General features: G+C 37.0%; 3 protein-coding genes across 28 annotated transcripts; 2 read left to right on the top strand and 1 right to left on the bottom strand.

The window, feature by feature from the left end:
- The first annotated feature begins 32,671 nt into the window (after positions 1 to 32,671).
- On the top strand, positions 32,672 to 58,058 carry LOC104613009 (putative DEAD-box ATP-dependent RNA helicase 29). Its single transcript, XM_010280687.3, has 11 exons — positions 32,672 to 34,133; positions 34,785 to 35,946; positions 36,167 to 36,224; positions 47,079 to 47,183; positions 50,845 to 50,890; positions 52,291 to 52,367; positions 52,485 to 52,537; positions 55,079 to 55,160; positions 55,249 to 55,305; positions 56,505 to 56,631; positions 57,283 to 58,058. The coding sequence occupies exons 1-11, from the start codon at positions 33,758 to 33,760 to the stop codon at positions 57,492 to 57,494; spliced, it is 2,355 nt and encodes a 784-aa protein (XP_010278989.1). The 5' UTR covers positions 32,672 to 33,757; the 3' UTR covers positions 57,495 to 58,058.
- Positions 58,059 to 76,423: 18,365 nt separating this feature from the next.
- Positions 76,424 to 98,786, bottom strand: LOC104613011 (protein DETOXIFICATION 42-like). Of its 6 annotated transcripts, none has more exons than XM_088898119.1 (14): positions 98,538 to 98,786; positions 97,131 to 97,349; positions 96,867 to 96,988; positions 92,646 to 92,855; positions 92,273 to 92,466; positions 83,475 to 83,610; positions 83,099 to 83,195; positions 82,843 to 82,943; positions 78,657 to 78,820; positions 77,827 to 77,898; positions 77,622 to 77,738; positions 77,427 to 77,522; positions 77,175 to 77,296; positions 76,424 to 76,744 (listed from the first exon to the last, which is right to left on the bottom strand). In XM_088898119.1, exons 2-14 carry the CDS (start codon positions 97,160 to 97,162, stop codon positions 76,702 to 76,704), a joined length of 1,506 nt encoding a protein of 501 aa, XP_088754245.1. In that variant the 5' UTR covers positions 97,163 to 97,349; positions 98,538 to 98,786; the 3' UTR covers positions 76,424 to 76,701. The 6 variants fall into 6 exon arrangements, with proteins under 6 accessions (XP_088754245.1, XP_010278990.1, XP_010278996.1 ...); XM_010280688.3 differs by having other exon boundaries at positions 98,471 to 98,785; XM_010280694.3 differs by having other exon boundaries at positions 97,131 to 97,233; positions 98,471 to 98,610.
- Positions 98,787 to 127,020: 28,234 nt separating this feature from the next.
- On the top strand, positions 127,021 to 140,796 carry LOC104613037 (putative disease resistance protein RGA4). Of its 21 annotated transcripts, none has more exons than XM_088898594.1 (6): positions 127,021 to 130,958; positions 131,161 to 131,204; positions 131,361 to 131,495; positions 134,472 to 134,560; positions 134,992 to 135,081; positions 135,719 to 135,973. In XM_088898594.1, the coding sequence occupies exon 1, from the start codon at positions 127,186 to 127,188 to the stop codon at positions 130,789 to 130,791; it is 3,606 nt and encodes a 1,201-aa protein (XP_088754720.1). In that variant the 5' UTR covers positions 127,021 to 127,185; the 3' UTR covers positions 130,792 to 130,958; positions 131,161 to 131,204; positions 131,361 to 131,495; positions 134,472 to 134,560; positions 134,992 to 135,081; positions 135,719 to 135,973. The 21 variants fall into 21 exon arrangements, with proteins under 21 accessions (XP_088754720.1, XP_088754719.1, XP_088754717.1 ...); XM_088898593.1 differs by having other exon boundaries at positions 131,358 to 131,495; XM_088898591.1 differs by having other exon boundaries at positions 131,143 to 131,204.
- Positions 140,797 to 143,589: the final 2,793 nt, after the last annotated feature.

Genomic DNA, 143,589 nt, shown 5'->3' with positions numbered 1-143,589 from the left:
TTGTGTGTATAGATTTCATTGGTTGTTATTTCATTGTTTGTTGCACACCTTGAATGTGGACAATGCCCATAACATAACAAGTGCAAGAGGGCACAGGGTGATATCTCGGGCTAGTGAGTGGTGACTCTGACAGCTTAGTCACTGCAATGAGAGAGGAGATAAGGTCGAGTTGTGTGAGGTGTCTGAGTAGTGTGGTAAATGTGATAAATGAATTGTGTAAATGCTACCTTTATATAGGTGGAGCACTCACTTCTCGAGGTTAAATGGATCGTAAACATGGTCAAGATCTCGAGACACCTGTGTGGCGTGTTAACATGTCTAATGTACATGGTGTACTCTGGTGCCTCACTTCTTACTCCAATTAATCACGTGAGGTTGTGATGCTATTAGGTGATTTTCAAACTACTACCACTTGTCCTTCCTTAGCTTGACATGTTCTTGGTTAGGTTGTATTCTTAGATGCCAAGGTGATCGTATCTCTAAAAGGGGATGAGGTGATCGAGTGAAGTCAACAAAGGGCTACCCGAGTTGAGGTACCAAATTTGTGTAGGTTGGTACTAGATGTCCAAATCTGATAGGTCCTTTATTCTGGTCATATAAGTTGCCCCCACTTCTGATGCCAATGTGCTTTGTCACAAAACACAAGTGCTCAGTTCAAGGAAGTAGAGTTGTTCATTAAGTGCCTTGTCAGACGCTTTGGTACAAAGTTCCTCCTAAGTGTTGGATTCATATAATTTAGGGGTACACCATCTAGGATCGTTAGAATTCGTGTCATCCCATGTATGCATGAACATTATGCAGCCTATTAACTATGGACGACCGTGAAAAGCACATTAAACGATTTTGGTTCTCAAGAAGAGGAACTATTGTGACTCTACACCATCAAATATAAATTGATCTAGATCGTTGAAGCTTTTGATAAATATTGGTAGCAAGAGGGCTATTTGCCACTTGCCTATCTTGTTATTGTCTTGAGTTTATGTCAGAGAGCTTGGTTAGATGCAAGGTGGAAGTGTCCTTTACTAGTCTTCAAGTTGGTCTGGTCCTAGCTTTTCCTTGAGTGAGTCTTCTATCTCGTTCCTTTGTTTTACTTTTCATATTTAGAGTATGTTGGACTCCCTAGGGTCTAGTTACTTAGAGCTAGAGGAAGAGGAAGAGGCATCTGTTCTGATTAGGGAAAAGGGCTCATCAACCTCCGAGCATAGGGAGTTAGCCAAAAGGTGTCTAGTTCCAAATCTAAGAAATCCTATTTTAGTCCCACCCAACTCATCTTAGTTGATCTCAGGCAGATTAGGAAGAAATACCAGATCTCTGATGCCTTTAGGTTTATGCTCTTGAGTCCTAATGCACTTCCATGGGAACACAAAGAGAGCGAGGTCTATGTGTATGAGAACGACTTCATTGTAGGTCTTAGGCTCCTTCTCCACCCCCTTATCATTAAGATTCTAAACCACTTCAAAATCACTCTAGGTCAACTCTCCCCAAACACCTTCATGGTGGCCATTGGCTCGATGTCTATAGACCACCATTTTAATTTTGGCGTTAATATTTAGGGTCTTTGGTGCCCTTTGTCACATAAAGCTCCAAACAAGTCAAAGAGGGTCCTACGATTTTTCTTTTCATCCCTGATGCAAGATTCTAAGTTAACTTCCCTCTAAAGTCTCAAACTGGAAGACAAAATTTTTCTTTGTGTCCATTGAAGAGGATGAGAAGCAATTGGTCGGGGCAATAATTTCAAGAAACTTAAAGGTTGAGGACTACTTGACTTAGGTCGCCCTAGTGAGGGCAAGTCTAATTCCAACTTGATTAGGTAGCTAGTCAATCCCTATTTCCTCACAGAGTTATTCCGTTGCTTTTTTTTTTATTTCTACCATTTTACTGACCTAGTTTCACATGTTCTCTTGACAAATGAGATGGGAGGCGTAGACATTGTTGATGTGCTTGTTAGAAGTAGGGCCAACAAGAGGAAGTTAACTAAGGACTCATGAGAAGCTCGAATCGTGACCGCCCCTAATGAGGACATGGAGGGTTCTCACAAGTACATCCTAGCTAGGAGAACCACTCCCTTACACCCCAAGTGATCCATGAAGATGGGATCTTCCCCTCTTCGTTTAGGTGCCAGGATAACAAGGCACATAATGTAGGTAAGCCACCTTCTCACTTTCACTACAAGGTTCCTCCATCTACACAGGACTTCCTAACTAGTTGTTCTTGTTGTAGACCAATACTTTGTCCTAGGGGTTGCTTAGTCGAACTAATGCACAAGCCCTTTGTCTTGAGCAATTGGTAAAGGCGAAAGAGAAATTGTTAGCCAACTTGGAGGCTTCCAAGCGAGAGAAGGCTAAATTGAAGGCTGAGATGGAGGCCCTTTGTGTTGAGTTAGAGGCAAGGTTGGTCGAGATGGACAACAAAGTCAAGTTTGTTGAGGAGAATACGACTTCTTTGAAGAAGAAGCTATCTGAGGCAAAACACTAGGTCAACTATATTTTAACTGATCGAGCAGGAGAAGAGAGAGGCTGAGCATGTGAAGATGTTAGAGGCTATTAAGGTTATAAAACCATCGAGGATTACACTGCTTCCAAAGAGTTCTTGGACAATTAAAATGACTACGCTTTCTCTTCTCTCAGCAAAAGCTTCAAGTTGTGCCACATGTGGTCATTGCTCAATTCCAAGATTTGGACCTCAAAGGGGTCAAGATGTTGACTCTCACCTAGGAGATGGTCAAAAAGGTGGACCAAGAAGGCAACAAGGATGAGGAGGAAGAAGACGAGGAGACTAGGGTGGTTGAGAATGCATGTGAGGACATGCCCCCTAGTGATGCTTGAAATTCATTGGCCTCTTTTCTTAGCTCTCACCTTGTCAATGTTCAAACCTCTCACTAAAAGGATCCCATCTCAAAGAGCATAAGCCTTCACCATTAAGTTGGTAGTGATGTCGTAGGAAGCATGGAAGGCTTTGATTAAACCATTTTGGCCATCTTTAATAATTCCCTCGCCACTAGAAGGACCCAAGTTTTCCCCTAGATGCACCACCAACATTCAATTTAACATACCCATTCAAAACCGGATTCATATGCAGCACTTTGGCTGGAATAATTTTAGGAGGACAAACTGTTAGTCCCAATCCAGTCAAAGAGAGTTGTTGGTCCAATTTGAGAACACTTGTACTTATCTTCCATTCTCTAGCAATTCTGTTCTTTCCATATCTCCCAAACTAAGATGCAAACGGTCACACCAACTAACACCACCCACTGATTATTAGCATGAGCGGATGGTTGAAAGAAATTCACTAGGAAGGTTCTCATTGGTTCTATACCATGGAATTCCATACCCAAAAGTATGCTGATGTAATTCCACACGTTCTTCTCTAAGCAGCTTTCAATAAAAAGATGATTTGTATCCTTAGTTGTAGGATACTTATAGCCACACAACACCTTGATCCCAAAGGTATTCCCACACTTTGAATGTCTTTACATGTACCCATCTTCCCTCCTAATTGTTTCCACACAAAGAAACTAATTTTAGTAGGGGAGAATTTTGTTCCAAGCAGCCTTATGCCAACACACCACCAGCTTTGGGGTTCAAATGTGATCCCACGCTGATTTTGTGGAGAACTTTCCATTTGATTGAATCCAAACAATCAAGTCTTGGCGAGGAGATAAGCAAATACCTGAATTTTTTATTATGTCCATGGTCAGCTGATCCAACCTACTAAACATTTCAGTAAAGGGCCATTCACCATTTTTATCCAAAACATCCTTGATTTAGTATTTGCATCCACATTATCAATTATGGAAAGGAGACCAATCAGAGGGCCAATATCAAGATACCTGTCAAGTCAAAAGTTCAAATCACCTTCACCAATTAACTACCTAGAATTTGCAACCATATCCTCTATCAAACCCAGGTTTTTCCTCCAAGTTATTGTGGTATTAGATGGGCAAGTAGAGATATGAAAGTACTGGTCATGAAGATATTTAAGCTTTGAAAAAGGATGGTGAAAGAGAGTCTTGAAAAAGTGTCCTCCATAGGGATTTGAGTCTTAGAGCATGGCTAACATCCTTCAACCCCCTTATGTTTTGGTTAAAACAAAAACCTCCCCTTCCTTCCGTCATCTAGTCAATAATGGAGAAGACAAGGAAGTTATGAAATTGCCCCCATTACACATTAGAGTATTATTCTAAATAATTTAAATCCCATATTTACCCTTCTAAATTTTAGTTAGCTGGAACAACTCAGAAACCACTATCCACATTGTTTTCCATTTATTCCCCGATTCCCTCGTAGCCACAATAGAGTATCAATTTATTGTTTTCGTTTCAGTGTGCTTCACCACCAAACGTAGAACAATGTTCAATTTATACAAGAGAGGATCCATGCTTGCACATTGCAACTAGTGTTGCCACAACCCATAATAACCCAACCATTTCTCATCCATGCCAGATTTGTACACCATTTTAATCTCCATTATTTAGTCCCTACAAGACATTAGCAACGATTGTCATTTTTCTTTGCTTTGGTCAACTCTCTATGTTCTTCCCATCAACATAAGGGGATCCAAACACATCCAGTCTCTGCTTTCTACCAACCATGATCCAATATTTGAAGATTTAATAGATCTTCTGTAATTCCTTTGTTTCCATATACACCATCTACAAATCCAATCCACATTGCCACTTCCATCTCGGACTGCAAAGACACCACACTTGCAATAGAGTACTACAACTACTACGATCAAAAGACAGTAGTGTAGTCGCGGTGGCTATGGGCAATAGCTACGGAGGATAGCTAAAACTAACCTATAACTATGGTTTGTGTCCGTAGCTAAATTCTGAATTACCAATTGTATGTGCATTTTTAGCTACACTTTTTTAGTTATCCGTAGCTATAAAATTGACTTTATGTCTGTAGCTAAATGTCATTTTATAGCTACGGTTCTGATATGTCTGTAGTTAAAAATATAAATCTATAACTACAGTTTTAAGATGTCCGTAGCTAAAAATATAAATCTGTAACTACGGTTTAAGTTGATTGTAGCTAAAAAATATAAATCTATAACTACGGTTAACTTGATTGTAGCTAAAAAATATAAATCTATAACAACGGTTTAAGTCGACTGTAGCTAAAAATATAAATCTATAACTACGGCTTAAGTTGATTATAGCTAAAAATATAATTCCTTATAGCTACAATTTAGAGCATTTAGGCGATCTGTAACGAAAAAAACATAAATCTATAGCTATGGTTTTTAATTATCCATAAGCTAAAATTGTTAGTTTATGGTTGATGGCTAGATCCTGAAATTTTTTTCATTGCTTTTCTAAAGCTTTTTCCTGTATCAAATATAAACACTACTTATCTCATTCGTAATATAAGATGGAACTTGAATGCAAAATTCCAATACAAGACAATACAATGAAAAAATGAATTACATTTCAAAGGTGTTTTAATACATCCATGTGTTTAAAATCTATTACAATTCATAAAACTCAATAAAAAAACTTGACGTAAAAAATTTGATCAAATTTGTCTCCGTCCGCATGTGTGAAGTATCTCCTCTTTTAGCATGTTCAACCTATAAGGAAATAGAAAATAACTTAGAAATCACATTTTTAGAGATGTAAAATCCAGAATGATAATATTATGTGAAAGCAAATATCCATATGTGGGTTTCAGCCCTGATTATCTTTCAAGCAAATATCTAAAAGTATTACAATCACAATATGTACACAAAGAACTATACGGTGGGGACATACACCATACAACCTTACATCTATTAATTTACAAAAGAGTTCCTTTAACAAAAAAGAAAAAAAAAAAGAGTCAAAATTTCCTTTAGAACAAGATATGCACACCAACCGAAGATAAAATTCTAGCCTTCAACTTAGCCGGTAGTGTATCTTTAGCTTCATAATTATTTCCAAATATCATTAAGTTCCTCTCATTCCAAATAGTCCAAATTACCACAAGAACAATCTTCCACACAATAGCTCATTCTTTTCTCTGCAAATCAAGTTCAACATAACAAATGCTCTATCCCTTAATCTTTTTGTAGGGGTGATCATTGCTAGCAAGTCATAGAAGGCCCCACCCATCGAACCTACAAATTTCTAGTCTTGGGCAAAGGTTTTATATGCAGCCTAGCTCAGGCCCATATACATATAAGATGAACCAGGTCCGGGCCTACCTTTCAGAACTGATGTGCAATAACTAGACTAGGTTAGGTTTAAATGAAGCCATACCAAGCTAAATTACCCAAAATTTTTGTATAAAAATATCACCTAAGCAACACCAAAGTAGGCCAGACTCCTTATCCGGTAGTGTATCTTCAGCTTCATAATTATTTTCAAATATCCTTAAGTTCCTCTTATTCCAAATAGTCCAAATTACCACAAGAACAATCTTCCACACAATAGCTCATTCTTTTCTCTAGAAATCAAATTCAACATATCAAATGCTCTTTCCCTTAACCTTTTTGTAGGGATGAACATTGATAGAAAGTTCCAAAAGGCCCTGCCCATCCAACCTACAAATTTTTAGTCTTGGGAAAAGGTTTTATATGCAGCCTATCTTAGCCCATACACATATAAGATGAACTAGACCTGGGCCTACCTTTCAGGCCTGATGTGCAGTAATTGGACTAGGTCAGGTTTACATGCCACACCAAGCTAAATTATCCAAAATTATTTTATAAAAATATCACCTAAGCAACACCAAAGTAGGTCAGGCACCTGGATAATTTCGTCTTTCCTTGTAATTCTGTTATGGAATTTGAGATAATTTCGTCTTTCCTTGTAAAGTAATGCATAATCTATTCCCCTCAGGAAAATTCTGTTCATATGATGCCATTTATTGGTCATACAGTTTACGCTCAGTTTCTGCAAATTTATGGGCCAACCATGCAACTTTGAATGCTAGATCCTCTTACCCATATACCATAAAATTTGATAACCTTCTTATTAGGTAGATATGATTTTGGTAATCAATCACATTTCTAGTTTCTTCCAATCACTTAATTGGTAAACATGAAAGCTCCAAGGTGCAACCAAGAAAACCTATACCTTCTTAGCCTCCATTTGGAACTGGAAGAGAGAGTTCAACTTCTCCTCTCTATTGAGACTTCTATCCACTGAAATAGCAAATTTTGGAGAAGTCTACAGAATAGAATGCATTGAAAGTCATATCAAAAATCATGCAATACAATTCATCCTTAAACCAAGAAAATAAAGTTTAGAAACTTAAACATCAAAGCCACCCCCAATAGTCTGAGACCTAGTAAATGCATGCTGTTTTCATTTTGCAAACAAAAAGCATAAAGACAAGAAGAGCTCTGTCACAGAAGAACTAACTCCACATTTCTCATAGCAAAAGTCAAAAGGTAGGTTTAATGTAAGGGGATTAAAATAACAATTAATAGATGAAGCCAAATATCTACAGATATGTCCCATATATGAATTTAGAAGTCTATTAATTAGTTTTGAGTTTCTTTCATGAGAGTAGTAGTGCAGGCAATAGCAGTCAATTTTTCCGCATTTTCATTTGGAATCTTGCCCTAAGCCATCCAGTAATTGGAGTTCCAATTTTCCACATAAAGTGAGAAAAGGGTTTTCTACTTCCAAATAGCTAAATTTTCTTAACTAACATGGACTATGGACTGAATGTTGATAATACATATATATGTCAGGTACAACATAACACTACTAAGCTCATGCATTTGACTCATGCTACTGATCCAAATTATTCCATATTAGAAATATTTGGAGTTAAAGCTAGATGTTACCAACATGATCACAAAACCTTTAAATGTTGATTTTGCAAACATTTATCCAAAAGAATAAGGACCACATTGATTCTAGAAGTAGCCTATTTTCAACTAGTAAATAGAATTGTAAAATGTGCATTCTAGCTTAAGCATTTTGAAAATCATATTGAATCAATTATCCCTTTTCCCTTTACCTTTTCTCCCAATAGGGTGCAGAAACTCAAACTTATTTCTCATGAATCTTTCTCTAATCACATATTCAAATCTAAATAAAATCACAGGAAAACAACCAGATTCTAGTGCACAAGATCCTATAAACTATCCAAACATTTTGAAGCACTTCAGTACAATCAAATGTAGTCTAATCTAGTACCATTCTCCTAATGTCTTGTTCTGTAAGCACTCATAAATTGACCACCAACTAGACCTGTCAATGGGTTGGTTCAGTGGACCCAGTCCTAACCAAACCCTATCTAGAGTCAGTCAGAAAGAGGCCAAGAACCAATGCTACCATTGATCATGCTTATAGGGTCTGACCCAATAAGACCCGGTTATAATTCACAATTGTGAAAATTTGTAGTTTGTTTTATAAGAAACTAATAATAAACTTGGTTGGGCTAACAAACCAGGTTATTTCACAATAAATTTTGTAAATGACATGTTTAGACATACTATTTGAATGTAAAACTTACACATAATAAAGAAATAAATGAAAAAAGGTAGGATTTCTGTCATCTACTTAATATATAATCAATGTATGCACATGTCAGGTCCCAATGTTGCCAATTCAGTGAGTGAAGACTAGTTATTTTGATCTCCCTTGGCAATGGAGTGAATAGTCAATGTCAAGGCACTGATTAGTCAATCATAAAAAAGATATCTTGTAAATTTAAAAAATTGATGCATCCATTAAAAAAATAAGATATTGATTCAATCTCATATTAAGCTAATATAGAATGGAAATATGTAATAAAAGAATGATAATAGAGTGTTTGCTTAGAATCTTCATGTTGAAAACGTAAAAAGGGTGGATGTGCAAACATAAGGAGTAATGGTATATGTTTCACAGAGAAAAAGTGCAACATTGACTACTTGGTGAGGTCCTCTTGTTTGTGATAACAACATATCAGCACACTACTGGTTGGAAGAAGACCTCAAAGGACTCATCTTTCTTATATATCATCCAACCAAAGGGGAATACTTTTAGGTCAAGAGGGACAAACCTGCTATGGACCCAGACACTAACCACCTTTCCCTTAGGGGTAGTACTTACTTCACAATCAATCCCAATAGTCAAAAAAAAAGTAAGGAAAATTAAGCCTTGCCCCCATCATGTTTTCAACAAAATGCTATTTACTGATCCCTCTAGGATCCTACCTTTGGGACTTATAAAGAAAACTAATAACTTGCTATCTCCAGTGTCCACACACTCCTCAAAGAGTTCTCTCTATTGGCTATTGGGCAAGAAGCCAAGAAGACAAATGGGGGATCATACCATTCTAAATACCTTCAACAATCAATTCAAGGACTTTATAAATTTTATTAATTCAGCCTGGTTCCCAAATTCATGCTAAGGACACTCTTATCCAAATGCTAGCCCAAACTTGAGACTAAAAGATGCAGGGACTTCTGCCCTCCCCACTACACCAAGACCAAAAACATGACTTAGAGAAAGGAGCCCAGCTAGAGTTACTGTTATTCTCTTGAGTATTCCTTTTTTCCTCATCTTACTTCTTTTCTCTTCTTTACAACACTTCTTTTTTTATTATTATTTTTTTGTGGGGCGGGGAGGCGGGGAGAGGGGAGGGTGTCAAAACTTACCCATTTATTTTAGTTTGGTATCATTGAATAATTACTTGTTATCTATCCAAAAAGTCCTAGATTGTACGATTTGGACATGGATTTTGTTGATTTATTTTAGGTGTTGGTCTAAGAAGTTTTCTTCTCAAATTATGTGTAATGAATCAAATGGCTATTTTTATAATGTCCTTTAGGAGTTTTACTCAATCTCAAAGTCACTCCACCTCTAGGTAAAAATTGTAGGGTGTAGGAGTGTTTAGATTGGGGAAGTAAGTCTGTTGAAGTCCATAACAATGTTGTAGAAGATAGCATGATTTGGAAAAAAAAAATGCTTTCAAGCTTCTTTTGTTCTTTGGCTGAAATGCCCAAAATGATTTTCTTCTCTATTGTGGCTCATTTGAATGTAATGCACTAAAAGAAATCAAAGCTATGATGCCTCCACTTCTACTACTAAAAACATTTTTTTATAAAACTACAATAAAAAAATTTGAAGGGTTCTCATTCTTTATATTATATTAATAATTTAGGGTCCATTTGGTTCATAGTCGGAATCAGAATCGGAATCAAAATCCTCCGGAATTGGAATCAGAATGGTCCATTCCCATAGTCTGTTTGGTTCAGACAGGAATGGGAATGGGAATAAAAAATCAGCAGGAATGGGATTTCATTCCCAAGGGAGGGGCAAGGAATGGCCATTCCCTCAAATGGGGAAATGCCATTCCAGCAGGAATGGGAATGGGATTCCGATCCCGCCCAACCAAACAGTTGGAATTGGAATAGCCCATTTCGATTCCGATTCCAGACCCCTATTCTTGCAAACCAAACGGACCCTTAATATATAATGGGAACATGATATAATGGTACTTCCACTTTTATTTATAACATTCTTATTATGAAAAACTAGTTTAAAAGGTACAAGCATATCAAATATACGCTACACCTCCTCTAAGCATTTTCTTAGTACCCTCACCGGGAGGCATGAGTACATTTCAAAAATTGCTCATTATAAATATGGGCTATTTCATAGACTAGTAATACAGGGCTAATCAAATTCTCCTTCATACAGATTAGGGATGCAAATCAGGTACCTGATTAGGCCTAGGTCCTTGCGCTAGGCTCCTTTAAAATTTAGCCTACTGTGTATACATCGAAACCTACTATGTATAAAGACTAGGGAATAGAATAACAGAATGAATGAAGCTCATCATGTGGATTGCTACAAATGAACATGCTGAGTGAGTGTTAACCTATACAACATCCAAAGTGCCTCCTAGGACTCCTAGTATTTTCTCCCTCTACCTACTCGGTTTGACTTTGGATGGGTCCAGTGATGAGATATATGGTTTTCCTCCAGCTCTGATCACAATGTGAAAAGCAAATGATAAAGGTTCAATAAAGTAGTTAAGATGGTTCCAACCTGTATTAAAATTGACCTTATATTATGGGAGCCAACCTATTACATCGCACTTTATAATCTTTTGTAAAGCAAAGGTGATGCCAAATTAAATTAGGGTGGCATACATTTCCTGTTTATCCCAATAATACCCTTGCAATCAAAATCAACTGCACCATGACGTAAATCCTCTTTTATTTTAGCAAAGATAAAAAGGGTTTTTCACTGGTAGCATGGATGCAACCGATGAAGCAAAAAAAACTAGACTAGCATAGAGCAAGATAAAGTAATCATCGAAATGAACTTAAAGGAATTAGCCAAGACCAAAGAAAAATGAACTACGACATTGCAAGGGACAGGATCAACAAAACAATTTAACATAAGAAATAGGACTACACTGACTTTTGACAAGTGAACATGGAGCCAAAGTTAACTAGGTATTTCATCGAGCACTTAGAAGACATTTACCTGAGAATGTCTTTAATGATCATCCTTTCCTTAAGTAAATAAATCAGTGACTATCTGAAGAAATATTCCAAAGTTTCCTCTAGCAACTCATCTTAATCCGTCCGGCATTTGGAAACTGGAACGAGAAACGACAATAGTGAATGATAGACAATGAAGTCTCTCTTCACGAACTTTCCTTTTCTGGGGCTGGAAGTATTTGCTCCCCCATGGTTCAACTTCAATCTTCAATGAAAGCACAATTTTAATCAATGCGCAACCTAATAGGTGGTTAATAATAATCGACTTGCCTGCATGTAGAATTGGAGGAACAATTGCCTTGGAGTAGACATGATTCTGAATATAGATGAAAGTTTCGTATCCCTATTTCAATCTAAAATTTTACGTTTGAGTTGTTGCTACGGTCACATAAAAATTGACTAGCAATATCATTTCACGTCATAAAAGGTGGGTGCTTTCCCTTATTTGTAGCTACAGATGCTTGAAACCCGTTGCTATAAAGAACATTTATCTACGAACATAATGACCGTAGTCGGAGAGGTTCATCAATACAATTATTTTAGCTACGGGCAATGGATTTCTGTAGCAATAGATTATGATTTAGCTACGGTTTTCTATGTCCATAGCTAAATTACAGTAGCTATAGGTCCATTTTCTTGTAGTGTTTTATAGTATGTTTTAATAACTATTAGTAATTTTTAATACTATTTTTTACTTTTTAGTACTATGTTTTAATAATGTTTGCTATTTTAACAATTTATTAATACTATTTTAATAATTTTAAGTATTTATTTATTATTTAAATGTATATTTAAACTGTTTTTATATTATCTTTATTTTTTATACTATTTGTTTGATACTTTAGAGTATTATTTGTTATTTTGATAATTTATTATTAATATTTTAATATTTTTAAGTATTTATTTATTATTTTATATTCTGATGTAATAATATTTTATTCGATTGTAATTTGTGTTTATAACAAATGTATAAGACAACATATTTTGATTCAAATCATAACAAACCATATAGCCCTAGGAGTAAGATGGTAAATATACACTAGTTAAGACGTTAGATAACTGAAGTCAGTCCAAACAACTCCGCCTTTCAAATCCTCTTAAAAGTTGAAAAGCCAATATACCAACTTTCAGATTTAAGATGGGAATTAATAGCTTTTTTATTTTCAAACTTCAAACTTTAGTGTTATCAAAGACCACCTAATTCTATTGTGCCACTTTATGTCTTAATGTACCATATGTGAGAATAACATCTAAATTTATATCTTCATACATGAAATCTAGCATTAGATCCATCAATCTACAAACAAAAAAGTATAGTAATGTTTTTTCTTAAAATTAGAAGAAAGAAGTAAATATATAATTTATTAATTATCCATGAAAGAAATAAATCACTTCAGTACTTAGCCATTGTTTGAGCATGAATGAATTAACACCATTAAAATCCTATTTTTCATTAATTTGATGTGGCAGTTTAGAGGGGTGTGGACCAATGAAGTTGAGCACACCCCACATGCACATCCTACCATATATTGGAAGCATCTCTCATACTTGTCACGGGGAGAAGGTTCCCAACGCATGGTTGGGATGTGCTGTGAGCATGCTCTGTGGGGAGCTCATCTGATTTCAGGGGAAGGACACTTATGTCCATTAGATGAGTGAAACTGAAAAGTGCCTTTTATACTCCAACGTCTAAATCTACAAACTCCAAGGCTCCATTTAGTTCCTAGGATGGATGAGAAAATATGGATTATTGTTCACTTCCTACATTTGATTTGTGAGATGTCATGAGGTGGGAATATAGGTCTCAATTTTTGGAATTTGGAATCCCACCATTTTGGTGGAAACCAAGTGGGTAAAAGGAGGGGAGAATTGTTTAACAAAAAAAAAACAAACATAGTAGTAATTAATAAAACAAAACATTAATAATAACATATTAAATAATAAATATATTATTAATTAATTCATAATTATTTAATAATTAACTAATTGTTTTATTATTTATTTATTTATTTATTTATTTAATAAATAAATAATAAAAGTGTTAATTGATTAAAAATAACTAGTAATGCAAAAAATAAAATATATATTAATTAATGATAATAATATTAACTAATTAATAATTAAAAAAATAGCTAATTATTTATAAAATTAATGAATAAACATAGTAGTAATTAATAATTAGTTAACAATAAAATATAAAACAATAAAGGTACTACTAGTTACCTAACTATATAGTTAATAAAAATTTTAATTAATGCTAAATTGACTAATTTTCAATATATTATACATATTAATATTTAATATTTAGTCAATAAAAATATTACTAAGTACCTAATTAATTATTTAATTATTGTTATTATGGTCGACTATCCCATTATTTTCCCTTTTGCAACCAAACAAGTGAATAAGAAAAATACCCACCCATTTTTCATTGCTCATTACATCCTGTCCCATCCTTTTCCTTCCTACCAAAATCTTCCCTCAAACCAAATAAAGCCTAAAGACTAAAACCTTGAAACCAATATTTCACTTATTATACTTTGGCTTGGCTTCTCCCCTCCAATGTCAAGCCAACATAAATAGGGTTATCAATGGGTCAAGTTTAACCCTATGGAACTAAATTGATTGGACCCTTTCTGGTTCTAGGATCTATACCATTGGGTCAATTCTTATTCATTATCCATTATCTCAGTTATTATTGGTTTGGGACCTATTCCATCATGTTCCAACCAATTATCTATTTTATGGTCTTTTAGAATTTTTATTTTTTAATTGAATAAAATAACTAAAGTAGCCAATCAACTTTAAGTATTTAAGACTTACATCTTTCCCTATTCACTCACCATTAACTAACTCTCTCATCTTTCTCTTTAACTCAAACTCCTACAAATACCCTTATCCTCCACCATTCCCATCACACTAACTCTCATACTCTCTCTACTTTCTAATTCTCAACTTTATTCAAGTTTTAATAAGAAGAAGGCTTACTCAAGTATCTCAAGCTAGCAATTTGGAAGGCTTCAATAGTTGAAATTCTAAACTAACAGACCAAGTAAGTTGTAATTAAATCAATTTTTATTTTTTTAGAGTTTTAATACTATTTTTTTTTAAATGGTCGGCCCCTCTTTGAACCAATTTCCCAATACATTCAACTTCAACGTTGTTCAATCGTAGTATGTTAGTGTTGGCACCAATATGGATGCTACATATGTTGTTGGAGTTCCCACTCCTAGTACTGCTACTAGGGAAAATAAAAAGAAGGGGAATAAGTTTGAATAACCATTTTGGCATGGTTTTTTGGTAATTTTAAGTATTCTCAAGAAAAATGGGACAATAATTATTAAAATATATTGTATATGCTGAATAACCATTTTTATTAGCTGAAGACATTAAGCTTGAAAGATTTTTACAACATTTTGTAAATCCCTAATTTAAAAAATAATCTAGAAATACTATTAGATCATATGCTTTAAAAATTTTTATTCATATAAACAAATTTAATTTTTTGCATTACCAACACTTAATTTTAAAGTTGCAATTATTTTAACATTTGGACTTCTAAATATAATATAAGTTATATTTGTGTAACTGGATATTTTATTGATGAAAATTGGCTTTTACAAAAAAAGAATTTAAGTTTTACTAGATTTGAATGGCCACATACTAGTTCAACAATTACTGCAAGTATTTTAAATACTTTACATAATTATAGACTTGAAAATAAATTTTTCTATTAGTTTTGATAATGCTAGTAATAATGATTCAATAATAAATATTTTAAAATCTTAATTAAAACCATGTTTAAATGGTATATTATTTCATATTAATTAGATGTGCATGTCACATCTTAAATTTATGTGTTTAAATTTTTTTAAATATTATTTCTCTTCGTATTTCTAAAATTAGAAATTGTATTATATATATTAGAAGTTCGGGAACAAGAAAATAAGAATTTAAATATTTATGTCAAAAATATAGTTTAAAATATAAAAATTTTGTACTAGATGTTCAACATAGGTGGAATTCTACCTATTCTATGTTAGAAAGTTGTATTTCATACAAAGATATTTTACTAATTTATATAATAAAAAAATGCCACATGATTTTATAACTAAAGATAGTTGGGAAATGGCAATTTGTATAAAATATTTTTTAGAAATTTTTTATAAAACAACTAATGAATTTCTAGGTGTTTATTAACCAACTAGTTGTATTTTAGTTAGTCATTTATTTATTATTAGTGAATGTTTTACAAAATATAGAAATAATTTAAAAATTATTATTGAAATAATGGAACTTAAATTTAAAAAATATTGGGAAAAATTTTCTCCTCTTTATTGCTTAACTACAATATTAGATCCTAAGATTAGGAAAGATGGTTTAGATGTTTTACTTGAATCATATTATAAAAATATGAATACTAAAACTGGAAATAAAAAAGAAGAAATTAATAATTTATTATTTGAAATGTACAATTTATATGAATCTCAATTGTTATGGCCTAGGAAAACTTCTACTTTTGAAACATCTAGTTCTAGTAGTGGAAGGGAAAAATTTTGGTCTCTAATAAATAAAAGGCAGAAATCTACTACCACTTCATCAACAAGTTCATTTACTAAACTTAATCTTTATTTACAATTAAATTTTTCTAATTTAAACAGATCCTTCGACTTTGAAGAAATGAATAATTTTGATATTTTAGCCTAATGGAGTGAACATGGAAAAATTATTCAGTTCTTGCGGCTACGACACGTGATCTACTAACCCCTTTGGTGTGTATAGTTCCATTGGAGTCTTGTTTCAGTTCAGGTACTAGGGTTCTAGATGATAAAAAAAGATGTGTGAATGATAAAAGCTTGGATATGTGCATATGCTTGAAAGATGGGTTGGATGTTGAGGATAGACCCAAGATAAACGAGGGCATGACACTTCACATGATGTGTCACCATATGCAGATGATGTAGATTAGGGTCAAGGAAATGGAGATATAGGTAGAACTTAAAGAAAATGAAGTCAAATATTTTTCTATATACTCAATAATTGTATAGAATTTTTATTTTTTTTAAATTATTGTAAATTTTGTTTTTAATTTTACTTAAATTGTTTGTTATTTTTTAAATAATAGCATTGTAATTTTTATTTTCTATTTATAATCTTATTATATTGTTTGTATATTTTATTCCATTTCCAATACTCCATTCATCCATTGTATTGTTTGGGGTTATATCAGATAAGGGTAACTTTTGGGCCCTAATATCAATAAAAGTAATATTTTTAATAAAATATCAAAAATAGGTTTACTTTTTAAAAGTATTATCAAATAAGGGCAAAGCTATTGTTCATCATCTTCTTCTTGTAGAAGTGTCGCCGCCTCTGCCCAACACCGCCACTTCCGCCCACCTCTGCCTATTAAGCTATTACTGTAAGCGGTTGTAATTGGACCGCCATTACAGTCACCACCCACCTCCGCCTCCGCCTTGGCCCAACGCCGCCACCTCCGCCCAAATAGAAAACTTCTTTGAGTTTTCGATTCAAAGTTGTCTTGATGGCCAACTCCAAGTGATAGTCGAAATTATCGTCATCATTATGGTGGTCGAGATAGTCGAATCTCTGGAGATAGCATTTAACTTGGTTGAGACCTTTTACTCTGTCTCCCTTGTGGCATCCTTCTAACTGACGCAAGAACTGAAGCACTTCTGGTTTGTCAACTTCGCCATGACCATGAGGCTGAGAGAGAAGAGGGAAGACAAGGAGGAGGGGGAGGACGAAAAGAGCATGCCTTTAAACCCACTGATGGAAGAGGCGAAGGAGAGAGAGCCTGAGAAGTTGCCCATGACTAAGAGTTGTGAAAACTTCTCTGAGCATGCCTCCACCCAAACTCAAAGAAATTGCTCATGCCTTTGCACCCACTAATGGAAGAGTGCATTTTGATTCGGAGGAGTGATGGACAAATGGTATCAAAGAAGTTGCTCATTGATTACTACTACCACTTCAACTTGTTGTTCCATCCCGGTCGATCCCATCCTGCTCTTGCACATCATATGAAGAAATACTTGCCTTTTAATGGCAATCCAATTACCGCCTCTGGATTCTTTCAAAAGATTGAAAGCCGAAAGGAATCGTTTTCAGTATTTAGCACTAATATATATAAATCCGAAAATGTTTTTTTCGTAGGACTAGGAGTGGTAAAAGATATTTCATCCTCTAATATTAAAAAAATCCAGGGCCTACATACAAAACAACACAGATAGATAATAAAAGAGGAAAAAATGAGAAAAAGCAGACAATGAGAATAAAGCCTGGAACAGGAAAATGAAATATGCAGGTAGAATCTTGTGCAATCGGGAAAAGGTAGAAGGCACACGACATTTATTTATTATCAAGGCTTTTATAGAGGAAAGACAAGATAATATAAGAGGGTCTAGGTTTGACCTAATGACTGAGCTATGCTCAGAAAATGCAAACGAGAAATATAACACTGCAGTTCTTGTGTTTGCTTGACTCTATGATTTTTCTTTTATTTTTGGGGTTATATCAGATAAGGGTGCTCCTGCAAGAAGAAGAAGATGAACAATAGCTTTGCCCTTGTTTGATATTACCTTTATTAACCTATTTTTTATATTTTATTAGAAATATTATTTTTATTGATATTAAGGGTCCAAAAGTTGCCCTTATCTAATATAACCCCTTGTTCAAATTCAAATGAAATAAAATTTCTATTATTGTCTATTTTGTATTTTATTAAGTATTTTTTGTTAAATTTTTATTTTCCTAAAGTTTGTATCACTTTATTAGCAACAAATGAAAACATAATGTAAAAAACAAAAAAAAGTGGCCCAATTCGGCCCAAGCCCAAGGCTCGGGCCGTAGCATAGCCCGACTTAGGCCAGGCTTACGACATTGCCTATAGCCCGCCCATCCCAAGACCATGACATGGCATAGCCTAGGCCTGTGTCGTAGGCCATGCCAAGCTTGACCTTTGAAGTGTCCCAAAGAAGGCAAGCACAGGCCACTCACAAGCCCAACATAGCCCAATTTACACCTCTAAATAAAAATATCATAAACAGTTAAATCACCTAAAAATAAATTGTAAGACATATTTCCTGCCTCTTCCATCATTTAACCTATTTTAGCATATATTAAATTTAAGAATTTAATAGCTCACAAATTAAAATTAAAATTAAAATACATTTGAATTATATTTAAAAATAATTACCATCTTTCTCATCGTTGTTAGTGTTTGAATCTAAACCAATCATCCCACCACCTTCCACGTTGTCAAGGTTTTAGTCTAGTACATAACTTGTTTATTATATTTAATAAATTAATTGGTAAGATATAATCATTACAGATTTTAGACTTTCACAGTTTGTTACTCTCTATGCTAGATTTTTGTGTTGGTGTTAATAGAGAAGTGACAAGCTACTTTTATATTTAGTGAATTTGTTTCCTTTAACCAATGGTTAGAGGAGGAAAACTGATTGTCAATGTCAATTGTTGAAATTATTTTCATTTGTTTCTACTTAAAAACTCTAAAAATGTGAATACTTATTCCAACTTTTATCAATTCAATCTTGAAATGCTTAACTAATTTCGTAGAATAATTGTTTGATAATATGTCTACAAGAAGAAAATGCTTCATTGCACCATTTGACCATAGATACATCAGAATAAATAATTTTTTCAAAATAATGAATATAAAGGAAAACAATTTATGCAGATTAGTCTTAGTTAATCTTGAAAAAATTATGGTAACCATAAGAAAGAAACAGCTTATAACCATGTGATCAAAAGTTAATTAAATAATGGGATTTATGGCCCAAATAGTGGATTTTCTTTGTTTAAGAGATTAAATTGGTCTTTTTTGCAATCATGTAAATTGTTTTAAAGGCCTAGCAAACTATTCTTTCATTTAGATATTTCTCAATTACTATATATGTTGAGTATTTCTTATTGGTTTTAAAATGTCATAATTTTGTGTAGTATTTTGAGGTTAGATATTGTTTTGATTTAATTAGTAAGGTTATTTTTACATTCTTATCTTTATGGTGATGGTTGTTATATTTATGACTATGTTTTCATAGATTTGCATGGCTAATAAACAAATAAATAAAAAGAAAAATAGATATATTTTGAGTGACTTGTTCATGTATTTCATAGGTCTTTTATTAAAGATCATAAGTCATATAATACGCATGAGCAAACTATACGACCTTATGTTATATGTAGTATCCATATTTAGGGATTTGATCTCTAATATTTAGGAGATTATGCTTTAAATCCCCTATCTCTTTTCTTGTTCCACTTTATTATAGTCTTCATTATTTCTTTCTACTACATTTAGTTAGTTTTTTTTTTATTTATTGAATTGCATTGACTACACTATAGAAAATATTATGGAGGATATTTGGATGAGACAACTCCATTAATAAAGCCTCCGCCCTATTGATTATATATACACAAAAAGAGTTGGATGCAACAACTCCCCTAATAGAATTTTATCAGTCTTTTTTAAATTTCAATTTGACATGCTATAATGCTAGACAATAATGATCTTGCCACTAAAATGGATTATCTCTTTTGGAAAATACTTGTTTGTAGATATAGGAGCAAATGAAGCAAAATGTGTAGCCATAGTGTCTTGTAGTCCAATTCGCTATCGAAGTCAAGGGAAAGGGTGTTATAATCGTAGTCCAGTGCGTAGCAAATCTCTTGTTGAAAAATTTAGGTCCTGTGGGTCATCAAGAGTTGAGAAATGAACATCACCTTCTAGGAGCAAGAGTAAAGAGTAAGAATATGAGCTAGACTTTTCAATGATAGGTCTACATTATCTTCTAATAGCCTTGATGAAAAGAAGGGCATGGTCTCTTACAGAGATGGTTTTCCAATTAGTATGTGCAGAGTTAGAAATTAAAGGCATGTTTGTTGGTAGAGTGGATGTTTTCTTCCTCTTGTGTTGTTGCAAAGAAACCCTACAAGGCTATTTCGTTGCTTGTGGACTTAGCATTATTAGTGTTATGCTTGATATAGTATGGGGTTAAGGATCATAACATTGGCATTGATATTAAATTATTGTAATCGAGAGTTTTGGATAATGGATTATGGCCTTCATGTTTGATTTTCTAGACATGCTTAGACTTTATTCAGATTATTGTCTTCATTAAGGATGGATTAAGACCTTCCACTTTATAATGGCCTTTCGACCAAACTATTAATATGTCAATAACCTGGATGCATTTAATAGTCCTTTCATTAAGCCCTAACTTGTTTGTTTTGTTGTTTTAAGGCCCAATATTCATAAGTAGTTGGCATGCTAGGCAAATTAACTCTTACAAACACATGTCCTACCCAAAACAAGGACTTCATTACCAGATAAAGTTGTAACATGGAAATTAAATAAAACTATAAATAGTGATTATAATGAACCTAAATAGATTAAGTAAAAGAAAAGGACATTGCAAAATGCTTGGCAATAATACCATCAATTAATACCAAGGGGTTGCTAGTAATTAATGGACCCTTTTAGATAAATAAAATGGCTCATTTGTTCAAAGGCAAAATGGGTTATACAATTCTTTAATGCCCACATTAGAGATATATGTGGGTCTTTGTAAAACACCATCCGATCTGTTTAATATTGGATAGTACACGTATGATAATCATAAGAAACTATGTGGTCTATTGGATTCTAAATGCATTTAATAGTGAAAATACTACTAGACCACGTAGTGATAAATGTTTGTAACTATATTGATAATTTAAAATTACAAGAAAGCACCCATTATGTTTAATGATGGATGGTGTCTAAGTATATAAAACACCACTCAGTTTATTGAATATCAGATGGATTGTAATTTTACGAGAATCATATAAAACCATGTGCAATATTAGGTTTTAAATACATTTAATGGTGTAAATACTATTAGACCACTTAGTGACAAATGTTTGCAATTATAATTGATAGTTCAAAATTGTAAAAAACAATCCAGTATGCTTAATGTCAAATGGTGTCTAAGTCATAAAAAACCATCCAGTCCATTCAATATTAGATGTGTTGTACACTTATAAGAATCATATAGAACCATATAGTCCATTGGGTTTTAAATGCATTTGATAGTATAAATACCTCTGCGTCACATGGATGATAGATATTTGCAAACATTATTGATAATTCAAAATTACAATAAACTATCTAGTTTGTTTAATGTCAGATGGTGTCTATGTTTGTAAAACACCATCTAGTTTATATATTCAATACCGAATGGATTGTACACTTATGAGAAATCATATAGAATCATGCGGCTTATTGGGTTTTATATGCATTTGATGGTGTAAATACTACTAGATCACCTGAGTGATATCTATTTTTCATTTTAACTAGCAATTTGAAAATTAAAGAAACCATCTAGTTTACTTAATGTTGAATGTTGTGAAAGTTTATTAAATACCATATGGTCTGTACATATTTGAGAATCATATAGAACCATATGGTCTATTATTTTGTATATGCATTTAAGGTTGTAAATACTACTAGATCACTTGAGTGATAGGGGTTTACTACTTTAATTGATAATTTGAAAGTAAAAAAAAACATCCGATATATATAGTACTAGATGATGCAAAAGTTTATTAAAAACAATTCAGTCTATTAAATATATGGTACTAGAATCATATAGAACCATGTGATTTATTGATTTTTAGATTCATTTGAAAAATATAAATACCACTAAATAACCTAAGTGATATTTGTTTGTCACTTTAATTGGTAATTTGAAAGTCGAAAGAACTATATGGTCTATTTAATGCTAGATGGTATAAAAGTTTGTTAAAACCCATCTAGTCTATTAAATATTGGATGGTCTTTATATATTTGAAAATCATATGGTCTATTGGTTTTTAAATGCACATGAGGCTATAAATACCTTTAGATCACTTGAATGATACAAGTTCACCCCTTTAACTAATAATTTGAAAGTTGAAGAAGCTATCCAATCTATTTTGTACCAATGGTTGAAAATCTGTTAAAGACATCTTCTTTAATAAATATCATATGGTATATTTTATTAGTTTGTAGATGCATTGGATAATGTAAATACCCACTAGATTATGTGAGTGATAGATGTTTACCACTTTAATGGTAATTTGAAAATTGAAGAAATTATTCAGTTTGTTTATTGATAGATTGTATGAAAGACTATTAAAAACCATCTAGTCTATTAAATGTCAGATGGTATGTACATATTTGAGAATCATATAGAACCAAATGATTTTTTCATTTCCAAATTACTGGTTAAACTGACTAACATCTAGTATTTAAATGCTTTGTTGGTCTTCAGAGACCTAAATGTATTTAACAACCAATAAATCAAATATAACATTCGATAACATTACTATAAAGCAAAGGTGACAAGCAATAGATAATATTCTTCTTTTCTTACTACTAAAATTGGGAATGTCATTATTATAAAATGAGGCTAAACCCTAAATACAAAGTTCAATAGCAATGCAAATAGCCAAAGGGTTGGGCATCGAAACAAAAATTCTTATTGGGTATTTACTAGGTTGCTCACAACAATTTGCACTTCAAAAATTCTTTTAGTGGTCATTGATTCTTCTTCTTGGATTTGCTCCAAAGTCTAGGCTAGTTTATATGTGCATTGCTAACAAGGTGGGGTGGACACTCTCTCACTAGATCCAATATGGTCGTGATTGCTTCCTCGATTGGATGTGAAGTATTGGGACCAGCAATACAGTTGCAATTTTTTTTTTTTTGCTTTTATATCTTACACATGTTGGATCTTTCATTGGAAATTCTACTTTATTAGTTTCTTCATTGTTATTTACTATGAATACACTTGCTAATGAAGCAATGATATTTAATGTCTTGCTTAAATCTAAAAAGTAAGTAGGGAAGTAAGGATGACAACCAAAAAAAGCATCTATGTAAAAATAAAATAAACATTTAAAGGATAACTTCACTACCTATTCCTTGTCTGCAATTGTTTTTGTCCCCTTAAATGATAAATGAATACAAGTTTTCTTCATCACAAGTTAGGTAAAAGATATGGGCATTAAAAAATAATAAAAAGACTAGAAATTACCCGACACCTCTTTGTATTACCATTCATGATGCAAGCTTCCATTTCTATTATGACTTGGGTAGTCAATACAAACCCCTTACCTATATTTAAGCAAAGGATATTTTCAAGCTCTCAAACTTGTGGCAAAAGATCCACATTAAAAATTTAAAACCCTTTCCTTTTTACATTATAAGTAGTTTAAATTCTTATGCAAATGATTTGATCTTTTTTACATCTAGAAATCAATCCATCTTGTTGTAAATAGAAGCATCTATGATCAACAATATTATAAGGCAAGAGCCTTGGAAGAGAATGGTACAAGGCGCAAAGGAAATTGTCAAGGGATGCTGAAGAAGTGAGAGATGTAACCCCCCCCCCCCCCTTGAAATGTTGAAGGTATGATATACACTTCCCCTCTTTGGAATAATGTTGTATACCATAGAGTGATAGGGAACACAAGGAAAAGTTGAAAAGACATTATTTGATGAATGCTAAGAAATACAACAAAAAATTTAAAAGGAACTGTAGGTGAAATTCAAAGTGAGGTTGCAGCCAGTGCGGCATCTCTCCTAGTGAGGCCAAGCGCGAACTGGGATGAAGAGCCCTAGATCCTTCATGTAGATGGCTCCTTGAACCAGTAAGGCAGCGGAGCCGGAATAGTCCTGCACGGCCCAAGTGGCACAAAGTTGGAGTACGCACTGCACTTTGAGTTCGCGGCATCCAACAATGAAGCAAAGTACGAAGTGTTGATAGCCAGGCTAGCTCTAGCCAAAGAAATGAAAGCCAAGCACATTATCATCTGCAGCGACTCCCAACTCGTGGTCAATCAGGTCACAGGAGAATACAAAGCTCGCGAACTGACTATAATTGCTTACTTAGCCAAAGTACAGGAGGCCCTGCTCAACTTCCAGTCATACTTCATCAGGCAAGTCCCAAGGTCGAAGAACGATGAGGCCGATGCCCTGTCCCAGTTAGCGAGCACCAGTGATAATACCATGAGAACCGTGTACATAGAGAACTTGCCTCGGTCTAGCATTCTCGGGGGAGCAGAGGAGGTCGCTCCCGTCGTTCAAGCAAAGCCGAGCTGGATTGACCCGCTCGCGAGCTTCTTGCTACATGGGACCCTCCCTGCAGATCGCAACGCCGCCAGAAAGGTAGAGCGTCAGGCGGCCAAATACGTCATGATAGATGAACGGTTGTATCAAAGATCCTACACTCCCCTACCTGTGCTGCTTGCGACCTACCGAAGCCGAGCTCGTGCTCCGCGACACTCATGAAGGTTTGTGCGGCGGACACTTGAGGGGTAGGGCCCTCGCCCAAAAAGCATTATGATAGGGATATTACTGGCCAACGATGAAATCAGACGCCATTGAGCTCGTCAGAAAATGTGACAAGTGCCAGAAGCATGCCAACATCCACCATCAGCCCGCTGTCGACCTCAAGTACCTCACCAGTTTGTGGCCTTTCGCATAGTGGGGTATCGACATACTTGGGCCATTTCCACTAGCGACAGGCCAGAGGAAGTTCTTAGTGGTAGTAGTGGATTATTTCACCAAGTGGGTAGAAGTCGAACCTCTCGTAACAATCACAGCCCGAAACGTCCAAAACTTCTTTTGGAAGAACATAATGTGCCGATTTGGGTTACCTCGGGTATTGGTTTATGATAATGGCAAGCAGTTCGAGGACATCAAATTCCAGAATTGGTGCCAAGACATGGGGATCCGACAGAACTTCACCTCGGTCACACATCCTCAAGCAAACGGTCAAGCAGAGGTCATGAACAGAGCTATTCTTCGCGAATTCAAAGTGTGCCTAGATCGAGCTAAAGGACTATGGGCAGACAAGTTACCCAGCGTTCTATGGGCTTACCAAACCATAGAGAAGACCGCCACAGGAGAAACTCCCTTCAACCTCACCTACGGCACCAAAGCAGTCATCCCAGCTGAGATTGAGGTTCCCTCGCTACGATTGGAAGCGTACGACAACAAGGCAAATGAAGATGAGCTACTTACCAACCTCGACCTACTCGATGAAGTAAGGGACCTTGCATATATCAGGACCACAGATTATCAACAAAGAGTAGCTCGGTACTATAATGCCAGGGTCAAGAAGCGGAACCTCCGCGTTGGTGACTTGGTCCTTCAAAAAATTATGGTACCTGAGCTCGGCGTTGGTAAGCTCGGACCGAATTGGGAAGGACCTTACCGAGTGAAACGAGTTCTCGGGGAAGGAACGTACGAGCTCGAAACCCTTGAAGGGAAACAAGTACCTCGGGCATGGAATATTGTCAACTTAAGGCAATATTACCTATAACTACTGAGTAGACCATGAGTCACTTCCAGAGCCTAAGGGCCAAAATGCCGAGCTAACAAGACCTCGGTGCAATAAGACCCAGTCACCTCAATGGCATGGGCGAACTACTGAGTAGACCATGAGTCACTCTCGGAGCTTAAGGGCCAAAGTGCCAAGCTAACACAACCTCAACGCAACAAGACTCAATCGCCTCCACGGCATGGGCAAACTTCAAGGGCAAACTATGTCACCCCCTCAGCCTAAGGGCTAAAATGCCAAGCTAACAACGACCTTGGCATTAGGAAAGACTTAGCCGCTTCAGTGGCAAAGTAAAGTATGGAATATTAGAGGCGTAGGCGGCCCGAGTTTAAACCCCACGGAGCATGGCTCGTCTCGGCACATTGGTTAAACCAAAGTATAGGCAACAAACATGTAGTTCGGGCATACATGGTGACCACTCCGTGGTATACTATAGAGATTCCTTAAACATAACTGCCGAAAGGTCCTATTTTGGGTATGTAGCCCTAACAGCTCGAAGTGATGAGATCGCTTTAGCAAAAATAAAAAGAGCACACCATACTTAGAAGAAGAAAGGAAATTTCATTACTGTTTACAAAAAAAAAAAAAAACAACTGAGCAAAACAACTCGAGAAAGTTCAGTAGTAGGAAAAAAGGGCACAACCGCCCAACAATGATCTTTTCAAGACCGGGTTTATGGCACCTAGGAGCCACCAGAAATTAGAAGCAGAAAACCAATGCCGCCAGCCTCAGGGGTCCACCTCGTTCTCGTCCTCCGGGGAGTCAGGCCCTTCATAGTAACGCCGTCAAGTTTGAGCCCGGAAAATTTCTTTCGGACCAACCAGCGGCAGAGCTTGAATCCGGAGCGGCACGCGCTCGAGCCATACTCCACTTGGAGGTCGTGATATTCCTAGGAGTCCTTGAAGTCCCAGACTACCTTCTCTCGCTCGGCCTCCACCATGTTGTCGAAGTTCTGAGTTCGATCCAGAAGAGTGGACTCCAAGTCCCGGACCTGTTGGCGAAGGAGCTCTCTCTCTACTGCCACCCTCGACGATTCCTCCCTATAGCACGCGCTCTCTTCAGAAAGCCTGGCAATCTGCGCCTCCTGGTCTTGGACGAGCAGCTCCTGCGACTCACTCCCCTTGCGAGTGTGAAGGAGCTCACCCCGAGTCCGGTTGAGCTCGCCTTGGAGCTTTTGAACGTTGACCTTCTAGTTACGAGCATCGCAGGAGTGGATGTGCGTCTAGAGGGCCATGGCGTGTATGGCGGTGTTCACCTGCCAACAAGAGATCGGAGTCAAAGGACAACAAAATGAAGCAAAAGACGAAGGAGAAGAGAATGACCACTTACCACCATACAGTGAGAGGCGGCGAGCGCGGCAAGATCCCCAGGTTCCATTGCCCCCCACTTAGCGACCTCTTTGTTGCAGATCGCTCTCCGGCTCCTCCGACGAGCCACGACGAAGTCATTCACGCCCTCCCAGTTCCCCACGGGGAACCGTGGGTAGGGAAACAACTGAGAAGGACCTGGAGGGACCACCCCTTGCTACGGGAGCTCACCCTCCTCGAGGCTGGCACCGCCAGCACCTCCTTCGGAAGGGGGTGGCGGAACTTCGAGCGGCGGAGAGGTGAAGCCTAGCTCAGCAGACCCGAACTCGGTACCCCCAGAGGGGGGAGTCTGGTCGGGGCGCGACCTCTTCACTTTGCGCCTCTGGTTGCTCGAAAGGAGGCAGCGTGAATCAACTCCAGACATGATGGTTGCCTAAAAAGAAACCACAAGATATTAGTTCGGTAAAGAACATAGTACATGTATACACGCAATAGTACTACAAGACACTACGCGACTTAAAAGAACAACTTGCCCGGACTCAGGCTGGCCTGCACGAGCTTCTCCTCGGTCAAGTAGTCCGAACAGAGGAAGCCTACCGATGCCCAGGACAGCATCATTTTCTGAGTTTCGGGGTCTAGCTCGGCCCTGGGGTCCTGGATGGCGCCCCTCCAAGAAGTGGGGAAGGGCCACCCCTCGGGGTTACGAACCACGAAATAATCTCGCTTCCAGGTGGGAATCTTATTCGGTAGCTCATGCAAGAGCTTATAGCCGCGGCGGGGAGAGAGGTAGTAAAAGCGCCTCTCCGGTGGAACCCCAGGAGTGGCATTTTTTATACAAAAAATGGAGGCAAAGATGTCAAGGTCCAAAGGAAGACAATACTCATAACACAAAGATATAATCCCAACCATGTTCCGAAGAGCGTTGGGATGGAGCTGATCGATGGTGATGTTAAAATGGTTTAGCACCTTCACTATTAAGGGGTGCAAAGGGAGACACAGGCCAACCTCAAGTTGTTCCTAGAAGATAACTATGTCATTGGGACCATGCTCCCAAGGGAAGTTGCCAGTGGGGATGCTGTAGACCAGGTCCTTAGGGAGGTGAAAATAGCGGATTAGAGACCTGAGTCTCTCCGCCATCATGGAGGAAGGGCCGAAGGTGTCAGGCTCCCTCCCCCGGGAAGTAGATGCTACATCATCGGAGGTCTCCCGAGCCTCCAGGACCTGCTCCCAAGCTCCCCCTGAGCTCGAGGGAGCATCGTCATCCTGATTATCGCCCCAATGGTAGGTGTGGTATGGGTACCCAAACATGGTTGGCAGTGATTGGGACTCACTAGAGAAGACGAAACGGAGTAAATTGAGAAACTCGGGCAGACTAGACGAATGCACGACCTCAGAATCCGAAGGCAGCAAAATGGCATGGAAGGGAATGAGGGGTCCTCCTATTTATAGTCACTGTACCCCTGAATCAACGGCCCAGATCGAAGCAGATCTGACAGCTCGCAGTCAAATTGACCGCACGCCTTCTGAAACGAAATGTGACTGGCTACAAGTATCCCATGATTGGGGTAGTGACGGTTGCACGACATTCGGAGTTAAGAGCCGCTTCAACACATTTTCGGTATTCGAAGTCAGAAAATCCCCTGATTCCCGCGTAGGCATTTAATATGAGCAGTCAATCAAGTTTGAGCTTCGGTCAAATCAATCTGTCACACTCCATGAACTCCTCGCGCTAAGGAAACGCTCTTAGCTCGAGGAGTGGGGGGCAATTGATGGAGGATGATTTGACCCGACCTACTGAGATGATGACACGTGGACCTGACTCAGCACGAGCAACAGCTCAGCAGACTGGCTTGACCGCGACCAAGTAACAAGCATGTAGAATAGCTCGCTACGTCATAGCTCTCTATAGGGGGAGCTCGCTATGGTGCGAACTCCAGATCCCCCGAGCTACTAAGAAGGGAATACTCCAAGATTATTTCAGCTCGCAAGCTAGGGAAACCAACTCACTCAGCACATGGGCAGAAGAACTGCCCCAAAGACCAACCTTGATGAGGGTCACCTCGAAGTACCCCTAAGAGCTTGCTACAAAGTAGCTCGCAACAAGGATAGCCCGCTACGAAGTAACTTGCGACTGTGACGCAACGCTCTCAGGAAGCTTCCATCTGACAAGACCGTACTCATCAGACTGTGCCACGTCTCTCGACTGACGGCGCAGTCCCTGCCCGACTGACAGTCTGCCCCACGTCTCTCGACAGATGGTGGCGTGCCTGTCCCTTCGGAGACGTGTCACTCAGCCGAGCAGGCAGTACGTTGTAACGATCACCTGCGCAGCCCTGGCAGGTAACGGCTGCGACGGGAGCCCAGTGGCGGTTACACCTGATTTGACAAGAACGCCCCTATAAAAGCCCTTAAAGCGGAGAGACTAACTCTCTCTCGGAATTAGATCTGAGCTTGCACTCTTACTTGCTCACGAGCTAATCTCGAGACGTAGTGATCTAGCACGATCTACACTCTTAGCCTTTTGTATTATCTCTTCTTCCTCCCCAGCGTTCTAACTTAAGCATCAGAGTATTCCCGCCGGGCAAATCCCTGGGAATCCTTCTTCTTCATCTTCTCAGGTGTTGTTCATTGCCAGCAAGGAGCCAGTCAGCCGCCAGCTAGGAGTGCCCGGATCGTGCCGCATCAGGGACCGAGCCACCCCTTATTTTTTCTTGTGCAATAATGAAAGAGGGTTGCATTGCCTTGCTTAGTTTTCAAGCATAGAACAAAGCCCTCTCCCATCCATTCTTAGAGAAGAAGAAGAAGAAGAAGAAGAAGAAGAAGAAGAAGAAGAAGAAGCTTATTCACCATATTCAGATTGTTGAGATTTCCTATCTTCTTCTTTGGTTGAGTAAGAAACTCTCTTTAGAAGAAGAACAGAAGAGAGTGAGAGACAAGAGTGTGAGAAAACAAAAGGGGATTTTGTCTCATTAGCATGGTTTTAATAAAGGGCAGTTTGACCAAAAGACATAGACTTTTTGCCCTACTCATTGATTTTGCTATTAGTTTCAAAAGATAACCGGATTTGCTAAATGAGCAAAATTGCTCATTTTTTATGCAAAAATCCCAAGTATATATGTATAATAAATGTATATAAATATAAAGCATTAAATTTATCAATTATAAATTTTATATAATTATACATAATATCTATATGCATACATAATTATACTACATATATACATAAAATAATAATTTTTGTTAGATTCGAATTTTAATCGGATTCAATGTGGTTAAATCTACATCCAATCCAATTATTAACTGGATGCAAGTTTTAACATCCAAATCTGGGATAATTGGGTTCAAAGTCTTATCGGGTATCAAAGTTTCAGAGTCTAATGATATCCCTAACAGACAAGGTCCAAACTAAGCAACCCTTAAGCTTAGCCTGGAAGTTATATACACATATGGTAAATATTATTATATAATATTTAGATAACAAATTTTATATTAATAAATACATAGATTTAAATTTTTATATGTTCTTTATAATAGACTAAAATTAAATAAAGATTTTAATTTGTAAAAAATATAGAGTTTTATAATTAACACGAGCAAGCCAACCCTTGCCCTAGGCCCAAACACATATTATTACACTTAAGGTGTGGGTTGGGTTGGGCTAGGCAATCTTAAAATTTGTTAATACATTATCAAAATCTGGCCCAAGATTTTTTATTTATTTATTTTTTGGTTCATTGGGCTGCACAATGGGGGTAGCCTATCCCCCATCACTCATACAGCTTCAATATTATTTAAAAGTAGTTAAAAACCCATATACATGGGTTGTACTTAGATTGGTTCAATCCAATTACAAATGTTACATTGCTCTTAGGGGTTACAACTTGGGTGGGTTGGGTCAAGTTGAAGATCAACCCAAGCCGAACCTAAATTGAACCTTGAGCTTAGGTTTATATTAATTTAATTATGATTAAAAAAGTTAATCTATAGATTAATTTAATTATGACTATAACCTAATTTATATATTTACTGATATTTAAGTATTTTAAATATATAAGTAGTATTTACAAAAATTGGAACATTTAATCATTAATAATGTAAAATAAATAAAATAGAACACTAATGAATAATATGAAAAAACTAATTATTTTATTAAGTAATTAGCATCAATTTATTGTTTTTGTTAAAAATTATTAATATAATTAATCCAAATTAATAATTTTTTTATAACAAATTACTAAAGTAAAAGGTTAATTATTTGAAACAACATTGCATTCCTTCCTTACAATAGTTATCAATTTCTAATGTTTCACTTTCTCTTGGCAAATTCCGGGTCCATATATATGTATTTAATGCGTTCACTTATTATATATATATATATATATATTAAATTATATGTTATGTGATATTTAAATAGTACATATCCAAAATGTAAGGCTGTTAATGTGTTAAGTCTAGGAGAAACTAGAACTAACCCGATAAGAAATATTAAGGAATTGGAACCAAACTATACCTGTTAGGATTTGTAAATTTAGACCTAGAGCAGAACCAATTAGTTCTTGGGATAATCAGGACTGACCCAATGAACCCAATTAAATAAATCTACTGTAATTATTATACATTTAATATATATATATATGTTAATTTATTTAATATAATATACATTTAATATATTAATATATATACCTACCCTATATAATTTGTGTAATATATTTATATAATGTATAATATATAATAATTGGATCTGAATCGATTCAGTACCGGTTCCAAACCGATAATAATAAGGGTAAATTTCTTAAACTATTCTGGTTTAGTTAATTGACTAAGATCTGAAAATTGACTAACATTACCCTTGTTGTTTTTGATAATTAACTAAGTCTTCCCTTACGGTTAACGTCTGCCAACAGAAATGTACTATTTTACCTTTTATTCTTCTCTAAAATTTCAAAATAAAATAGAGAAAAAGGAAAAGAAACACCGAACTCAATAATTTCAGCAGCTGCACAATGATCCAAAATGCAAAAATAAATGAGGCGAACCAGCGGCACCCCTCTTTGACCAGTGTTCCGTAGATCAATGCGGAGGTTCTCAAAGAGATTTTTCTAGTCAACAACAATTCTAACCTGGACTAACCCAACAACAACAGCAACAATTTGTTCCTCATCGAAGGCTCTTGCTGAATAACCCAACAACATCTTTTTTACTAATTTGATTTTCTCCGTCACCTACTTCTCCATCGGTGGTGAATATCAACAAACACAAGTAGTCAGGTTTCAAGAGATAAGATAGAGGCTTTATGGGTTTTCTTGCGCTTTGGACTTCAACTTTGTAGCAGCAACTAAAGAAATTCATCCCCAAATCGAGCTTCAACTTATTTTATCTTGAATCATTGAATCTTCGATGCTCATGTTTTCAAACAAGCTTTTGTGTTGGGCTTGAGTTGTAGAGCTAGAGTTATTTTCAATCTGGTGGGCCAATCCATAGTTGGTTGCCCTTTTCCGTATAAATGAAACTCGAAGGTGTTGTTTCGTAGCAGTAGCCGAAGAACCAAAGCTCGATTTACAAGTTGAAGATAGAGGTTCGCTTCTCAGGTTCAGATCCTCCATTAACGATCCAAAGCAAAGTTTGGTGAGGTGGGTTGGGTTCAATGTAGCAACTAGACCGGAATCGCCTGCGAAAACCGTACTAGGAGAGTCGTTTCCATCAATCTCAGATCATTCAATCTCTCCAGACTGATCGATTCCAGTTTGTGCCAATTAGAGCTTTGTCCTCCAACATCCTCTCCTCTCTGCTCTATGAAACCCACTAAGGGTTCTCGAGGATTCTTGTTATCTCAATCTTTTCTAAATGAAAGGAAAGCATAGGAAGAAATTAGAATATAGATAGGCCTCTATCTCTCTCCTTCACTGCCTTAAACGAAGAAAGGATTTTAATGCTTTGTTGCTGATACAAAACCTAACCTTTTGATCCTTTCTTTCCTCCCTCCTGTTTTTTTTTTTTTTACAAGGGAGTTCGAAGACGGAAATGGGGAAGAGGAGAGAGAGATCGGGAAAGAGACCTGGCCGGAGGTGGATAGGGTCGATGTTGGACCGTTGCCGCTGTGCATACAGTTGAAAGAGATGATGAATAATGTTTTTCCCGTTCTCTCGAAAATGAACTTGGGACGAGGTATGGGTAATATTGGGTTTTAAAAGAATTTTAAACAGGGTTTTAACGGAATAGTAACGGATGTTAATGGTAAAGGTAGAGTTAATAAATTGTCGGAAAAAGTAAGGAGAATTGACTTTTTAAGAAATTTACCGTGGAGAATGTATCAAAAACCGTAACGAGAACTGACCCGTCGGTACCGGATCTGAAATCAAAGTCGGCTCGATCGGTTTGGACCCGACCCATTGACAGCCGTACCAAAATGTCACATAGGGTTTTCTCCATTCGACCGAAAACTGAAGGGTCTCTTTGAACTTCTGCAGCTCACCGGTTCTCGTTGAACTTCTGCGTTCCCCATTCGACCGACCGACTGAAAACGAAAGGAGTCTCACCGTCTCTCTTCATCTTCTTTGTTTTTTGTCATCAATTACGCTGCGTAAACACGAGATAGAGGTCATGGCGGAAGAAGAGATGCTTCATGTGAGTTCAAAAGCAGAGCTGAAACGAAAGGAGAAGCAGAAAAAGAAAGCCAAGTCAGGAGGATTCGAGTCTCTGGGTCTGAGCCCTAATGTTTACAGAGGCATCAAGCGCAAGGGTTACCGAGTCCCTACGCCGATACAGAGGAAGACGATGCCTCTCATACTTTCCGGCGCTGACGTCGTCGCCATGGCAAGGACCGGGTCCGGAAAGACGGCAGCATTCCTGGTGCCGATGCTTGAGCGGTTGAAGCAACATGTCCCTCAAGGTGGTGTTAGGGCTCTTATTCTCTCTCCCACTAGAGACTTGGCACTTCAGACATTGAAGTTCACGAAGGAGCTTGGTCGATTCACAGGTCAGTTTTGGACTTTTGTGAAGTCACAGCCCTTTTGCGCAAAACAGGATTTGGATTTTGAAATCACTGAAATAGAACTAGAATTACTTGATATTCAAGTCTCCGTGGTGATTTTTTTTTTTTTTTGAAAAAGCTTCTTCCTTATATATGCTATTCATTCACATGAAAATAGTTAAGGAAATTCTGATAAACCATTTATCAAAAAGAAATCTTTGCTAATCAAGTGAGTGTGAATAGAAAGTGCAAGGCACACACACATTCACAAAAGACACATATAGAACATTGTAATTAATGGTCAATTCCGTAGAAAATTGTGTATCTGTGACACTGGAGGCTGATTATTGTTTTATTCATTTGAAACCTCTGAGGTGAGACAGAATGATAACACTTTTAATTCCCATCTATGGATCTATGGAAATTTTAACTACGCATTCATAAGAATTCTATTGAATGGCCCTTCGAGTGGTAAAATCTTTGTTTTTCATAGCGACAGTTCATCAAATCTATAGAAGCAGGAAGACTCTAAAAAATCATTATATGTAGTTGCTTTTAAACTTTTGTCTTTTGATATTTGGTTTAAGGAAAATAAAAAAAAGGGTAAAAGAACAATATTGTAGCTTGTCAATTGATAACCTATTTTTCCCCATGCAGATCTTCGTATTAGTTTATTGGTTGGTGGAGATAGCATGGAGAGCCAGTTTGAAGAGTTGGCTCAGAATCCTGATATCATAATTGCAACTCCCGGAAGACTCATGCATCATCTGTCTGAGATTGATGATATGTCCTTGCGGACTGTGGAATATGTGGTGTTTGATGAAGCTGACTGTCTATTTGGTATGGGGTTTGCGGAACAGTTGCACAAAATCCTTGCACAACTGAGTGAGATCCGTCAGACCCTGCTCTTCAGTGCAACCCTGCCTAGTGCTCTTGCTGAGTTTGCTAAGGCTGGACTTCGAGACCCACAACTTGTTCGGCTTGATTTGGAGACTAAGATTAGCCCTGACCTGAAGCTTACCTTTTTCACCTTAAGGCAGGAAGAGAAGCATGCTGCATTGTTGTATTTGATCAGGGAGCAAATTGGTTCTGATCAGCAGACATTGATATTTGTTTCCACAAAGCATCATGTGGAATTCCTCAATATTCTCTTTAGAGAAGAGGGTATTGAGCCATCTGTATGCTATGGTGATATGGATCAAGATGCTCGTAAGATTCATATATCAAAATTTAGGGCAAGAAAGACAATGTTGCTAATTGTTACAGATGTTGCTGCGAGAGGCATTGATATTCCATTGCTTGATAATGTTGTCAACTGGGATTTCCCTCCGAAACCTAAAATTTTTGTCCATAGAGTGGGGCGAGCTGCTCGAGCAGGTCGGACTGGTATGGCGTTTTCCTTTGTCACATCTGAGGATATGCCATACCTCTTAGATCTCCATCTCTTCCTTTCAAAACCAATTAGACCTGCTCCTACTGAGGAGGATGTTCTTCAAGACATGAATGGAGTGTTATCCAAAATTGATCAGGCAATTGCAAATGGTGAAACTGTCTATGGGCGTTTTCCTCAGACCGTTCTAGATCTTGTTTCAGACAAAGTCCGGGAAATCATTGATTCATGTACAGAACTAGCTACTTTGCAGAAGACCTGTAATAATGCATTTCGCTTGTATTCAAAGACAAAACCTTTACCATCAAAGGAATCCATTAGAAGGGCGAAGGTTTTGCCCCGTGAGGGATTGCATCCAATTTTCAAACATTTATTAGGTGGCAATGAGCTAACAGCACTTGCCTTTTCTGAACGTTTGAAATCTTTCAGGTTTGTGCTCTACAAGTTTAGTAAATTGTTATTGGGCTTATGGACTTTCCAGCATAATGCAAATTAACTTCTTGTTCCAGACATTTATGTCTTAAATATCTATTCCTTTCCACATTTAGGGGATTATTGTGTTCTGTTTTTTTGGTCTTAGATATTTTAGAGCCTAATATCTTGATGTGTTTTGCTAATTTTTAATTATCCACATGATGGTGTGTGCTAGACCAAAGCAGACTATTTTGGAAGCTGAAGGTGAAGCTGCGAAATCAAAGCATCTACAAGTAATTTCCTTTACATGATTACCTTGTATATGTTTCTGAGGATTTATTAACATTTAATGTATGACTGCAGTATGAGATCTCTTTGAAGTTTTTTTTTTTTTTTGTTATTTATCCACTTGGTTGACATTATACTTCATTGTTGCTGTAAAAATTTGTGACAACTTTGCTCATGGAAAATATCTGGACTTTTTTTTGGTTGTTTCTAACTTTCTATAATTATCCTAGAATCCAATTTCTTCTTAGTCCATTGGCTTGTTAGAGCCTTCGACTTGCACCCACTTAATCTTTTTAATAACATAGTGCCAGCATCCCAGTCCTTTGTTCACATAACTTGATTATCTTACTTAACTATCCCTTGTATTCTTTAGTGGGTGATACCCTCAGTTTCCTTGAATATGCTGATTTATAATTTGATTTTAGACTTTTAGTCTTATTCTTGTTATCTGTCTCAATAGTCTCATGAGTTTTTGAGTAAGGAATACAAATTCAAGCCTTTTACACAAAAGGATACTCTTGAAGGCTTGATTAGTTTACAGTATCGTCTAAGCGGATACCAAGTTAATCTTGACTGATCAGTGATAAAGGATAGGATAAAGGTGTCTGAGATACTAAAAATGATGATCCTATTGTTGTTTGGATTAAAGATAAATGGATTGTTTAACAAATATATTAAGTCTCGATGTCCAACCTAGTTTTATGGTTTCATATCTTGGAAAGAACCAACATGATCTCAACCAACTGGGTTTCAATGAAAAATGATTCAGGTGCCATGGATAATTTTCTTGTTGTTCAATTGGGGAGAAGTGAACTATGTATGTAAGGCCAGTTAAAAATTTCCAGTAGATAAGGTCACTTTAAATTCTCCATTCCACCCTTATGGTTATGGTCATATTTTTTCAGCCAATATGCCAAGGATTATGTTGTCTTAAGGCTCTCAAACATTCAAAAGAAATGTGTAGGAGATTTATGGTGCCTAAAAAGGAATATAGATTGTTGTCATATGGTTCAAGGCATGTTAAGAAAGAGGGGAAAGGTGGTCTGGAGAACTAGCTGCTATCATCTGGTCAAAAGAAACTCAAGTGTCATTGACAACCTGCTAATGAAGGAATGCAGCTAGAGAATAACCTATGGTGTTTGTCTCCTGGAGCCTGAACCTCTCCCACCTACTTGTTTAATGTTGTTATTCTGATAGTGGTAGCCCCATTGTATAAAGATGCTCAATAAGTAGTTGCTACTCCTGGTTATATTGGACAGGTTATGGCATAAAGTGGTTGCTAGTATTCATAGGCTCTCAGAGAATGGGTGGGATGCTGGAACTTCTAGCAGGGCCTCTTGTTCTTCACCTTGGAAAGCGATTCAGAAATGTCTCCCAATTTTTCTCAATCACATCAGACTTGATATTAATTCAGGTAACAAAATCAAATTCTAGGAGGATCTTTGGGTGGGTGAAGTCCCTTTGAAGGATTCTTTCCCTTCATTGTTCACCCTATCTGCTCTCAAGGGCAAACCAATTTCTGAGTTTTCGCTCCCTTCTCCTTTGGTTAATGGGTTCAGGTGGAATCTAGGCTTTTGCAGAAATGTGAGGGACACTGAACTGGGCCATGTTTCTAACCTACTACACATTCTTGAGGGGGTTTTCCTTGACCTAAATAAACAAGATGATAGAATTTGGACTCTCCATCCTTCTGGGGTTTTCAGCTGTGCTTCCTTTTTCAAGTCGTTGTCTTTGCCTTCTAAACCAGTTGTTCCCTTTTCAGCCAAAGAGATTTGGTGTCATCCATTTCCCCCAAAAGTGAGTGCTTTTTGTTAGGAGGTCTTCCATGGTGCAATCAACACTTGTGATATTCTACAGGGAAAGAGACCTGGATGGTGCCTTTCCCCAAATTGGTGCTGTTTGTGTGAATCTAATGGTGAATCTGCTTATCACATTTTCATTTCCTGTCCGTTTGCTTGTGGTATATGGGATTGGTTTTTCTCTCATTTTGGGTGCATGTGGAATACTCTGGACAGATTGGACAGGTTGTTTGATGGTTCTACTTTCAGCTGGCCAAAAACAAGGGGAAGACTAATGTGGAAGTGTACAAGAGCCGCAGTAATCTGGATCTTATGGGAAGAGAGAAATAAACGTATATTCGAGGAAAAGAAAAGGAGCAAAGAGGCATTAATTGAAGGGATTATAGCAAAAGTAGCTTTCTGGACAAAGACAGTGGAGTTGTTTTCAGCTTTCTCTATTGATGACATAATAAGGAACTGGAGAACAATTGTAGCCTCAACTTCAGCCAAGTGGAAGGCACTAAAGGGTTGGGAACCTCCAGAGTTAGGATGCCTGAAATTAAACTTTGACGGAAATAGTTTTGGGAATTTGGGTCCGTCTGGAATTGGAGGGGTTTTAAGAAATGAAAGTGGAGTGATCATGGACATGTACTCAGGCCCCATTGGAGTGTGTGATTCTGTAACAGCAGAACTGAATGCAGTGATTTATGGGATGCAGAAAACTATGGAGATGGGGGTAAGAAAGCTAATAGTTGAAGGTGACTCCAAAATAGTAATAAGTTGGCTAAAACTGAATGAGAAGGCTCCTTGGTTTTTTAAAAACAAAATCAAACAATTCAAGAGGTTCTCAAGGGATATGCAGCTGATAATTCAATGGACTCCTAGGTTTGCAAATGGTCTAGCTGACCAACTAGTAAAGCAAGGGGTAAACAGGGCAGTGTGTTTCTGGGCTCGGTTGTAAGTCTGAATATTAAATTGTCTTTGTATTTTCTTGGTGGTAGCTGAGGCTGCCTTTGTCTTGTACATTTCTCTTTATCTAAGTAATAAAATTTGTTGTTGATGCTGATAAAAAAAAAGAAAAGATTTCAGTCCTTGTGGAAACATCCTATGGCAACTGGTACCTCTTATTATCTGTTGGTTGATTTGCTAAGAGCACAATAGATGGATGTTTAAAGACAAAGCTATGACCAAGGAACACTTAATTGGAAGTTTGAAAGACCCATAATGTATTAGTCAGTCTTGCCTTCCTAAGGAACTTGAAGGAACTGGATGCCACCTGTAGCCTGTGCGGTGCATGACCTGAATCTATCCACCATCTTTTGATTCACTGCCCCTATACCTATCAGGTTTAGTTTCATTGCATTAAGCTGTTCCACTTAGTTTGGTTTCCTCCTTCCGCTGTGGTTGATTTAATCTCAGGATGGAGGATTAATTGCTGCTTGGACAAAGGATGTTTTCTGTGGAAAAGCTTGCCTTTTGCAGTTTTTTGGATGGTGTTGAAGGAACACAATCAAAGGATTTTTTAGTTTAAATCCGTTGCAGTGGGGGTAATCTTAGGGAAGATGGAGAGGTTGCTTGTGAGCTGGACTAGGTGCTCGGAGTTTTTTGTGGATGCGCCTGCCTGCTCTTTCTCTAATCACTGGTGGTCCATCTTTTTTCGATTTTTCTATAAAAAGCCTTCATTGTACATCATTTGTGCATGGTTTAAGGCAGACTTCTTTTTGGATATGATTGAGGACTTCTCACCCTCTTTATTATTAATACAATACATTTCTTACCACTTATCAAAAAAAAAAAAAACAGAGGAACTTGAAGAACTAAAATGTCAACATTTTTGCAATCATTGGGAGCATATAATTTCTGATGTTAATTTCCTAGTTCGACTTTGTGCTTTCGTTTATAGGAAATACTCTGACATCTATATTTTTTGTATGTGTTTTGAGCAAAAGGGAACCTCTCCCTCTAAGATTAATAAAATACTATTACCATAGTTGACAAGGTGTTGTAGGCAACAAAAATGATAAGGTGAGTGCCTTATTAAAATATCCTCTATATTACTACATCTTACTAATTACTAATATGTGTTAATGCATTTTATTATATACTACATATATTATTAATACATTATTTTAAAATTTTACTATTGAAATTTAAAAGGTCAAAGAGCCTTGAGAAGAGAAAAAGAAAGAAAGAAAAGAAGTATAGAGGTGCTTCTTTTTTTTATACTCTTACATTAAATAAAACAGCTCCAACCTTGTTCTTTTCTCTTTTACTTTCTTTCTTAAATTTGTATAATATAAAATTGTAGTATTCTTTAGATATATATATATATATATATATTAAAACAAAGCGGTCAAGAAATTTTTTCCTTTTTTTGAATTATTTATTTCTTTTATTCCATGTCATTTTCAAGATAACCAATGAGATGCACTTTCCCAATAACCTAAATAATCTCTTCTCCTAAAATTTCTCCTAAACTACCTCCCCCACTATCCCCTACTTTTCCCAAAATTATCTCTAATTCCTATTTATCTTATAAATTATCTCTAATTCCTATTTGTCTTATAAATTATCTCCAAAGTTATCTTTAATTTAGTAGAGAGTTTCTCTCCTAAATTATTTCTAATTCCTATTTATCCTCTCCCCTACTTTTTATCTATATCTATCTAAAGAAAGTTTAGATTAAAAAAATTAAAAATTATTTAAATATTCTAACAAAATTATATAATAACTTTAAAATATTTATTAAAAACACAAAAAATAATTTTATATTTTTACAAAATATCTCACGAAATTATGTGCTAACAATTTAAATTATGTTTTTTTGGACTATCAATTTAAATGTTTTTTTAAATATTTAATAATATGTAATAGCTTTAAATAGATAGAATTCAAATAACAAAAGATTTCAAATATTTTATAGATTATTTAAATATTTAAATAACTAAATATTTATCATAACTAGATTTTAAACAGTTAAAATAACGATATTATGTAATAAATTTAAAAAATTTCTTCAAAGTAGAAAAACATTTAAAACATAATAATGAAATTAATAATAATTTAATATATTACAAAATTAATAATGAATTTATGTAATAATATTATAAATTATGATTTTATGAATAACTAAATTCAATAAATAATTAATATTTAAAATTTAAATAATTTACATATGATTTAAGTATTTAATTAAATAAATATTTTAAATAAAAATATTTAATATAACTAGATTTTAAATAGTTAAAATAAAGAAATTATGTAATAAATTTAAAATAATCCTGAAAATTAGAAAAATAATTATAACATAATATTTAAATTAATAATAATTTAATATTTTTACATAATATTATAAATAACTAATTTTAATTATATCAAGTAATAATTCAAGAAAATAACTTTCAAAAAATAATATTTATTCATAATAATTTTAAGCTCTTAATCTGTATTTATTATATAATTATATATACTAAAATTAATATTTATTGTATTTCAGTAATTATTTATTGTTTTTTGTGATAAATGTATTTTCAATGATTATGTATAAATTTATTTTGTTTTGCTATTTAACAGAAAACTTTAATAATTATTAGAGATTAAACTACTATTATTGAAAATTTTAAATTTAATTTATTTAACCTATTGTATTTATTATATTTTTGTTATAAATTATTGATTAATTTTTATTAGATATTAAATTATTGTTTTAGATTATACTATTTTATTGGCTAAGTTAATATATTTTTAGTACTTATTGTATTTTTGTAATTAATGTATTTTTTTCATTGTCAATATATTTTCAATAATTGTGTATTTTCGCTATAAATTTTCAATAATTATTGGAGATTAAACTATTCTTAATTATTTATCAGAGATGAGACTATTAATTTAGCTGAAATTATGAGTGTTCGTGACTTGGTTTGGTTCGGTCATAGGCTATTTGGCCAACTAAATTGACTTTGTTAGGTTGGGGAGTTGGTTAGCTAAAACCAATTAACCTTTTGTGAAATCCAACCCACTCAAGTTGTATCGGTTTGGGTCGATTTTTGCTTTGGTCAGTCGGTTCAAAAGATTTAAACTTAAAAATTAAATTTAGTTTTAAAAATTATAGTGCAATTATTAAAAATTAAGTTTAAAAATTAGATTTATGATATAAAACATTTTAGACTAAGAAATATGGGAAATTTACCACTTTTCTATATTAAAAATTATATTTAAAATATAAAATATTAATATATATCCATGGTTAGGTCACCTGATTTTGGTCAGTTTACAAATGGCCAAAGTGAAACTGAACCAACTTAGTTGAATTGAGAAAATTTTGAACCAAAGCCGACCTAAAATAGTAGAAAACTGAGCAACTCAAGTCGAGTTGATCGGGTTGGTTCGTTTCATCAGTTTGATGAAAAAACCTAACTGAAATTAATTATTTTTATTTTGTATTATAAAAAATTATTAAAAGTAGTATATAAAATATGAATAATTATTAATTATTTAAAAAGTTGAAAATATAAAACAATTGTATACTCTTATGTGTTTCTATTAGGGTCATTTACTAGAACACACCTTTAGGGATCGCAATTTTTACCATCCCTGACGGGGACCCGACTTCCCCGATCCGATGGGGCCGGGGGTGGGGATTGTTTTGGCGGAACGGGATAGGGACGGGGATTAATAGGAATCCCCAGTCAGGGTCGGGGATGGGGATTTAGGTCCCCGCCCCGCCCCGACCCCGATTGTATATATTAAATGTTATTTATATTAAATATACTATTATATTATTTACATTATATATATTAAAACATATTTAAAACATTATTTATAATTTAAAAATTTCATTTATTTTAAATAAATTTATTTAAAAAAAATTATTTTAAAAAATACTATTATCTGAAAACATTTTGGGGATTTGGGTCCGCACGGGGAACCGATCCCCGTCGGGCATCAGGGATGGGTGTTAATTTTAGAATCAGGGTCGAGGACGGGGAATATGATCCCTGCCCCGAACCCGCCCCGTTGCCATTCTTACACACGTTATAGCTTTACATATTTACTTAAACCTACCTTATAGTTTTCATTTTACTAAAAACATCCCATATATTTTACAACTTATTTACTTAATCAACCTTTCATTAAGGAGTGTTTGTTTTGCCATTAGACCCATGATTTTTTCTTCCAAAAATATCCTTAACACTTTTTTTTTGTATATAAGACAAAATTGACCAAATATAGCCAATAGAGTGGTTGCCCGTGTCTTATTAAGGGAAAAAATGGTATTTTTATTTTTTTTCTTTTGATTAAATTTATTTAAATGAGCATTAGGGTCAATACTATCATTTTCCACTGTCATCTAATGGAAGATTGATTAAATCCATTGTAAATTATAAGTGGTGTTTTAGTAAAATGCTAACTATAGGGTAGACTTTAGTAAATCCATGAAACTATAAGAGGTATTTTAGTAAATGACCCTTTCTATTATTTAACTTTTGCTTAATAAATCTCGTGCATTGCATGGGTCCCTGCTAGTTGATATGAAAGTACTTTATTAAATATATGTTTAAAATATTTTTATCTTTTAGATATGATGATTTTCCACGTTTTAAGAGGAAATTTAATGTTTTTAATAAAGTGGATTGCTATTTTTTTGCGATTAACATGTTTGCTGAATGGTATATAAAACTAAGGAACTAGCTAAAAGTTCTTAGTGCCTAAGTGACTAGGTGCCCCTCTGTCACCCAGAATTGCGTAGATGCGTTGACAATTATTTCCATTATTTATAAAATAAAAAAAACTGTGGTGGTACTCTTGTTAAGGAAATGAGGACTGGCAAACTTTGTTGTCCTTTCTTCCCTTTCTCTTTTTGTTTTGTTGTTACTAATCTTTGTACCTTTTTCTTTCAATAAAATTTCCTTATTCAAAAAGAAAATTAGTTTAGTACATGTTCATGTACATTAGCCAGTGAACATCTTTTGGCAATAAGAATTTTTTGATCAATAACCACCTATAATTAAATTTTCAAGTTAGAAAGAAGTACAAAGGGAGGGGTAACTCTCTTAACCCTCCTCAAAGAAATTAATTCAATTACAGAATAGCCCAAAACAGTTGTTCCCTTCCCACCCTTTTTTTAGCAAGGGTATCCACAAAAGAATTAGCACACCTCCTTATCCATTGAATCTGAATCTCCACACCTTGCGCTAGCTGGTTGAACATTTTCTTTACATTAGCAAACTTCCAAAGGCCTTTCTTTTCTTCTTGAAGCCATCCTATAACCAACTTTGAATCCCCTTCAATAATAAGTTTGCTGCAACCCAGCTCCCTCGCCTTCTTCATTCCTTCTATCACTGCCAGAATCTCAGCTCGTAAAGAATGACCCACACCAATAGGACCAGAAAATAGAGCAAGGACTTTCCCATCTTCATCCCTAAAAGTTCCTCGAATTCCCAAAGGCCTTGGGTTACCTTCACTACTCCCATCAAAGTTCAGCTTGGTAAAAGCCAAAGACCGGGGGAGACCGAATGGGGCTAATCTTGGTTTTAGTAGGTGCTGAGTTGGTCACTTCCAATTCTTCTTATCATATCTGTGGAGATATTGTCAAACATATCTAGAGATTTCACCCAATGCACCACTCTAATAGTAATTGTTTCAATAATGACCTCCTTATTCCTCTCCTTTTCATTAAATATCCTTGAATTTCTTTCCTCCCACTGTCCAACATATGGCAGCTCAAGGATAGGCACCAATTAGGTCTTTTTCTCTAGAGAAAGTCACAAGTGTTACATCTTCCCAGAACGGCTTCCCAATAAAAAGCACCAATCCTTGGAGGAATCGGTTTGCCCCAAACTTCGAGGACTAGAAAGTCTATGTTGGAGCTACTCGAGGATTGTGTTAAGGCCTTAAAAAAGGAGGCACAAGAAAACTCTCCATCAGGGATCAGAGTCCAAAATCTACTATCCCTTCTCCCTAGGTCCAAGACCACCCCACCAAGGTCTGAAATTCTGAATTAAGGCTGAAACATGGTTGACTTCAGCATCCCTAAGGCCCTTTCTTAGACCCAAATACCAATCACAGCTGAGGAAAGAATTTGAGGGTACCGTAAAAAAGTGGAGATTCATTTTTAAACATAGAGATATAATACAGGGAGGGGAATTGTTCTCTCAAAGTTGCATCTCCCACCCAAGAGTGTTCCCAGAACTTTACCCGGTCTCTAGAACATAGGTCATACCTGATGAATGGCAAGAAAGAAGGAAGAATGGCGTGTATAGATTTCCAAGGAGAAGCTCATTTAGCCCTTGCCAAAACTCCAACATCCCAGCCATATGCCAGTTGCCCATGAATGCTCACAATCATCTTAGCCCATAGTTTATTCCCCTCCCTTAGCAGCCTCCATAACCATTTTCCAAGTAGTGCCTCGTTACTCCTTTGAATACTTCCTATCCCAAACCACCTGCCTCCTTACCATAGTTTTCAAGGTGCCAAGGCGAGGCTAGGCGACCATGGGGCGTCCAGGCGCCTAGGTGCCTAGGCGATGGAATTTAAAACTAAGGCTTGCTGATGTTTTCTACCCCTTTTGAACTAGTTTTTATTGGTTTTATGTATTCTGCTTTGTGCTTGTATTTCTTGCAGTGTTGCTTCAAGTAGGCAAAACAATATATTAGAGTTGCAACTTACAAGTTAAAAGTTAGAACTTGAAAGAACTGAAGGGGGCAGAGCCCCTATTTTAGATCAACAATACATAGGGAACGGATACTAAAATAAAAGAAGAAAATGAAAAAGAAAAGTAGGGGGCGGAGCCCCTGTTCTAGACCCAGAAAATTTGGTGAAAAAATATTAAAACAAAAGAAGAAATATGAAGAAGAAAAGAAGGGACAGAGCCCCTGTTTCAGACCAATGATGTGAACAAAAAAAAACTGAAAAAATGGAAGAAATTAAGAACAAAAGAAGGGGGCAGAGCCCCTGTTCTAGACCCAGAAAAGATGGTGAAAAAAATACTAAAATAAAAGAGGAATATGAAGAATAAAATAAGAGGTGGAGCCCCTGTTTCAGACACCAATAATGAGAAAAAAAAGCTGAAAACATGCAGAAAATTTAAGAACAAAAGGAGGCGGAGCCCCTATTTTAGTCCAATAAAATGATTCAAAAATCTTGGAGAAAAGATACAAAAAGGAAGAGGAGAAAATGGGGCGTAACCACTGTTTTAAACCAGGAAATATGAAGAAGAAAACTGATTATCTCACCTCGACTTTAGAGGACTGTGTGGGAACGATGGAGGCTGTTGTTCTCTCGCCTTCCTCAGTTCGATACTTCGATTCTATTGTCAATGTGAAACCCTCGAAGATTAGCTTTTTTTTACTTACCTCAAAGCATGATAACATGCAATAGGTTCTATTATAAAAACTAAAACAACCAATAAAATACTATATATTTTATATTTTTTATTTAAATAAATATTTGTATAATATATATTTGCTTCAGCCCACTAAGCATGCGCCTAACATAGTTGGCGTTTGGGCAAGGCATTCTTTGAAAAGCGCCTAGTCGCCTAGGCGAATAGGTTCTATTATAAAAACTAAAACAACCAATAAAATATTATATATTTTATATTTTTTTATTTAATAATTATTTATATAATATATATTTGCTTCAGTCCACTAAGCATGCGCCTAACATAGTTGGCGTTTGGGCGAGGCGTTCTTTGAAAAGTGCCTAGTTGCCTAGGCGTCGCCTTGACAACTATGCTCCTTACTTCTAATGACCACCTCCCACCCAACTCTATGATCCCTTTTTCCCCCTAGTTCCCACGAAAGTCTCTCATCAATTGTTCTAACACCCTACTCTTTTGGCAATAAGATTTGGTTATTGGTTTTCTAAATGGCAAGGACAGATTTTTAGCTGTGCATTAACAATCAAAGAAAAAACCTTATTTATCCTTGGGTATGTGGATTTTTTTTTTTGATAGGAACTTGGGTATGTGGATCTCTGAAATGTTTAGGGGAAAATGAAGGCTTTGATTATTTGTCAAAGATCTATATCTTTAATGTAGTTGCTTGTATTCTATGTGAATAATATTTGTCTGAATTACAGGGTCCTTCTAGTCAATGGGTTGATGTAATGAAGAAGAAAAGAGCTGTCCATGAAGAGATCATCAACAAAGTACATCAGCAACGCTTTGTTGATCAGGTGTCAAAGGTAGCAACTCTAATGCCCATCTCTCCCTTTTATACTGTTATTTTTAATTAATAAGAAGAATAGTTTAAAAATAAAGGGATAAAGGTACAAAATGACTCTTTTCTGAAGACAAGGAAAATCAAGAGTTCACTACCACCAAGAATGAAAAGCTACATTTTATGCTCTGTTTCTTTCACTTGCAATTCAAAGTTCATGTGCCAAAGTTGGTTATTTACATTTCTTTCACTTAATGTGATTAATATTGTTAATCATATCATTTTTCCAAAAAAATTTTAATATCATATTCTCCTTCTTGACACAATTTATTCAGTCCATATGAATTAAATGCTTGATGGCTATTGCTTGGTAAAATGGTAAAAATTTTATTTAACAAGAATTAGACATGGGTGTGAGTTTGAGAGTGACCAGGTTTTGCAAGAAAATGCCAAAGGTTAGGTTGATATCCAGTACATGTCTTTCAAGACCCTGGATATCTTGGATCAGCATTCCGTTATTAGCCCTTGAGATTGTTCTAGTCAAGGTTTAAAATATCAGTGTCCGTGGAAATGTCAGTTGTCCAAATATAATGAACATGTCGGAAATATTGTAAAAATTATAGATATAGTGGAAACTTTGTAAAATATGCAAAATATAGAATGGTATTTTATGAAATGATAAAAGAAGCATAGGCACACTTTTTTAAATTATTATATTGTTTAAAATCATCAAACGAAGCTAAGAAATCAATGTTATAATTAAAAGAATACGATCTGAAGTTGTCATGTAAATCTTAAGATTCAAAGCATCTTGATAGAATGAATTAAAGTAAAACTTAAGCTCATATAAAATGTAAATGGTTGTAATAGATCAACCAAACAATCTATTTCACAAAGAAAAACTAATGTTTAACTTCATGTTTGAAATGAATATTGAGCTAGCTCAGAGTGGTAATCATGTAAGTTTTGCAATAACATTGTTATTCCACATATCTACAATATTGTAACCAACTGATACTATAATACTATCTATTGTACTTCACATAGTTAGGGTGGGCCTTGGTGCAACAGTTGTGTTGCTCCATTGCAACTTGGGTGACTAATGTTCGAATCTTGGAAACAACCTCTATGTATGTTTAAATTTTGCTTCTTGGAAACAACCTAATCCATTCACCCTAATAAAAGATATTTTTTGAAGACACTTGAAGTTTTAAATTATTTTATTTTTTTTTGTAGGGATTAAGAATTTAGGACCCTGATATGGACTTGTTTGGGCTTGCCCTGAGGGGCTTGCTACAAAGGTGGCTTGTAAAATTAGGAATGCATAATATTTAACATCACATTAGCTGTTTGAAGTAAAGCAATTGAGAAAAAATAAAGAGATTAAGATTTTACATGCTTGAATAAGTTTTAAATGTTATGATTGATTTTATTTTTGAGCTTTTATTTTAAATATGTTTACATGGTATGTTTCTGTATTTTCGTTTTTTTATTTTATTTTTTTGCATTTTTGTGCCTTGATTCAAAAAGGTGCAAAATGGCCCTTGTGCTTTTTTTTCTGCCTTGCATTTTTAAAACACTAGCTGCATAAATCTGTCTTTCCCTAGATCCCATATTGGGGGAACCTCATGTATTGGGCTGCTCTTTTTTCTTGTACACCGCATAGTGTTGATAGTGGTCACTAGGGAAATGTCAATTCCATTAAAGTTTCATGTTGCTACCCCTGGAAGTGGAAATGGAAATATGTTATGAAAACTGTATTTTGTACTCCACATAGTGCTCGTAGTGGTCATTGGGGAACATATTGATTCCTTTAAAATTTTGTGTTGGTACCCTTGGAATTGGAAACATGTCATGGAAATATTAGGGAAACTTGGGACATTTTAAACCATGACTTCTAGTTTAGTAGCAATGTAGACAAGTTATAGGATGTGCATTGTTTCCACTAATGCATTTTTTTTTATCAGCATCCACTACTTGTGCATTTAACCAATGGTTGTTTCGTAGAATAAACCAGTCTTGATAAATTCTGTTTTTGATAAGCAGAAGAGGATTTTGTATTAATTTAAATAACTGGTTACAAGTACTTTAGCTACTCTGCAGTCCAGAGTATAGCAATATACAAAAGTCACGATTGATAAACTCATTGATTATATTGGAAGTATAGAACAAGCTGTACAGAATGGGCTAAAAAACAAGACAAAAACATAAAGGCTGGAGTTGCCTCATCTAGCAAAAGGAACTAAATTTAGACATGGAAAATCTATAATAAGCCAAGATAGAGGCAAATGTTTTTGACACTGTCCAGAGGAATCAATAACATATATAAATATTGTTGTTCTTTTTTCTCTAAATATCCTAAGAAATATCTAAGAAGTATCATTCTTCATATTTTCCTCTTGAAGATGGCTTTGATTTTCCATGTAAGAGAAACCAATGGGGCACTCAAGGATGGCATTAAGTTACACATGTTGCTCTAGAGAATCTGCAGAGGAAAACAGGAATAGCATTTTCTCCATTGCCCTTTAAAACCATGTTTTCTGCATTATCTTCACCCTTCCTTTCTTCTCCAATGTGTCTTTTGTACCTTTTCTCTATTGTCTTTACATCTAATGTCTTTTCATTGTGGTTATACAACTGCTTTATCTTTCTCTTTGATCATATTAGTAATCAGGAAGGGGAATAAAAGAAGTTCGTGCAGAACCAACAAAGGAATATAACTATCTTTTGATATACTGGAGCCCTATGTATAGTTAAATTTTTCCATGGTAGGGGCTTAGGTATTCATTGTAGTGGCTGTGTCTCTGTTGTGAAGCTACGGTAATTATCCCATTTGCATGTCCTTTTTTACAGCCTATAAATGGATAACAGTTATCTCAGAAATTGGTCCACCAAGCAGTTAGTCTTTCACATTTTTACTTTTCTCATGAATCCAAATGAAGCTTCCTCTATGCCAGTTTCTCAGATATAGTAATTCCTGTCCTGGCCAATCTGTACTAGGTGAGTATCTCTTGATTTGTTAATGGTCCAAAAAGACTATTCCTCCCAAAATATTATATTACATTTAAATTTCATGGAAAAGAATGTGTTATGAAATCTCAGTATCTCACATAGACATGAGGTATGGCACTTGGTGAGTCCAAAAAGTTGGGCTTGAGGACACCAAGTATACTTTAGTTTTTCAATTTTATTAATGATGTTTGGTTTTGTAAAAGAAACAGATTAAAATAGAAGTATGAATCTATTACAAACAACAGTAGATAATCTATTATGGGGTGGGTCCTGATTGTGGATATTGGATTGCACTGAGATCACTTTGTTTTAATTACTGAGGCATTGCACATAAAACGTTTGCTATCATACCCAACTAAATGCCTTTTTATTTTTTATTGAAAAAATATAAGTAAATTTTCCATCAAAATGCAGTGTATACTTTGGCTTACATTTTAGATTCAACTTTATTTTATAATTTTGTAGGATTTTCTTTTCAGTGGTGATTGTGGCACATCCTGTTTTTTATAAACCAGGTTCATCCCTAATGAACAAGCTAAAAGTTTCTATTTGTCAAGACTAAAAAACTCCATGTTCTAAAAATTTGTCCTATCACAATCAATGCGCCCAATTTATAGAAAAAGTGTTCCTGGTGAGATTAACAAACTATCACTATCCTGTTTTATTTATTGCAGGAAGTCCAATCAGAAAGTTCTGTTGCAAAGAAAAAAGAGAAGAAAGGTTTTGCTTTGTCGACTTCTCTATATTTAATTTTCTCATTTTCTATAAAGTGCTTTTTCCTCTATTAATATTCAGATTGTTGGAGTTTGTTTAGTATTTCTTGTCACCTCTCCTAAGTTCTAAACAAGAGTTATTGTGTTATTTTTTCTTTAAATTGTTCATTTGAAAAATTCTGGCCTTCATCTTTATGGCCTTGTCAATGAACATAATCACCTCTAGCTACATGTTTCCTTTACTCAACATCAAGTGTTTTTAAGCTTGATGGCATTCCACTTGGCATTTGATTGCACAGAATCTGCTCATTGTCTCCAATTTCAGACTTGTCTGTGAAATAAAATGAACTCTAAAATGTGCATGGATTTTGTCTGTTTGTGGTCTTCTTTTGGCTCTTCCTGACTGAACTTCTGAACCTACTAGACTCTTGAGAAAGGCTGAAATATGTTTTACCTCACATTAGCTACTTGAAGCAATGCAATTAAGGAAAAAAAAAGATCGTGGGTTTTACATGCTTGAAAATGCTTTATATGTTTGCTTTTATTTTTAAATTTTCATTTGAAAACGCTTTATATGTTATGTTTATGTATTTTATTTTTAGGTAATAGGTTTTTAAAACATTTATTTTAAAATTTAAGTTTATATTTTTATTAACATTATGTTTAATATTCTTTGATTTTTTTTGCATTTTTTTATAATTTTTTGGGCATTTTTTTTTGAATTTTCTGACTTTTTTTATTTTTAGCTTTTTTTTTGTAATTTTGCACCTTGCGCCTTAGGCTCAAATTGGCTCTTGCGCTTTTTTTGTGCCTTGCGCTTTTAAAAAACTGATTTTAGGTGAACTCAGGGGTGTAAAGGATTTTAAAAACCTGAAAGGCATCTTTTCGTTGGTGGTAAAGGTATTGAGCCTGAAGGTATATCTTATGAAGCGTAGTTTGGCAGGAAACAAGGAAATGGAGTCTTGTGCTTCTGAGAGGTATATCTTATGAAGCGTATGCCCTTGGTTGTAAGGTGGCATCATGTCTCCTTAAATATATAGACATTTTCTGAGAGGTATACCAAGGAACATGCCTTGAGAAATAGTCATTGGGAAATTGTCTAAGAAAGTTTCAGCTTGAAAGGGGTTATATCTCTCCAGGTGGCCTGATTACATTCCATTTTGCAAATTTGCCCACTTTTTTTCTTGTTGGTGTTTGAAGCCCCAATGAAACTAATAGAGAATTAAAAAATTCATTTGAGATTTCCTTTGTCATCACTATCTCCTTTTTTTTTCTTGATTTTTATTTTGTCGATGCATAGAGTGTGTGCTGTGAAGCAACTTTATCTTTTCAAATCAAAACAATATCGAGTGACACATCTTTTACATTTTCTGGTTACTATCATTGATGTTTCTGCATTGACTGTAGAAATTTGTGGTTCTAAAAGAAAGGCAAAGAGCTTCAAGGATGAAGAGTACTACATAAGTTCAGTACCCACAAATCAAGTAGGTCTTTTATTTCCTCTGAAGATACTATTTACACCAATGGTCTTTCTCTCTCTCTCTCTCTCATATTTCTGAAGATCCAGTTTGGACAACTTAACATTCTGGTATTGCTTGCAGCATTTGGAAGCAGGACTCTCGGTAAAAGCTAAGGAAGGCTTTGGCTCAAGTCGGTAAGTACAAAGACATTGTATATTCTTCTTTTTCCGTTCATTCTTCCTATACATTCATACCTTATAAAAAGGTGATAAATGAATAGACAGAGAAGGTGACTAAATTTTTTGTATGGTTGTCTGGATGTAAGGCCAAGTGCTGGTATGTGTCACAAAGAAGAGTTTTAGCAGTGCTGCAACTTAGCTTATGTTACAGTCTAGCAAATATAATTATATATTCTTGATTTCTGTGCCATAATCAGGTATTTGGCTCAGTGTTTTAAAAGGCGTGGGAGGCGTATGCCTGGAGGCGCACCTCCAGGTGAGGCGCTTCCAAAACGCCCTGAGGCGTATGCCAGAGGCGCTGACACCTCTGAGGCGTACGCTTCATGCGCTTTTTTCATGAGGCGTGCTAGAGGCGTACGCCTCATGCCTCATGCACATCTCATGCGCCTCCTCCTATCCCCCCTCCTCTTAAGGAGGGTTATGCCTCCTTGTGTTCGGGAGGCTTACGCCTCTTGTGTTCTGAACTACGCCTCACGCCTCTAGGTAGTGGAACACCTTGCATCATGCCTCCACGTTTTAAAACATTGATTTGGCTACATGGTGGAGTCAACCATATGTTATATCATATTTGATCATTGTATGTAGATTGGGAACAAAATATATGGTCACTTTTCTCTTGCCATCAGGAATGAATCATTTTATAGAGCTCCACAGATTGAGAACAAAATATATGGTCACTTTTCTCTTGCCATCAGGAATGAATCATTTTATAGAGCTCCACTTGATTTGGTTGACATATAGGCATGCTTATGTCTGTGCACTTGCATCATATGTAAATCTGTAGTTTGAGTGAGAAAGCTCTGTTGTAGTGAAAACAATGAAAACAAGGGTGAGAACGTTTTGCTTCTCATTTTCTGATATTATTTTATTAAAATGCTGTTCTGGAATCTTTATGATTTTTCATCAGTAATGGATAATTGAATTAATTCAAAATAAGCAGCATAAGCTGCCAAGAAACTAACAGTGCATTTAAGTGAGATTTGCAGCAATGCCAGGCCTTGGTATTCCCCCTAAAAATTGTTCTCCAATCTTTCCAGATTTAGCCAACGTGTCAGCTACTGAGTTAGCTGAACGAAGGGTACATCTGAATGAGCAATTCCGATTGGGTGCTGAAAAATGGCTTCTCTAATTATAGGGTGGCTGTTGCAGCCACCAAGGACCCTTGTCTTTGTTTTCCAGCCATTCCATGGTCACCTTTCAGTCTCCTTCAATCATCAGCTCTAACCATCCTTGAGATTGGGCTAATTTTAATCCTTGTAAAAAGTGCAGCAATCTCAGCATTGAGTTCCCTACACTAATTGGTCTTGAAAAGCTAGTTATAATATTCCCAAGATGGTCCCTTACCACTCCTACACCTGATGAACCCAGGTTGCCAAGACTTCACCCATCGAAGTTGAATTTCAGCTTCCCTGCCTCTGGTGCTAACTATGGAGTTTCAATACAGTTTTTCTGGAGGAGAACCTAGGCATTTTATATCAGCCCTAAAGTATATTATCGGTTGTTAAACCATTAAACTCCTTGGTGGTGAGTACCCAATGGGCTGTCTTCACTATAGAGTTTTCTATAATACTGCACATCTCTTAATGTATTTCCAAAAACTCTTGCATTCCCTCTCCCATGAAGAGTCCACAGCACAATATGATTGCCTCCATTGTGTTATTTGGGTTGGGCCATCTTGCTCCAAAAAGGATGAAGAAATACACACTACAGAGTAGGGACAAAAAAAAGAAAGATGTTCAACACTTCTCCTGCACCATAGCAGAGAACACGCACATGGCAAGGTACCATGATTTGCTTTTTCATTGAAGAGAACACACACATGTTGATTTTGGGAGCAGCTTCTCATTACAAATGCTTTTGTTTTTGGTGGTACGGGTCCATTCCAAATCTCAAGAAAGGGAGAAGGATCAGGAGGGGAATTGTTGAGGGCTCTAAAGAAGATTAACATGTGAAACGGACCACAGGATCTGGTTACCAATCTCTACTGTCATGACCTTCTGATTGGAGGAAAACTTGATTAAGGTTTTCAATTGGCTGACAGACTTTGTAACTTCTCCCTCCCCCAAGTTTTCATTTGAGTCCCAAATTCCAAGATATTCTGTACTCTTTATGATGGACAGTTAACAATGTCTTCTTTGTTGTTATTTGGTGTTCATCATGATTGGCAAAGATTGGCAGATTTCATACTTCTTTCTTTGCTTTTAATCCTGTATAGATTCCTTTGTCTTTTTGTCTATTCTCCTTCTAAGAACTTCTTATAGAACTAAAGAAAGGTTGGAGACCAATGTTCTGAAACTTGTAGTCAAATAAAACCTCACAGTAGCTTGGCATGCTTTAGACATTATATATTGTTTTAAGTTTCTAGTCTTGTGATAGGTGTTTTTCATTTTCTTTAGGTTTCTACAGAGGCATAAAGCATGCTCATTTGGTGTATTATACAAGATTTTAAGGAAATTTCCATTTCTTTATTTTTTAAATGTGTATCTGTATTTATAGGTTGGATGCTGCTGTGCTTGATCTAGTTGCAGATGATAGTGTTGGTTTGCAGAAGCAAAAGTCTGTATATCATTGGGATAAGGTATTTTCAGCAATCAAATATTGATTTGTTATTATTGTCTTGACAACATCCTCTAGTTTTACAAGCTGTGAATCTGCTTGGATGACAGAGGAGTAAAAAGTACATCAAACTGAACAATGGCGAGCGTGTGACAGCCAGTGGGAAGGTATTATGTTGAATCCAGTTGTAATTTCAAGGAAATGTTTACTTTATCCTCATGTTTTAGATTGGCAGGTTTTAGTGGAAACATGTATTTTTTACAAGGTAACAGTGAGCACTCCAGTAATTCTTTTTCAGTTTGAGGCAGGCTGTGGACAAGTCATTATTTTGGGCCTGTCTCTGGGTTTTAGAGCTCAGATCTTGCTTTTCTGTTGGGTCTCATTATCCATTAATCATGGAAAATAGAGAATTTACCTGGAATACTTTGTAAACCATTGAAGTCATTACTAATGAAAAAAGAAAATTAGTCATAAGAAATTACATGGTAATCTAATAAAGACTAATATCTACACATATTGATACATTGTACTATCATAGCCATAACTGTTGTTATCTCCACCTATTTCATCATTCACATGTACTACTAGCTGCTGCATGTAGTTTCAATGCTATTTTGTATGCTCACCCCTTGGTTGTACAATCACTGTATATTTACTGGATCCTGGTCAATCTGGATCGTGGACAGTATCCCTAGCTAATGTGTATCTGATAATGGGTCATTACCATCATGTGGATAATCACTTTCATGTTTAGCCTAATCTTGCCAGACAACAATTAGATTCTCTTGCGTGCAATATTTTGGTTAGTTTTGAAATATTCTTTATCCTTCTGTCATCACATATGGTGCTCAAACCTCAGAGTTTCTTTTGTATTTTGTGCATAGAAAGGTGTTCCAGTTTCATTTACATCTAGTTGATGAGGGCATGTGTGTTATGGTATGCAAGTAGATTCTTTTTGGATCAGGTGCAACAATTTTATATAATAACCCATCAGTAAACTAAATTCCATTTAACAATCATCAGACAACCATATCATATAAAGTGCTTAGATATTTTCCATTTACTTTGTTTTTCCACGGCTTTTTGTTTTTTGTTTTCCCCAGTTATACCAATTCTATTGTTGATCAGTAGTTGTCTTTACCTGCAGATATAGATTTATATAATGGTAAACCATGTAAATTTGTATGTTTCTGTTGTCAGGGTTTTCTATTAATTACGTTAACAGGTTGGTTGAGTATGGGATTATTGGCAATGGGGCTATAACTGTTTTTTCCATTGAATAATCTGAAGTTTTAAAGGTCACATATTCATTCTTGTTCTATATAATTTAATGAGCGTTTCTCTGTATCCTTAAATTGTTATACAGGTAAAGACAGAGAGTGGTTCCAAAGTAAAAGCCAGCAAGACTGGGATATATAAGAAGTGGAAGGAACGGTCTCACAATAAGATCTCTCTTAAAGGAACAAATGCTGAAGGGACCCCAGGTTCATCAGGTGATGCTTGGAAATCAGTGTTTTACAATTGTGAACCTCTCTCTCTCTCTGACTCTCCCAGTTTGGCATTTTGTATCGTTGTTTCATTCTTTGGCATGTTAGTCTAATCAAATCCTTTTCCTTTTCTAAATATGCTTCTTATTTTATTTTGTCACTTTTTTTTTTGTTTTTGAAAAGGTATTGTATTGTATTAGTAGCCCTGTGTTGTCAAAGAGCTCTTTATGATTTGTAATGCATTGAGAATTTATTTTTTATTGCATTGTGAGGAAACACCAACGTAGCTTTTCTATTATGCATATTTTATTTATCTTATTTTTATCACCAATAAAAAAGTTCTTTTTCTTTATGTCCCCCTTTTAATAGAAATTCTATTCCTTGTTTGTTGAACTTTCTTCAACAAGAGAGCCAAATCTCCTAATGTAAAACTTTGATTTCTAAATTGAACTTTGGCTTTTCACCATCAAAAGTTCGTGGCCTATCACTTACTGGATCACCTTAACTCAAATTTGTTGCAATTACTAACCTTGCGCAATTTCAATGTATATATTGCTTAAGAAAGTTTTCCATGGAATAACAATTTAAACCTGTTTCAAATTGTTCTCTGACATATCAAAAACAAATTGTTTCTCTGACATCATTCCTGTTTTGCAGGGGATCGCCAGATGCACCAGGGATTCAATAGAAAGTTCAAAAGGGGCAGAGGGCATTTCTCTGTGCCCAATGTCCATGTGCGTTCAGAACTTAAAGATCCTGAACAAGTTAGGAAGGAAAGGCAGAAAAAGGCAAGTAAAATCTCCAGTAGGAAGAACAAAACATCAAAAGGAAAGAAGATTGGCAAAAAAGGGAAAGGAAGAAAATCATAGTCGTAAGAGTTACGATTGGGTTAATCCTCAACAAATTGAAGGCGCCAGCTGAGCCAGCTAGTAGTAAAGTCTTGCCGGGTGTAACGGGGACCTGGTATGTATCCCGTCTTCATCAGGGTTTACAGGCGTTTTGGGATTTTTGGGGGCAGGCCCTTCCATTATGTAAAGCCCATTTGCCTAGCACACACCAAATGACCAAAGAAAAATCTCATGAATTTAGAGCACTTAAATACAGGTTTCAAAGCGAGTGAAGGGGAAAAATTTGAGTCGCAAAGACTGGCTCCGTTAAGAGACTGAAACTTTTGTGATGCCTGTGCAGTTTTACAACAGACTTGTAATTCATTACGAGCCTTGAGTTCTCTGTTTCTTACTCTTCAAGGTTTATTCATTTGGTTCTTTTTATTGTCCTTTGTTGGAAAACTTTTGATGCAACTTTCCAGTGAACTTGTAATTCTGAGTCATTGTAGACTTGCTTATAGTTCATTTTTTACCCTTTTAACTCAAGTTCACCATGTTCATTGATGTGATGCAAGGTACATTGACATTGAAGTTATTTTATGTTCATCCCCTTGGCCATATTACTGTTAAGTGAGTGTAAATATCTCGAATTTTGATGCAAAAAACGTGATTGGCCTCAGCCATCTGTCTTAGGGCTATCTCATACCATCAATACCCAAAAATTAGACGACCAGCTGATTGATAGTTTCATTTAAGTACCCAATAAACAACAATCTTACTTCCCAAGACCCTTTCATATGTATTAAGAATTTAGGAATAAAGATGAGACATGGTAACAATTAATACCGGTTTGAGGCTTGATAAAAGATGAAATCAACAAAGATGGAGTTCACACCTGCAAGGAAATGGCGAAGACTCGTCAAGGTGGAGGCAAAATAGCTAATCCTGGAAGAGAAACTCCATCAAAGGGAAACGACGGTGAACCAAAGCTTCCTCGATGGAGAAAGGACAAAGGAGTACGTTGCAGAAAGAAGAAACTTTAAAGGGTGGTTAGTGACTTTCGAGGAGAAGTTTGAAAAAGGAAGGAAACAACTGATCGTCATCCCAGGAGGACCATCTGCAGGAAGAAGAAAAACTAAGGAGGAGATGCTTGAAAGGAGATTAGAGAAATTGGGGATTGCACACTCCACGTTGATACCAAAACTAATGGTAGATGGGGATAAAGGAGATTGGGAGAGAAAATTTGTAATTTCAGCAGAGAAGCCTATCAATGATGGAAGATGGTGTTAGAGAAAGTAACTGAAAAGCTGGAAATCGAATAGACAGCTATTCTCATACCTTTCGATGGAAAAAAAAGGCAGTATTGGATGTGGGTAGGGTAGCTATCGATTTTACCATCATAGAGACTAAAGAAGGATCAGTGAGGGTGGAAAACTGGTGTCCTTCCTACAACTCGAAGGAGATCAGTGACGACAGTTTTCGGCTCAACCTTTGGAAACAATCTATCTTTGAAAAAATAGCAAAAGCATTAGGTGGAGCTCTTATCTCCTTCAAAACTTTGGATTTGAGAGCTGCTAGGATGCAGATTGCTGGTGTAAAGCCTAAAACGATTCCACGCTCCTTTGAACTGTTTGCTGAAGGCTATTGGAGCTAGGTTTGGATTGCTTCAGAGGCAGAAGCAAGACTGGAGTGGTTCAACGAATCTTGAAGAAGATGATGATGTGGCAAGGTGGATGGCAGCTGGCAGAGAAAGAGTGGCTCTGCCTGAATAGGTGGGTAGACAAATGGGCCGACATGTGGAAGGAATGGAGGATGTGATACCAAAGAGAGTCAAAGAGATGTTTCAGCTTCCTATTAAAGAATCCATTTCGAATGAAAAGATTATTAACGCGAGAGTTTACTCTTATAAGGAATCTCTACAAAAAGGCTTTCCTTTGGTAGAAGATAGGGGCCCACATTATCCTACGGTGCAGGAAAAAAGGAGTTTGGGTGAACCAAAAGGACAAATTGACAAGGTTGTTGAGAAATCGGTTCAAAGAAGTGCGATTAGTAAGCCACATCTTATTCTAGTAATCACATGACAATTTTCTAGGCCAATGCTGGGTAGTAGTTGTGGTCTAGCATTGCCCCCAGGTAGAGAGGTTCGTCAATGGAAATCATAAAAAGCGGTGAGTTACAGTGGAAGACAAGAAAGTAACAATTGACTGAGCATCCAAATATGAGGTTTGCTAGGAAGAGGTAGGTGTGGAAAGAGGATAGTCAGATAGATTGGAGTAGTTCAGATAAAGAAGATGATGCCTATAGTTCTACTAAGCTGTCAAGTTTTGGAAGCATGCAAGATCAGGATCCTTTGTCCGATGCTGAAGACCTGAGTCTAGAACTTCTCTTCAAGCTTTTTGTTGACGACTGTGTAAATCTGGGACTTTCAAAGCTCTTGGCTGATGATTCTACTTACTAGCCGCTTCAAGGTGTTGTAGTGTGGCCAGAAAGAAAGAAACTAGATCAAAGACAAGAGCATTCATAAGGGATTAGTTCATTGTTAAAGGAATCTAGCCAGAAGATTAGCACAGGTTCTCCACAAGAGGATAAGGCACCAGACCTTGTTTCCCCCCAACCCCTTGCACCAAGGAGTAACCAATTTAAAGATTCTCTGTTGGTGGGAGTTAGGTTCAACATTGACTCATAGCCTTGGGATTTCTCCTTTTCAGCGTACCCAACCACCCAAAGTAACCCAGTGTCTTCAGTTTTGAATATTGTTGATATTGGCTCTGATGTCTGTGCAGATTCTTCATCTCCAAACCAACGACTCCAACAACCCATGACTATAGCAGGAGCTAGGGTAGAAGGGATAGAAGGTAATGCAAGTATTGTAACAGGGAGGACAAGTATGAAAGAAGTACAAGGGGGAGAACAATCAGTGGACAAGCAAGATGAAGAAAAAACTAGGGATCAGGGGGAGTTAATGTTTAACGAGGAAGTTACCTTAAGGGAGTGGACAGAAAGGTGAGTGAGGTAAACTCAAAGTTGATTTGGGGTAAAAGAAAAAGAGAAGAGTGAGAGGATAGGAAGGGGAAAAGGGAGTAATTAGAAAGGGGCAGGAGTGGTTCAAGCCTTGAAGGGATTATATAGTCGTTTTAGGCTGGAGGTTTTAACTTGGAATGTAAGAGGTTTGGGAAGTGTTAATGAGCGATGGATCATTAAAGAAATGGTGAGGAGAGAGAGGCCAGAGGTTCTACTGATTTAGGAACCTAACCTCCAAGACTTAGGCAAAATATGGGTTAGGAGTGTTTGGGGAGGAAGAGGCATTGGTTGGGTTCAGGCCCCCTCATGGGTTAGCTTCAAGGGGTATAATTGCCCTCTGTAATGAAGAAAAAGTGGTGTATGTGGATGAATTGATAGGCAAATTCTCAATTTTTGTAAAATTAAAAAGCGTAAGTGATAATTTTGAATGGGTTGTAACAAATGTTTATGGACCTAACTCTTGCAAGGAAAGGAAAGAACTGTGGGATGAATTGGCAGATATAAGGGGTTTATGGCAAGGACCATAGTGTGTGGGAGGTGATTTTAATGTGATCCAACATGTTGCCAAGTCTAACAAACCTAGGAAAAAGGTGACAACAAGCATGAAGAATTTCAATAGATTTATAGAAGCCTTTGAGCTAAAGTAAATTGTGACGGGGCAAAGCAGATTCACTTGGTCAAATTGTGAGGAAAACCCTATTTGTTCAAAATTGGATAGATTCATAGTTTTTGTGGATTGGGAGGAGCATTGGGATAACTTATTAGGGAAAGTCCTGCCTAGGTTAACCTCAGATCATTGGCCAATTAGTCTCTACCAAGGAACAAATGGAGGAGGTCCGATGCCTTTTAGATTTGAGAGTGTGGCTCAGTGTCCCTGATTTCATGTAGAAAACAAGAATGTGGTGGGAAAAAGATGAGCCCCAGGTTGAATGGGAAGGGATTAAGTTCTATAGGAAGATGCAGAACTTAAAAGAGAAAATCAAGGAGTGGCATTTGAATCATTTTGGAAGAATTGAAGAGAAAAAAAATCAAATTTGATCCGCCAAATTCAAGAGTTGGATAGGAAGGAGGAACAAGGACAAATGATAGAAGGGGAGAGGATATTAATGAAAAGAAAGATGGAAATTACTCTCTTGAGGGAGGAGATGACCTAGAAGCAAAAGTCAAGAGTGAAATGGATTAAAAAGGGGGATGGGAATACAAAATATTTTCATAAGGTTGTGAATGGAAGAACTTCATTTCTTTGCTAGAAACTAAGAATGACACAAATACACATTAGGAGGAAATTGAAAAGGCATTTGTGGACCATTTTAAATCTATCTATGGAAAGCCAGCACAAGGAAGATAAAAATTAGAAGGCTTGGAGTGGCCAACTATGGAGTTTTCATTGAGGAGGGAACTGGAGAGAAGATTTGATAGGGAAGAGGTGAAGGAAGCTATTTTTTCTATGAATAGGACTAAGGCTCTTGGGCCTGATGGATTCTCTATGGCTTTTATTAAGATTGTTGGGAGTGGTTAAGTAGGGATTTGATGAAAGTTTTTGAGGAATTTTATAATAGAGGGATTATCAATAGAGATGTTAATGCTACATTCATTGCCTTAATCCCTAAGAAATCAGGAGCATATCGTCCCAATGACTTTAGACCAATCAGTTTGGTAACCAAACTATACAAGATCTTAGCCAAAGTCCTATCTTTCGGTTAAAAAAGGTTATCCCTTCAATTATCTCTTAGTTCCAAGGGATTTTCATTCAGGATAGGCAAATCTCAAATCAGATACTCATTGCCAATGAATGTGTGGAAGCTTTTAAGAGATTTGGAAAAAGAGGGTGTGGTGTGCAAATTGGATTTGGAGAAAGCTTATGATTTTGTAGATTGGGAGTTCCTACTTGAAGCTTTGGTGAATTGTGGTTTTGGTGTTAAATGGTGCAAATGGATAAAAGGGTGTTTGCAATCTTGCCGTTTCTTAGTATTGGTGAATGGGGTGGTAAAGGACTTTTTTTGTGCCATTAGGGGTTTGAGGCAAGGGGATCCTCTTCCCCCCTTCTTATTCACTCTTATAGCAAAAGTGTACAGCAGGTTAATTTCAAAAGCTGATGAAGTGAGATTATTAAAGGGGTGGAAGATAGGAAGGGATAGGGTAGTGGTAACTCATCTATAGTTTGTAAACGACATTATCATCTTTTGTGAACATGAAGATGGGTTAGGAGTTAGGGATGTTAGGATGTTGGTGAGTCTTTTTGAGAAAGCAACAAATTTAAAGGTCAATTTAGATAAGTGTGGTGGCTAGGGTCAATTTGGAGCAAGAGGATTTAGATTTGTGGGCGGGGAAATTAGGGTGTCTATTTAATGAGTGGCCATTGAAGTATTTGGGTCTTCCTCTTGGTGTAAACCTGAGAACTTTGAGTTTTTGGAAACTGGTGGTGGAGAAGTTTGAAAAGAAGTTGGCTGTGTGGAAGAGAAATTACCTTTCTCTAGGGGGTAGAATAACACTCAGTAAGTTCACCTTAACAAATCTCCATGTGTAATACTTATCTATGTTTCACATGACCCAAACCATTATTAAAAGATTAGAAAAACTAATGAGGAATTTTTTTGTGGGAACCATGGGAGGCAAAGAAAGATCATCTAATTAGATGGGAGATAGTGCAAAAGGAAGGAGTTGGGAGGTTTAGGTTTAGGGAGATTGAAAGAGAAGAACTCGACACTCCTAGGAAAATGGCTTTGGAGATTTATACGGGAAACAGATAAACTATGACATAAGGTGGTGGCTAGCATTCACGGGCTTTTAGAGAATGGTTGGGATGCTGGAATTTCTAGTAGGGCGTCTAGTGCCTCTCCGTGGAAAGCCATTCACAAAGTTCTTCCCCTCTTCCTTGCTCAAATAAGGTTTGATCTCAACTCAGGCAATAAAATTAAATTTTGGGAAGATCTATGGGTGGGTGAAGCTCCCCTAAAATTCTTTTCTTTCTATTTATGCGTTGTCTGCATTCAAAGTCAAACTAGTTTCAAATTTTATGATTCCCTCACCCTCTCCCTCTAGTTTTGGTTGGAATTTGGGTCTGCGGAGAAGTGGGGTTTTCTTTGACACTAGTAAAGGAGATGATAGTTTCTGGACTTTGAATCCTTTCGGATCCTTTAGTTGTGCCTCTTTCTTTGAGTTTTTGACTTGCTCCACTCCACCTCCTTTGTCTTTCCCAAGTAAGGAAATTTGGTGTCGACCTATTCCTCCTCAAGATACGTGCTTTTTGTTGAGAGGTCTTACATGGGGAATCAATACCTGTGACTTGTTATAGAGAAAGAGACCATGATGGTGCCTCTCCCCAAACTGGTTTTACCTATGTGAATCTAATGGTGAAATTGCTTATCATGTTCTTATCTCTTGCCTTTTTGCTTGTTGTATTTGGGACTGGTTTTTCTCACTCTTTGGGTGCAGGTGGAACACTCCAGGTAGTTTGGACAGGTTGTTTGACTCTTCTACTCTCAGGTGGCCAAAAAAGAGAGGGAGGGTAATGTGGAGATGTACGAGGGCAACAATCATATGGACCATTTGGGAAGAAAGAAACCTGAGAATCTAAGGAAAAGAAAAGAAGCAAGGAAGCTGTGATAGAAGGGGTTACGATAAGGGCAGTACATTGGGTTAAGACTTTAAGTCTATTTTCAGCAGGTTCCTCTCATTCAAAGAGGAACTAGAAGGTAATAGCAGCTTCTTCTCATTTAAAGAGGAAATTGATAAAATCTTGGGGATCCACCAGTGAATGGTTTCCTTAAACTAAATTTTGATGGAAGCAGTTTGGGCAATCCATGGTCCTTTGGAATAGGAGGAGTGATAAGAGATGACACTGGAGCAATTTTGGGACTATATTCCTGCCTTCTTAGCCCAAGGGATTCCATAACAACAGAATGGAATGCTATGGCATTTAGGATACAAAAAGCTATTGAAATAGGAGTCAATAAATTGATAAAAAAGGAGATTCAAAGGTAATCATCAGCTGGACGAAACAGCCTGGAAAAGCCCCATGGTACTTTTAGAATGAGATAAAAAAGATAAAAAAATTGCTAAGTAGACGAAACAGCCTGGAAAAGCTAAAGATAAGAAGATTGCCAAGTAATAGGCAGGTGGAATTCCAGTGGGTCCCAAGGTTGGCTAATAATATTGTAGATCAACTAGCAAAACAAGGGGTTAACAAGACACAATGCTTTTGGGCTCATTTGTAATGATTTAGTCATTCTTACAGTTGTGTTTTCTTGTTGCTTATCTGTGTAATGGGGTGGCCAAGGCTGCCTAATCTTTTCTCTTCTAATTAATAAATTTTTCTTGGTATTGATAAAAAAAAAGATGAAATCAGCAAAGGATAAAAAGGTTATTTTGAAAAATTATTAATTAAAGAAATATAGATTGCGAGTGAATTTTAAACTTAATATCACTAAGGTTAATTCGTTTTATCATAAAATCAGAGTCTAAAATTGAGATCTAAGGAAAGTTTCAATTTTTAAATAAGATGAAATGATGGTGTTAGGATTAAATGGGTATTCTAATACTAGTTTGGAAGGGAAGGGTATGGGAGAAGTGGATGTATTTTGGTCAATTAAGTTATTTAATAGAAATCAAGAAGGTGCTTCACCTATATTTAAAAAACAAGGGTTTGATATGATATCATAAAAGTGGTAATCAAATCCCTTCCTGTAACATGTCTTTCTGGTAGCATTGATTTTTGATAAAAACAAAGGTAATATACAATGTTATATTAATTAACATGGGATAATTCACAAGCCAAACTTTTGGAAAGTGATTGAGCAAATGAAACAAATATTTTAGAAACCAATTTGCTTTATGTAGGAAGATTAACTGTAAAAGTTGTATTTTTATCAAGATGATTGATAGAAAAGTTTAGAGAGAGAGAGAGATCTTTTCATGATATTCATTGATCTAAATAGGACATATGATAGAGTTCTTAGAGAAATAATATGGCAAGTTATAGAAAAGAAATGAATGTTAAAAGTATATAAATTTGATGAAAGGCATGTATGAAGGTGAAATAACCATTTTTAAAATTCTTGTGGGAGAAACATTGAAGTTTTAGATTTGCCAAATCTTAGAATTCAATCCTTCTTTCTTTTATTTTGAAAATGAACTCAATCCTTCTTCATTGTACAAATCATGAACCCCAATTGATATAGTATTTACAAGGAGATTAATTCTATGGTCAGGGACGGAGCCAAGTATATTGGTGAGGGGTCCTTGGCCCCCCAAACTTTATGTTAAAACTTAAAACCATTATTTATTTGGTTATTAAGGGGAGGCAGGGTAAAAAACATAATAATGTGGGTATTTGGAGCCCCAAAAACTTAAATTAAAATGTAAAGTATCACTCTCTAGCTCTCTTCCAACTTCCAAAATTAAAAGAAAAATATCTATCTTTTTCTGTAAAAAATCTGTAATAGACCCAAACTTTCTAGGCTATTTTTCTCCAAACCCTACCTCTTCAGCTCTTCTACTCCCTATCTCATTATCTTGTTTAACTCCCTCCTTGTCTATGGTGTATATTTTTCATGGATGCATGATTTGATATAGTATTAATTTGACAAACCCTTAAAAAGGATAAAATGCAAAATCAGATTTTTGTAGAATAAGAAAGAAGGAACAAAGTAGAATTTGTGCTATGTAAGTTTAATAATAATATGAGTGAAAAACAATATACACTTAAGGATTAGAAACTAAGAGATCTCAATATGATCTCTTTTCATTATGTTGGTTCCATAAACAATAACAAGGTATCGAATGAGGATGCTGCTCATAAATTTAGAGTACTAGGGTGCATTCAAAGTCCTATATGATAGGAACATACCACTTTGGTTAAAAGAAAATATTTATGAAATAACTATAAGGCCAACAATATTAGGAGCATACCACTTTTGCAATTTTTGCATTTCTTTTCATTTCATGCATTTTCTATAATATCTTCAATTTCTCTGCATTTCATGCAATTTTCTGCATTTTGATTTTTTTTTTCAATTTTCATGCATTTTTTTGCAAACTTTCTGCATTTCATACGTTTTCCTACATTTTCTGCAATTTCATGCAATTTTCTGCATAATTTCATGTATTGTTTTAGCAATTTCTGCATAATTTCATGTATTGTTTTAGCAATTTCTGCATTTTTTTTTGCAAAATATCTACATTTTCTGAAATTTACCCAAATTTCTGCAATTCCTATCATTTTTCTATATATCCATGCATTTCCTGCAAATTGCAGCAAAAGTTTTGCATTTTTGTAAAATTTCTACAAAGTTTTTACATTTTCTACATTTTATTTTGTATTTTTTTTTTGCAAAATTTATGTATTTCTACAATTTTCGGATATGCTGATTGAACCAACTCGTATCTATAGATACAACTACCATGTGACGGTCATGAGAACAAAGCATTTCTCTTAAAATTGATTTCTGTGTATATGGGTTACAAGATTGTTATGAACAAGGCGTTTATCTTAAAATTGATTCCCGAGTATATGGATTGATCTGAATAGTTCTCTTAACTTAGATTTTTTTTTTCGACCTCGTTATGACATTTGATAGAATAATGTAAACAATAATTTATAGTTGGTGAGGGTCAATATAGTGATTCAATGGGTTGGCGGGTAAGGGTGGGTGAGGGTCAGGGTGGTTGTGAGTTATGACCCACTAACAAGGATTTATAGTGACTATAGTGGGCTAATGAATTAGGTGGGTTGATTCCAACCCAACCCACCAATTTGCCACTCCTGTATAAATGGGTATGTATGCAAAGATAATTAAATAGCGCCAACCCATTGAATCACATCGTATGTAGATGACCATTTGTTTAATTTTTATTATGGGCAATTCTGTTTTTGTTGCCTTTTTCTGAAGGTTCTATTTCAGACTCTGGATCTCCTGCCCACAAGAATCCTGTTCACGTCTATTCAAACATACTATCCCCTGTGAATTGGGAACATTTCCCCCTGCATAATACTATCCAGAGGATGAGATATTCTCCATGTGTAATTGTGATAAACATGGGCAGAATTTGCATGAACAGGAGATCCAGACTCTCTATTTCATTGTGCTAAGAAGATATACCTCAAGTCCAAAAAGGCAATAGAGAGAGAAATAAGTATGAATGCTTCTTCTTATAAGTGCACTCAAAAGGTGAGGAGAGACAAGTGGAGGACATAAGCATGGATACATGGACAAATTAAAATTGCTATCAAAGAAAAGGTAATTGATGGATAAATAATCTGGATGGCTCCTGCATCTGGGTGTTCTTCATTTTCTAGGATTATGATAGGTTGTTATTGGGAGGAAAATTTAGGTTGCATTGCAACTTCTGATGATGAATGAGTGATAAAAGCACTTGTTTAAATCAATCTTTTGATCACTTGGGATATCTCAAAATTTCCTTATTAGGGGGTCATACCATTCTTATAATCTTTTTGTAGCCATGCATTAAAAACCTCTCTAATTATATATGTTTTTATCATGAGAATATAAACGAAATGTGAGGATGATTTTGAGGAAAAACCCAATTCGAGAGGGCTTCAATCTCTCTCCTCCTTTATTAAATCCCATGTGATATTGGTGCATTTGGGCCTTTTTGGTGTGGGAGTTGTGCTGGTTGAGATAGTTCTCTGCTAGAGGCAATTTTGTCCTCAATTTTTGTAGCTTCCTTCCATCTATCCAAAAAAAAAAAAAATAAACCTCCATTTTGACATTTTTTATAGGTTAGCGCCGTTTGCAGAGAAATCTTGGTTGGTTTCCCTTCTTGGGAGCTCAGTTTTACAATTTTTTTTTTCACCAGCATCTATACTTGTAATCAACATGAGTTCATTTATAATCTCTCTCATGAGTATGTATGGGAAAATTTATGATACTGGAAAGACATGATATTAGAAGAGCTTTGACTAATCAAAACACTCTCATGTCATGAATTTTGATGAATATCTCCTGATTGGTGATAGTCAAATCCTGTATCAATGGATTTTGATATCCTGTTTTTGATATCTTAAGTTTTTCAGTATGGTTTATAAACCATCGTTGACCCGGACAGTCCATCCGTTTAGCCTGGAAGCTGTTTATACAATCAGTTCTGTTTTATCCCTAATCTGGTCTTATGTCAAAAATCATAAACTTGGTCAATTATCCACTGACCCAGACCCAGAAACCAGTAGCCAAAACCAGTCTTATTCCGAGTCAGTTTTTAAAATATTGATTTCCAATGTCATAGTTGAACCCTGTGCTGTACACACCATATTTAGTGTATCTTATCTTTTCGTTAGGTGTTTGAAATATGAATAGTTTGCAACTTTTGTGTTTCTTTATGATTTTATGGGATGTGATGGTACACCCACAAAAGAACAGAAAAAACAGTTACAAGATATAAAATTTGACCCTCTGAAACTCTCAACAATACACAAATTTGGTATATTGAGAATACCCATACTTTGAAGCATGGTTTTGGTGCAAAGGAATTAGACTTAGGGCTTAAAAATAGATGCACCATAATGGATAGAAAATATAAAAAGCTATGCTTTTATAGTTATTTTTGTGTGTGCTCTCTTAGAGGTGGGGTGTCCACTTTATATATAATAAGCCATAAATGAAGTCTTATTTTGGATAAATTGCGCAAGTGTTTGAGGCTAACATACTTTACATGAAAATCCCTACTCCACCATTTTTTCTTGTTTTTTTTTTTTTTTTGAAACATTTTCTTAACCTCTTCCCATTGCAATTGAGAATTGCTTTTTTCTTGGGTTCTATTTATTTTTTGGATTTTTAGAGGGAGGAAAAGAAATCTATGTTCTTTGTTTAGATTTATGTGAGAATCATGAAAAATTTATTTTCTTGGGCATCTGGAGTAAGTGATACTCATCCCCTAGGTAGATAAATAACTTTTCCATCTCTCATGGGACAAAATTATCCCTTTTAATAATGAATTTTTATGGATAAAATGACTACTATCTTATTTACTTAGGAAATAAAAAACACATGGACAAATGTACTTACCTGGACAAATAACTTACTGAAAAACGAACAGGGCCTACTGTAAAAGTTTGGTAGGTCCTAATACTTATATTGGTGGGCCAATTTCTGTTGATTCTTTGAAGGGACTGAGTTGAAATTTCTTGATAGATAAAATTGAAAGCAAACTTCAAAGTTGGGGAGGCTATCGACTCTCACAAGCAGGCAAACTGTGTTGATAAAATCCGCATTTGAGACTTTTTATTGGCGAAAGAGGTATTTGACGAAATTAATTTTCTTTGTAGACTTTTTGTGGAAAAATAATTGGTAATGACTCCAACAAAACACGTGTTTTGGGTAATGTTTTATTTAAAGGTTGTAAGTGGTTTGGTGGGTGATGGATGGAATATTGATATTTTGTAAAACCCTTAGCTTCTCACTCATATGTACAATTTGTGGATAATGTTTTGATGCCTTTTTAGAATTGGGATCTCCACCAACAAAATACTTGTTGGACTGTTACGTTATATATAAAAGTAAGGGTGTCAATGAACCAATTTTGGATTGGATCCATCCAAACCAAAATTAATTTAGACGAATTGGATGGACCAATAAGACATATTGAATTAGATCAACCCAAACTTAATGGTCCAAACTCCAAAGTATTTATTGAATTGGATTGTAATGGATCCATCCTTAAGTTAGCTGATCTGCTAATATACTTTACACATGATTATCGAAAAATCTTAGTAGGTTTACGACAGATTACTTGATATGTTTCACGTGTCAGTCCTCGCCATCCTCGTCATTGTATTCTCAAGGCATCAGAAAAGAGAGTTACAGGACATCAATTCCATGAACGAGCTTCTGTAATTAAGGCCATGAATCACTGTCCACCGTTCAGCTTGGGAACTAGACGAGGCCTTAGATGCTTCAGCTTTCTGTCCACAAAGCAGAAAATGATCGCAAGTTAATATGATGAAACCTGTACCTACAACAGTACCCGTTGTTGGATTAAAGGAGCCATCAACAAAAACCTGCATCTCTATTGTTAGTGGATGGCTCGTTGTTAAACATTCTTCTATTTGATGGTGGCAAGTTATAGCTAGGGTAAGTAAAGGAATTTGCTCTTTCTAGTAGGCTAACAGGGTCAAACAAGTCGGCCCAGATTTGTTGGAGACAAAGTATGTATTTGGTTCAGTGAATAGGTTGTTTATTTGTACATTTTCACTTTAAATGTTTATTTATATATATTTTTATTTTAAATGTTTTTTATTCTTTATCTCTGATTAATACCCATTAAAGTGTGTCACATCAGCATTTTGTTTCAAGAAATATTGAGGCGTTGGGGGAAATAAGAATTTGATGTTTCCCCAAATGCCTCATAAACAAAAATCAAAGTATTTCAATTTTCTATCATTTATTTGATAAATGGTGAAATCAAATAATTGTTTCATTTTACTTCATATGCAATAAACACCAACGCCTATGTTGTGCTAATGTAGTGACATTTTTTTAATAAATACCCACGAAACCAAACACAACCAAAATCATACACATCAGGATGGACTATCTATCACAAATTCATGAGTGAATACGCTAGTGTTCAATACAAGTGGGGCCAGATGAGGCCCACATGAATACTGGTGTGTTCACTCTTGATAAATAGTCCAGGTATGTACAATTTTATCTCCAGCTCATCCAGACTACTAAGCATAGTTTTTTTTAAAATGGGTTTTTGTGTTTCATGTCCCAGATGAGTCGGAATAATATGAGAAAATTTGGCTATATAGAGGGATTGGAGTTCTGGATCTACACTATGGGATATCATCTATAGGATGTAAGGGATCCAAGGATCTAGGATATAAGTAATCCACAACTTTTTTCCACCAACTGGAATAATTTTCTGTAACTTGAAGATTGAGTTATTTTTGATAAATTTTTTTCAAATCACTAAAGCCCAAAGCTCATATTTGGCTGTCAAGAGTCTCCAAACCTGTTTGAAGAAGAGATCTTTACATTATGTTTGATTTGAAGGAAAAAATAGGGAAAGGAAAGGAAAGATAGGGAAACTTTTACAAACCTTATAGGTTTTCTTACCTTTTCCTTCAAACCAAACATAGCAATTCATTTATTTTCCTGAACCCCAATCCCCCCGTTTTTGGGTTTACAAATTTGTTTTCACGAAATTGTGTAGACACCTATTTGACTTACCCCCTCCCACCAAAATCTTTTCTGAATTTTCTCAATTTCAGTGAGTTTCTTTTTTCCAAAATAGTGGAAGACATAACATAAGTAGGTATTGCTTGTAGGGCAGCTTTAACCAATGTGGTTCTTCCTGCTTGAAATAATAGCTTTGCTTTTTAGGCTGCTAGCTTATTATTATTCATTTTGTCTGTAGTATCTTGATGAAAACTGTTTATTTTACCCTAAAAACAAAGCTTTGCCCCCAAATATTTTTCTTGAAATTTCATTTCTTTTATTCGGAGGATGTTAAATAGGAGTTTTTTCTTTCTTCTATGTATGCCCCTACTGAATTGAGCTCCTGATTTGTTATAATTTTTATTTTCTCCCTAGACCACTTCACACTCTGAAAATAATATATGAGTGATTGAGGTGCCATTTCTACTTTTTTTTATTCTTCGGATCTCATTGTTGTCTTCAACTTTGTTGAAGAGGCAAGATAAGGTCTGCATCTCAACGATAAATAAATGCCGTACCCCTGCCTAAAAGGAAAGAATTCCTTCATAGTTTCATTTATTTTGATAGAGAATTTTGTTTTCTGCATATAGAAATCCCCCATTTTGCACCATTTCTCAAGAAATCCTATCTCTTTCATTATATCCACAATAAAGTCCCTAATTAATTAGCCTATATCATAAGCATTTGACATATTAATCTTCAAAAAAAAAAAAAAAAAAACCCATTCCTTTACTCTTTTCTGCTTCTTCATTTTGTTTGCAATTTCCTAGGCCATAATCATATAATCTATACTTTGTCTTCCCTTTATAAAAACTTGATTTGGTGCAACCATTTTTTCTAATTTTTGTTGCATTCTGAGCACCAAACATTTGGAAATTATTTTGTAAATGACATAAACACTTGTGGGTCTGTATTGGCAAATTTTCTCATGTTTTCCTTTAGGAATATAGACCAGGTTTGGTCCTCAGGGCAGAGTGAATTTTTAGGGAAGCTACTATCAAGCCTATCTCCTTTTCTGGGGGGTGGGGGTTAACAGCTCATTTGCCTCCTCTTCCATTAGTTTGTGTGTTATTAGATCCTGAAGCTCCAGGGCTGCATCTTCTTGGTTATTGCTGATTTGACATGTGTGTTGTCTAATGGCTTCGGTTATTTCTTGCAAGTTCATTGTTTTCCATTCTCCTTAAAAATTGGAGGGATTGAAATTTTCGATTTGATGAAAAAACTTCATATTTTGATCTCCTTCCTTCAGCCGGTTTTTTCTGGACTTTAGACACCAAAGGTGTCTTTTCTCTTAGTATTGCAATTTTTCATATTCTCTCCACAATCTCCATTTTTTAGTGTTTTCCGTAGTTGTTTCTTACCCTTCTACCTCATTGGTTTATCTTCAATTTGTCTTAGAATCTCTTCAATTGTTCCAAAATTTTCAATTTGTCATTTGGTATTTATCCAACCAAAGCATTCCTTCATAAGCACTCCAAACTTCATGATACCTTATGTAGTCTTTCATTAAGGCTATCAATGGACCAGATATTGGTCCAACCCAGTCTAGTCCAATATGAGTCAATTACAGGTGGATCAATTTCAGTCCAATCCAATCTGATAAATATTTTGAAATAGATTGTCTTATTAGACCGTCCAACTTCAACTTGTTTAAATTGGTTTTAATTTAGATTGCATCTAACGCAAACTTGGTCCATTGACACCCCTAGTCTTACTAGTAAATATGCGTGTGCATTGCATGTGGTAATTTCATCAGATAACAATAATAATTTCAATATCCTTATTAGAACCATTTAAAAGGATAAACAATCAAAGCATAGTATGCTAGTGGATTTAGATTTTATATTTCATTTTCATTATTAATAAAAATGTTTCTTATTTATCATATTTATTTTTTATTCAATATGATAAATATATAATATTAGAGATGTGCACAAATTTTATAGACAAATTTTTGTGTTTCCTATATTTTTATTTTTATTTATTTTTTGAAATTTTATTATATAATTATGACATCATGTTCTAGCCTATTTTACTTGGAAAAAAATATCATTTTTGGGCAACTTTATTTTTTATTTCATTTTCATAATTAATTCTAAAAATAATTATTGTTTAACACACTTATGTTTGTTTGATATGATAAGTTTATAATATCTGAGATGTGTAAGAATTTTGTATTTTGTATTTTTTTGTGTTTTTATCTATTTTTTAAACTCTTATTATTTAATTATGGCATCATTGGTTAATCCATTTACTCAAATGATTGGACCATTATGGTGCAAGTCGAGTAGGTTGGGCTGAATTTAATTTTAACCCAAACCCACCCTATGCATTGGACCCAAGTCTTTAGACCAAAGTCAAACCTGGTTTGTCCAACTTGGGCCCAACTTGTATTGAAATTTGATACACTTGGGTTAGTCTTGGACTTGTTCTCATAATTAGTCTCATGACAAAATTTGACATAAAATATATGTGCATAATTACATGTACATGCATGCATGCAAATATGTTATATATATGTATTTATGATTGTATGTATATAATTAGGCTTGACTTTAGCTACCTAAGGGCTAGGCTTGGGCTGAACAAAAAATAAAAAATAAAAAATAAAAATAAAAAAGCTCAAACTTTGGAGATTAGGTCTAGGCCCAAGTCAAGGACTGAAAATCAAAAGTAGCTTGTGTAAAATTGCGAGTTGGGTCAATTTGAGCTCGAGTTAAACCCACATAATTTGCCTCCTTATAGACCATTAACCTTCAATTAGATGCAAAAATAGTCTTTTTTTATGTTAGTTTACTTTTTAATTTGATTTCTACCATTAATAAAAATAACTCTTATCTCACATTTATTTTTCTTTAATATGATGAATACATAATATTAGAGATGCACCAAAATGCTTTTTTTTTTTACAAAATTATTATATTTTTAATAATTTTTTGTCTCTAAAAGGTTGATCCATTTGACCTAAAAGGTTGAATCATTGATCCTCCACTTAAATAGGAAAATGATTTTGTTATTGGGTTAAACTTTAAATCCTGTATTTCATTTGCATTGAATAAACATATTTTTATTTAGCATGCTTATTGTTGTTTGATATGATAAATAGATAATATTAAAGTTGTGCCCAAATTTTTCATAAAGTTTTTACAATTTTTGTAATATTTATACTTGTATTTAGTTTTAAATTTTAATTATTTAACTATGAGAACGTTGGTTAACTCATTTAATGTGGATGGTTGAACTATTTACTTGCCAATCAAACAAAAGGGTGATTTGTTTAATTATTTTCCATGTTAGTTTTGAACATAGGTTTTACATTGGATATAGATTTAATTTGTAGGATTTATTGGTGAGATGCAAAAATACTTCAAATAAAATATCTAAGGAGAGAGAATGAGAGTTAATACCTTAATGATAGGGAATTTAATGAAGTAGAAATTAATAGTACTTTAAATTACATTTTTATCCACAGTTAAAGAGAGACTAAATTCATAAATAGAGGTGTTTTAGTCAAGAAAAATTCATAAAAAGCTCATTTATTTAATGAATAAAATATAAGGTTTAATGAAAGAAAATGAGAGTTAATACCTTAAATATAGGACTTAATGATAAAGAATATAATGAATTTAATAAAAGCATTACTTCAAATCATATTTTTTGCCCTAATAAGGGGAGACCAAGTTCAAAAAATAAGATTATTTTAGTAAAAAAAAATCTAAAATCTTGACCTCATTCACACTTTTAATAATAGCATAAATATAGAGAAAGATCTTTTGCCAATAAACTGGATATTGATTCAACCCAACCTAACCCAATATAAATCCCATTACAGATGGACTAGAGTAATGGTATCAAAGTCACCGGAAACAGCAACAAGATCATTACTAGAAAAAGTAGTAGCTCCAATGATGATTCCCACAATAGCATCATCCACAGCGCATCTGCAAACACATCAAAACTCAAGGACGGAAAAGATGCCACCGATCGGCTATCAAACATGCATTCACGCCTCTACTATTAGCCAGAAGAGATGAGCCTACACTGGGTGTTAGACTGTTTAGTAGAATAGTCTACACTTGCCTGAAACTTCATCTTCCTTAACGATTCTTGCACTTCGTATGCAACAAATATTGGATCCAATTCGAATTTGAACGCCATTGATTCTATCATTTTGATTTTGGGTATAAAAACTAGAAATAGGTAACAGGAAGGCCAGATTACAAATTCACCACTGGCCTACTCTATTTGCTTGTTATAATTATATTCATTTTTATTTTTAAATAAACTTTTTCTTCCTAAAATTGATTATTAAAATTTATATATTAGTAAATATTAAAACAAATTATATTAACTTTTTAATATATATATTTTAAGGTCCATTTGGTTCACAGTCGGAATTGGAATTAAAATGATCTATTCCCATAGTCTGTTTGCTTCAGGGAATTAGAATCAGCAGAAATGATAATTCATTCCCAAGGGAGGGGCAGGGAATAGCCATTCCAGAAGGAATAGGAATGGTATTTCAATTCCGTCCAACTAAACAGTTGATATCAGAATAGTCCATTCCAATTCTGATTCTAGACCCCTATTCCTGTAAACCAAACGGGGCTTTAATTCTTCCAGTTTTCAATGCTAACCAATTGTGTCCCAAGATCTCTTAATTTTTCATCTGTATTTATGCATATTTATGCCTTTCCAATACTCTGAGCCTTTCTCGTATGCCGATAATGGGATTATTCTTTTGGACAAGGACTCAAGGAAATTAATCTATTTGGCATCCGATAAACTAAGCATCTATTAGCATGAGCAATCTCTATTTCTGTACATGTACATCAAATGTAGTAGTTTTCTGGATGTTTGAGTCATTCAATGCATAAAAAACATTCTGAAAAGGAGGGCAATGGAAATACATTCAATACAAGAAGATTCTGGAAAGAAAGGCAAAAATAAATTAAATATAAGAAGAGCCATAGGGAAGATATTAGATAATCCATCAAAAAAGATATCGAGGCCCACATATCCCAACTATGAACAATACAGAGCAATAATTAGCTCCTGAGAAACCTCCAAGGTCCTGTAGCAGTTCCAATTCTGCATTAAGGGACAGAAAGTTTAGAATAAGTTAAGATTCTGAAATTCCATCAATAAGTAGTGCATGGGGATCTCACAAGGACCCATTGAACCTTGCAGTTGCAGAGTCCCAAAAAGATAAATTTTAAGTAGTTTTCTGGGAACAGGCTTCTTAGCACTTTCCCAACATTAGATCCCTTTGGTAACCTAAAAGATATTTGACGATAGGACATATCCATCCAGTCCAACAGGTAAATTAGTTTCAAGCTGGAAAAGAGACGGAACAATACTTCCATTTCATTACAGATCCTATGACTAAAAATACAAAAAAAAAGACAAAAATCTACAGATAACAGAATATTTTCCAATGTTTAGCATGAAACACAATGAAGTGAGGATTAATTTTCTCCTCATTGGCAAGAAATGGATTCTACACCATGAAAGGAATTACCTCCCAAAGCCAGCAAATGCCCGTAGACTCATGTAGATGGTCAAAGCTACCCAAATTCCGATGAAGCCATAGCCCGAGGAGAGAAAAATTAAGCAGAGGATGCTCACAATGGCTACAAGAATCTGAATAAAGAGTTTGCACAGGGATGGTTTTTATCAAAAAGGGGTTAATGAAAGATGGGTTTCCAATTTTCTTTTCTAATTAGACATTGTAGTATTCTTCCATTTGAATGGTTGATACTACAGAACTTACCATGGAGTAAGCAGTATATGCAAAATCAGATGCTCCAAAGTTCACTCCATCAAAAACAAAAGCTAGAGAATTGATAGGTTGAGTAGCTGCAACAAACTAATGGCCAAAAGAAGAGAGATTTCAGTTCCAGCATTATACTGCATGGCAATGAAAAGAAATTAGTAGTTATCTTCTCCTCTGGTAGACATGATATACCGGGATGCCTATGTTTATAAGGTGAAGAACATTGACGTCCTTTGTAAAAAATCTAGATGCAAAATGCAAGCCAGATCCAAGGATTACAGAAAGCACCAACCCTAACACCAAGCCTAACTGCAAAAAAGATCCTTTCACAATGTCATGCACATATGAAAAGAAAAAGGAAAAGATAGTGTATGCTTTTTGTTTTAAAGTGAGGTACCTGCAATACACGGGAAGCAGTGTCTATTGCCTTGTCATAATCATGTTTTGCAAATGCGCTTGCAAGTATTGCCTGAAAGAATCTGAAACCATTATAATCCACATTATGTCTAAAGAGTTCAGACTAAATTTTGAAACTATTAAGTATAAGCACATAAAAAATAGGATAAAAAAATTTGTTAATCAAACCCCTACTGATGACATTTAAGAAAGGTTCAACATAAAAAAAGAACCCAAAAGCAACTTGAGGCTAGAAATTTCTGGATGCAAGTACTTGTGAAGAGACAGGTGGAAAGCACAAGAGAAAAGATTAGATAAATTCTGTGTGACAAATCAGAAACTTGGGACAGTGACTAAGAAGATACTCTAAATATTGAACCATGAGCAGCAAATCTTGGGCCAAAACAGCTTTAATCCACCATCCAAATAGAATATTCAAGTGCCTCAAATTCTAGTTTTGGTAACAAGCAGCATGGATTGCACAAATATGAAAGGACTGGAAACTAATATAAGTCTCTCAACTCACAAACTTAGGCAAACCTAATATTTATTCTTATAATTGTGTCAGAAAACTTCCTCTTTAGTGGAACAGTGGCATGTGAGAAATTCTCATTATCACAGAAACGTTTTTATTTATTGAAGTCCAGTTATTTTCTTCTTACCCAAAACCATAATTTATTTTTTAATTTTTTTTAAGAATGTTTTGGCACTATGAAAAATAGTATTCCATCGTCAAACTTATGAGAAGATTGTAGTGTAAATTATCCCCATGGATCTATCCTTAATATGTTAGGCACAGGATGTGTTGAATGCATAAGCTGCATTTCTTACCTGTCCAGCAACAGCTAATCCATCAGCAACAAGAGATGTTGCCAACCAAATTTGCAGACAGACCTGGAATGCAGCCATGGACGTTGATCCATGCCGTGCAGCCATTGATGCTGCTAGGGTCACACAGAATGTTACAGCTATTACCCTTGCTAGCAATAGAAAACCTGAGTTCAGATGCAAAAGCGTTACCACAAACTAGAGCATTTCAAAGATATTGGTAATTGATTGCAATAATTAAGAAATATATAGTCATTTCACAACCAGAAAAAGGATGAGAAGGCCAAGATCTCCCAAATTACCTAAATGATACCAAACAATTATTTGATAATCCAAGCAATTATTAGGATGTCAAACTTACATTTCAGAAATGTCTGTCTGAAGCAATTTTGATAAATTGCCAGCATTTAAACACTTGGTCATAATTATTTCTATCCTTGCAAGACCTTTTCAGCATGAATTTCATAAAATACTCAACCAAGATTATCAAGAGCCTATACAATCTTCTTGTGTTAAGCTGGAGTATGTACAGAAGTATAATGCATAAAAATTAGTTTTGCTGTTTGTGACCAATGGACTGAAAGTGATTTTAAAAAATTAATTGGAACAACTGATGTAAGTACAAGATAGAAGACCAAAGAATAAGAAGAAGAAAAAAGATAGCCCTACTACATATGGTAATATGATGAAGTATAGAATACAACATGAAATATAATTCATCCCATTGCTCATGAAAACAGCATAGGCTTTTGTTTTTTTCTTTTGGGTTCAACATATAACCCGAATGGGAGACTTGCATACTTCTTTCTTTAATTTACGGGATTATTCTCATAATGATTGAAAAATTCTCCTGTCAAGTAGGAAAACTATTAGAAAGTGAAAATTTAGGGCCCATTTGGCAAGTCTTTTGGGAAGATCTTCTGGTAGCTCTGACAGTCAAAAGACGCATTGAGCTTTTGCATGAAGATCTGAGCAGCCTAAAGCTAGTTTGTCAGATACACGTCTTTCTGTGCATCTTTCCGTGTCTTTTTGCACGAGAATAAAACGCGAAAGACGCGAAAAGCTTCATTTGGAGCTTCCCGAAGTCGTCCCAAAATGGGCTTCTCGCGTCTTTTCGGCACTCCGGCTTTTGGTGGCTAGATCTTCCGCGAACCAAACAGGAATAGACTGAAAATTGGTCTGCCCGGCTTGTAAACAGCCAAAAGACTGCATGGAAAGACGCACCAAACGGGCCCTTAATTTTCTGGGCATAATTCGTTTTGTTCATTAAGGATGGTTGAATTTCAAAAAATTTGTTTGCCGGTGAATGTTAAATAAGATGCCAAAGATTTGTATAATTCATTGTTATCAAGCATAGACTAGTCATAGTCGACCTGCTAGTCAGTTGATGGCCAGACTGAATGCATCACTAACGATAGCTCCATTCAAGAATTCTTGTTTAGGCAGTTCATACCATCCATACATAGTGTTTTGATCTAAGATTTCAATTCTTCCATGTTTCAGCAGTAGCATATTGTTCCATGGAGCTAAGGTCCAAATATGGAAGAAACAAGTGTTTCCACGACTCTACCACCCGGTCAATTCTGTTCCACTTAATCCCTCTTTCATGGCCACATATCTTTCCGGCTAAGGAATGGGAAATCTGATATGACCCAGAAATTTGACACGCAGTTCACAGACTTACAGCAGCGTTCACACACTCGAACATCAACAAAAGAAACTAGTATTCATTCAGCAGAAAACATTAACAGTTGGTCGGTTCTTCGAGAGACCGCCGGCTCTCCCAAACACTCACAATATTCTTTACTCAAAGAAAACATACCACCCCCATCCCCCAAAGCCCCTTCTTATACTCTACTGATAGCATAACTGACTCCCTCTATAAATGCCCAGCTGGCCTAGTTATAAATGCCCAAAAACTCTTCTTATTCATAACTGACATAGCTATAAATGCCCCAAGACTCTCCTTATTCCCTCCAGCTATAATTGCCCTCATGTGATTAATTGTTCAATTATTTCCCCCCCTTAGCTGATTGTTGACATTTCCTCTTCCTGGCATTAATTGAGGCCTATCAAAATCTTTCTCCTGTTACATGAATCAAATGTTTCATTTCATCCGGGAAAAACCATCTCTTTCTCAACAATGTCTTTGTCATTTGATCCAATAGCGTTCTGTTAGATAGGAAGAGATTTGATAAATACTGATAACTCACAAATAGAGTATTAGAACGGAAAGATCCATTAGATAATGAACTATTGGTTCTAAGCCATCTTTGGCGATGAATCAACAATTCAAAGTGCTTTTCTTGCGTATTCTTGATGAACCAGTGTTTATATATAGATGTAGGAGGATTTGTTTGGGAAGTAAGAAGCCCCTTTGACATTTCTTCATCTGCAAAGAATTCTCGACGTGAAAACACAGAGACAGGGCTGATTTTTGAATAGAAAAAAGAATGGATCTGCAGGGTCCCAAATGAATTGGCTTATTCGAAAAAAGCCTTGTTCTTTGGAAGATCTATCTCGTGTCTGGTACTGCATGGTTCCACTCTGCAAGAACTCCGAATCATTCTCTTGAAGCTCATTCTCTTTACGATAAATGATCCGCTTGCCCCGAAATGTCCTGGCGCAATAGGGAAATCCCAATTCATTGGGCCTTTCGATACAATCAAATAGATTGCCACAAGGGCGCCATATTCTAGGAGTCCAAACTATGTGATTGAATAAATCCTCCTCTATCTGTTGTGGGTCGAGGGCTCCTTCTCCTTCCCCTTCTTCAAACTCCGATTCATATTTTTCATATAGAAATCTCTGATCAACGATAGGACAAGATCCATTTTGCATTATATCTAAGGGATTCCTTGGTTCGGACCGAAGAAGCAGTGTCACTCGATCATTATCAAACTGACATACTCATGGCCTGGTCTTCTAGGATGACTAAGCATCAACTAGGTCAACCAGTCAATTAAAACTAGTCAACCACAAAATAAATTTAAATCTCTATTTATTTGTCTGTCTCTAATTATTCGAAAAAATATAAAATATGTTTGTATTTTGTTATATTCATGATGTTGATTTAAATAATTTTGATAGAACATGACTAACTGGTGGTATATAAAATAGAAATAAAAAGGTATAAAATAAAAGAAGGCAGTGAAGGAATGCTTTTAAGTTTTCTTCCAATTAGTGGTGTGTTGGCACAGATTTGCCACAGACAAAGGACACATCAAACAGTTAAGATTGCACTCTTTCTTTGAAAACAAAGGCTGTAATTCCCTATCCCAGCCTATGCAGCCTAACCATTTTATATTTTTAAAACTGTAAATGAAATGTTCAACAATATGGCTAGTCATTACCTTACTGCATTAATAACACTGGTCTTACTAAAATAAGAAGAACCCCTCTGCTTTTCCTATTTCCCCTAGAAAGGAGCAGGGAGATGGCAGGAGTGCATTTAGGGGAAGCTACAATGGTTGGTTAGGGGAAGTTAACCAAACATAACGTATGGTTCCATATTGAGAGGGGGTGTGTCAGTTAGGGGAAGCTACAATGGTTGATTAGGGGTAGCTAACCAACCATAACGTATGGTTCCACATTGGCGTAGGGGGTGTGCCAGTTAGAGGAAGCTACAATGGTTGGTGAAGCTAAAATTCCATAAAATTGGAATGGGGACGCTACTCTGTGAAGATTTTTCAAATGATTCCTTTGAGATTATTTAATTATGCACCAATCTACTAGCTTCCTCATTGATGTCATTAGTGGTGATATCATTACCAGCTGTGGCCTCCAATAGCATTCTCTGACACTACTATTTGACCTTACAACCCTCTTCTTTGTTGGGGAGGTGGAAATGAGTTGAAAGCTCAATAATACATATACAATGGCATAAAAAACAAATAGCATCAGTGACTGCAAAAATAACAGGCATCCACATGCACAATAGTGCAATACAATATCCTATTGGATAAACCTCTTCTAATTTCTTGACAGAACAGCTTCAGGTGCAAGTTCATAATTGGACAGTTGATGCAATCAAGAAATGGTCTAGTGTTTAATTATAATTAGGTATGTCTATGCATATTTTCATTCCGAAGTTTGAGATCTAATTTCTAATTTTCTAAAAAGAAATATGAAAAAAATATAACCATGCCTTTAGGTTGTACAAGAAGGAAGTATGAATTATATCCCTTACCATTTTTAAGAAACCTACTAAATTGCAAATCTTTGATATTTGGAGGTAAGATGTCAACTTGTTCCATTAATCTCCATAACAGTATTATTGAAATTAGGTACCTAGAAGATCATATAGAATGTGAGAAATGAACAAAGAAATTGAAAAATATTAAGGCATAAATATATTCTATATCTAAGAAAAATACATGCTGGTAAAATAGTAATTGATATAAAAATATAAAATTAAACAATTCCACTACCAAGATGCAACTTACTGAGAAATAACATGAGCAATGGCTGCGCCACTGACACCCAAGTGGAAAACAAATATAAGTATTGGGTCTAAGATGATATTCATTACATCTCCTGCCACTGGATTAAATCAAATAAAGAAAACGAACTAGAATTAGATAAAATGTCCATTAATGAGAGCAAAGGAAATAAACTCTATTTTGGTCTTGATAAATTTCATGAAGTTGAACTCAAATGCATGCACATACATACACGTGCATGCATGCAAGCAAGCAACTACACTTGCATGTTACACCCTTAGATAAAGAAGTACAGGTATAATCATAATACATGTTCCATTATTAACAAAAGGAAAGTGAATGCAAAAAAAATGAAATATAATCTAAGTTTATGGCATACCAGTAGCATATAAAGGAGTTTTTGTATCCTTAAATCCTCGAAAGACCCCTTGCACGGCTAATGAGAGAAGAACAGCAGGAGCACCAATCGACCTTAATGTCAAGTACTGTCGTGCTGGAGTAAGCATAGGTGAATCCTATTAAGACAAAGATGTCTTCCTGTTACCATTGCATTGTAGTTACCAACCTCTAGCAAAAAACTAATACTTGAGATAGCCCATTACTATATCAGAAATTAGGTATTTCTGGTTCAAACTTGCTAGATTATACCAATTATACAAATATCTCATTGTCTAGACAAAGCTAAAAAAATCAGAATTCTTCCACAATCCTACTCAAATTAGAAATATCAATAAAAAACATGCATTTCCTAGTAATCAAACTTCAAGGGTAAACTTTATCATTAGAAAGTGGACTGATCATCAAAATATAGTAATTGATAAAAGTCAATCATGTGTTTGAAACTTCATAGGTAAAACTAATCTTCCTATACCAGTATTGCATAATGCACGGATACTCTTTTGTTAGCACCTGATTTTATGGGGAATCTGAACACATTTTTAACTCCCTTTGTCCCTAAACCCTTTAACTCATTTTAAAACTCCCCTGGACTCCTAAATATGGTCAATAAAAATATATAAATGGTATATTTTATGAATTCATGTTGTAAGAAACTTGGAAATATCTAATGTGAAACACCTATTTCTACTCCTTGTACTCCAAGAGCTATATTCCCTTTTCCATATCATTGTTCATATCTGTATTCATATCTAGGCATATTAGCTATTGCTTGTCAGAAGGCATGCCAATGATGCAACTTCAGTGGCATAAATGAAGTCTAATGCCCCTATAAAGCTCTTCATGCAATGTAGACTCTTTAGGAGTCAGGCTATGAGAGAATTCTCTTGATGTCGAACCCCATCCATCTTACTGCAGTAAACATGATAACAAAAGTTAACACTCTGCTTCTAACCAAGGTTCAAAGTATCGATACACCCCAATATGCTGGAAGGGATGTATTGGTACTCTTTACCTAGCTCCAACCTTTTTTTAGTTTTTTTTTTTCAAAAAATAGGTCAAGTGGTAGGTCTTAGGCCTGCCTACCCCCTGAAATATGTAAGAAGGCTAAATCCCTTGTATTTTGAGTATCAGACACCCACTGATACGAGACGATACGCCTGAATGCCTGATATGGGGCATATCGTATTGAAATTTTGAACCTTTCTTTTATGGGAAATTGTCTAAAACTCATCATTACTTTTCAGCATTTCTCTTAAACTCACCATAACTTTTCAAAATGTCTAAAACTCACCATGTCGAGTAACAGACTAACGATTGTTACTATATTACCATTTTACCCTTCATAGAAAAATATAAAATATATACATTGTTAAAAGACTGTTATTTATCAGTACCGCAGGGGTACTCTTGTACTTTCCTCCTTTTATTTTTTATGTTCTGTCACCCTAGTATATATATATATATATATATATCAACAGCTGGTGCTGCCAGCAGCACTTTTGGCTCTCAGTTCTCTCTTCTTCTCTCTCACTCCTCTCTTCTTCCATTCTTCTCTCCTGCATAACATGGTATCAGAGCGGGACTATCAGATCTGAAAGGAGAAGTCGAGTGAACAGTTTTCTTCGCACCAGATTTGTAGATCTGCCGCCCTCATCTACTGTTTGGCTGATTGAAGATCTCACGCACTGAAATAACTTTTCTCCTTCTCCTCCTTTTTTCTGGTCGTGTGCCAGGGCAGAACCTGTACTAGGTCTGCTGGTTGGATGTGAGGTGATCAGCACCTCTTTCTTTCCTTTTTTGTGGGGTCAACTGATCCCTGTAAAACTGTAGGTCATGAAGACCTTTTGTGTGCTGCAACAGCAGCTTTTATGGTGAACTGAAGGTCAGAAAGTGACCTGTACTTGATGTAATAGCTTTCCTGTTAATGCGTAGGTCAAGAGATGACCTGTATGTACTATGGAAACACCTGTGTTGATTCTGTAGGTCAAGGGATGACCTGTTAGTGCTGTAACAGCACCTGTGTTTTATAGAAAAGAGTTGTGTTTCCGAAGAAAAAAGGGGTTTCCTTTCTCCCTCGGTGTTAGAGCTTTTTTTAAGGTTTTGTACCCACTTTAAGAGTGTTTTTTGAATCTGTAATCATGAGTGGTGAAGATTTTGCTACATCCAGTGTTTCCTCAATGCCGAATGGAATGAGTGGGGGTGTGGACCTATCCTTTCCCATGGCTGTTATTCCTCTTGATGGCTTAAATTATTTAGAGTGGTCAAGAGGGATCAAGCTGTACATCACTGCAAGGGGAAAGATAGGTTATATAAATGGGAGAATCAAAGAACTCAATTCTGGGAGTGCTTAATATGACAGATGGAGCTAGGAAAACAACATGGTCATGTTCTGGCTTTTAGTGTCTATGCAACCTCAAATAAGAAGGAATTTTATGTGGGCTGAAACGGCAAATGAGATCTGGGAACAAGCAAAATCAACCTACTCTAAACTGCGTCACTATGCAAAAATCTACCAGTTACAGGCAGAATCGTCCACTTGTAAACAGGGGGAAAGGTGTCCATCTATGTACTACTCAGACTTGACCTCTGTCTAAAAGGAGCTAGACCATTATCAGAGTGTGGACTGGAAGTGTGATGAAGATGCAAAATTGTACAAAAAACTTGTTTCCCAACAGAGAGTGTTTGCTTTCCTACATGGTTTGAACCCTACATATGAATCTATCAGAGTCCAGATCCTAGGTAGCAAGGATCTTCCATCTGTCCAGGAAGTTTATGCTCTTGCACAATCAGAAGAAAGCAGAAGAAATTTAATGAACAATTCTAGAGGGGATGTAGTTGTGTTGGTAGCAAAAGGGAGTGTTACTACCGGTGGGGGAAATACCTTTAAGAAGGGTGATTTTCAGAAAGAGTGGATGACAAAGACAAACTGTTGTGTACTCATTGCCAAAAACCCCGACACACCCGAGACACATGCAGGGATCTTCATGGAAAGATGAAATGGGCTCAAGATCTGAATAAGAAGCAAGGTTCATATATGAATAAAAATTCGGGACAGAAAGGTAAAAGAAAACACACTATGGCAAATATGGCTACTCAGGAGAATCAGCCCCCCATTACTAAGGTGACTCAGACACATGCCTCTGGATCTGACCCAAGGGAGGATATTATAAATTCCTTCTGTGACCATTTAGAGCTTTATGGTAGAGCAATTCGTCAGATGGATGCTCCTCCCTCAACTTCATTTGCATCTACATCAGGTAACTCTACCACATCTTTCCATGTAGCATCTCATACCCCTGATACTCCTTGGATCATTGATTATGGAGCGTCTAAACACATGACTGGTAAGTCCTCTTACTTTCAAACCTATCACCTCCTTTCTAGAAGAGACAATGTGAGACTAGCTGATGGATCATACTCTACCATAGCTGGTTAAGGAACCATTTATCTTCCCTTTGGCCTTACCCTGTCTAATGTTTTACATGTCCCAAAATTTTCCATTAATTTGTTCTCTGTTAGTAGTATTATTAATTCCTTAAACTGCTCAATGACCTTTTTACTTTCTCACTGTGTGATATAGGATCTGGCCTTGGGGAAGATGATTGGTAGAGGATGTATGGTGGATGGGCTTTACATGTTGGAGAATAAAGCTGGTCTTCAAGTCACAGAGTCTAAGAGTCAGTCTTGTAAGGGTTAGGTCTATTTATGGCACAGTCGTCTTGGTCATTTATCTTTTGAGTCTTTAAAAATTGTGTTTCTAGAATTATTTAAGTCAGTATCAGTGTTAGAATTTACTTGTCAAACTTGTCAATTGAGTAAGCAATGTAGAACTCATTTCTCTTCAAAGAATAATAAATCTGAATTTCCTTTCCACATTATTCGTTTTGATGTTTGGGGCCTTGTTACTTTACTATTTGAGAGTGGCTATAAGTATTTTCTTACCCTTATTGATGATTACTCCAGATATACATGGGTATATCCCATGCGAACTAGGGATGAAGTACCTAAAATTATTCAAGATTTCCAGCGGATGATCTTCACCCAATTTCAAACTGAAATCCAAAATTTTCAATTAGACAAATGCCAAAGAATATTTTCATAGTGATCTTAAAGAATTTTTGTTTCACGTAGCTCACTTCACCATAGCTCTTGTTCCTGAACATCACAACAAAATGGTGTTGCTGAAAGAAAGAACCAACACCTTCTTGAAGTGGCCCGGGGGTTACTATTTCATATGAATGTCCCGAAACGTTTTTGGCTTGAGGCTGTCCTTTGTGCTACCTATCTCATCAACCGCATGCCCTCTCGTCGGTTAGAGTGCAAAGCCCCACATCAGCTTCTTTTCTCTAAGGCTCCCTTTCTTCCTATTCCTCCTCGTGTGTTTGGGTGTCATTGTTTTGTTCAAAATATGTCACCCACTCATGGAAAATTAGATCCTTATGCCATTCCTTGCATTTTCTTGGGGTACTCCTTCACCAGAAGGGATACCGGTGCTTTCGTCCTGTTTCTCGGAAATTTTATCTCTATGGATGTCTCTTTTTTTGAGAGTGAGCCTTTCTTCCCTGTTTCTCCTCAGGGGGAGTCTAGGAATGAGGAGAAACTAGTTTAGCTCCCTCCTCTTCCTGATCCTCCTCCATTTCGTGTCTTCTTTTGTCATCACAAAGGCCGACCGTGTTCAAGAGCTGTGGCACACCTAGAAGCTATACCACCAATGCAATCAGACTCACTGGGGGCGGATCATACCCATTCAGGTACATTGTTCCTGTTGATGTTCCTGACCCTATTGCCGTTGACACTTTTGTTGCTAATGACCTTGACCTTCCTATTGCGCTCACTAGAAAGGTGTTAGATCTTGCACCACTAAACACCCAATTTCCCACTTTGTTTCCTATGAAAACATTTCACCCTCCTTTTGAGTCTTTCTCTCTTCCATTGACAGTGTCCCTATCCCTAAGAATGTGGCAGAAGCTCTTTGGTACCTGAATGGATAGATGCTATGAAGGAAGAAATTAATGCATTACATAAAAATGGCACATGGGAACTAGTAGATCTTCCTGAGGGGAAAGATCCAGTTGGATGCAAATGGGTTTTCATGGTTAAACACAAGGTTGATGGCACCGTGGAATGGTATAAAGCTCATTTAGTGGCAAAGGTGTTCACACAAGTGTGTGGAGTAGATTATGCAGAAACTTTTGCACCTGTTGCTAAGATGAACTCCATTAGAATCATTTTCTCCTTAGCTGTTAATCTTGACTGGGATCTACATCAGCTTGACATCAAGAATGCCTTCCTGAATGGTGACCTTGAAGAGGAAGTATACATGGTACAACCCCCTGGTTTTCGGGCTCAAGGTAATGAGCAGAAAGTGTGCAGGCTAAAGAAATCATTATATGGGCTGAAACAATCACCAAGAGCCTGGTTCAGCAGGTTCCATGTAGCAATACAACAAAGAGGATACAAGCAATGTCAGTTTGATAACACATTGTTTGTGAAGAGAGGGGAAGGGAAAATTGCAGTACTGATAGTATATGTCGATGATATAGTTATCACTGATGATTGGAAAGATGAAATTCAGAAGTTGAAGAATTTTCTTGCTACCCAGTTTGAAGTGAAAAATCTAGGTCCTCTAAGGTACTTCCTTGGGATTGAAGTGGCCCGCTCACAAAGGGGTATCTTCATTTCCCAAAGAAAGTATGTCCTAGATCTACTCCAGGATACAGGAAAACTGGGAGTGAAGCCAGTTGATTCCCCTATTGATCCTAACCACAAACTAGGTGATTGTTAAGGTGAACCCATCAAGGATGTGAAACTGTTCCAGAGACTTGTAGAAAGACTGTTATATCTTTCTATGACTCGACCAGACATAGCTTATGCAATGGGTGTTCTTAGCCAGTTCATGCATGCCCCTAAGACTACCCATCTTGAAGCAGCATAAAGAGTTCTCAAATATCTTAAGAAGTTCCCAGGTGTAGGCTTGTTGTTCCAAAAGCATGACATTTGAAAGTTGAAGTGTATACTGATGCAAATTGGGCAAGATCCCTGAATGATAGAAGGTCAACTAGTGGCTACTGTGCTTTCATAGGAGGTAATTTAGTTACCTGGAGAAGCAAAAAGCAAAATGTGGTAGCTAAATCTAGTGCGAAAGCTGAATACCGGGCAACGTCTCATGGAGTGGCTGAAAAATTTGTTGAGTGATTTGGGTTTTCTAATTGATGGACCTATGACACTATTCTGTGATAACAAAGCAGCCATAAACACATTGAAGTCGACAAACACTTTATTAGAGAAAAGGTCATCACAAGGGAAGTGTGTACTCCTTATGTTAGCTCTGAAGATCAACTTGCAGACATCTTTACAAAAGGGTTACACCACTCATGGCATCATGATTTATGTGACAAGTTGGGCATGATTGACATCTATGTCCCAACTTGAGGGGGAGTGTTAAAAGACTATTATTTATCTAAGTATAGTACCGCAGGGATACTCTTGTACTTTCCTCTTATTTTTTTATGTTTTGTTGCCCTAGTATATATATCAAAAGCTGGCGCCGCTAGCAACACTTTTGGCTCTCAGTTCTCTCTTCTCTCTTCTTCTCTCTTCTTCCATTCTTCTTTCCTGCATAACATACATAAACAATTTAAGGAGTGTATGATGTTGTTTTTCAAAACAAAACAAACATAACATAAGTGTTTTTGATTTCAAACAAGCAAAATCATAAGTAATGGCAAATTATATTAAGAAATGAAAGCATTAAGCATTCTAAGAAAAAACTTCTCTTGATTTTGTAAACACGACAACCACGATATTTCCTTCCCTAATCACAACTTTGATGGAAAACCCCATAATATCTGTCGTGATGTTCCTCTCTTCTAGCACCAGAGACCGGTGAGGTTTCCCGTAGAAAGTGAGGAGCAGCAGCACAGTAATCCATGTCACCACAATTGCAGGGATGGCAACGGCCAGCATTGCCACCATAGAAAGTAGACCGAACACGGCACTGAAGAGCACCGAGGCGTAAAGAGCCGGCCACCCAATAGCTCCAGCTCCATTAGAAGAAGTGGAAGAGATGTTGGAATTGTACCAAGACAGAATGGAACGGAGGAGGTTCCATGACGAAGACAGAAGAAGAGCGAACACCAACACCAACAGGCACGCCCTTGCTCATCAATCTCCTTAACAAAACCTAGGTCTCTAAGTCTGAGGAGCTACTTTGCCCTTGTTCCTCTTCCTTCTTTTCTCCTTCAGAGTCTGCCACCGAAGCTTGATTTCTTCTGTTTTAGGTTGATTTGCTCTTTGTTTTATTCTGATTTCTGAGGAGAGTTTTGGATTGGAATGGATTTCCTGGGGACTGGGGTTCTGCTGTCTCTTCAAGACCCCACTTCAACTAGGCCAAGCCACTCAGAAGTCAGAGCAGAATAGTGAATAATTTTTTTTATTCACGACCCAAAAATTTGCAGAAGAAAGCAATCTAATCTCCTCCAAATATATTACAATTCCTAAAGAAACAACAAATATATATAAATAAAAGAAGAAAGAAGAAAAATCCTTCCTTTCTATTCTGCTCAGCTGATTTGCGAAGCGAAGCAAAGAGAATCCAAAAAAACAAAATCCTTTTTTGGGTTGAGAGTGAAGAGAAAGAGAGACAGTTGAGGGCTGGAAGTTCTGAGCGACAGAGCAACAGAGGAAGAGTGAAGATCGGCAAAATGAGAAAGAAACCCTAAATGAGCCTTTTTTTTCTCTAATTTGCCCGTTAGGGGTAATTTGGTCATGAGAATTATACTTATGCTGACGTAGACAACTTCTGTTAGTGAATATTAACGGTGCTTTAACGGAAGGTGAGTTTTGGAAAATAAAACTCATTGACATGGTGAGTTTTAGACATTTTGAAAAGTTATAGTGAGTTTAAGAGAAATACTGAAAAGTCATGGTGAGTTTTAGACAATTTCCCTTCTTTTATTATGCCAAACACCCAACTAGAAAAAAATAAAGTGAAACAAACTGCAATCAGTGGTTGTAACTTAACACATTTTCAGAATTACATAATTGTAGTAAATCTATACTTGCACAGGAAGGCATCGAGTACCCTGCTCTTCCATTTACCCAAGGTATAATATGGTTCTGAGGTCAATAACTTTTGCAGCTTGATGCCTACCTTGAGCTGCACTCAATATAAGTGGCACCTTCAAGACATCCAATTGATAATACAGCTAAATATCACCAATCACAATTACAAGGCTCCATTTTTGCCTCATCTAACACTGATACTCTGCAGCCAAAATCCTCTGAAATAATGTCCTCTATTGCATAAAAAATACCATATTATACTTCATTGTCCTTTACTCATAATCATCTAAGCCTTGTCCCAAGTCCCAACTATATGTGTTTAGTTATATGAATCCTGTTTGGCCATTCCATTCTATTTAGTGCCATATCCATTTTTAAAACTTGATAGTCCTTTACAAGGCTCCTATAGGTTCCTTCCATACGTCTGTAGATGGAAAGGAGCATTAGAAGGAAAAGGTGAAATCAAGTCCACTTCCTGTCATACATGGTCGGGATTCAGGACTAGATAGGGTCCCAATTCCACCAATACATTAACCTTACCATTGAACCTGACAAATAACCATGAGCATTCTTCAACTACAGAATTATTATCATCCGGAAACTTCTAGTATTGCAAGAAATAGTCCATATGTTAATAACTTTAATTAGGAAACAAACAAAAGGAAAAAAAAAGAGAGAAGAAATAAGCTTAATGTTCTTAATGAAGATACTTACAGAATTCACACCCATAAAGTTCAAGATTGGTTTCGATCCAAAAATTAGGAATATGGCTTGAAGGAGACCAAGTACCCCACCAATAACCAATGCTGATGACGCCGATGGAATATGTCTCTTCCCATGCTCAAACTTGGACATATTTGAATTATCATCAATTTTACAGACTGACTTGCATACATTTTGATCAGAACCTGAAGGGAGATTACCAGGAAATTCAAAACATTTTACCAAAGTGGTTGAGTTATCTAGGATGATACACATCCTGATAAAAAAAATAACCATAAGCAAACTAGAATATAATTCTAAGGAGTTGGAATGCATTCTGCTGGCCATACAGTCCTTTAACCAATAAAATAATTAAAGAACATACCAGAACGAGGAATCAACTCTTTCATCTCACTGTGTATAGATAAATCCACTTCTACATTTTCATTTTCTAGTTCTTCAATGTTTACTCTTCCAACAGTATCTTCCTCTGCAACAAAAGAAGTTGTGACACTGACAACTGGGAAAATTGCAATCCTTGATACTTGATTAAACACAGCAATAGAAACTCCCACAGCAGCAAGCTCCACTGGACCTATAATTTATGGATCAGAACAGAAACGTTACAATATAATCTACATTTTACCTTAATGATCATTAGTTACTCATAATTATTTATTGAAGAACTTCTTACAGCAAATTGGTTATATCAAGCAGGATGGTGACAAGGAATAAATGGTGCATGTAATCACAATAAAGATTGACTACATGGATCCTTGTGTTCCAATATAGGGAATTTGATAACATATTTCAATTCAATGACACTTGAGGCAAGGATCATGGAAAAGGGCTAAAGACTTAACACTAGAGGATTAAGCCTCAAATATAGGGTACATGCCTCATGCCTTTGGGTGCCTCACATTAAGTAGGTGTTCCTTACAAATTAATTGGAAGATAGGCTTCTCATCACAAAACTGAAAGAGCTAAAAAGTAAAATTTCTTTATTTTAGTTTATTCCTTTTAAGGTTTAAGTTAAAACTTCATTTATTAAATTGAATATATTTGGAGTTTCAAGACCCTTTTGAATTTTTGTCTCTAATAAGCATTGATTGGTTTGTACACACAGCAATTCAATACTGCTTTTATATATGCCATCTTTTGAAATCAAAGCTTGCAACTATTATTTACCTTTTGATGTTAATTGCAGACCATACATTATTCCTTGACAGATTCTTAGTTGATATGAATATGTAATAATAAATTTTCTGGAAAAAGGTGTGGATATATAGCTGGTGACGATTATGTTTGATGGTTTTTGTGGTTGATGCCGATGATGTTTTTGTGGAACAAAGACTGGTAGAGTCTTAACAGCATTAAAATAAGAATAACACAGAGGTTCAGGACAAGATGACTGACAGGGGTAGAGGGTTTTGAAAGCTTTCGAAGATCTGGGGCGAGGTGGAGGGAAGTGTTGGTCAACCGGATAGAAGAAGCTGGAAATAACAGGTGGTGAGATAGCAAAGAATAACTTCCTGTAGAGAAAGTTTCTCTGAGAGAAGCTGGTTCAAAATGATAGGCAAAGAGAGAGACACTTTTACAGACAAGGCAAAGTTATTAGAATGGTCAACAAATAGAGATGTTAGTATAAAAGTCGATACTGATTGTTTCTATTTAGTATCGGATGATTGGGGTGAATTTAAAAGGAGGTGTCTGGAAGCTTGTTTGGTGGGGGTGGTGGAAACCACATACTTAGTGAGCGATCTGTAGTGGTGGGTGGCAAGATGTTGGAATGTGACTTTGGGGGTAAGTGTTAGAAAGCTGGCAAGAAGCAAATTCCTTTTCATACTCCCATCTAAAGGAGAAGCCAACAAAATTATGAAGACTGGTACAAGAAATGTGGGGGGATCTCTCTTACATCTCTACCCCTGGAGGACTGGGGATGTTGGCGGAAGGAAGAGGGAATTCGAAATGTCTTCTGGTTCTGGATGTTCAGGCTCCCACTTCATCTATGGAGTGAGAGCATGGTGAAGAAGATAGGTGACATGTGTGGTGGCTGGTGGGTACCTGGAGACTTACAATACAAATGAAGCAAACGAAACAATCAGATGGATCATAGTAAAGGTGAAGTTGAGAGGTTTCCCACCGATGGCTATGAATGTGTTCAATGAAGGACAGGGAAAGTTTGTTGGGGAAATGGTAGAGATGCGTGGAAGAATCAGGTTTGAGACACGTGGGAAGATCAAGGCATGAGGAAGGAGAAGGCAATCTAGGTCGTTTGTGGCCTGACAAATCCATTATGGTGATTAACAATCAGGAGTAGAGCGACAGGAGAGTTCAAAATTTAATTTGTTTGAAGAACAAATATTAGAGCAGGTGATGGACAGATGTTTAGAGAGGTTGGGTATTATGGTGGGATAGGAGTTAAGGAGAGGGATGAGTAGGGTAAGAAGAAATTGACATCATCGATCTTGGAGTAGGGGGGAGGGCATTAGGAAGTTAGTATGGGGGAGGGGGAATCTCGAAGAATGTGGTCAAAGCAGAGACTCAGAAGGCAGGGAGAGGTTTTAGAGTTTAGAGGGGAGGGGCAGGTGTCAAGAGTTATGTTTAGTTACAAGTGGGTGGACTGAGGATGAAATGAAGCCGAGTTGGGCAGAGGGGGTTTTGGGTACAAATCAAACCATCCAAGCTTCAACTTTTAATGAGGGAGACAACCCAAATGAAACAGGAGACTCTTCAAGATTCTCAAACCAAAGAGAGATTGAAGCTCCTGCCATTTCATTGTCTACAAAGGAGATGCAGGAAACTCCACCAACTGGTCAACAATCATCAAATAGGAATGAAGAGTTTGGTATGAAGAACTGTGCTACTTAGTAAAAAATGCAAGGAAGAGCCATTTTTGTGTGTAAAGAAGGGGAGTTGATGAAAGTAGGCCTATCACAGAAGATAAGACCAATTACAATGGTGCCATTGCCATCAGGAAAGTGGCATGAGATTGAACACGAGCAGAATAACAATCAAATTTTGAAAGCACAATCGGAGACAAATAAGTTCGGAAACGAAGCAATGTCCCCTTGGGTTCTCTCTAAGTTACAATCCTTTGGGGAATTCCTTGGAGTCTCGATCAAGGGCATTAAGTCAGCAACCATTAACTTATTAAATGAAATAGAAAGGAGAGAGAAAGAGAAAAAAGGGAGGAAAGGCAAGAGAACTGATAGAGGAAAAAGATTGTGGGAGGAATGAAATATAACAGGGCCAGCAAGTCATGTGTTCAGCAAGAAGCTAATCCATGTAAAAGTCTAAATTGAAACAGTGGAGTAAACAGAATTTTAAAGGCCTAGAAGCAAAGAATGAATACCTAAAAGAAATTGTTGAGGTGGATAGAGCCAAAGAGTAGAGGGCAATTTCGGAAGTAGAGAAACAAAGAAGGGCAAAGGCAAAATTGGAGTTTGGCAAGGTGTGCTACCAAGAAGAGATTAAGTGGATGCAATGTTCTAGGTGCTTGTGGCTGAAACTAGGGGACGAAAACACAGCTTTCTTTCATAAAATGGCTAATGGGACAATAAGACAAAATCTTATTAAAAGATTGGAGGAAGGGGGGTAAGTGATTGTGGGGGAAGGATGGATTAGGAGCACAGTCACAAACTACTATCTTTATAAAGAAGGGTGGACAAGGAGGCCAAAGTTGGATGGTTTAAATTTTAAGAGCTTATCTCAAGAAGATGCCAATCAACTGGAAGCAGATTTTTCTGAAAAGGAAGTATACGATGCAATTAAAGAAATGGAAGAAGATAATGCACCAGGTCCAGATATGGATTCACAATGGAATTATTTAAAAGATATTGGAGTTTCATCAAGGAGGACCTAATGAAGGTGTTTAACAAGTTTCACCATAATGGGGCCTTGGAAAGAAGTCTGAACTCTAGTTTTTTTGTCTCTGATTCCCAAGAAGAAAGGGGTGGCAGGAACATTTCAGGCCAAGAAGTCTTGTTAGCAGTGTTTGCAAAGTGTTAGCTAAGGTGTTATACTGTTATCTAAAAGAATGAAAGGGGTGATGGGGAAGTTGATCTCAGAGTCTCAGTGGTCCTTTGTTGAGGCATATTATTGATGGGGTTCTAGTAGCAAATGAGTTGATTGATTCCAGGATAAGAAGTGGGAAGAGGGGGTATTGGTTAAAGTTGATATGGGTATGACCACGTAAACTGGGATTTTTTAGACTACATGCTTAAGAGATTCAACTTTGGTAGAGGGTGGAGAAACTGGATAAAGCTATGTGTATCTACAGCACACTTCCCAGTTTAGGTAAATGGTAGTCCAGCAGGAAGGTTTCATAATTCTAAAGGATTAAGATAAGATGATCCCCTTTCGCCTCTGCTTTTCATTTGTATAACAGAAGCCCTTAGCACAATGGTGGACACGACCCATTGACATCCCTAGAGCCAATAAAGCATTAAATGGTACAGTTAAGTATAAATGGCAAGATGGTACTTGGTAGTTGGGAGGCTGCCTAATAATCTTTATATTCATGATGATTTAGAAGCTGTTTTCAAGGTTCACATAACAGAAAGTCCTGCCATTTAAATAAAGATAGAGAATATAAAGGAAATACCTATTTGGCCAATGAATGCTGTATCAATAAGAGAAGCAATGGGGTCGGCTGTTAAAGCCAGTGCCGCAGGAAATGCAATCCTTGCTATCTCCAAGCCAAGTTCATCCAATGCAAGAGCAGACCTTGTCATACAATTACAAAACTTAGCATCAGGCCTTGGTTGTCCTAGTAATCTTCTCCCTTTTTCCCCATTAAAAATTGAGGAACTTAGAGAGTCCTAATCAACCATTTAAACAAAACACATGCAAGAGAATGAAATGGTACCTTGCATTCTTGAACAAAATTGAAAGAAACATTTTTTTCTTTTCTTTTCTTTTCTAATGGATACAGATCAGCATCCAGGGCTATAAATAGAACCACGTTTCACCTGAACGTTGTAAAAGATAATTTTGATATACAAGCGTTCCACAAGCATCAATCTCAATCAAGTCTCATTGTGCCAAATTGGCAACTCAAAATAGCACAACGAACAAGTATTACAATCTGCAAATTCAGAACCATCCAATTATAGGCAATTGATAGATTGATTAGAACAAGAAAGTGTCTATCCCCAGTTTCAAAAGCAAACCAACATCAAGATAGTGTAGTCAAACATAATCAAATTCCCCAAACAGATAAAATTAAAATCGTGCAAAATGAAACAGGGAATTGAAGCTGCATTCCGGAAAAAAAAAACAAATAAATACCAAGTATTGGGGCCTAAAAAAATTAGCCTTCTGTTAAAGAGGTTGCATAGACCTCCCTGGTTTCACCAGAGCCATCAAAAGATTCAAACAATAGCCTCTAAAATCATAGTTCATGCAAATTCAAACATGTAAAGCTATTAGAGAAACTCCAATCCTATCTCAGAATTTCCTAACCACCTATCCAAATTCCAACACAACAAACAAGAACCTCGTTGGAGAATGATGGAAAAGAGGGCAGTTTGCTTCTTTCGGTTTCCGTCAGAGGAGTCCCCAGATGGAACCTCAGTTTTGAAATTTCCGTAGGACCCACTTTTGGATGAAGACATATTCCAGTAAAGGAGGCAACGAAGCGCGAGGTCGGATCTGCTCCTGATACAGCACCCCTCACACCGACCTGACAGCAAGTTTAAGCCGTACATTGGGAACATCTTCCCATAAATAAATATTTTCAAGTACGAAAATGTTTCAGATGCACGGATAAACGTACTGTGAGGTCGGCGTGAGGCGCGATCCGTGAGGAGCAGATCTGAACTCACGCGCCAACGCCAAGTAGAAAGCGTAGGTATCGAAAGACGAAGTAGAAATACAGAACGAGGAAGAGCCAGATGTCAATCACCGCTCAGGCTAGACGTTATAGAACTGTCGGGATTCCAACAGCTTAATAACATATAAAATGTAAAGCTATTAAACTCATATTCTGGATTTACAATTTATATACTATGCCTTAACGACGAAGGTTTTGTTCCCATCAGAAGAAAAGAAAAAGTAAAAAACGACGAAGGTGCGCTGGAAGAACTCCAGAGATGAACCTGTCTAGGGTAATTCAGGCCAGAAGGAAATATGTTTCTAAATAAACAAATCACGCAGTCCTTTTTTTATGCCAAGGAATTCAAAAACGAGACGACGAAAAGAGCAAACCACAAAAAGACGGAAACAGGGGGCGCGAATTTGAATGAGAAGAAGGTCGTCAGTCGTCACTCCCGACCTTCGGAAGATGTAAGTGATTGAAGCTACAACCCAGAGATTGAAAGTTGAAAATGTTGATGATTTGATCAAACAATGATCGGTGGGTGGGTGTGGGGTGAATTTCAGATTCCACTGTTGTTAATGGGTAATCTCCAATCTGGTTCTACAGTAATGGCATTTCCTTCCTCACTCTTTTTCCTTTCTCGTTAAGAAGGATTAACTGTGACCAGTCGGAGTTTACCCAAAATCTGAATGTAATCCGGCGACAAATTGAACCCTGTTTGATCACATCCTTTAATAACATCTTTTAACCATCTTTTTAGAAAATTCTGTCGTAATTGTGGTTTAGAGCGAAATTCTGAGTTCGGATGGATTACCCTCGCAGGGGCTCATTCCCCGTGCATTTGGAACATCTCCCCATGATAACATACGGGAGATGATCCCGATGCACGGGGAGATGTGCGTGTGCGTGGTGCTCTGTGGGGAGCCCATTCGAATTCGCTTTGTCTGGTAAAATACCCCATGAAATAGTCAAGTGCCAAAGATCAGATCGGCGCCCCACAGCACCTCCTGGGAACATCTTCCCGTTATGAGCACGAGAGATGTTCCCATTGCACGGTGAGATGTATATGTGGGCACGGTGAGATGTTTTCATTTTATCTATTTTTGAATTTTATGTTATTGGAATTATTAATTTATTATGTATATAGATTTAATAATTAAAAGAAAGAGAATTGAATGCATTGAATATCTTAAAATTACTTATTTTCAACTCATTTAATATCAAAAACCGATTATCCTATTTGCCCTTATTTTTTATCAATAAATTTAAATATTGAGGGATCAATTTTGTACTAAGAAAATTTCATAAATATTCTTGTGGCTATTCGTGCTTTTTAAAGTAGTATAGATTTGCACTCCAATGCTTTTACACCAGGGCAAATTCTATGCAAGTGCTTATCTAGTTATCCTGTTGAGAAAATTAAATCAAACATGAGCAACTTACATGAGAGAAGATTCTTGGAAGGATATACTTCAAGAGACCCATGTGATGCTTGCAATGGTGTTAAAAAATTCCCACATTCTATAAAGCTGTGTTTTGATTTTATAAAAATAAGAGAAAAATAGAAAATTGAGGGGAGGTTCTTAAAGAACCCTCAACTTTTTGCTTCTCTTTTATTTTCTATCAAACCAAACATAGCCTAAGGGAGTGATTGGATTCGGTCTTTTAATAAAAGGGAAACTGAAGGTTGTGGTTGAATTTAAATAGCCCAATTTTTAAAGTTTTTGATTATTTCTCTATAAATTCAAAAAGAAAAACCCACAATTTTTAAGGAATTGAGAAGCAAAGGAAGGAGAAAGAAATAATTTGACATGGACCTAGACCACTTCATATTATATCTAAGCGTTTATTAAAAAAGAAAGATATGACTATTGTGATTATATCTATATGCCGCTTGATGTAATGCCCAAAAGCAAAGACCACTGTTTGTTTATGGGAACAATGTACTGTGCCAAGCAAGTGGGAGAAGTGGGTATTTATCAAATCTATCCACCAACTACAATATGACTATGTTCCTAGTGTCCACTGGTGCTTTTTTGACACACCCATTACTATATATATTTTTTTGTTATCTTTACATCCATTTGGGCATACATTATACAATTGATAAAGAGGTGACTCAACCAACAAAAAGGCAAAATATATCCTTGTGCATATGATAGAAAGCTGCTTTATAAGAATGTCTTTTATGTTTTCCAAAGAGTACCTTTTGACTATTGATGGATCAATATTGGAATATGCCCTGATGAGGAGTTGAGGATTTTCACCCTTTTCAGTTCTCAAAAACCCATCCAAATGAAGTAGACCAAAGCTTTTATGAAATTTGTTATTTTATGGTGCTTGGTTTTACCCTAAACATAACAGTGGAAATAAATTTTTCCAAAAAAAAAACGAATTCTTGTGTATTTTTTTTAACTATTTTGGTTTATTTTTCCTAGTGAAACATGACTAAATTCTTAATCTGATTCATTCTTCAATTGAATATCATTTTCTAGGGAACGAGCCGTTTGTATCAAGTGCAGTCTAAAGGAAAACAAGGCTTTTCCCTTGTTATCTAAAATAGGGTGTGCTAGTACCAGCACCATTACTTTGGTTGTAGTAAGCATTTTATGTGCAAGTGCATGTTTTTATGAATACTGAAAAGATAGACCCTTCTTTGTAATTTGAAAATTATTCAACTACAAAAAAAAAAAAAAAAAAAAAAAAATAGTACTGTGGTTTAAAAAGAAGGAAAAGTAAAAGAGAATGGCTTTTCTAGGTCTAAGAGGGTGTTTCTATACAACCATCATGTTCATGGTTGTCCTTTATATAATAGAAAAATGATTTAGAAACTAGACTAGCCATAACCATACAACCTGATCTGACCATGGTCCAAAGCATACACAATGTGGTAAAATATTAAGTGTATGTTTGGTTCCATTGGCGTTTAAAGAGAGGCCATTTATTACTTTAAATGTTTATTTGTACTGTCTTACTTTAAATGTTTCTTGTTTTTTTATTTGGTTCCGTATTACTTTAAATATTTTTTGTTGTCTACCTCAGATTAACACCCATAAAAGCATGTCACATTAGCATTTCATTTCAAGAAATGCTAGGGTGTTAGGGGAAATCAAAATTTGACGTCTTCTCAAATGCCCCCATGCACAAAAATCAAAGCATTTCAATTTCTTAGTGTTTATTTGATAAATGGTGAAACCAAACAATGGTTTCATATGCAATAAACACTAGAAACTTAAATGCTTTGATTTTTGTGCATGGGGTATTTGGGGAAACATCAAATTTTCATTTCCCCTAATGCCCCGTCATTTCTTAAAACAAAATGTTGATGCAACATGTTTTTATGAGTGTTAATCTGAGGTGGAAAGCAAAAAAAACGTTTAAAGTGATGCCCAAAAAACAAAAAAAAAAAAAAAAAAAATGTTTAAAGTAAAAAACGTTTTAAGATAATATAAATAAATATTTAAAGTAATAAATGACCTCTCTCTGTAAATGCCAAAGGAACCAAACATATACTAAATCTCTCTCAAAACTATTTCACTATTATTTTTTCTAAATTGAATCTCTATGGAACCAGGTGGTCGATATATATTTTTTTTCTTTTATTAACAAACAATTTAATTTAGTTGGTTTGATCAGTTTGTTTCAATAACCAACCCAGAGCAATGGACCAACTTATCTTGGTTCAACTCAGCTTGATGGTAAAAATTGTAGATTTTGACGGTGTTTGGTCCCGTTTACGTTTATTCAATAAACACTTATTGGTGGTCCCGTTTACGTTGATCAGCCCCTTTACCACAAGCCAATAGCTTTCCACCAGACGCCTCCAACCCCAAGCCAGATGATTATGTTGACAATGGAGATGAGGAACTGTAGCCCCACCATTTAGCCAGTGGCACATAGTTGGCATCATAGAAAACTGGGGCAGAGCCAATTCCATAGTGAGTGAGGCCACCCATGAGGTTGGAGAAGAATGAGAGCACCATGGTCCCAAAGAGTGGTGGAGTGCCCAGGGCACTTGCCACAGATAAGAAGGCTGTGAACATGGCTCCAATGTAGGCAGCACCACTAGCAAAGAGGTAGTGAGAGTAGAAGTAGAGAAGAACCAGAATGTCAAACGAAAGCTGCCATGACAGACCGAGTCCTCCTACAAACTGTTAGAAAGAAGTTGATTTAGTTACATGTTTAAGTACATAAAAGTAACTAAATCACAAACATTGCTAATCCAAAATATATCCTATATCACATGCAACTGCCGTTATTGCTTGCCCGTGTACAATACTCTGAAAATAAGGGAAGAATTGATTAGATGTACTATCTCAGTGTGTAAAATTTTTTCTTATCAGCAACTCTATGCCTCTTCAAAACAAAATTATCTCCAAAGATGAAAGCTAGACTGAGGACCAAAATTTAATGCCCTATGGTAGAGGTGCATTTTCCTCCTATTTAATCTTGGAAAAGAAGTATTTAGTATGGATAAATATGGGTCCAACATCTTGGACAGTAAAAGGTCGGGATGCATTTCTTTTATAAACATTGATGTAGCTTCAATGGACACTATGGCAAGGTCCAGTAACATTTCAAAAGAAACATTTCCTCAATTTTGCTGATCCCTTGAAACAAACAAAAAACGTTGGTTCTCTGATTCCTGAGAACAGAAGAATGAGAAACTTTTTCATCTAAAATATTACCAAACACCACCTAATAGAATCCTAAACCACTTGGAAGAGAGATACATATTTTTAAAACCACTAAGCTTGGTTTGCTATAACTCCAACACTCTTTCTTAGGCCTCGTTTGTTTTTTGTAAGTTACCTGGGTAAGTTTTTCCTGGGAAACACTTACCTGGGTAAGTGCATTTGTCCATGTTCTTTTATTTCTTAGGTAAATAAGGTAATTACCATTTTAGTCATAAAAAATCTATTATTAAAAGGGGAATTTTTGTCCCCACATTAATCTGAAAAATGAACATGGTATTCTTGGTTAATGAGAACCAAAATCCCAATGACCAACTTTCCCCCCCTCTCAAAATCCAAAGAAAAAACACCCCCTTAGACAAAACTAATTTACATTTCAAGTTTCCAGCCGAATTACAGATTTATATCCCATAAGAGATGCCATGATAGGCATATTGTGTCAGTGTAAAAAAGTTTGAGGAAAAACTACATTGAGTTTCACTAAAGGTGTGTGGTATATAGCTTATATGAGACAGGCCTTTGGTATTATGTCTCCCTTCTAGGGATTGAGGTGTAAGCCTCAAGCACCTTTTAAAACTACAGATTTGCATTATTTGGAAGTTGGATAATTGCACAGGAACATTGAGGAGCATAACTCATTTACCTAATTACGTAACATTTAACATCCCACATCTATCAATAAAAACACAAAGTACAGGTGTGATTAAAAAAAAAAACAAGCAAACATCTTATCCTTGTAAGGATGGAAAATAAAACTGACCTTAACAACAGTCTGGCTGAACCAAGATATTAGACCATATTTGTTGAGATAGCCTGTCATTGCAATGAGTGCAGCAAACCATGTGAGGGTGTCCCAGGCAACTGCTTCTTCCAAGTATTCCTTCCATGTGACAACCCCAGTTATGAGGAGGATTGATAATCCAAGGGTTGCAGCAGTTACAGCATCCACATTCAGCACTCCTCCAAATATCCAAAGCCCCACCTGAAAAGGGAGATCAATGTAAGCTGGAAATTATTAAAATTTATTTTACACAGCTATACATGTGAAGTAACTTCTTTTTTATCAACACACAGACACCAAAAGGTAAAAAATAAAATAATAATAAATAACACCCCAAAAATGAATAAATAACGCAAGTCCACTAGTCAAGTCGTCCATTTACATTCTTCTTTAACATTGAAAGATGCCTTGTACCTACCTAATTTAAACTTTCTAAAACTTCTAACATTAAAGTTATCTTTTACCTGTACATTGCTTGCTGCAGGACTTGAGGACTGAGAAGAAGATAGTTGTTGGCAGATTGATAGGAACCTTGTATGTGCTTGATAAGTCTAGTTTGTGGTGGGCAATGGGCTTACGCATCCACCATAAACCACTATTAAATTTTGCCTTCGGGTTTTTTTCAAATTAATTCGAAACAGATTCATGAAGTGGGTCGCCACAATGAATTCAAGGCACAAACATAACATATCATATATATGCATTGTAAATGTATATGGTTACTTTTGATGCTAGTTTAGTTAATGAAAATTTCTTAAAGAATTTCTATTATTTGATTGCAGAACACAGATACAATAAGAAAACAACTGGACAAATTGATGTCTACAGCTTTGGCCTCGTGTTATTAGAGCTTATTACCGGTAGACAAACTAAGCAATTGCAGTCTATAGACTTGGCTAATGTTGTAAGTGAAATGGGAGTAATGAAGTGTTCTATGTGTATGATATCAAGATCTCCAGTTCATCCCAATAGGAGAAGTTCGATGCTCTTGCAGTTTCCCTTCATTGCACTTTTATCATTTTAGAGAAACAACCAACAATGTTTGAACCTTGAACTTATTCAATCACTTCAGTCCTTGGACTCTAAGACCTACATTCTAAGTTCATTTTTCAGTAATAGCAAATTCTACACCTTAGACCCAACCAGAACTTGAATAAATAGTAAAGTAATCATTTCAGGCTATGTTTGGTTTGAAGGAAAAAGTAGGGAAAATAAAGGAAAGGTAGGGAAACCTATACACGATTTGTGAAGGTTTTCCTAACTTTCTTTTCCTTTCCCTACTTTTTCCTTCAAACCAAACATAGCTTTAAGGTTTCCCCTCTGCCTTTGTAAATTCAACTCTAGTTTGCACTGTTTATTTTCAAGTTTTTTGTTTTTGGACATGGTTTCTTTTGTAATTAATACCAGAATTTCCTTTTGGATTTTGATCAATATAGTTATATTCACCATATTGCTGCTAATCATTAAGCACCACTTCTGATCTGCTTCTTGTTATCAATTATAATATGGATGCAAGATCTTCTCGAAGAAAAAGCAATAAAGAGTCATTTAAAGAAATAGTTAAATGGGGTCAATACCGCAGTTCCTTTATGATCATAGTTAATTGCAATGCAATCTTTACATTAGTAATGCAAGACATGAAATTGATTTCAAAATTGCCGTTTGTTAATCAATTTTTAAAGGGAGAAGTACAGATACAACTGATGCAGAGTTCTGAAACTATTATCATCAAAAGCCCTAAAGCATGCAGGATCACCAACATTCTACAACCACTTGTCACTATTCAATCAACATCAATCAACTGTTGAATTATAAAATAAAAAATTCCTGTAATTTGTTAGGGTTAAGAGGAGCCATGGAAATCTGCTCCAAATCCAATGGAATTTGTCATTCCATCATTAACCAGAAAAAGCCATGAAACATTTGGCCAGGAGTAAAAATTGACTATATTTCTACCTCATTGAATGTTTGAAAAAAATAAATCACTAGAGGGGGAATATGACTGAAAAGGGAAATTTTAGATGGTGATTGGCAATGGAAGTGGACCTTTCCTGGTGAAACATGGGATGGAATCCTAAATCATAGATGAATTCTTTAAAAACATTTTTCTATTTTTTTGAAAGTAATTCCTTTTAAACTTTTTTATTCATGAGGCTAAACAACAAGAGGTAGCCCATTGCCCATCCCTAATTTAATCCCAAATCACTTCAATACAACCAATCAGAGACCTTATCAAACATGGCACCTTAATGATATTGACATATGAATGAAGTCATTTCCTTTTGGAAAAAAAAAATTGTTTGGTTTATGGTTGAACTGGCCTTGGGTGTTATGTGTCCCTTCTGTGGCTGCCTTATCACTTTTAGCCACATCGGCACCACGTAAGGTGGATAAACGCGACTAAGGAAGGAGAACCCCAAACGGATAAGGAGGACGGCTCCGGTAGGGATCAAGACATATCCTGAAGACCTTGGTGGACGACCTCATCCCAACAACCCTAGAAGCCTCATCCGAATAGGACACAGATCCTTGATTATAAATAGATAATCCCCACCCAAGGTAAGGGACTTTTGACTCTTCAGCATTCATAATGTTATTATGCCTTTGCTCGGACCAGCATGTTGCCCGACCACTCACTATCATTGACTAACTTGAGTGTTGGAGTACCTACCTGGGGAACAACTCCTCGGGCCTCTGACCATATTCTTGTTTCAGCCCTTGGTGCGCAGCTTCGTCCTTCCACCACAGCTTCGTTAGTTGGTAGGATTATTACTATGATCTTGGTTTGGGACACCTTGAATTAGACAACATCAGATTGGTGTCGTTTATGGGAAATGCACAAAAAGTCATTCCCAATTTTCTTTCAACGCAATCAAGAAACATGCCAAGAAATGCATTTGATTGTTCCATAGGCCGATCTACATCTCAGGGACATGAAATTAAACTTAATGATATACTCTTTTTTTTGTAGTAAAGTAAAATTAAAAGGCCTATCGATAGCAAAGTTGCACAGAGAACAAGAAAATATATCCATGCGAGTTTAGAGTGTCGAATGTGTGTACCTTTGGAGTTGAAGAAAACATGAATGAATTGGAATTGGATGGAAATTCAGGACTATCGCATGTGTGTACCTTTGGAGTCAAAGATGATTTTCGTCCCCTTTGAAAATTCAAGACTACCTTCTTAACTCCTCGATTTGAAGCACCGTGTCTACTCAAGAACAAAGAATCCCACAAACAAAATAAACAATATATACAAAAAGAAAAATAACATATCCGATTAAGATACCACCGAATTCCGGAGGGTTCCGCCTATATCAACTATGACTTGGGAAGGCATTGGATTGGGTTGACCTCAAATTGTTTTCAAACGAGAACGATGCTGCAAGAATGTGATATCTCGAATCCAAACAAAAGCACGATAGGGATAGGCTTCGGTAACACCAACTTTCGTGAAAGAAGAAAAAAGAGGCGACAAGATTCGAAGGCAGGGAAAAGGCCCCCCTCCCCCCATAAAGCACTGTGACATATCTAAATTCAAGAGATTGAAGATAAAAAGAAAAATGACGGTGATACTCAGATCAGAATGTCGATCACAAAGCGATCCAACAACTGCTAGAGGTAGACTTAAAAACGAAGAAAAACAATGAAGTGGATTGAAGATACCGGCAATTCAATTTAGCTACAAATACCACAGAAGGCAAGATAGGTACACCATAACAGTGATTCTCGAAAGAAGAGAAAAAAAATTGCATAAAAAACAATCACCAGACAATCTAGCAGCTTCCTGAAACAAAAATCAAAACGTAGAAAAATAGAGAAGTAGATTTATGATTAAAAATAAATGAAGAGAAGAAAATAGACAGAGGGTGCATGGTAATCGTACAGACAAGAAAAAGGTGGAAGTCATTTAGCAACAAACTAGGCATCAGTATCAGACTTCTAATGTTCCCTTCCGTGATGACAAAGCTATGCCTCTCCATTTGTTGAGGCAGGCAACAAGTAAAGGAATGATCGAAGAAGAAGAAGAAGAAGAAGAAGAAGAAGAAGAAGAAGAAAAAGAAAGGGAGAAAAATATAGAGAGAGAGATTGCAAATAAGAGAAAGATGTAAGGCAAAAATAGTTGATCTTTGGGTTCCCATCATACTAGATGGCATTCCAAAAATAAAATCTAAATCCCTGAACTTGCTGCCTTTCTGTCATGTGGTAGAGCTCAATAACAACTAGGGTGTTTGGGATCAACACAGACTCAATATGATCTTCCAAGAAGATTGAATTCTTCATATTTCCCAAACATTATTATCCACTCACCTTTCTAAGGACACTTTACTACTAAAAAAACAAGAAAGGCACTTACACTCTTAGTTCGAGCTACAAGTTCTTCATTGAAAATCAACCATGCACTGTCCTCTCGACAAAGGGTAAACTAAAACATCATCTAGAGGGCCTAAATGCCATTGAGATTTAAAATCTTCATGCGGAAGTCTTGGTGGATGGTGTTGAAAGGAAGGATAAACTAACCTGCTTCCTACCAAAAATAGGAAAAAAATTGCTTATTCAGTGACACAAGAATGGAGTCATGGTAGCATCTCTTCATCTCATGCCACCATGCAAGGGTAGGCGAAATAGTTGCACATTTACTTTGAAGACACATAGAGGTGGCAATTGGGTGGGTTGGGTTCGGTTCGGTTTGGGTTGAGTGTTAACCCAACCCATCTAACCCGCCAACCCATTAATGACCCAATTAGATAGAATTAAATGGGTTGGGTTCAACCCAAATCAACCTAAATCCAACCCAACTCATTTAGATAAAATAATGAAAATTACACAAAAATAATAAAAATTGCAAAAAATAAAATAGAAATTAAGCAAAAACACAAAAATGCATAAAATTAATATAAATTACATAAAAATTGAAAAAACAAAAATTACAAAAAAAAACTGAAATTGCATAACTATATAATAAAAATTATACAAAAACTTAGAGAATGAAGAAAAATAACATAACTTACAAAAAAAAAAGAAAAGCTAGAAATTGCAAAAATAAAAAGAACAAAAACTTGAGAATGATATGAAAATCATAGGAAAACATAGAGAGTGAAGAAATATAATAGAAATTATAGACAATATAAATAGCTACCGGAAAAATTACAACAATTTGCAGAAAAACCGGTGTCGGGCAAATGCCTCTCAACTCATATAAGGATACTTGTCGTTTAGATATCTAGCAAACAATAGTAGTAGCCCCATTGCACACACACCTTAATACTATTGATTCCAGATTCTAATGATCCTCTTCCCCACCCCCCACCAAAAAAAAAAAAAAAGTTGAACGGAGCTAATCCAAGAAAAAACCCTAACTCAAATGATGGTTTCTCATCCTCTAACAATCGATATTCTTTCAAACTAATACTACTACCATTAGAGGTGTAAAATGGGTCATGTTAGCCGCGACTTGGCATGGCCTGACACGAATTTGGACCGGCCCGACATGACAGGCCTAGCACAATCGTGTGGGTCGTGTTGGGCTTGGGATTTTAGGTCCACGGGCTAAGCTGACATGTTATGACCGAGCAGGCCGTGCCGCCAACGACCCTCATGCCAACACAACCCAACCCATAACCCATCCCAGCACGGCCTGACATAACCCATATATATTATTTTTATATTATATATATTATATTTATATAACATTATATAATAACATATAGTATATAATATATTAAAATAAATATTTTTTTTAATTTTATTATACTAATTTATTTAATTATTTTATATATAAGAAATTTTATACATCGAAATTCATATAAAATTAAAATTTGAACTTTTTTGTCAAATTTTTAAATAAATAGCTTTGGCCTGATGCACGACCCAACCTGGCCCAAGGCTCGGCCCATGGACCAGCCCTGCCCACGACACGACATAGGCCTAGGCCGTGGGACCTATCGGATCAACCCCCCAAGTTATCCCTAGGGGGCCATAGCCTGGGATGGCTCGTGTGTCAGCAAGGCAAGACCCGCACTTTATGTGGGCCCATGACCCGTTTTACACCTTTAACTGCCATTAGATTAGGGTCCTGGTCCAAACAGAGAGATTAGTAGAGGAAGAGGCTTTTCGCCCTCATATCTCAAATATGTAGAGAAGGAGATTTGTCGCCCTTAGATATGAAAGTTGTAGAGGAGGAGGAGACTTGTTGCCCTCAAATTTCAGACTTGTAGAGGAGGAGACTTACTATTCGTAAAGGAAGAAAATTTGTCGAGATTTCTCTCCAAGATATAAACAAATGATGAAAAAATAGAATCCTTAATTGATGAATATTCGTTGACACCCATGACCCAACCTGCCCAAAGCATTTAAAATTTTGTTATTGGGTTGACCCACCTGGTAAGAATCCAATATTAAAAATTACAACCCAACCTGTCAAAAGAGATAAAAAACTATTATATAGTTTACAACAAATAGAAGATTATAACTAACTAGAGAAAAAAAACTATTATGTATAAAATACCACAAGAGACCTAACTAGTGAAAAAAGCAAAGCAATAACCAAGCACAAAGATTATAACTAAATATCTATTATATGTGGATGGGTCGAAACAAACAAAGCAGCAACAGGTTTTATCATCCTAACAAGACCAAATGTTACTTTGTTTGCAGCAAGTAGAAGAATTAAAAGGCATTGAAAATATCTAGTCACTTTTTGGCTTTTCTGACTCAAAAGGCATTGTAAATACCATAAACATTAACTGGACTATCGAGTGGAGCATGAACACCATATATACAAGAGAAGGTCAAAAGCCTTATGAGCGTTTTTTATGTTATTTTAGTAAATCATGTTAGTACAACGTCAAATTTTACTACCCACAATCTAGTATACTATGCCATGTAAGTATAATCACTTAGTCGATCATGAGGCAGCATAAAGTCTTCCAGTAATGATATTGACATATGAATGAAGTCATTTCCTTTTGGAAAAAAGAAATTGTTTGGTTTATGGTTGAACTGGCCTTGGGTGTTATGTATCCCTTCCATGGCTGTCTTGTCACTTTCAACCACATTGGCACCACATAAGGTGGATAAACGCGACCAAGGAAGGAGAACCCCAAACGGATAAGGAGGACGGCTCCGGTAGGGATCAAGACATATTCTGAAGACCACGGTGGACGACCACATCCCAACAACCCTAGAAGCCTCATCTGAATAGGACACGGATCCTCAATTATAAATAGATAATCCCCACCCAAGGTAAGGGACTTTTGACTCTTCAGCATCCATAATGTTATTATGCTTTTGCTCAGACCAGCACGTTGCCCGACCACCCACTGTCGTTGACTAACTTGAGTGTTGGAGTACCTACCTGGGGAACAACTCCTCGGGCCTCTGACCATATTCTTGTTTCAGCCCTTGGTAAGCAGCTTCGTCCTTCCACCTTAGCTTCGTTAGTTGGTAGGATTATTTGACTGTGATCTTGGTTTGGGACACCTCGAATTAGACAACATCAGATTGGTGTCGTTTATGGGAAATGCACAAAAACTCATTCCCAATTTTCTTTCAACGCAATCAAGAAACATGCCAAGAAACGCATTTGATTGCTCCATAGGCTGATCTACATCTCAGGGACATGAAATTAAACTTAATGATATACTCTTTTTTTTGTAGTAAGGTAAAATTAAAAGGCCTATCGATAGCAAAGTTGCACAGAGAACATGAAAATATATCCATGCGAGTTTAGAGTGTCGAATGTGTGTACCTTTGGAGTTGAAGAAAACATGAATGAATTGGAATTGGATGGAAATTCAGGACTATCGCATGTGTGTACCTTTGGAGTCAAAGATGATTTTCGTCCCCTTTGAAAATTCAAGACTACCTTCTTAACTCCTCGATTTGAAGCACTATGTCTACTCATGATGAACTGGAAATCACTCCAACGGCATCGGTCAAGAACAAAGAATCCCACAAACAAAATAAACAATATATACAAAAAGAAAAGTAACAGATCTGATTAAGATACCACTGAATTCGGGAGGGTTCCGCCTATATCAACTATGACTTGGGAAGGCATTGGATTGGGTTGACCTCAAATTGTTTTCAAATGAGAACGATGCTGCAAGAATGTGATATCTCGAATCCAAACAAAAGCACGATAGGGATAAGCTTTGGCAACACCAACTTTCGTGAAAGGAGAAAAAAGAGGCGACAAGATTCGAAGGCAGGGAAAAGGCCCCCCTCCCCCCTTAAAGCACTGTGACGTATCTAAATTCAAGAGATTGAAGATAAAAAGAAAACATGGCAGTGATACTCGGATCAGAATGTCGATCACAAAGCGATCCAACAACTGCTAGAGGTAGACTTAAAAACGAAGAAAAACAAAGAAGTGGATTGAAGATACCAGCAATTCAATTTAGCTACAAATACCACATAAGGCAAGACAGGTACGCCATAACAGTGATTCTCGAAAGAAGAGAAAAAATCTGCATAAAAAACAATCACCAGACAATCTAGCAGCTTCCTGAGACAAAAATCAAAACGTAGAAAAACAGAGAAGTAGATTTATGATTAAAAATAAATGAAGAGAAGAAAATAGACAGAGGGTGCATGGTAATCATACAGACAAGAAAAAGGTGGAAGTCATTTAGCAACAAACTAGGCATCAGTATCGGACTTCTAATGTTCCCTTCCGTGACGACAAAGCTATGCCTCTCCATTTGTTGAGGCAGGCAACAGGTAAAGGAATGATCGAAGAAGAAGAAGAAGAAGAAGAAGAAGAAGAAGAAGAAAAAGAAAGGGAGAAAAAGATAGAGAGAGAGATTGCAATGAGGGTGGGAAGGGTTCTAGTAGTGAGACTATACTCTGTATTCAGATGGAACCAAAGAGACGAATCTAGTAGTGGTAGTGGTGGTGAGGAAAGAACAAACTAGGGGATGGGAAAAGTGTTCAGGAAGACTCCCACTACCGTAAACTTTTGTTGTTGCTGTCAATGAATTTTGGGGAACTCCTACTAGTCCAAGTTTCCATATCGGATTTGGTGTCTCTAGAGTTTTCAATAATGGTTACCGCATGAGGTTGGAGGCTCCTACTTGTTGAGTTGGTGTATGATGGTGATAATCCTGTGATCATTGTCTAATGATGCCCAAGGAAGATGAAGGTAGATAGATGCCTTGTCGTGACTAGAGTCGGTCGTGGGAAGTGGTGATAGGAGACCACACTAGCTAGTCATCTTGATTACAACAGAAAATAGGAGGTTGGGACAAGGTCTTTGTAAATCTCTGCAAATCCTTTCCTTTAACCACCATCCTTAGCTCTCACCCAATGAAATCCTCAGAAACCGGAGATAGTAACCAGAGATTCTAATTTAAGCACCATGGCAAGGAAAAGGTTGGTTAGTCTTCGAAGGTCCAGAGGTGGTAGCGGGATAGAGAGAGGATGTGGGGAAGAGAGGAGAGAAGGGTGGAATTTCTCTCCTCCTTTTATAGAGAGAAAGTTAAGGTTATCAAGGAAAAAAATCTTTCCTATTAAGAGTGAGGATCTTTTCTATTGGGGAGGGAGATATTTCCTTTTGTTTGAATATTAGCAGATCAATATTAGAGAATCCTATCCCGCCAGATAGACTCATATGCATAATTTAAAAGCACACGTGTAACCGACATTTATTCCCGATCTGCTGTGATTCCACAGTTTTGTAATGGTCTCAGGTTCATGGCAACTCTGCATGTGTCCAAAGTTCATATCGAATCCATGCATGTCTTTATAGATCATCGCAGATTCATGCGTATCTAAGCATTATCGCAGATTCATGCGTATCCAAGGATCCTACTTGAACCATAATCGAACCAGATCTGAACCAAAAGCAAAAGGGAGGAATATACCTGATCCGGAGAAGCAATATCTCCCAAAGTTGGTGTTCACGCCCAAAGAGGACACCAAGATCCGCTCCTGCTGAAGATGATAGAGCTGTGGATGGAACGGAACCAGCAGAGTGCGTCCTACACACTGGATCCTTCGCAAAAACCCCTTGGAAACTCTAAACACCGAGTCTTTTTCAGTCTTTTCTCTTAGACTGATGTCAAGAACTGATTTCTTGACTTCCTATTGCTGCAAAGATTGAATCTTGCAAGAGGGTATGGCGGCGACTAGAGAAGGACTCCTGGGACGAAGATGGCTGAATTGCTTCTCTTCTCTCTGGAGTCTGTATGAGATCTAATCTCAATTCGTAGGAGGTATCCCTTGTCTGCAAACCCTGGTTCAAAATCTGATATCTTTCTCTTAGGATCTTCTTGATTAAGAAACATCCTAATTAGGAGTTATCCCTATCTAAATCAGTATTTGGATAGGGGATTATCTTAATCCTATTTGTAGATTAAGTTAGCTTACTCCTGATCTTATCAGGAGGTTACCAGATTCAAATCTGATTTGAATTTAGTCTCCCAAAATGGATAAGGTTAAATGCCCAATCCTTTTACTAACATTAATCTCATATTCGCCCCATAGATGGGTGATCATATCAGCCCAGCTCGAAATGGGCTTTTGGCCCATTTAGTGTTCAGTGTTTAACTAGTTTCCAATCTGCTGCCCAGTTGGGCTTCTTTGTATGGCGTGGGACCCAAGCATTGATCTACACACCAGCCACATGGGTTCGGCCCAGCCTATATTACAAGGCCCAGCCGAATTCACCGAAAAGCTCAGTGAATCCCTGAGCCCATCACATGGACTCTATGGGCCCAACACTTACATTAAGTGGTCCCTGGGCCAAGCCATCTTATAAAAACCCAGGGACTGTGGGCATGTGCAAGATTAGCCCATCAGGTATTATCCTAAATGGTCTTACACTTAACCTCTCAGCCCTTAATGATCAAGCACTGCCCGACAAGAGAGGACCTCTCCCTCGGCTGCAAGGAACAATGCCGCACTCTCTACTCACATGGATCCCGGGAATTAAAACCATTTGCAAATATTTTGAAACCGTACATATACATATATATATATTTTAATTTTGCAAAACAAAATTCCAACAGTTGAAATCAAATCAAATGCCGGCAGTTTGGTTTCCATCAGAGAGAGTGCCTTTCCCGATCATTATCCTTGTCCGACAAAGGGGCAGATCCTGTCACTATGATCACCCACTCAGATGAATTCTCAGACTATCCCAACATACCCAGGTTTTGATCCCCGCTAAGGATCTCCTGATTGGCATATCAAAGACATCCTGATCCGACACCTAGTGAAGTGTCATAATCGAGTCTAGGGGTCAGGTGTAACTTTCCAGTTTTGCCCATCTGTTTCCAAGGTCCAGGGCAAAACTGGAAATCTGGTCCGGTTCAAGGATTCGAGTAATCCCATACTGCATGTGCCTTGGGTCTTACCCTAGTGGCCGAGACAGGCCATCCCAACACTTGGTGGCACACCAGTATCAGCCTTGGCAGGATAAGTCTCCCCAGACTTATCCAATGGCTGTGAACATTCAAAACTAACACGAGTCTCTATAAGTGTCTAGTTTTAGGGTCTTACACAGAATTATACCAAACAACATGAATCAAACATGCACTTTATTTATTTTCATTAAATAACAAAAGTACATCAAATCGGATTGAAGCTAAGGGCATACAAAACTGTCTAACATATTGCGGATTCGTGCTAGCCGATGTTCATCGTAACTTGTTTTGATTATGAGTTCATCGCAATCGTAGATCTGTGATGAACTTATCGTAAATGTCCAATGGGTTATGGATTCATCATAGGCGTTCGTGTAGTATTGGTTTGACACCTTCTGCTATGTACCTACAATAGGAAGAAAATAATAACATACATGTCAAACACGTTTACACAAAAGCAAACCAACTTATTACGTATTATTTGACTAATATTGGCTAGGAAGTGGATGGAAAACATCTCTCCCCCATGCATTTGAATGCAATCAATGGGCTCCCCTCTAGTTTTGCTAGTGCGCTTGTTCTTTTCCCCCCATTTTATACAAAACACACTTTAGAATGTTTCTTAAGTAGTACTAGTCTACTCTCTACCATATGCCTTTTCTAAATAAAGTTGTATTGTTAGCCTTGGTCTACACAAGTCCTAGTCGCCTCTTCGGCATGGGCAAATAAGTCCCAGTCGTCTCTTTGGCATGGGCAGACAAGTCCTAGTCACCTCTTCAGCATAGGCAGACAAGTCCTAGTCACCTCTTCGACATAGGCAACTCAGCCCTCACGCCTAAGGCATAGATAGTTCAGGTATAAACCCTACGACGTTTAGCCCAGTTTGGCATATAATAACAAGTTGGACCCACTAGCTCTAAGGGACAACCGACATCTAAGCGAGTAGCCTGTGTGTAGACAGGTCAGATATATACCCTCCAATGTTCGCTCACCTCGGTGTACAATATGCAAAGTTACCCCTACTTGTAGTCTAGCTCAGTAGCTCGGTAGTTCGGGGTAACCTACACTTGGAAAAATTTTATTTCGGTTACCCCTACTTGTAGTCCAGCTTGTTAGCTCGACAATTCGGGGTAACCTACACATTTGTGCTCCTACTTGGTTAGTTTGCCAGTTCGGGAGTTATTTACACTTTGAACATTTTTGAACAAAGATAAGTCAAAATGTGTATTTCATTGATATAAAATTTTGAGTAAAAAAAAGAAGAAATTCACTATAGACCGAGCTTGGATGCCCAGGTATACAATATAGGAGATAAAGAGGCCTCTATTCATCTTGGTGCTCTTCGCCCTTGTCCGAGGCTTCAGCAGGAGGGTCCATACACTCATCAGCACCGGTCTCCTCGACGTCATCGAGCAGGTCGTTGTCGCTTTCTGCTTCAGAGTCCAGATCTTCAGCAGCTTTGGTAGCCATTTCCTCTATGAACCTTGAAGTAGTAATGGCACTAAGGTCGAGCAGAGGGAATTCACCTTGAGTCAGACACCTACTAAGCTTGAAGCCTTTGTGGTAGCTTTCCGTCCCCACCTCGATCATTTCCCTTCGGTACTCCTCTGAGGCCTTGTATTCCTCAATGGCCTTAACCTTGGTCTCCTCCACTACTTGAAGGAGTATCTCAGTCCGCTCCTTTACGGGGGCCTCGAGGTTCTCCACCTCCCTCTTCAATGCTCTCTTCTGCTCCGCGAGCTCCTCCTTCTCGGACATCAGTAGTGTAATTAGCTCCTTTTTAGCCCATGCATCCTACTTCAACTGGTTTACTTCATTGCGGGCTAAATTAAGCTCGATGTGAGCCTCGCGAGAAGATTCCTCAGCTACGAGAGCCCGCTTCAGATGCACCTTGGACTAGTAAGTCAAGGCGTGGATAGAGGAGTTCACCTGCCAATAGAAGAGAACAAGCGTTAGTACATGAAAAACCAAATACAAGATCGAGGTAGACAAGTCAGAAACTTACCACCATGTAGTGGGTAGCCGCTCGTACTCTGAGCTGAGCAATCGGCAGTTTGGCCCAACCAGCAACCTCCTCGGCGTACACTGCACTTTTTCTCTTGAGTAGGTTGTATTTCAGAGTCAAAATGCTCCAAGCTGCGTCTTCGCTACCTGAAGAAGTGGCAACTATAGGGGCGGGCTCTGAAGACATTGCCTCCTCGGGCGCGCGGGGTGGGGAGAGCTTCCCGGATTCCTCCTCGACCAAGTCAATCACAAGAGGTTGCTTGGCAGACGTTGACTTCTCGGGCTCTAGATCGGCAGCCAGCAGAGACTCAATGCGAGCTCTTTTGGCAGCTCGCTTCTTCTTCCCCTTCTTCATGCTGCCGAAGAGTTCGGTCACAGGGATTTTCATGGTTACTGCAACAAAAGCAAACTGCTAGAAACAACACCGAAATGAAACAAAGACAACACAACAAGTGGCAACCTACTAGGACTTAGACCAGCTTGCATGAGCTTGTCCTTGGTCACATAGTCCTTGAACTTCAAACTGAGCTCTGCCCAAGATCGAAGCGCTTCCCTTCTCTTTAGGTCCAGCCTGACACTGAGATCTTGGATGGCCGCCCCCATATGGGTCGAGAAAGGCCACCCCTCAGTGTTGCGAACCACAAATTAATGCCTTTTCTAGGTCGGGACCTTGTTTGGGAGCTCGTGCAAGAGTTTGTAGCTCGGACAAGGGAACAGGTAGGAAGTTCGCCTGTGTTCGAGTAGAACACAGGAAGAGTTCTTCTTTATAGAGAGAATGGAAGAGAAGATATCAAGGTCAAGAGGAAGGTTATAGTCGTGGAAAAGAGAGATGGTTCCTACTACATTACGAATGGAGTTTGGATGCAGCTGGTCAATGGTAATGTTAAAAAGCTTTATGACCTCGACTATTAAGGGGTAAAGTGGAAGATGAAGACCAGCTATGAGTTATTCCTTGAAGATCATGATCTTGTCGAGACCGTGCTCCCAAGGAAAGTTGCCTAGAGGGATCCTATAGACTAGGTCGTTCGAAAGCCTATACCGGGTTACCAGAGATAGGAGTTTGTCCACCGTCATTGTCAATGGGCCAAAGTTGTCCCGCTGCCAACCTCAATGCGAGGTGGAAGCTAGACCACCTGAGGCCTCTTGTGCCTCCCGGGGTGATTCCACATTAGGAGGATCGTGGACCGCATCTTGACCCAAAGTAGCTTCTTCGGTATGGCGATCTACAACCTGAGCCGAGGTACCTACCTTGGCCCCAGCAGATCCACCGCTCCCATCTAAAAGACTATCGAAACTAAAGCTAGACATGGAAAAGACACTGAATCAAAAAGGAGAGTAGGGAAGACTCACCAAAGAGAATCCAAACTGAAGGAAGATGACCTCGGGAAGACACAGAACTGAAGAGACACCGAGCTAAGGAACCTGAGCGCAACCTCAGACCGAAGGCTAGTGAATTTGTGGTGAAGCAAATGAGTCTCAGGCCCCTTCTTTATAGCTGTTGTGTTCGAGAATCAACAATTGAGATTGAAGTGATCCAACGGCTCCTAGGAAAACCGACTGCACAAGCCCCGAGGTTGAAATCGGTTTAACGCGTGTTTTGACATCCGCGGAGTTTATAGATTGCGTGATGTCCACGCGTAGACTAGGCGCGACCTGGAGCCAGGTGTCCGAACAGGTTTGACCAATGATTCGCCCGACAAGCCGCTTAGACCTCGGGCCAAATCCACCTGGACTCGTCATGAACTCCCCACACCGGGTTGGGACCCTTGGCTCAGGGAGTGGGGGGCAATTGATGAAGGGCGATTTGGCCCGACCTAGTAAAAAGGGGACATGTGGACACGACTTGACTAAGATGACAGTTCAGCCTGACATGCCTAGTCCGCAATAGATTGAGCTCGCATATTCAACCGCCTCGGTACAAGGTCCCAACAGGATCAAGTCGACCCCAAGGCACTTCAGCATTCAATCCAGTTCGAAACTAAAAAGCATCAGCTCGGGGATACCGACTTAGACCACTATGTGATGATCCTAGAAATCCCTCCAATGAATTCCGATTGTTTATCTCTATTTGTGATTCATGTTAGTAAGGAAGATGCACTGCTTGTCATTACCTTCATCTACTTCTTTAAGTGATGGTCCACTTGATCTTCTTTACATAGATATTTGGGCTCTAGCCTCCACTTTAGGGATGGCAATTTTACCCATCCGCGATTGGTACCCAATTTCCCTAATCCGATGAGGTTGGGGATGGGGATTTTTTGGCGAGGTGAGGGCGGAGATGAGAATTAATTGGGATCCTCAATCAAGTCAAGGTCGAGGATGAGGAATGTGGTTCTCGCCCAGCCCTAACCCCGATTATATATATCAAATATTATTCATATTAAATATATTTTATTATATAATATTTTTAGATTATTGATATATATATATATATATATATATATATATATATATAATATTGTTTATATTGTAAATTTTTTATTTATTTTAAGTAAATTTATTTTTTAAAAAATATTGTTAACTAAAAAATTTGAGGATTCGGGTCCCTACGGGGAACCTATCCCCGTTGGGGATCGAGGATGGAGGACAATTTTTATCCTCGATAAGGAACAAGGTTGGAAATTGGGTTTATTTTATAATTGGAGATGGGGGCCCGGAATATGATCCTTGCCCACTTCTTCTCTTGAAGTATTTTGCTATTATGTACTTTTTATGATGTTCATAATATATATAAGGCAAATTTCTTAAACTAACTTTATGGTTTAGCTAATTACATATTGTCTTAAAGTACCTGTACTGTTTCTCACAATTATCTAAAACCTTCCCTACAATTAACTCTCCATCATAAACTCTGACATCATGTGACTATTATATATATATATATATATATATATATATATGTATATATTTTTTTTTAAATCCTAAAATACCCTTTTATTGGACAAATACACAACCTAAACTTTGGGTGCCTTAGTTGCCAACTCTGAGGAGTTATTCAGAGATTGCCAACTACCCCATCTTCAGTTCTGGCAGCTTCTGTCTCTCTGATACTATAGGATTTTTCGATAACTTCTGTATTGATGGAGTAGTGGAATATGAGGCAAACAAGACAAATTTTAAATCACGGTGGGTCGGTGGCCCTCGTTTGATCTCAAATATGTTGGAATATCCATTGGCCATGTGACAAGTCATATGTTGATGGAAGATGGTTATTTATTTATTTTCTATAAAAAGAAATTTATTTGATTGTTTATTTGGAAATGTTTTATACATAGAAATACCAATACTATGGATTACTTTGGATCTTAGTTTCACTTCTTACTAGGTCAATGGATATCCATTTTAAATTGGCCTAGGTTGGATGACCAAATGGTTAGATGATTGGTCAATGAGACACTTGTTTCAATATGAAGCGGCCTTGACTTGCTCTACTTAACAAACCTTCAAATTGGTTAAGTTTCCTCCTCAAAACAAGGAAGGGAACGCTGGGTTGAGACCTATATATATACTGCTATTTCTTAATGATATCATATGAGAAAATCAGGTATCTTGGAAGGTCCAATAATCTCCAACTTTTGGCCCCACCCAGATTTAAATGTTCTCTCTTGCGTTCTGTTTGAGGGATTGGTGTCTAGGATCCATTCTGTGTGGCTGCCCGAAAGACTGCTTTCCGCTGCCCAAGATCGACCGCCTAGTGGACGCGACATCCAGGGCATGAGTTGTTGTGCTTCCTCAACGCCTATTTCGGTTACAACCAGATTAGGATAGACCCCGCTGATGAAGAAAAAATTGCCTTTATCACTGAGCTCGGGTTGTATTGCTACAAGGTCATGCCCTTTGGACTAAAAAATGCCAGGGAAACTTTTCAACGCCTTGTAAATAAAATTTTTGAGCCGTTAATCAGCAATAAAGTCGAATGCTATGTTGATGAGATGGTCGTGAAGACCTAGTATTGAATTTTTTTTTGCTAGATGATTTGCAAAGTGTTTTCCAAATTTTGCGAAAATATAATATGAAATTAAATCCCTAAAAGTGTGTCATCGGGGTCACATCAGGTAAATTTTTGGGTTATATAGTCAACTGACGTGGCATCTAAGCAAACCCGAAAAAAATAAATGCCATCTTAAATATGAGGCCACCTCGCAAACTAAAAGAGGTTCAGAGGCTGAATGGCCGGATAGCCACCTTAAACCGTTTTATGTCCAAATCGACAGATCGCTGCCTACCCTTTTTAGAGCCAAAAAAAGAGTAAAGACTTCGAGTGGACTGTAGAGTGTCCACTCGCCTTCGACGAGCTAAAAAGATACTTAGCTAGCACCCCGGTTTTGACCCGACCCGAGGAAGGGGATGTATTAAAGTTGTACCTTTCTGTAAGTGAGAGGTGATCAGCACGATACTAATCAAAGAGGTAGATCGGGTCCAACGACCTATCTACTATGTTAGTAATGTTTTGCAGGACACAGAAACTAGGTACCCGAAGATCGAGAAACTAGCGTACACGCTAATCATAGCAGCTCACAAGTTTCGTCCATACTTCCAAGCCCATACCAATGTCGTCCTCACCAACAAGCCTCTGAGATAGATTCTGTTCAATCCCAAGGTGTCTGGCAGATTGACGAAGTAGGCTATCGAACTAAGTGAGTACGACATCCAGTATGAACCTTGGACGGCAATCAAAGCCCAAGCCTTGGCCGATTTTGTGGCAAAATGTACATTCAGTACCGCAACTCCCGAGCTGACCAAGCTCGAGCACACAATAGAAGCTTAAACCAGTGCGACAGTCAGAACAGGTCCAACTTGGGACGAGGAGCCCTGGATTCTCCACATTGATGACTTGTCCAACCAACAGGGAAGTGGCGTAGGAATAATTCTATACGGCCCAAGTGAGGTGAAGCTGGAATACACACTCCGGTTTAGGTTCATGGCATCAAACAACGAAGTAGAGTATGAAGCAATGGTCTTCGGGCTCACCCTAGCAAAGGAAATGAAGGCAAAGCACCTCATCATATTCCGTGACTCTCAGCTCGTAGTCAACCTAGTCAGAGGTGAGTATGAAGCCCGCTACCCCACCATGGCTGCTTATTTTGCCAAAGTTAGGGAGATCTTGTGCGGCTTCATTTCCTACTTCATTAGACAAATCCTGAGGTCTGAGAACGCTGAGGCCGGCGCCTTGTCCCGATTAGCAAGCACAAGTAGTAACACCATGCAGACTGTGTATATAGAGGACTTACCTCGGCCTTGCATTCTCGAGGGGGCAGGAGAGGTCGCTCCTGTAGCACAAGCAAAACCGAGCTGGATCAACCCACTCGTGAATTACCTACTCCACGGGACCCTTCGTGCAAAACGCAATGCGGCCTGGAGGGTGAGCGCTAGCCGGCTAAGTACATCATTATAGACGAAAAACTGTATAGAAGGTTCTTCATGCTCCCCTACTTGCGCTGCTTGCGACCCTTAGAGGTCGAGTACGTACTCTGTGACACCCATGAAGGCTTGTGCGGCGGACACTTGGGGGACAGGGCTCTCGCACAAAAGGCGTTACGGCAAGGCTACTACTGGACCACGATGAAGGTAGATGCACTCAAGCTCGTCAAGAAGTGCGATAAGTGTCAGAGGCACACCAACATCCACCACTGACCTGCTCCCGACCTGAAATACCTAACCAGCCTATGGCCCTTTGCATAGTTGGGAATCGACATACTTGGTCCATTCCTGCCAGTGATAGGACAGAGGAAGTTTTTTGTTGTAGAAGTAGACTATTTTATGAAGTGGGTGGAAGTTGAACCTCTAGCAACAACCACAACCCGCAACATACAAAATTTCTTTTGGAAGAATATAGTATGTCGCTTCGGGCTACCTTGCGTACACATCTCCGATAACGGGAAGCAATTCGAAGATATTAAGTTTCAGAATTGGGTGTGCCAAAATGGGAATTCAGCAAAATTCACCTCAGTGGCACACCCAAGGCAAACGGACAAGCAGAAGTCACCAACGAAGCCATACTTCGCAGACTGAAAGGTCACTTAGCTCGAGTCAAAGGGTTGTGGGTAGACAAAATGCACAGTGTACTATGGGCCTACCAGACTACCGTCAAGACTGTCACAAGTAAGACTCCTTTTTACCTCACTTACGACACAGAAGTGGTAATCCTAGCAGAAATTGAGGTACCTACACTACGCTTGGAGGCCTAAGATGAAGAGACGAATGATGACGAGCTCGGTACCAACCTAGACCTGGTGGAAGAGGTACGAGATCTGGCATACATCCGAGCTACAGCTTACCAACAAAGAGTAGCTCGATACTTTAACACCCGGGTCAAAAAGCGATACTTCTGCATCGACAACCTACTTCTTCGACGGTTATGGTACCTAAGCCCCACGTTGGTATGTTCGAACCAAATTGAGAAGGTCCGTACCGAGTAAGACAGGTATTTGGGGAAGGTACGTACGAGCTTGAGACTCCAGAAGGGAAGCAAGTACCTCGAGCGTACATCGGCAACCTAAGAAGATATTACTTGTGATCATCGAATTGGAGAGAGGACTGCAAGTCACTCCCAGAAGCCCAGGGGCTATGATGCTAAGCTAACATAAGACCTTGGCACTATGATAAGACCCAGTCACCTCTTTGGCATGGGCAGACAAGTCCTAGTCGCCTCTTTGGCATGGACAGACAAGTCCTAGTCGCCTTTTCGGCATAGGCAGACAAGTCCTAGTTGCCTCTTTGGCATAGGCAAACCAGTTCTCATGTCTGAGGCTTAGACATTTCGGGTACAAACCATACTATTTCTAACCCACCTTAGCATATTACAACAGGTTGATCCCACTTGAAGTTAGGCCTGATGGCTCGACACTAAGGGATGATCGACACCTAAGCGAGTACCCCATGTGCAGACAGGTCAGGTATATACCCTACAGTGTCCGCCCACCTTGGCGTACAATGACGCGAAGTTTTCCCTACTCTTAGTATAGCTCATTAGCTTTACAGTTCGGGGTAACCAACACTTAAATAAAATTTACTCCTAATTTTGGTATAGTTCACCAGTTCGGGAGTTATTTACACTTAGAAAAGTTTTTGTACAGAGATAGACAAAATACTTATATTTCATTAATGTAAAGTTTTGAGTACAAAACAAGAAGAAGAGAAAAGAGAAAGTTTCACTATGAATCAAGCTCGGAGCCTCACCCTTGTTGGAGGCTTCGGTAGGAGGATCCGTCTCCATGCGGCTCTTGCCAGCATCGGTCTCCTCATCATCATCGGACAAGTCGTCCTCGCTTTTTGCTTTGGAGTCCAGATCTTGGGCAACTTCAACGGCCATCTCCTTTGTGACCCTCGAAGTAGTTATGACACTGAGGTCGAGCTGGGGGAACTCACATCGGGTCAGCCACCTGCTAAGTTTAAATCCTTGGTGGTAGCTCGCCGTCCCCACCTCGACCATCTCCTTCCGGTACTCCACCAAAGACTTGTACTCCTCAATGACCTTGACCTTGGCCTCTTCCATTGCCTAAAGAAGTATTTCAGGCGTGGATGGTGGAATTCACATACCAAGAGAAGAAAACAAGCGTCAACATATAAAAATCCAAGTACAAGATAGATCAAAGAAAGTCTGAAAACTTACCACCTTGTAGTGAGTAGCCGCTCGGGCTCCGAGCTGAGCAACCAGTAGTTCGGCCCAACTAGCAACCTCCTCAGCAAACACGGCAAACAGAGGAGACCCATCCAATCTCAAGAAACCCATTCATCCAATCTCTAGCCATCGTATTCCTCATTCACAAGTTCTGAACTTTTACTATGGGCGTTGCCTTTTACGGTGTAAAGTGGGCTTTGTCGTGCTGGCCCGCGGGCCATTACAGCCCGGACTGGCTTGTGGGTCGTGCCTTGGGCCAGGTCGGCCCGTGCATCTGGCCAAAGCTATTTATTTAAAAAATTGACAAAAAACTTAAAATTTTAATTTTAGTGGCGATTGTGGTGAGGAAAGAACAAACCAGGGGATAGGGAAAGTGTTTAGGAAGACTCCCACTACCATGAACTTTTGTTGCCACTGTCAATGAATTTTGGGGAACTCCTACTAGATGCAGCTTTCTCGATCAGGTTTCCATATCAGATCTAGTGTCTCTAGAGTTCTCAATAATGGTTACCACATGAGGTTGGAGGTTCATGCTTGTTGAGTTGGGTATGATGGCGACAATCTTGTGATTGTTGTCTACTGATGCCCAAGGAAGATGAAGGTAGACAGATGCCTTGTCATGACTGGAGTCGATCATGGGAAGTGGTGATAGGAGACCACAGTAGCTTGTCGTCTTGATTACAGCGGCAAATAGGAGGTTGGAACAAGGTCCTTGTAAATCTCTACAAATCTTTTCCTTCAACTACCATCCTTAGCTCTCACCTAATGAAATTCTCGGAGATCAGAGATGGTAACCAGAGATTCTAATATAAGCACCATGGTAAGGCAGTGGTTCGTACACTCTCTATTATCCATTAAACTCTTACTTTGCTCTTTGCTTTCTACTTTCAACTAGATCTGCTGACTCGGCACTAACTTGACGATTGGGCCCTCATGCCTAGGTCCACAACCTGGGCACTCTAACACCATCTCCCTTGTAGAAATAGCTTAAGAGACCTCACCCAACTCATCTTTCTAGCAATGACAAGAGCAAATCGAGCAAATCAAAAACCATAGGCACCCTCTAAAAGACTAATTGGTTTGTAGTCTTTTAATTCAAGATTGCTCTCTTTCTAAGGGATAACATCTAAAATGGTAGAACTAATATTCCAATTACATTGCAATATTTGTTGTATATTAAATCAAAATTATAAGCAATCATATTAAAGACATCACATAGTCTAATTAATTTTCAATAGTTCATGTTACACAATATGTACTTATCATAAAAGTCTTTAACAACATTAAAGATATCAATGTCACATTTTGCTTTATTATAATTCATTCACCTTCATGTTATCTTACTACATTTTCCATAGAATGCACCATTTTGCCTAAAGTTAATTCTTGGTTCATTTAGGCATTGTGTTTGAGAAGCCAGACACAACCTTGGGATTTGGTGTGAATTCAAACTTGTAGAAAGGCAAGCTCTCCAAGTGAAGGCCAGTGGGCCCATATATAGCAGATCTGGACTTGCTTTAATCTCATGTCACTATTCTCTTTTTTAGAGAATGACTGTTCAGCCCAAGGTCAGAATTTTTAGGCCCAAAATACAGTTGGGATGGGTACCAACTTGAAATTGATGCCAATTCACGGGCGGGCACTAGTATATAGAGTGGGGGATTTTAAAATTTTGACATTTTGAATGTTTATAAGTCTATAGTAGAAATCAAAAATCTGCATTAAACCTGTCTGTATTTCTCCATTTCTTTTTCTGTAGAAATCTATTATGACCACAGTTAAAAGGCCTTTTACTTATGACTAGTAGTCATAACCCAACTGGGGTCTATGACAAGCCATCTTTTGGATATCTAAGGATAAAAAATATTAGTCCCCGACTATAATATTTGGGCCCCAACTATAATATGTCCCTATTAGCCTATCCTTGAAATATATTACATATAACAAGACGGGAAGGCCCGAACCCATTCCTGGGCCTCAACTTAGGAAGTTATTTGGGTTTAAAAGGCTTGAGCTCACTGGTGTTATAGTGGGCCTTTTCTTTATAACTTAGTCCGGCCTGCTAATGGGTTCCATTACTGAATGGGCTGATTTAAGTATAATTGTTTAAATTGATTTTAACCTTAGAAAATAAGTTTTGAAAAATTGGAAATTTTTCCTAATTTTTAATGTTTACATCAATTACAAATATTTCCTAATTTTTAATGTTTTCCTAACATTATAATTGAATTCCAGCCGCCTGAAAAGCAAAAAGTCTTTGAATGATGCTGTGTTTGTGCAAAATTCAAAGATGCTGAAACTGTCGGCAGGGCAGCGTCATCATCTTATCCAGCTCTCCAAGGTGTGGTGGAGGTGAATGCTGACTTGGTCCAAGTCTTTGAGTTTATTATTCTATTCCAAGTGCTTCTTTACATTATTGCCCTTGCACATGGGTTTGGTTGAATGAACCATAATTAAGTCCACAACTGGCCTGTGTCTTCTTGACTTGTACCATCTCAGACTCAGGCCACGCCACAATAGAAACCCAACTCACTCCCCCTGGTAAGGTGTTTTTGTTATTTGCTCTGATCAGTGAGTGGAACGTTGTGACCGCTTGCTTTAGTCTTTTAGTCTGTTTTCTCTTTGGCAAGCAAAGGATGGCAGAAGGTGTGCTTTTTGACTTTGTTGGAAACATAGTGGCGAGCTTGGCCTCCCAAGCTATTCAAGAGATTGGTCTGGCATCAAATGTTGGAAAGGATGTTGAAAAACTCAAAAACAAGCTATCAGCGATCAAAGTTGTGCTTCTGGATGCAGAGGAACAGCAAGCCAACAACGATGCCGTGAAAGATTGGCTGAGAAGGCTTAAGGGCGCTGTTTATGATGCAGATGACGTGGTAGATGAATTTGAAACTGAAGCTTTGCGAAGGCAAGTGGAGATCCATGGCAGCAAAAGAAAGATGGTAAAAAACTTCTTTTCTCGTTCAAATCCTCTTGCATTCCACGTTAAGATGGGTCATAGAATACAAGATATCACAGAGAGGCTTGATGGGTTTGCATCAGATATGTCAGGATTCCATTTTAGAGAGAGGTTACATGATACCAGGCCATTTGCCATGATAAAGAGGGAGCAAACCCACTCCTTCATACGTGAATCGACTGTTATCGGACGAGACCAAGATAAAAAGAATATTGTAGAGCTTTTATTAAAGGGACCCCCCGACTTCAACTTGGGTGGTGGTGATGGTGTTCATCATCATCATCATCCAGCTGATCAGAATGTGGGCATCATTCCCATAGTTGGAATTGGGGGACTGGGGAAGACCACACTTGCCCAATTGGTCTACAACGACCAGAGTGTGGCAGAGCACTTCCGCCCAAGAATGTGGGTGTGCGTGTCCGATGAATTTGATGTGAAATTGCTAACACAAAAAATTATAAGATGTGCCAACTCTTCAGATATAGATTGTTCCAACAAAGAAATGGAACAACTACAGGCTATCCTTCGAAAAGCTGTGGACGGGAGGAGATATCTACTGGTGCTGGACGACGTGTGGAACGATAAAGTAGAGAAGTGGAATAAGCTGAAAGAATTGCTAATGGGTGGTTGTGTGGGAAGTAAAATCCTAGTGACAACACGTAGCAAAAAGGTGGCAAAAATCATGGGGACAGTTGGTATCGAAGCATACCATTTGGAGGGGTTGAATGAAGATGAATGTTGGGAGTTGTTCAAGCAACGTGCATTTGAGCAAGGACATGAACCAGACCCAAAGCTGGTGGAGATTGGAAAGGAAATCGTCAAAAAGTGCAAAGGAGTACCACTAGCAGCAAAATCACTAGGGAGTTTGATGCGCTTTAAAACCCAAGAAAGCGAATGGTTGTATGTGAAAAATAATGAGATATGGAGAATAGAAGGGGATGATGATAATGATGACGACGGAGATGGAATTGTAAGAGTACTGAGGCTAAGCTATGATCATTTGCCGTCCAAATTGAAGCAGTGCTTTGCCTATTGCGCAATATTTCCCAAGGATCATGAAATAGAAAAGGAGACCCTCATCCAATTATGGATGGCACAGGGGTTCATTGGAGGGAGTAGTAGTAGCCTGGAGGAAATAGGTGAGGAGTATTTCAACGATCTGTTGTGGAGAAGCATGTTTCAGGAAGCAAAAGAAGATGAAGAGGGAAACATAGTAAGTTGCAAAATGCACGACCTCGTGCATGACCTTGCTCAATCAGTCGCAGGGGCCGAGTATTTTCGGATGATCGAGGCCAGGGATGAAGAGGTGGCTCAACCACCTACTATAACTATTCCGGAAGGAGTTCGACACGTGGCACTTCTTGACCCTGGAAGATATAAAAGGACTAACGGCATTGAATTCTGGTCACAATTGAAACTTTCTAATAAGGTGCCGACTCTACTCTCGCCCCGTAAAAGTTATTATGGGATGAGATTGGCAATTTTATTCTGGTCACAATTGAAACTTTCTAATAAGGTGCGAACTCTTCTACTCTTGCCCCCTAATTATTATTTTGGGATGAGATTGCCAATTGAAAGAATAATGAGCTGTGCTTGCTTACGTGTGTTACACTTACACCTTTCATTTATTGAGAGATTGAAAATAAGTAGCATAGGTGAATTGAAGCACTTAAGGTACCTTCACCTCTCTCTTGCTCCGCTTATTGAGACACTCCCTGCATCAATTACTAAGCTCCAAAATTTGCAGACCATGAAACTTATAAATTGTTCTAGTCTTGAAAATTTGCCAAAAGATACTGGAAATATGAAGAGCCTAAGACATGTTGACCTCTCTGGGAACGAGGAAATCAAAGCACTCCCTGCTTCTATTACAAAACTAGAGAATTTGCACACTCTAAATCTTGATAGTTGTGGTCCATTTGAAAATTTGCCGGACAATTTGGGAAGATTGAGAAAGCTTAGGATAATCAATTTGACAATAACAGCAGGGGAACATGTCATGAGGGAGTTGCATGGCCTGAACCTAAGTGGTGATTTAACTATTGAGGGAGTTGAACAAGTGAGAGATGGCAAGGAAGCAAACTTGAAGGAGAAGCCACACCTTCGATCCTTGACATTAGAATATGGAGGGGAAGGGAATAATGATGATGATGCGTTGGAAGGACTGCGGCCACATCCAAGTCTGAAGGAGTTGAAGCTAAAAGGGTATGGAGGGATGAAATTTGCTTCTTGGATGATTAAATCCTCGTTGCTCCCAAATCTAGTGAGAATTCAGTTACGGGATTGTCCAAGATGCGAATCTCTAGAGTTCTCAGGTCCACTCCCTTCCCTTGAGTATCTTAGTCTATCTGAATTGATATCCCTCAAGAGCATTACAAGTAAATTGAGAAAAGGAGAAGGATTCTTCCCATCCTTAAAAGAACTCTACCTCTTCCACCTGCCTAAATTGGAGAGTTGGTCAGTAGTAATGGCAATATTAGACGGTGATCAGGAAGTAGTGGTAGTAGAAGAAGAAGAGCCACATAACTCATTATCAGTAGTACTGTTCCCTCACCTTCCCAATCGCTGGATCATAGAGGGTTGTCCTAAATTGGAAAGTATTCCTTGGGGTTGGCCGGCACGTGAAAGAGTGGATTTATGTTTGATTGATGCCAAGGCATTGGAGTTAGTTCTGAAGAAAAAGACGAAGAAGGATAAAACCCCCATCCCATTAATGTTGACATCATCATCATCATCATCAACTACAAACTCATCATCCTCTTCTTCTTCTTCTTCTTTTCAACACTTCCTTCCCACCACTCATGTAACCACCACATCCTTGCAAATTCACCGTTGCTATGACTTACAGTCTTTTCCTTCGGAGGCGATGGAAGGCTTGACTTCTATCCGATTTTTACATATTTCATCTTGTCATCAATTGACATCATTGCATCCTCAAGCAGTGAAGCAATACCTCGCCGATCTTGAAGAGCTACAAATTGAGTCTTGTCAAATCTTTCATTCGTTGGAGGGCATCGGAGGTCTTTCTGCCCTAAAAGCTTTGAGGATTAGGGATCTGCCCAAATTGGTTGCATTTCCAGAGGAGCTTGGAGACCTCAAATCCCTTCGGGAACTTCATATTGAAGATTGTCGTAATCTATCATCACTACCTCAAGGTATGCGTCGTCTGACAGAGCTACAGATTCTACGGATTCAACAATGTCCCGAGTTAAAGAAAAGATGCGCAACCGGTAAGCGTAAAGATTGGCCTGAGATATCTCATGTCCCAGATGTGGAAATACAATGATGGTGCTGATGACGTACTGAGAGAATTTTAATTATTAAGTGATTGGAAACTGTATTACTTCTCAACTTTCACATTCGTCACATCACTCCAAAAAGGAGAAGCCATGGCGCATCACTATCTCTGTTTTACTTTTATCCACAACATCAGACTTCCTTCTTCTACCTCTGGTACGTACGTAGTCACTTTACTTTATCTTCACAATCAAACTATTTCATTGTGCTTCTTTTAATGTTCATCTACAACAGGGGAGGCCAATAGAAAATGGTCTCACATTTTAATTAGTTTTCAATTTACAAGTTTCGTCTATTTCTATTAATTTTTTCTTGTTGTGTTTCTTGATATCATGGTCAGTCCTATTAAAACTTGCAGATCTTCTGAGGGCCATTTAGAATTTTGAAGTTTGAAGTCATCAAGTAACTTTACAACTTTGAGCTGCAGATGAGATGGAACCACAAATACGTTGCACAAGCACATAATAATGGCATATTCAGGATTTTAGTGTAGTTTACTTCTATGAACAACCAATAGAGTTATTCTTTGCTCTTTTTGTCTCTTTTATTGTGTAGCAGGATCAATTGATGATTCTTGGCACATGGCACATGAAGAGAGAGCAACCAAGTTGTAGATATTCTTGCAACTTTGATATGACAACAAGGAAAATTGTTTTTTCTAATTTGTAATCAATGCATGACCGACCTCATGAGGTATGTATTTCAGTAAAAGAAGATTTTCATTTGGATGGCCTAAAATTAGGCATCTTTGGTTAAATCTAAATGTTTTGTAAAATGGAAATTTGAACTAAAACTTGTTTCTTTTTCTTCTGCTTTGGTTGCCCACTGTTAAGAGGAACTAAAAGGTCTATGTTTATGTTCCCCTCTCAAATAGGGGTCTGTATGAAGCCTTCTCTAGTTGGAAGATGGGTAGGGGAGGTTCAAGTCACCTAGAAATTTGGTTACAAACTTGCTGGTAGAAATTTGGATCTACTTGAGTCCTTTTATAACCTAGCCTTTTAGTTGTAAAAAACCATCTGAGATGCACTATGTTTTATGGTAGAAGTTTAGTTATTTGCTTATGTAGGACTTCATGCACACAATTTGTCCATACCTTATATTCATTAACTAAATTCTTACTATATATTCAAAATTAACATACAATATTATCTACAAACTCACCTCAATTAAGCCTTATCCGAACCATATATATGGGGTTGGCTCCATAAATCCTCTTAGGCCATTTCACATTCTTTATTGTCATAAATCCTATTAACCCAACAAGATTTGATCATGGGAATAGATGAGAAAGGTAGAGTATGCTATTGGGTAATTTTTAGCAGAGTTCACATAATTAAACTGGGTAGTAGTGAATTCAGTGCTATAATGAAGTTAAACATTGAAGGTATGTCTGTAAATCTTTGAAGGCAAAGATCAAGACATTAGCTAATCTTTGGCATAAGAGCCTGATTAAATGTTTGAGATTTTTCTGTCCCAAAGATTTGATTCTTCTAATATATGAGTTTATACAAAGAGATAGTTCAGAAAAAATTGATATGTAAATCAGATTTTATTTAAGGTGGAGTACATTGCTATAGGAGCTACCCAAGGACTAGTTTACCTTCATGAGAATTACAATTGACACTTGCTTCACAGGAATATCAAATCAAAGAATATTCTTCTATACATGGAATTCGAATGCAATCATACATATATTGCATTTGATAGAACTATTGGTGTCTTGGCGAGACTATTTATAAGTTGCCCATGGCTTGTAATAAAACATGATCGGCTTGTTTTATGGAACTAGGTCCATAACCATTCTATAGTGATAAAATATGTTTGTTGCTTGATCAATTTGCTCAAATTAAAGTGGATTATTTTTAGACGATTTTTAATTTGACTTGTTTATACAATTCCTTGAGAGTGAGGTTCTTGCTAATTGCTTTAGTTTTAATCCATTTGATAGGGAAAACAATGATAATTCAAGTTAAGCCCATGGAAACTGCTTTATAACATACTAAAGGCTTGTAAACAAATCGCATAATGAAAACTTTTAGCACGTACAAGCCTGAAGGATGGGTGTGGGAAAGTAGTAATGTTTCAATTCTTTAGTTTTACGGTATAGCATACATTTTTGTGAAACTTTTCTAATATTAAAAACAACTGAATAAGAATTCTTAATCAACTTGAAAACAGTCATACTAACATATCATGGTGTAGAGAAACCAAAGAAAACAGATTCAAAATGGCACTCAAATGAAAATAAAATAGAGATAAAGAGAAAGCAAACACAGAGAACAAACAAATTTACGTGGTTCGACTTATAGCCTATGTCCATGGGCGAAGGAGGAACAGAAATCCACTATGTAGTAGGTAATGGAGAACAAATACAGAGTTGTGCTCTCACAAAAAATCCTATGCCCCAAAATACACCCAATATCTCTCAAGACTCTGCCTTTTGCACACGAGAGAAAACCCCCAAAAAATACATGACTCTTCGTATTTGGTTCAGACCTATAAGATGAATATGGGTCAAGTCAATACCGCAATGGGGGTTGCAGCCCCACACCCCCAATGGTGATTTGGTGATTTAGGTCAGGACACCACAATCTATATCCCTTTACACCTGAAGCATAACCAAGAAATATGCACTTCTTGGCCCTAGGCTCAAACTTGCCTTCATTAACATGTGCATATGCTGGACAACCAAATATTTTCAAATTTAAATAATTAGGAGGGTTGCTAGACCATACTTCTTCTGGAGTCTTACATTCAATGGCTGTAGATGGAGATCGATTTACTAGGTGACAAGCCATATTAACTGCTTCTGCCCAAAAATCGTTTGAGAGACTAGCATTTGACAACATGCACCTTGTTTTCTCTAGTAGAGTTCTGTTCATACGTTCTACAACTCTATTCTGCTACAGTGTTTTAACAACAGTACGATGCCTTACAATGCCTTCATTTTTGCATAACTTATTAAACTCATTTTCACAAAACTCTAAACCATTATCTGTTCTCAACCGCTTGACCTATTTTCCTGTTTGCTTTTTAAACAAAGTTTTCCACTGTTTAAAAGTCACAAATACATTATTCTTATGCTTCAAAAAATAAACCCATACCTTCCTGGAGTAGTCATCGATGATGGTAAGAAAATATCGAACACCACCTTTTGATGGAATTTGTAAAGGTCCCAAAAGTTCTGAGTGAACATAATCCAAAGTTCCCTTTTGTCCTGTGAATGGCTGTATTGAAACTAGTTCTTTTCTATTTTCCAAAAATATAATGTTCATAGAAGTCAAGATTTCCTGTACTTTGGCCACAAAGAAGGCCTCTCCTACTTAACATAATAAGTCTCCTTTCACGCATATGTCTAAGCCTCACATTTCATAACTTTGTGGTGTCAGACTCAGATAAAATGATGTATAAATTGCAACTGAACCTGTAATAGTAGTACCCTGTAGCACATATAGACTTCCTATCCTCATGCCTTTCATCACAACAAGAGCACCCTTACTAATTTTCAAAACTCCACCTTTAGTTTAATATTTACAACCTTCAGCATATAGAGTGCCAAGAGAGATGAGATTTTTCTTTAAGTCTCGTACATGTTGTACATTTGTTAATGTTCTCACAACATCATCATGCATTCTAATTCGAATTGTTCATTTTGCCATAATTTTACAGGACACATTATTACCCATCAATACAACTCCACCATTAATAGATCCGTAGGTGGAGAACCAATCCCTATTGGGACACATATGGGTATTTTGGTAAGTTAACTTTTTTGTCACTCAACTTAACGAAGAGGGGGTCTTTGTTGGAATTTGAATGTTTAAGGGGGTTTGTGGAATTTGTTTATATTATATTGTATAATCAATTAGATTTTCTGTTTAACCTTCTTATTCTGATTCTGATGATGCATTTGGACTTATGTTTTTCTTTCTTTTAAGCATTGTAACAAAATAAAAGGACTACAAACTACTATCAACAAGAAGAAATAGGGTTGTTCAACAAGGCAATCACATATAGGGGCTATCTTGGTGTTATAAATACACATGCAAAGTCTTTGTGCTTATAGCTGTCAAATAAATGAGAGACTATTGTAATGTCCATTTGCATAAAGAGACTTTGACTAAATCCAAACAGATATATAAGTTTGTTTATATCCCATTAATGCACTAATTATTGAATGTTTGAACAGATAAAAATAGAAGAATATTCAGCTTTTTCGACTGCTTGAAAAGCATGATTGCTCCATAGACAAATATGGTGTTAGAAATTTATTCAACCTGTGAGTATCATCTAATTTTATTAATTAGCTTCTTTTTACCCATTTTCATTTTCCCTCTTTAGAATTTTAAAATTTCCAAATCCTCATTGTTTTTCTAGCCTCTGCATAAAAGTTTGTGTTGTTGTTTCTTCTTTTGTTGTACAAATTTGACTACTCTTAATATTTGTATATCTTTACAAATATCTTTTACTTGGATCTCAGTTTTAGAATTTTCCCCAATTAGGCATTTCAAATTTACCTTTAAACCAAAAATATTCATTCAGGTGAGGTGCAAATTTTCTCTTGTACATCTGAAGAATCATGTAAGGATCATCATTTCCTGTAATAGTCAAATCTCTAGTTGAGAAGCATGAGACATGCATGGGTTCAAGCCTAAGAGTGGCCACTTTGTGAAAAAATTTCCAAAGATTAGGGTTTATATCCTCTCCTTCCAAAGACATTGGATAACCAACTTGGACCAATATTGGGTTAAGGAATCATATGATAGTAGCAACAATTATTGTTTTATTGCACACTTTCTTTCTATTCATATTTTCTTGTTGTGTTTCTTGATATCATGGTCAGTCCTATTAAAACTTGCAGATCTTCTAAGGGCAATTGTTTTTTCTTTGCTCTTTGTGTCTCTTTTATTGTGTAGCAGGATCAATTGATGAATCTTGGCACATGGCACATGAAGAGAGAGAAGCCAAGTTGTAGATATTCTTGCAACTTTGATGTGACAACAAGGAAAATTGTTTTTTCTAATTTGTAATCAATGCATGACCGACCTCATGAGGTATGTATTTCAGTAAAAGAAGATTTTCGTTTGGATGGCCTAAAATTAGGCATCCTTGGTTAAATCTAAATGTTTTGTAAAATGGAAATTTGAACTAAAACTTGTTTCTTTTTCTTCTGCTTTGGTTGCCCACTGTTAAGAGGAACTAAAAGGTCTATGTTTATGTTCCCCTCTCAAATAGGGGTCTGTATGAAGCCTTCTCTAGTTGGAAGATGAGTAGGGGAGGTTCAAGTCACCTAGAAATTTGGTTACAAACTTGCTGGTAGAAATTTGGATCTGCTTGAGTCCTTTTATAACCTAGCCTTTTAGTTGTAAAAAACCATCTGAGATGCACTATGTTTTATGGTAGAAGTTTAGTTATTTGCTTATGTAGGACTTCATGCACACAATTTGTCCATACCTTATATTCATTAACTAAATTCTTACTATATATTCAAAATTAACATACAATATTATCTACAAACTCACATCAATTAAGCCTTATCTGAACCATATATATGGGGTTGGCTCCATAAATCCTCTTAGGCCATTTCACATTCTTTATTGTCATAAATCCTATTAACCCAACAAGATTTGATCATGGGAATAGATGATCATGGAAGGCTTGGTGAGACTGTTTATAAGTTGTCCATGGCTTGTAATAAAGCAGGACCGGCCTGTTTTATGGAGCTAGGTTCATAACCATTCTTTAGTGATAAAATATGTTTATTGCTTGATTAATTTGCTCAAATTAAAGTGGATTATTTTTAGACGATTGTTAATTTGACTTAATTATAGAATTCCTTGAGAGTGAGGTTTTTGCTAATTTCTTTAGTTTTAATCCATTTGATAGGGAGAACTATGGAAATTCAAGTTAAGCCCATGTAAACTGCTTTATAACATACTAAAGACTTGTATACAAATCGCATATTGAAACCTTTTAGCACGTACAAGCCTGAAGGATGGCTGTGGCCGTGTGGGAAGGTAGTAATGTTTCAATTCTTTAGTTGTTCGGTATAGCATTGATTTCTCCTATTTAATTATACCTCCTTACTGAAATTATTTTGTAAGATTACTTTGATCTCTTATTTATTTATACTCTTTGTTGACACTTTTGTGAAACTTTTCTAATATTAAAAACATCTGAATAAGAATTCTTAATCAACTTGAAACCAGTCATACTAACATATCATGGTATAGAGAAACCCAAGAAAACATAATTGAAATGGCAATCAAATGAAAATAAAATAGAGATAAAGAGAAAGCAAACACAAAGAACAAACAAATTTACGTGGTTCGGCTTGTAGACTACGTCCACGAGCGAAGGAGGAATAGAAATCCACTATGCAATAGGTAATGGAGAAGAAATACAGAGTTGTGCTCTCACAGAAAACCCGCCTTCTGTACACAAGAGAGAAAACCCCCGAAAAATACATGAATCTTCGTATTCGATTCGGACCTATAAGATGAATATGGGCCAGGTCCATACCGTCGTGGGGGCTCCGCACCCGCACCCCCAATGGTGATTTGTGGTGGGCTACGGGCTTACGCATCCACCACAAACCACTATGAAATTGCCTTCGGGTTTTTCTCAAATTAATTTGGAGTGGATTCACGAAGCGGGTCACCACAAAGAATTCAAGGCACAAATATAACAAATCTCCACCTTGGCTTGAATTCTCTCAAGCATCACAAAATGTTAATCTCCCTCCACCTTCTCCAACAAAAGCCCCAATGGGCAAACTCAAATGCTACAAACACCAATCAAGTCCAAGCAATGCTTGAACTTAGCCATAGGAAGATGCTTTGTTAACATATCAGCTGGGTTATTTGTGGTACCAATCTTCTTCACAATGATATTCCTTGTTCTAAAACATCACGAACAAAATGGTACCTCACATCAATGTGTGTCATCCTTCATGGTACATTTGATCCTTAGTCAGATGAATAGCACTCTGACTATCACAACAAACAACAATCACCTTTGAATCCAAATTGAGTTCACCAAACAAACCTCTCAACCAAATAGCTTCTTTAACTGTTTCAGTCACTGCCATATACTCAACTTCTGTAGTAGATAAAGCAACTGTAGACTAAAAGTAGCTTTCCAACTAACAGCACAACCACCAATAGAAAATACATAACCTGTGAGTGATCTTCTCCTGTCAAGATCACCAGCATAATTTGAATCAACATAACTCATCAAACTGTCACTACTCCTCCCAAACTCCAAACAAGTATCTGATGTACCTTTCAAGTATCCGAGAATCCAGTTCACTACCTGCCAATGTGTCTTGTTAGGACATGACATATATCTGCTCACCATACTAACTGCATGTGAAATGTCAGGTTGTGTGCAAATCATGGCATAAATAATACTCCCAACTGCATTGGAGTAGGGGACATGTGACATATATTTTTCTTCTTCATCTGTCTGTGGTGACAAGTTTGCTGAAAGTCTGAAGTTGGCTGCAATAGGAGTACTTACTGGTTTAGCATATTTCATGCCAAAGTGCTCTAAGATCATTTCAACATGCTTCTATAGTGTCAAATACAGTTTTCCTACTTTTCGGTCCCTCTGAATCTCCATGCCAAGAATTTTCTTTGCTGCACCCAAATCTTTCATTTCAAATTTACCACTCAACTGTGTTTTTAATCTGTTTATCTCAAATATTTCTCTTACTACAATAAGCATATCATCAACATAAAGCAGCAAGTAAACAAAAGAATCATCTGCAAGAATTTGATAGGGATGATGTTCAGCAACGTCATAATTCTTGGCATGATGGTGTTCTGGGAACAAATTGTCCTATCCCTATGGATTATAACTAGACTTACCAGTTTCACGTTAAGGATTAGATTGGGAGTTTTTTTTAATTCCCTTCGCTCAATTTCCAGAGAGCCGTCGGTGGTTATGGAGGCTTTATTATAAACGGTCAGTGTTATAATTTTGATCTTTCCGTCGTGATCTTTTCGATGCCTTTTGAGACCCCAGATGGAGATTACACTATTCTGCTTGGTGACTGGTACAATTGAAACCATATGGCTGTGATCTTTCGATCTTACTGTGTTGCTTGGCAGGGATCGGCATATCTGGGTGCACAGAGATTTTATCTTCGAACCCAAGGCTTGTACAACCGAAGCTCTTCAACAATAGTTTTTTTCCGGCACTCTACCTTTGGATTTAGGCTGGAATTCAAATCTTGAAGACTTCAATGTTTCCAGTAACAGTCTCGTAGGAAAGCTGCCCCCATACCTGTGCTACGGTGGGAAGTTTCAACAATCGGTTTTCTAGAGAACTCCCGGAACCAATACAGTGACTGCAAAAATCTCACGTACGTGAGGATCTTCAATAACGAACTGGAAAAACAATCCTCCAACCCATTGCAAAGACTTCTGCAATGAGTGGAGTTTCTGAGTTTGAAAGGTTAGGGTTTTGATGAACCAGCATCTCTTTCCCTTTTTTCTGTTTTACTTTGAAAATTTGAAGAAGTCATTGACGAAAGTGATGAGATACAGGCGGTGACAGTGGTGGCGATGGCAGCGGAAAAATAGGGAGTGGAACGGTTGCAGAGTAGTTCACTGTAGCTACAGTCGGGGAGAGGGTAGTAAAGAAATAGGGAGAGAGACGAAGGGCAAAATTGAGTGTTGAAAAAAAATTATACATCATGCAGTGTCACGTGTGTTTGAATTTCGATGAAACATTAACAGATATTAACGGCAGGGGTAGAACTAAGCAATTGTCAAAAACTTAAAAGTACCACAAAACAATAGCTAAACAGTAAGAGTACCACGTATCAATTTGCTAAACAGTACGGATAGTTTAAGAGATTTACTCTTTATATTATATAGAACCATCCACTAACATGTGCATTAGAAGATACGTTAAGCTTCTACAATTGTCGAAATCTCAACCAAAAATTCGGTAAGGCGCTCATGGCTCACGTTAGCTTTTGCTGATAACAGGAATGCCTTCAACATCTGAAAAAGGAATTTTTTTTCATCCCAAAGACAGCATAAGGATGAAGAGACTCCAGCAATGAAGATTTGAGACTGACAGGTGGCAAGAGTAAGCCATGCTGTCCTTAGCTTCTTTCAAGTGGCAAGAGTAGGCCATTCGTTTGGTTTGCTTTGCATTTGTTAATTGTTATTAACTAGCAAGTAAATTGATGCATGGAGTTAAAAAGAAGGATAAATTATAAGGACCCCCTGTACTATTAGGTCAGTGGCAATTACTTCCCTAGATTTTCATTTGCAATAATGAACATGAGCTTTTACTTTGCTCTAAATACCTCCCTCCATTCCACAATTAACTATAAAAAAGATTTTAATTCAAATGTTTAAATTTTTTTAAATCCCCAAACTACTATTTTCTCATTTATTTGAACAATTTTATGATTCATTTAGTTTTGTAAATATAATATGGAAGTTTCTTGGTTGCTCCAATAGATCTTTGTAAAATTTTGCCTGGATTCAGTGTTTAGATGAAATGATAAAGGTTTCTTTCTATAAATATAAATTTAATCTTCCATTTTGTTTTTCTTGATTTATTGGAGAAAGGAGTGGAAAAAATTTATATTTTAAAATGAAGAAAGATATTCATGTTAGTGGAATAAAACAAGAATTTAAAGAAACTTGTTTTTCTATACCAATAAAATGGCTCTTGTTGTTTTAGTTGGTTTCTTTTGAAGGAAAAGAGTTTTTTTTGTGTTAATTGGGGTTTAATAGAAAAAGGCAAGGAAATTAATAAGAAAAGTTCATGTGGATATTTTGGTAATTTAATACATTTATCATCTAACATAACAATTAGCTGGTATTTGTTGCAAAGCAAAAGTTTAGGAGGTAATTGTCACCAACCCCATAGTATAAGGGGGTCTTTCTAATTTACCCTTAAAATGATGTAATAGTAAAAATATAGATGTATACAGTGCAAATACAAGGTTTAGAAATATTGTATACAAGGTTTTGCATTGTACACATTTTTATATGTACTCTTTTCAAATTGAGCCTTAAGTTTTGGCACTAAGGAATAGCCACAATCCAAAAGAATACTAAGGAATAGGCACTCATTGATCACAGTATTCAGTTTCCATGGCTGATCCACCTACTTCCTTAAACGGTCAATGACTAACTTTGAATATCCCTTGATGAAGATTGGTTGATTCCTAGAAGTTGAGTGCAATATTATGGGTTTCCCATGCAACCCACACTTTAGCAAGATTGATTGTAGTACTCTCTAAAGCACATACTTTCAAGTCAAGGAGCTAACCATGATGATTTCTAGCAATACAAGCAATGGTGCAAAATTCATTAGAATCACAAGAAGATTTGGCCCTAAACCTGACCCAAATACATTAAATTTATACTCCATCTTTATTATAGAGAACCAAAATGGATTAAGAGACATTTAAGAGGAAAGAGAGAGATTTATAATTATTAGAAATAATTAAGATATAAAAGGTTGTTATTAGAGTAGTAATGGATTTGATTATTAGACAATGTATGCACTTAGCTCCAATCAGAAAGATGTAGATAAACATTTATTTGTAAATGGATAAAGTACATTGCTGTTACGTGTTGATATTGGTATGTTTTTGTGTATTACCCCTTAAACTGGATACTTAAGAGACTCATGTTATTTTACAATATTCTCATCCATTGGATAGACTTAAGGAGTTTATCCTAACAAGGTTGACACTAGTGTGCTGCCAAGGAGTTAGAGTAGCTTGTCTCAGTTGTTAGAGTTAGACCCCAAGCACAACTAGTGAGTATTTAACAAAAGCATTGATCCCGGACCAATTTTCAGTTATGCCCTAGACCTTGGAGATAGATGAGCAAAACTGGAAAATTATATATAACCTCAGGCTTGATTATGGTACTGCAATAGGTGTTGGAGTGAGCTATTTTTTATAATGCCAAACAATTAGATCCATTAAGGGTCAAATACTTGGGTATGTTGGGACAACCTAAGAATCACTCACTCTGATGGAAACCTAAACCGCCAACAGTGGATTTCACTTATGTTTGAAATCTGGTTTTACAAAATGAGTGTGGTTGTGTGTATATGGTATATACTACTATTTTATGAAAAATGTTTGCAAAAGTTTTAATTCCAAGATCCATCTAAGTAGAGAGTGTGGCACTGCACCTTGCAGCCAGGGGAAAGGTCCTTCCCTATCGGGTAGTGTTTTATTCAATACAGGTCAAAAACTTAAGTGTAAGAAACCATCACATGACTGATTACTTGATGGGATTTGTCTTATATGAGTACATTATCCTTGGGTCTTCATAGGGTGGTTGAATTCAATGATCATTTAGGTGTAAATGTTGGGCCCAAAGTGGACCATTGTTGACTGAGTCAGGGGTTCATTGCCTTGAGTAGTGAATTCGGCATCGCCTCTTTCAGATGTTAAGATGAACCCATATGGGCTTGATTGAAATCATTGTGGGGTCCCATGCCATACAATATCAAGCCTAAAGTGGCCATGCAATACCTTGGGTCGTTAGCCTTTGAAGTAAATGGGCCTAAGGCCCAAATTTAATAAGATTAATTTTGTTGTCACAAGACAATGTGCTTTAGGTCGAATCTGGATTTGGTATTAGGTATGGAGCACCTATCCTCTTAAGAGGATAAGGCTTATCTCTTAATAAAGTCCAGATCCAAATCAAATTTGGATAATCTCCTAATTAGATTAGGAGAATGCTTCATAAGGAGATAAAAGAGAAGAGGGCGAATTAGGCTAGGAGTATTCATACTCTTGCTCTTTGTTCTTCTCTCTTGTATTCCAAGAAATCCTAATTTGACCTAGGCTTTCAAGAACTGACTTTTTTTTATAAATTTTTCTTCTAGTTTTTGAAAAAAAAGCGTTGAGGAAGATTAGGCTCACTTACCCCATTCGATTTAAGCAAGTTGGATATCTATTTTAGAAAAAAAAAACAATGTTTCTAAACCGACTTCACTATACACTATGCCATCTTCAATTGAGGCTAGTTTTAAGACTGATTTGGGTGTGAACTTTCACCTTGGGATTTGTGCTTGTAGTATCTATATCAGATATAGTTTCCCCTTTTAATTTGGTTCCAAATCTGGTCCGATTTAGTAAAGGATCGATCCAAAAAACTACAATTTTTCAAAACACCGGGAAATTAGTTCCCAGAAGGGTTAGAAAATTTTTAAAATTTTGCTCAGTCATCTAACATGGTTTAGCCATCCATAAGATGGATTCTAACACTTCCAACATTTATGAAAGAAAATTAACACCTAAAAATATTTTTAATTTGACTTCATATATCTTTAATAATTGGGAAAATCTATGATGCAGAAAAGATATGATATGGAAAGAGTTTTGACTAATCAAAACCCACCCATGAATTTTGATAAATAATACCTTATCGCTACCACGCTTATGATTCCAATTTATTGGTCAATTATTTTTCGGATATCATATCTTTTCCATATCATAGTTGAACCCTTAATAATTTAATTTGAAAATAAACAGCTACATGCATGTGAAATGAGAGGGAAGGAGGTTCAGGTCCCCTCACCTCCCCTCTTGCCAACCCTATTTCATCCAATTGTAAGTTATAGATGTTTAACTTAGCAAATTGAGGACAAATCCATTGATTCTCTTATTCTCTCTTCAGAATATTTAGAGTTAAACTATGGTGTATTCATTGATATTAGTTTTGCATTAAATCTAGATCTCAATTAATCATGTTGAATACACCATACTTTTCATTGTTTCACACTTCAC

The sequence above is a fragment of the Nelumbo nucifera genome, chromosome 2 (assembly GCF_055504915.1).
Source record: "Nelumbo nucifera cultivar China Antique chromosome 2, China Antique-T2T, whole genome shotgun sequence".
NCBI classification, from domain to species: Eukaryota; Viridiplantae; Streptophyta; class Magnoliopsida; order Proteales; family Nelumbonaceae; genus Nelumbo; species Nelumbo nucifera.
Note: the sequence above shows the minus strand (reverse complement) of the source record. Positions and strands in the feature narration are given on the sequence as shown.

Coding starts and splice junctions, on each gene's coding strand:
- LOC104613009 (XM_010280687.3), top strand. CDS start 33,758: ATGGCGGAAGAAGAGATGCTTCATGTGAGTTCAAAAGCAGAGCTGAAA. Junction 50,891..52,290: donor AAAGAAAAAAGAGAAGAAAG/GTTTTGCTTTGT, acceptor CATTGACTGTAG/AAATTTGTGGTTCTAAAAGA. Junction 52,538..55,078: donor GAAGGCTTTGGCTCAAGTCG/GTAAGTACAAAG, acceptor CTGTATTTATAG/GTTGGATGCTGCTGTGCTTG.
- LOC104613011 (XM_088898119.1), bottom strand. CDS start 97,162: ATGTTTCTTTCAATTTTGTTCAAGAATGCAAG. Junction 96,989..97,130: donor ATTTTGTTCAAGAATGCAAG/GTACCATTTCAT, acceptor TTGTATGACAAG/GTCTGCTCTTGCATTGGATG. Junction 78,821..82,842: donor TAGTAGGTTTCTTAAAAATG/GTAAGGGATATA, acceptor ATCTGAACTCAG/GTTTTCTATTGCTAGCAAGG.
- LOC104613037 (XM_088898579.1), top strand. CDS start 127,186: ATGGCAGAAGGTGTGCTTTTTGACTTTGTTGGAAACATAGTGGCGAGC.